We start from the raw sequence: 121,896 nt of genomic DNA, 5'->3' as shown, positions 1-121,896 counted from the left end.
TTTTCAATTGCCACAGGATGAATATTGACTCAGTAATTACAGCTATAATGTTTTCAGTCTCTTTACAAAAGTTTCCTGCAGAATTATGTCATTAAGACAGAGCTTACTCTATGTAACATGCTTATAATTCAGTTGTGCTTAATGGCTCCTACCTACTTCATTCTACCCCTTTTCCTTTGTATTTGGAAATTCATGAATGTTTTGTCACAGAAGTTTATGAAATAGATGACAAATAGAACATCAAATTTTCATTTACATACAGAAAGATACTGACTTAATGGTAAAACTACAGGAAACATCCAGATGCCTAAGAAGAATCAGAAAATCTTTTAAAGAAAACTATTTTTTATTTAAATTCCATGTCTTAAGCACTGTGACAAAGTATATTTTTGAAATCTGTGTCTGAAGTATGTTTGCCCCCCACTCTGCCCTCCCTCCAAAGAAATGAGGCAATTTTATACATATCTACAGTATTTAATAAAGATGTCCAAACCAGGCAAAGTTTTTACAGAAAAGTTTCAGCACTTAACATAAAGAGAAACATTTAATTTGCTCTCAGTCAGACAGCAAAATTAAATGGAAACGTTAAGAGTCTTCTGAAGAAAGAATGCATTAAACCATTTCTCTCTGTAGGGAAAGGCAATATCTTAAAATGATGATTTAACAAAAACAACAGTTCAATTCAAGCAGTTAATAACTCTGTTCTTATTTAAATACTTAAATGTTTGCCAGTTAATCATACCTGATCAATAATTAATCAGTACTTCTTCTGGAGTCTGAAATAGTATTTTTTTTAACGAATTATCAGAAGTTATTTGATAGGGTTTTCTATAAATTCTTTGGCTACATACATTAAGGAAGTTAAATACACAAGAAAGCTACTAGCTACGAGTACCTTAAAAATAGTACACATTTACAGATTATACAGGCAGAGTGCAAATGTGATGAGAGTTATTTTCGAGGACTAAGTTACTTACTACATCCATTTTTACATGCCAAACAGAAGGCTGTAGACAAAAAAATTGAGATTCTTAGATTTAGAAATCTCTTTGCTGAGCTTCTTGACCACCTAAAAATGCCAAATACCTCAAACTAGACTGTTGCTTCATGTAATAATGTTATCACTTTTAATTATGACATATAACCTGCAGTGTCTGTCTGTCTTTTTTTTTTTTTTTTTTTCTTCTGAAGAATGCAGAAGTTCAGAAACTGCTCATATAAAGAACAGAAATGCTGGTTGTATCCCCATAGGGAATTATAAAGATTTTAGAGTCTTTTATGTCTTTTGAAGATCTTTTGTAAGCAAAATATGAAAGCAGAAATCCATGTCAGTCCTCAGAAAAAACTTAGGGTTATAGTGATTTTGTGAAAATGCTTAATTTTCTTCTTGCAACATTTCTTCTATTTCTTTATCCCAGTTTTCATCACGCTTTTCTGATTCCGTCACCACCTCATACTCTTGAAGCTCTTGTTGCAATTCCTTTTCCCAATCAGCAGTTTCTTCTACAAGAGATAAATGATGTGTAAGAATTAACTTGATAATATAGAATATTGCTTATTTATATAAAACTAGATGAATTTGCACTGAAGCTCTCTTACATCCCCCTTAAGGACATTTCTCCTTAAAAACAAAAAAAAATTCAAAAATTTCATCTTCTTACTGACCATGGACAGGAATTAATCAATACACAAGTCTATATTCCCATGCGCATACTATAATAAAGATATAAAAAGCAAATACACAGCTTAGTCGTAACATGTGTCCCTTTGCAAGCTCATTTCCTAGTCTTCCAGTCTATCAATTGAATCTCCCTTTGTACTTTTCAATCTCCAGAAAAAAAAAAGACGTTCCTAAGTTTGTTGAATATACTGTTACCAAAAAAAGAAAAAAAAAAAAAAAAATCAAGATCAAATACTGTGGATAATTTAAAAAAAGAAGCAGGTATTCTCACTGACATTTGTAGCTAGGCAAGCTCATTTAAACAGGGTTAAAGGTAACAATATTTCATACTTCGGGGCAAAAAAAATGAGTCAGAAGGCATTCCTGTGTTGTTAATCTCCATTTTAACTAGCTCTACCTATCATATGCAAGAGTATGGGGGAGGAGATGGGTGTTTGATGTGTTACATGTTGATTAGTACTTCAGCCTAGGTATGAAGGTACGTAATTCCATAGTCCAAGTCACTAAGGCCAGCTGAGATTTCTCTGAACAAATTACACATTAATGACTTACTGAAACACTTCCATCAAAAAGCTAGATGCAAGGAACTGATATTATTTATTAGAATTCCTCAAGCTTGGCTATGTATTGGAAAAAATAACAATTTCAGAAAACAAGGATTCAGCAACACCCAAAACACATTATTAAGATGAATTCTGAAAATTGTATTATGGTACACATCTACATATACAAGTGTCTTCATGGTAAATTGTTCATTGTGTATGGCCAGTCACGTCATCACAGATTGTTTTTATGCTTTTTACACTAATACTAGTTCTTCCAAATAATTTAAGTATAAGCCCCTTTTTATTTCTTCTCATCATTCTCAAAGCTATTTGTTAAATTTTAACTGTTCTAAATGCATGTAACCCTTTTACAGCAGATGCATCTGCAAGCTCACAGTCTGGTGCAAATACTGCCTTTTTAGCTGGTGTCACAAGAGGAAAACACAGCCTGATTTCCAAATACTGTACTTTACCTACAAGGATGTCAATTAAAGAAAGAAAAATTCATACGCATAAGGATTGGTGAAAGAGAAGGCAGGGAAAGGAACAGGTAGACAGAAAAAAATAGTCCACTGTCACATTCATAAAAGACCCACCTAAAAATTGTTAGGTTCTTTGGATTTAAACTCCTCACAGCTAACATTCTGTGTAAGACGTGGTTTGACTGCGGTGAGAAGTATCATTAATTTCTGCAATATTTCATTGCAGGTTGTTTCATACGCTTTGAAAAACAGTCATGAATCTACTTTCCTAAATCGAATTACAAATATTTTTTTTTTTTAAATCAACCTATCTTAGAATTGCTGCATTTAAGATACAGAAGGTAATAATAGCTTTACCTTCTACTACTGAAGTCTCTTCTTTCTTTTTGTCTAGCACCAGTTGTTCCATTTCTTTTCTTAGGTCTTCCTGATTCAGATTACAGGCATCAAAAGCATCACTCACAAATTCTGATACACCTGGACTTGTGGAAATCTCCTCCTCATCCTGCAGTAAGACAGTTTTGTATAAGCTTATCCAAAAAGGGGAAAAAAAGGTCACCAACACTTCCACTCATGTGACTGACTGCCTTTTAAATAGAGCCAGCAAAAAAATAAACCAAATGCATTACTCTGACAACTATTTTTCTTTATGGGCTATTTTTCTTTCAGAGTATTTTTGTACAGACAAAAATGTTAGACAGTTGTACTGAAAATTATCTGCTTTTCATTCTAGGCTGCTTTTTGTGTTAACAACTTCAATTCTGTTTTCGTAAACTTCAGAAATAATAATAAACTCATAAGTAGTTTAGAACAGTATCTAAGACCAATATTAAATTTTGACCACAATTCAGTACCAGTTTTCTACACACAAATTAGATTAAGAGTGGACTATTCATGGAAATCTTTCTGGCTTGATTTAGTCCACTGCCTATTATTGGCAAGTGAATGCATAGCTCTGCTTCTGCCAAGAGTGTTCTCTGGTACTGATTTTACAATTCAGAAATGAACAAGGGTCATTACGTGTCTAAGTTAAAGGTTTTTGCAGTATCAAGCAAAACTCTTCTTGCCATTGCAATAAAATAATGTTGTTATTGCAATGCATCATTTAGATTTCCTATACTTAAGCCTGACAGCTGCTGATGATTTGGACAGAATGTGGTACATAGATATATTTTCATGAACGTATTCCTTGTATGTAAATACAATGCAAACCTTCTGCTCCAAACATTTTGGAAATGTCACCCTTCAGAGTAAAACCATGTTTTATTATAGTGTGCAGGATACTAATGAGAATATTCTTCAGATAAGCTACTCTTTCTTCTACTGAAAATGAGTTTAAAGTGTAGGCACTAAAAATTAGCATCACAGCAGAACAGCAGCAGGTTAGGACTGTCAGATATTATATTATTATGGTTTCATAGCACAACTTTCTCAAAAGGATGCATAATTACCTCTTAAGTAACAGTTTCACATACTAGATACCAGCTAAAATATAACAGCATCTTTACCTCTTGAGATTTTATTTGAGGCTTTATTGTAACAGGCGGTGTTTTTGGCCGTACTGTTTCTGTCAAGAGGGGAAAAAAAAGGTAGATTACATTTAAGTATATAAAGATCTCATTTAATCTGCATAGCTATTAAATGTACAAGGAAATATTGTATTTTAAGTTTTAAGGAATTCTGGTGGTTAAAGGCTGAATTCAGCCATAGGTGAAGCATTTGCAACAACAAAATGGAAGAGAAGCAATTTTCTATTCTTAATTAAGGCAAATTTAGCAAACCATTTCCTCATTATGACTCCAAAGTTAAATCACAGGAACCCCTCTGCCCCTCAAAACGATCCAAAGAACTACATAAATAGGAACAGTTAGGAATCTGAAAGAATGTCTTCTATAAAACACTTACAGACTGCACCACACGTCACAAGATCTTTAAAGTTACAAAGGTGTAGATTTGGTCATGAGATCCAGTTTCTGCCTATTCACAGAAGTTCCCAAACTCCCCTGGTTAGGTACTACTACTGACATTGGGACTAGTTATTTCTTAGGTGTACAAGACTACATCTGTACGCACACCCTTAAACGCACACAAGAAGAGTACACTGCAGACTTACCTTCTTTCATACAAGCAAAGGAAGTCGCTGAAAAACATGAACCCTAGAAGCTGTTCCCAATTTCCTAAGAAAACTCACTGCCCATTCTGTATTTAGTAGCATGGTGCTAGGAAGACAACAATTGTTTACAAGCAAGGACAGATCTTATTCTTGGCAGGTAAAGGAACACCCCAGCTTTCTTCCTCATGCAACTAGCAGGGCAGAGACATCACAATAAAGAGCCAGGTGGCTGCAAGAACAATTATACACAAGGCAGGTTGTGGTAGTGATGGAGTGCTTGCTTAGCAGTTCTACTTGTTTAAGCATGCAAAGCAGCTCTGAGCTTGCAGCTCTGCTTACTGCAGTGTGCCCAGATGGGGACACTTCCTGCTTACTCAGCAATTCCTGAAGGGGGAATTTTTTCAGGTTTAATTTTTAAGATTAAGATTCATTCGAATTAAAATCATTCCCTAATTGGTAGCTGTCACTGCTTATACAGCTCATCTACTCAATGCCCACTGCTCTGTCCCATCCTCTCTCTTCCTTCCCCTTCCCGATCTTCAGAGGATCTGTTACTGCACCCAACAGCGCAGCCAAAGAGGCTCCAGGACTCGCTGCTCAGGGAGGCTGTAGAACATGGCACTAACTCGTCACTGTTCAGCACCGAGCGCCCAAAGCACCGCACTACAGAGGTGCCTCAAGCTCCATCTGCTGCTCTCACGCAGAAGCGGCACAGCAGCTCTGCACTGGGTCATGCACCAGTCCGATGTGACTAACATACCATTAGCCCTGTTCCGGATCTACTGGCCTGGCATCATCTCCTCCACTGCTGCTGTGCTGTCTGCCCCTGGGGGTAACTTCATTCTCAAGTACATAGTTACTAATACCTGGAGAAGGACTAGAACTTGGCATTTTGTTATAGATCTTATATAGTCTCTACACTAGAACGCGGAATGTCTTCCATTTGTCCCTTCTTTTTTCCTTTCACATCAACCATACTAATTTAACTTTGTGAAAACAGCAGGTAAGGAGACAGACAGAGATAAAAATGGAAGGCAATTAATTCTATTTTATAGACATCAGACAGCTTTAAGAAGAAACTCTGAACATTATGAAGAGTTACCAACAGGCAATTACTTCCAGTTTTAGCCTCCAATTAGGGAATCCAACCTTCAAAAAGATTATTTAAATCAAAAATAACACATGATTCAGAGCTTCCCAAATCTGTGCAATCTTCGAATCAAACAAAACATGTCTTTACTACAGTCTGGTAAATGTATCTTTGCCATTACAGAATATACAGCCATTAGGACAGTAAATCTATCTGCATATCCTTTACTGGTCTTCTGAATTGTATGAGATCTACAACAGGCCACAAGACAATGGCCCCCCCCCCCCCTTTTTTTTTAAATGAGGATATGTTTTGTTTTCAATCACAATGGTAATTTTACTAGAATAACTCTTTGGGTACTATCCAGCAACTTTCTCTTTGACTGGCAATTTCCAAGGGTTTGGACGACTCGAAGATAACAGTTTTGTTGTTCATAGGGTCAGTTGCCATCTCTCCTGTAGAGCTGAGACACTTTAATTAAAACAGCCATAGTTTGGCAAATGTGAGTACTGGTAAAAAAAAAAAAGGCTATGCTGCCCTAGGAACTTACAGTTTAAGACTGCTCATTTACCTACTTATTTAGCTGGCATATAGGAAACCTTCAGCTCTGTAATTAATGACGGAGTAACTTCAATTTGACTAGCCAGTCAGCCACAACAGCAGCAGCCTTCTTTTCTTTTGAAATTGGTTTACCGAAGCAATGATATGCAGAAGCAGAAATCAAAACAGCCTGCCAAGATTCTTCAGGTGTCCTACCAGGGTGGTGAGCGCACCTACCTTAAGCTAAGATTTAATGAGTTCCTAGTTATCTTTGTGTCTTCGCCAGTAACTGCTTTATACTCTTTAAGCTGCATATATTCCTGCTTGCAGAATTTGTTTGCATGCAGATAAAGATGCCCAGTGGTTCATAAGAGGGTCAGTAAGAATCATCTGTATAAAATGATCAATGTAACTGAAGACGCCTACATTGAAGTGGCTTTTTCATCTCAAGGTTGAATGCCAAGTAGACTCCTGGTCCCCATCTTCCTCCATTTCTACAACACATTGTGGGCCTTTCCACATCCTGCATGTGTGTCTGCCTTCACCACCACAGTAATTCTACCCTCATATCGCTCACTAACTTCTCTTTGGCCTGAAACCTAAGCAAAAGCCAAGAGCAAACCATGTGCCAGCTGGCTGGGTTGGTTAGTACCTACTGTCTTACCAGGTGAACTAAAGGTACCCCCTACTTCTTTCTGACAAATCAAAAAAGCACACCAGAGACCACTAGTGGTCTTGAGCTGTTACAAGCCAAGTACAAAATTTCATCTCTTGAGGTTTCCACTCTACTGATAAAGTTGGCTGAAATTGGAAAATGGCTTAAAAGCACTAGAGCCTCCTCCTCCCCCATCTGGACAAACACATGAAGTATGGCGAGAGAAGCCCTGATTTAATAGGAAACTGAGGATAAAAATTCGATGTCACCTGGTGTATACAGTTGGCATGCATGACTAACTTAACGAGCTGTGCTAAACAAATCCTTCCCATACCTTTCAGTTGGATATCCTCTTCTCTGCCTTTGTTCTCTTCTTTTCCTACTGCTTGCTGTTGAGCTGCAAGTGCAGTGAGTTGCGCAGACTGTTTAATTAGGGACACCCTGTAGAAATAATTTCTCCAGAACACCTCCTCCTTTACACTAGAGAGGACAAACAGATTTTGATTACTACATTTGGAAATATGCTTCCTTTTACAACCTCGCAATGAAATAAAATTAAATATGCAGAGGGAAGGAGTAGACATAGCTGCCATTTAAGTACAAATTTAAAAAAGGTATTTGTGACATTAACACAGTTTAAAAAAAAATCCATCGTTGTAGAAGTTCTTGATCTCTTACAAGACAGTTACAATGGACTTGAACATAATAATAATAATAATAATAATGATGATGATATGACTTCAGAAAAAGCTTATCAGCATGTAGCAATACACAATTTAGAAAAATATAATGCTATTCCATCTCTCTTGCCAAATTATCTAAACAAACCCAACAAGCCAAATAACCCTGTTCTCTTTACTTCCTCTCTAAAGCCAACACTCTATCATTGCCAAACTATATTCACCTACATCTTCCCTAGACCTGACATGGAACTGGAACATCTTTGATGTATAGGCAGAAGCTGTTCCTAGATTGCAGCAGAACTATTCCACTATCTTCACATCTTTCAGCATGTCTGCAGGACCTTCAGTAACTGGAAACTGCCATCTCAGAAACGACCAGCTCTGATAAATAGAGACTACCCCATTTCTCAGGTAACATTTCCCTCTGATAATCCTCCAGCAAGCAAGAAAAGACCCAACTTTAACCCAGAGGGAAGAGAAGTCAGAAATGGCAAGGCCTGTGGGGAGGAAGGTGTGTAGGTCAAGAAAGAAAGAAAGAAATAGGAGAGTGAAGTTACCTTCCTGCCCATTCAGGCAGTGACTATTGAGATTAAGAACAGGAAAAAAACCCTATTAAGCAATGTGGCAGTATAAGCAAGGACAGCATGACCAGAGGCTGAAGTGGACTATCAGAGACAGATCTGATGAAGACTTAGAATACGGGCAGAGCTTTAGGACTGGCAGCAGCAAAGAACAGCAGGGAAGGAGGTAAATAAAATGAGGAGCTGGGAAGGTTCATGAAAGGAGGAGATTTAAGACAGTAAAGCTCACAAAAAAAGATGTTTTCTTTCCTGTTTCCATCCTTAGACAAGGAGATTAATGTTGGCAACTCCTACTTAACAAGAAAGTTTACCTGTGAAACGAGCTTTAGGAGCAGAGTCTGGGGCTGGACAAGGATGGAGAACAGCACTGGAATAAAGCTAGGATCAAGAAGCCATACCGGAACAGGACATAACTGCTGGCACAAAGACCTTATGGATCTTTTAGTTAGGTCCACTAGAAGGAAGGCAGTCGCAACACACAGCTTTTTCCATTGCCTATTCAAAACCAGTTTTTTTTGCTTGCGTTGCTGCTGTTTTGTGATGCATTCTTTTACCATGTCTCCAGGGGACCTCTGACTATCTCTAATAACGTTTCTGGGTGTCAGTTACACCAACAGATCTGAACATTTTTGTTGCTGCTTTTACCTTTGTTTGGGAAAAAGATTTTCAATTAATTTAGCACACTGCACATGGAAAAATTTAAGGCCTCTCCCACTCTTAAGTCAACAGGCCCTTATTAGTTCTGAATGTCTAACAGATCTACTTCTGTTCTTTCCTCCAACTGCTAAACCGCAATGCATGTGCAGTATTACATGCATGTGAAATTAACAGATGTAAAATATATACAGAGGAAGTACATAAAGAAAGAATTGAAGGAAGTGAAAAGAAAAAGGAGTAATTTACGAATGTTTACAGACACATTAAAAGTACAACAATACATAGTTACCAGCAGAAATTACTTACTGTTTGGGAACAAGATCAAACCTCATCCTATTGAGAAGTTCATCTTCTTGTAACATCACCATTGCAACAGGGTACATTTGATCAAAGTCAAAATTAAACTGCACGCCTGCTGGAGGATCCCGCAGAAAATTTCGTTTATCCTTTGAAGAACATATTTATGGTCATTAACTGATATCAGAAAAAGGGTATCATATTTCACACACAAGACCAGCAAAGCAATCCCACTTCTCACATAATTCTATCATACTACAAAGCTGTAAAAAATTATATTGGGGATCTACTTTGGCTCAAGTTGATACTGAAAGAACTATTTACTCTTGCACATTATCAGTGCAGTGCCAGACACATTAAAAGTAGTATATTGAAAATACATAATTTAATAATGCCAGCCAAACTTACTTTGGGGGTGGGGGTGGAGGAAAAGGATGTTTTAACCTCTCCAACAGAAAAATTTTAAATCTTACAGGAAACGAAATACTTACTGCTGATAAGGCCAGTATTTGTTGTTGAATTGTCTCTTCTTCATTGCTGTCTACCCAGGGAGGTACTGCTGCTTCTGTTATTGAAGGAGGAAAATAATTGCATGTGTATTACTTTAAAAAAAAATAAACCACCTTACATAAAGTAACATATAACGTCACAAAAATAAGGAGACTTACATCAGTAAGCCAATTCATTGTTCCTTTTTCCTAAACTAAGCTCATGGCATAAGAGAGAAACTCTAGGAATGGATCTTTGCTTATCAGAGGTAAAAAAAAATAAAAAATAAAAAATAAAAAATTTGCTGGTTGCTGATTTCTGTTATTGTAAATCTAAAACTGTGGGGATTTCTTTGAAGTGTGCACCAGTCAGAACTTGGTGCCTCTTAGTTTAGTCACTGAAGCAGTGCTGTAGAACTGGTTAAGCTGCCTGCACATAGAAATTTCTAGATTCACTTTAAACACATAAACTTAGTTTAGACAAAGTTTTCAAAATCACTTACTATTGTCTTAATTTTCTAACACCCAGAAGACACCAATTCTTTAATGATGGAGAAAAATAAGTTACAATTTTTTTATAAATTACAAGATATTATACACTGAATAACATACTCAAGTTCAGCTAATTTACATATTTACACAGATACTTCCAAAATAGTTCTGTAGGCTGTACATAGAGGAAAATAAACAATTGTAGTTGTATAGAAATCTATTAATCTCTTCACTGTCAATACAAATTCAGCCTACAGAGACATCGTGATGCATCTGTAACAGTTAACAAATAATTCTTGTGCACTTAAACTAACAATGCTTATTTGCCTATGCACCTGATATCAGCAAGATCTTTCACCCACATGGATTCACACCTCATGCTAATGTTTCTTTCTGTTAGGCCATCTGTTACTCCTTCTTTCACCTATCTAGCTACCTATTTTCATGAAACTTGTAGAAATACATTAACAGATGCCAAAGTTTACTAACAGAGACAAAAAGAAATACACACAACGCAATCATGTAAGCAGCCTTGCTGCTTATTGTGTTCAGGTAACACATTAAAAGAGATAAAACCCAATGATGAAATGCAACATAAAAAAAAATGTGTTTATTTTAAACTCCCAAATAGATCCACTGATGTCAATAGTACATGGGTGGATAACTCAAAGGATTTAGATCACAGATAATTATAAAGCAAATGATTTATGGGAAAGCAAAAGAGCAATTAAGTCTTTAATGTAAGCAGAGCAACTCCTACAGCAAAACTAATTAAATACTATAGTGCAAACCCTAACCCATGTTTTTAATTTCATTACGAACATGTGACATGATTGCTAAAGCTCAAAAGTAATCAGCATGCCTGTTTTCAATAAATACACAGGCTTAGCATTCAAAACAACAATAAGAGATCAGCTTTGCTAGCACAGTGATCTTTGAGTTAATTTCATAAAGCTGAATTTGGTTAAAAAAGCAAATCTAAACCAACTAGATAATGTAACACTAACCTCACTTAAAAATGTCATCTTCCTATTCCACAATATATGTTAAGTTCTGCCATAATGTGTTTCATTAAACAGTTTTCTTTATTAAAGAGTTTTGATAGATTGTTTAGCTACAGCTCAATCATCCAGCTTCCAGCAAGTTCTAGCTCATGTAACATTATGTATTATCAAAAAAGCACACGTTACCTGATTTTTTTGTTTGCTGCTCTTGGACAAATTTTTTCTGTTCCTTCTGAAAATCTCCAATAATTGTCTAAAATAAAAATTATGGAACAACAATAAAAAAAATCATTCCTCTTGTTTCATGTTCACTCAGAAAGTGCTTTCAAATACATTGCAGGATCATATTCTTATATCCCTGGTGGCCCTTTTTCAGGGTCGGAGTGGGGGAAAGAACAGGACAGCAGTAAGCTATTCCATTAACTCACTGGGTGTCCATGAAACCGTGCCTGTAAAGCTCTAGGGTCTTTACATACAACATCCACAAAGCTGACCTAATTCTGAATCTTGCTTCGCAGATGCATTTAAGATGCAAGCTATAGCATTCTTCTTTCAACCTAAATAAACTGGGGCAAAAACCCAAACCCACACATCTCACAGACATCCCCCAACTGCCTGTCTACTAATTCTTCCAGCCTTTCCTCCTGTGTCAGCATTTTTTGTATTTTCTTCTGGCCTTTCTGCAGTGAAAGTCTTTCTACATCCTTAAGGAATGGAAGACAGGTGCAGTACCGAGTAAAGCAGAGTTACCATTTTGTGGCATGTCTGCCCTGAATAAACGTTTCAGTTGCATCATTTATTGTGACAGGAGATACCTGCTCTTCAAATACATAACTCCTAAAGTCAGCTTAAAAAAAATGTTATCACATGCCAGATTTGCCATGTGTTACAACAACAGTAAGCGAACAGATCTTTCGGATCAAGTATCTAGAAATAAAGATACCTTATCAATGATACTGTCGATTTTTCCTTCTTCTACAGACTTCTTTATTGACTGTGCTGTTTCAGCAACGGATTCAGTTATCTTTTTTGTAGCAGCAGTGGCAAAATTGAAGAGGTAACCTTTCACAGATGAGAAGAGAAAGACCTGAAAAAAGCCTTCTTTATATCCACTTATCTTACTAGACTTATTTTCCTTTCTCTTTAGACATTTGGATACTTACTGAAAAGCTTCTTTCAAAATCATTTAACCCAGCTTCTGGCCTACAAAGAACTCCTAAAACCCCATTTATGCTTTTCTAGTTCATATTCTTTAGTGATGATGATGAAACTGTATGTTTGACCACAACTTTCTGTAAACCAAACTTATATACATGAACCTTGTTTACTAAATCAAACATTCCTAATGGTCTTTGAAATATTGCTTTCCAATGAATTTTCTGAAGCAATGTGTCTTTCCTAATTTCATTTAAGTATTTTGGAGACATTAAGCAATAAAGTAACTTCAGCAACAGTATTAAAACAAATTATATATTTAAGAATATCAACATGCACAATGAAGTCTCATGAAGTAAGGCAGCAAATGCATGAAAAATTTCAGGCAAGTAACACTTGAGATACCTTCAAAAGTCTTAAGATAGAAGCTTTCTCTTGATATTTGCCCTTTTCTGTTTTGCATTGTCTTCCTCTTTTTAGCTCCACGAGGAGCGCTGTGGCCCTGTTTGCTTATTTTTATGAGTATGTTCAGCGTCAGAACAGCAGTAACAAATACTTCCAAAGACTAACTAGCATTTTTTTATATTAGCAGTGCTGAAGTGAAGAAAGGTGGCAGGGAAAGAACTACCTAGCATGGGCAGTTGCATTGTACTGTTCATTTTTAATTAAGGAGAACAAACTCGCAAGCAACAAGATGCGTATCACAAACCTTCAGAAACATTAAGCATCAGTTTATTGACAAAGGATCTTAAAACAACATTGGTATTGTTTATGCCACAAGCACTTTATTACGTTTGAACAGTTGTATTATGACTGTAATACCACAGTTACAGAATACACAATGATAAAATATTGGCAAGTGCCGTACTAAATACAATGATATAATAATTGCAGAAGGACCTAGACAGATTAGAGCATTGGGCAATCATCAACGGCATGAAATTTAACAGGAATAAAGGCCAGATTCTGCAACCGGGACAGAGTAACACCAGGCACAAGTTATAAGTTGGGAGAGGAGGTGGCTGGAGAGCAGCCCTGCAGAAAGGGATCTGGGGGTGCTGGCCAGCAGCAGGCTCAACAGGAGCCAGCAGTGTGCCCTGGCAGCCAAGAGGGCAAACCCCATCCTGGGGGGCATCAAACACAGCACGACCACCCTGTCAAAAGAGGGGATTATCCTGCTGTATGCAGCATTGGTACGGCCTTGCCTTGATTACTGTGTGCGGTGCTGGGCCCCACAATTTAAGAAGGATGTGAAGGTCCGTGAAGGCGTTCAGAGGAGGGCAACAAAGCTGGTGACAGGGCTGGAAGGAATGTCCTATGAGGAGCGGCTGAGGACTTTGGGCTTGTCTAGCTTGGAGGAAAGAAGGCTGAGGGGTGACCTCATGGCTCTCTACAGCGTCCTGAGGAGGGGACATGGAGAGGGAGGTGCTGAGCTCTTCTCCCTGGGATCCAGTGACAGGACACGACGGGAATGGTTCAAAGCTACAGCAGGGGAGGTTCAGACTGGACATGAGGAAGCATTTCTTTACGGAGAGGGTGGTCAAACCCTGGAACAGGCTTCCTAGAGAGGTGTTCGATGCCCCAAGCCTGTCAGTATTCGAGAGGCATTTGGACAATGCTCTTAACAACATGCTTTAACTTTTGGTCAGCCCTGAAGTGGTCAGGCACTTGGACTAGATGTTAGTTGTAGGTCCCCTCCCACTGTAATAGTCTATTCTCTTCTAATTCTAAGGTTAGAAGTAGCAATGGTGGATCTAAACTGCGTAGTAACTATCAAAGACATATTTGATGCATTAGTAGGAATGCAAAGCATGTGCAATGGTAAGAATATTTTAGTTACTCCAGAAAATCAACTTTGACTTTTATACAGGGGACTTCTAAAAAAAAAAAATAAATAAAATAAAACCACCAAAACAACCACCAACCAGCACTTCTGTTTCAAACAAACAAACCCCACCTTCCTTCTCAAGACCTCACAAAAATTCCAGTTTCCTTATGGGTTAGAAATGTATGAAATAACCTCACCATGCAAAAAACAAGTGAGTTGTTTTAACACAGTTGTTAGCCACTGTTAGAGTGAGTTACTTTGGAACATTTATGGCACTTTTTGGAAAGCTGACTGTTCTCTGTGATGCATAAAATATTCTCTCTTTACAATATCACCAAATCAATACTGAAACATGCAGAGGTCTAGCCAGCCCTTAAACAAGCCAGTTTTTTATATGCAACTTCTACTATGCCACCACAGAGTGGTGGCACCCAAACTTCCTTCAAGTACTCGCTAGCATCTTTTATATCTGTTATCAGGCTTTACAACCCATCACATGCTTCACATTGTATAAAAAAAAAAAAAAAAGGCCTATATTCTACACTTTAGATAGAGACACATATACTATCCCCCTTATGACAGTAGAGGAAGCAGCAGCCTACCGGATTGTTTCCTCCCTACCAGCTTTTATTGGTGGTTTTATGTATCCCTGGAAACTTTCTCATATGCAATTGTTTTAGGTGCAAAAGGTGCTGAAACATTTGCTGTCCAGCAACGTTTTGGTATTGTTGGGCAAAGTGGTTTTGGCCTGCCCTGGAACCTGTCTGAAGAGCAAAATGCTTTTTATTTCCATCAAGGGCAAATATTCTTCTGAACTAAGGTACTTACAAAACCTCAGAGGTGGTACTTGGCCTTAGAAAAACAGAATTAGTGGTGGAAAGCAACACTTCCACTTCCAGACAGCCAAGAAACTTTCCCTCCCTCTTATAATCTATGCCTGTATTAACCATATGTATCTAGCAGTATTTTTATTAGTTCACATTGACAAACTCTCCTAACCTTTGTAACGATGAGATAACAAGCAAAAAATAATGTATGTAAGGCTGTTTTACCAGTAAAATTCTTTATGTGCTAGGGCAGTCTTTCCACGCAGCTACCCTGGTTGTTAGTCATGCAGATGTTTCTAGAGTTACCATGTGTTAAAACAGTGACAGCCAAATCCTTACAAAAAAACCTTTCCACCGCAATCTTCTCTGGTGTCACAGATGAGGAATCCATGGATTAACTAAAGCAAATTCTCACTTCCAGAGCAAATTATGGGATGGACCTTTATATCTGTAACAGTCAATACTTATACTTCCCCTGAAATTCAAAGTCTTTTTTCCCTTCCTGAACAAGCAGAGTGCCTACCAGATTAGGATCTATTTACAACAGCACTTCAACAAACTACACAGATAAACTGCTGCAGCTCAGATAGCCCAAGGCAAAGCACAGTAAAGAACCATCTCAGACTAACCTTTCAGATGATATTGATCCAGCATTTCAGAGCACCAGTAAAAAACCCCATACTTTAGCAACAAGTACAGAACTGTACTGCCTACACTTCACTTCTCCCATAGTGACAACAGAACAGATACTTAAAGAAATGCTGTTCATTTAGTAACAATTCTGAAAAAGATGATAACTGAAAGGAACATTTCCAGCCATTTGCTTGGTTCATATTTTAAACATCCAATTTTTTTTTTTTAATGTTTTTTGATTTCCAGTGAGGCAACATCCTTTAACAGTGCACAGAATCGTTAGCAACTCAATCAAATATTTCTCATTGCCAGTAACTGCTATTCAAAATGAGTCTCTGAAATGCAAAAAAAATGAAGATGAAATTAGAGAATTCCAGCTTTATCAATTGCATAGGATCATTTCAGAACTGTGGAAGAGACTGGACAAGCTGTATGAAAAACTCCACCCTGCGAAACACATGGTAGTTGTGCATGCTATAGACTGCAGTTAACAGACGTGATTTAGAAGAGGTGCAAAACAAAGATATGTGAAAATATAAAATAGAAAAGGGTAGGAAGCAATGACTTTCAGAACTTTTCACCGAGATAATTTTCCAAACTAGCTAGCCTAACCTGAATTAGCATTTACATCTGGAAGGGTATGCTTCAGGTTTTTTACTTTTTTTCAAAAAAGCCTTCAGGTCACCCCATAAACTTGCATTCCCCATTTCGCAGTCACTGCGCAAGCTACGTTAGAGTTGTTGCTATTGAGCTGAAAAGCGGTTTTTCTTTTACGTTTGCTAAATTGAGAACAAACGTGCTTAACTCATCTTAAAACCTATCTGTAATTGTTTAGCTCGACCACAGCTTCGCTCGAAGTACCACTGGTCAGTACCAGTGACTTCTCCTCTAAGCACGCATTAATCCAGTCTACCTTCCCTCCTCCAGTTGCCACCCCGTGCTACTCTCTCACCACACGAGGGGAGTTTTGCTGCCAAGACCACGTTTTTTTTTTGTTTTGGTTTTTTTTGTCTTTTAAAACCAGACCCACAGCAGCACTCCCCGCGTGAGGACGCCTGGGCGCGACACACCTCTCCAGCATCGAAGCCCTCCTTTCACTCAACCCTCTCCCCCGCACGAAGGGCCCCCGGCGGCGATGTGTGCGGGAGGGGCAGGGCAGGGCAGGACAGGACACTCACTGCCGAGTCCCTTGGCCTGGCTGAGGAGCGCCTCCGAGTCCGCCTGCAGCTCCGCCTGCTCCGAGCTCCGCACGGCCGCCTCCGCGTCTGCCGCCGCCTCCTCCTCCTCCTCCGCGGGGCTGCTCCTCTCCTCAGCCGGCAGCAGCTTCTCCTCACCTGCCCGCTCCAGCCCCAGCCAGCTGCCCAGGCCGCGCAACATGGCGCGGCGGCGGCGGCCGCGCTCGGCCGTTAACGGGCGCTCCGAGCAGGCCAGCCGCCCGCTCCTTCCGCATACGCCACTTCCGCCCCGTTCGCGGAGGAAGGGCGGCGGTCGCGCCGCCGCAGGGGGCGGGGAATAGGCGGGGCAGCGGCTCGGGGTGGGAGGAGCCACGCCGCCGCCGCCGGTGGAGGGGCGGGAAGCGCGCGCGCCCGCCCGGGCCTGGCGTGACAGAGCCGCGCCCCGGCGGGAAGCGCTGGGCCGGGCCGCTGCGGGCCGTGAGGGGCCGGGCCGGGCCTCGCCTTCCGCGGGGGGCTGCCGCCTCCGCCTCCTCCCGCCCCGGGGGGCTCGCTTCGGTGCGGTGACCCCGCGGCGGGCAGCGGGCGCGCCTGAGCTTCGCCCTCGGGCCGCCGGTTGAGAGTGCCCGCCGTCGGGGACAGAAAAAGTCGGCGCGGGGCGGTAAGTCACAGGCCGGCGGCGGCGGCTTTGCGGTCGCAGCCCCCGTCCCGCCGCCGCGCTCCCCTTCCTTCGCTGCTCCGCCGTCCTGCCGCCCGGCCCGGCCTCCGCTCAGCGGCCGCCCTCGGGCAGCCCCTCGCCCCGGCAGCCCCTCGCCCGGGCTCGGCCGGTGCGGAGCTCCCGGTGGAGCGCTCGAAGTCCCCGCTGGAGCCAGCCAGCTCCCGTCGAGACGACCGAAGGGAGTAATTCGCGTTCCTCTCCGCTGGTGCTGCGGTCCGGTTCCCAGCAAAATGCAGTACTCTCTCTCTGCTTCCCCTCCCCTAACTCCGTTTCCTCCCTCTTCTGCGAGTCGCTTCCCAAACCACCTGGAATTCTTTGCTTCTGCCGCAAGTGAACGTTGTGTTAAGCTGCTGGGAAATGGCTGTCCTTGCTAAAATCCCAGCGAGCTTTTCATTTCGGTTCCTGTAGGCAAGGTGATAGGGCTTAAGGGTTTTGAAGTTGCACGCACTCAGGGCTTACACCTGCTGTTGAAATAATTTCTCCCCCCCATCTTTTTCTGAACATAGCTTTGAAAAGGGGTTAGGTGATTATGAAATGTTAGTGTTGACAACTACGTTAGCTGGTTTGTGAAGGAGGAGTCTGAAACACAGGAGGTAGGCTCCAAATCTTAAAATCTAGGCTATTAAAAAAAATGACATATTAAAATTAAATGGTGGGGGAAAGTTAATTCCTGATGGTCGTTTTCTCCCGAGTTAAATACTTTTGATGACTGTGGTCTTCCTTTTGTCCCTATGGACAAGGAAATAATAATTTGTTAATGCCTATTATCAAGAAATAGAAGAGCATTGAAAACAAGCATTGTTATGTTCTTGAACTCTGTTTCCTGAAGACCCAGGCCTTTGTTTATGTTACTTAGTGTACTAGGAGGAAGAGTTAAAATGTTCATTCACTAGCTGCTGCTTACTGCCAGATGTTAAAGAACCATACTGCTTGATTTATACTGAGTGCTGTTAGATCGTGTGCTGTTGCATGTTGTTTCGGATTAATTAGGTGCTTAAGTAAGGAAAGATTTTCTTGACCCTAGAACTTTTGCTCTGTGGTGAGCCGTGCTGTCATTGCTAAAAAATTATTCCAGCGATTAGCCTCTACAGCTGCCTGAAGGTAATGTGGATACAATTATGGATGAGATACACACAACATCATCCTGTTTCAGGTGGGGTGGAGAAATGGTGGCAAAAATCTATGCTTGTGTGAGAGGCAGATGAAGTAGGAGACTAGCAGGGACAACATCAACAGCAGTCGATGCAAACAGCAGACTATAGCAACAAGAAGGGTGATGGAAGAGTTTTTAGTTAGGATAGTAATTAGCAGAATTTTTAGGGGGTGGTCTCCTCCTCATCTTTTTTTAGTAGTTCTGGATCCCTTACCGTTTGCAAGGTGGCATAGCCATATTAGCATCTATTAGATTATTCCCCCCCAGTCATGATTTACCAAGTATGATATTTGAATCTCTTAGTTCATAGCAGGTCCTTTTTTTTTTTTTTTTTTTTTCCAGTTTTAATTATCCAGGCTTCTTATAAAGAACCAACTTTTCAAGAGAGGAAGTTTCTGTATCTGAATAGCCATTGTTGCTTATGCTAGTACTATTGTAGAGCATTGTGAAATAATGATGTTGTATCTGATCAAGGCTTCAGCACCATAATATGCATTAACTATCATCTTTCTATCCTCAGGGTATAGTGTTTGTGAGTACTCATAGTTCTCTCCTGTGAAGAAGCATTTATTTTGAGGTCTAGACAGGGAAGCAGATTCTGACAAGTTAGCCATGCCATTAGGTCTCAGAGCGACTCTATCCAGGGTTGCTGTTCTGAATGCAGGATGCTAACTAATGAGTGTCCTGACATCAGGTGTTTCTCTAAATCTGAAAACTTAAAACAGATACAATGTTGTTTTCTAGTACAGCATCAACTCTTACTCTGCATCATAGTCCAGAGATGCTAAATGATTCTTTTTCTGATTTTTCTCTCACAGTAATTACTTGGAGAGGGAGAATGGGTAGGCATGTGAATGAAGAACTCTAGGCTTTTGAACAGTAATGTACTGTAGTACAGATATGGACATTTTGGTTCAGTTTTTCCTTCCTGGTCTCAAGTTCCATTGATCTGTAGGATATTGTAGGACTTTTGGTGAAATACTTGATGCACTGTGAGTTGGAGAAGTGAAAGCTGCTGAAAAATGAGTGGATAGTATAACATTCTGATTTTAATAGATGTTTGAAGCTACAGTCACTATTTTTGAAAGTAAAGCTACTGGGTAGAGAATGAGAGTGTTCTGGCTAATGTAGCAATGAACAATCTTTGAGCTAACTTCTCAAAACAAATGTGAAATTATTAACTAATTTAGAAGGAATCCAGGGTGAGCTTCATCTTGCCTGACTTGTGGTTCTAAAAGGTAGCTGGCTTTTCCTCTCACGGGACAGGAATATGTCAGATGAACTGTGCCTCTGGCATCTCCACAGGGTATCTGTTTTTCCACTGACTGCAGAGTGGATTTAGGTGCTTAGCTTACATATTGGTGTGTAAGCTGGGAGAGATGAATCCTATTCCCAGATTCCAAAATGGTCGTTTTTGTTGTCTGTTCCCAAAGGTCGTTTCAACTTAGAGTCTTTGCATACCGAGGCTGTGTTCTTCCCTGACATGAATTTGCATTCATCAGATCTATGTCTTTGTCATTTTAGATTTCCAGCTCGAGATCAGTGCTTGTGCTGATTTTCCAATGAAGTACATCCTGGTAACTGGTGGTGTCATCTCAGGCATTGGCAAAGGGATCATTGCAAGCAGCATTGGCACCATATTGAAATCATGTGGTCTACGTGTCACTGCAATCAAAATTGATCCTTATATAAACATAGATGCTGGAACCTTTTCACCATATGAACATGGTATGAAGGGCAGTGCTGTTCCCTTTTGTATAAATATTTGTACTCACAGTAATGTGGTGTTTTGGTTGGGTTTTTTTGTTTTTGTTTTGTTTTTTTTTTTTTGAAAAGCAGTAGTGTGTGGTAGTCACTAGTCATTTTATAATCTATTTCGCAATGCAAGTTTGTTCCTTACTATGTGTTGTCCTGGTTTCAGCTGGGATAGAGTTAACTGTCTTCCCACTAGCTGGTACAGTGCTATGTTTTGAGTTCAGTATGTGAAGAATGTTGATAACACTGATGTTTTCAGTTGTTGCTCAGTAGTGTTTAGACTATAGTCAAGGATTTTTCAGCTTCTCATGCCCAGCCAGGGCACAAGAAGTGTGATAACTTAGTACAGAGGAGGTACTCAGTGCCTCACAGGATCAGGCATAAACCTTCCACTCTGTTGTACACATTGTGGTGTTTTTGTTTGTTGGAGTGTTGTATTTTGGTGGGATATATATTTCCATAGTCCACACTATACCTTCAGGGGGATTGCTTCTTTCTTTTTCTTGTGTGTTAGCCCTGTAACTTGTTTAGCTGTTGATTCATTGGGTCATGGCAAAATATTTTAGGGTTTTTCTGAAGAGCTTTCCAGCCTTACCTCAAGATGTAGCAACTTTAGTTACTTCAGAGGTTGACTAGATTCAGAATTTAGAGACTCTTTAGAGGTCTAAGGAAAGTCTGAACCTGAAGGATATTTTCATTAGATTTTTCAGGGTCAGAAATAACCCTCGCTGTGGACATAGTGAACGAAATATACAAGATGAAACAACTGAGTAAGAAACAGTGATCATGTCTGAAGAAGCATTTATGTTCATCATAACTTTGCTTCTGATCCAAGCCTTAATCATTAAAATAGATCCAAACAACAAGAATTTATAGTGAAACACTTTGAACGTGCGTAATAGTTCATGTTTATAAAAGCACAGGTTTTGGCTTCCATGTGTAAATTAATGTTTTATTTGTTGCTGATTTATGATTCGTAGAGATTGTTTTCTTCCGGTCAAGGATTGTAGCATGCTGTTGAAATGCTGGTTAAATATTTTTAAGTCACTTAAATATTTTGGCAATATAACTTTAATTTGCAAAAATATATGTGACTGAGGGGTAGGCATTCGATGTAAAAGTGTGGACTCGGGTATTAAGTCACACAGAATGACAATGCAGATTGAGTTGCAGCATGTGCTTTGTTGATATGTTGTTGTAATATGTCATTTAAAAAAACATGTCTTCAATTTTAAGATAAGTTTGTGCTATTCCTGCTGTGTGTTTAGTAATTCCTGATTATTGCTTTTCTGTCTGTTTTCACTTTCTTTTTTCAGGTGAAGTTTTTGTATTGAATGATGGTGGAGAAGTTGACTTAGATTTAGGAAATTATGAGAGATTTTTGGACATCAGTCTCTATAAAGATAACAACATCACCACTGGAAAGATATATCAGCATGTCATTAATAAAGAAAGACATGGCGATTACCTGGGAAAAACTGTTCAAGGTGATATTTTTAATTGTGTGGGATACTAGTCCATTCAGTCTTCACAAAAGAGTGATTAGCTGCAACAAGCTGCTCCTTGCTACATCTCCTTATTCCTTTCTCCTTCCCAAGAGATACAGGCACGTTCATGTAATGTTGGGCTTCTGGCTTCAAGGAAGGGAGGAATAGAAAAAGGAGCTAGTAGTTTCTTTTTGACTTTCTGCTCATTTTCCCCCTTTTGCATGCAAAAAGTGGTATAGAGGCCTGAAGTAAGATATGCTTGCCTTCTTTGCTTTTGTCTTGTAGTTGTTCCACACATCACCGATGCAGTTCAGGAATGGGTAATGAATCAGGCAAAAGTTCCGGTGGATGATGACAGAAAAGAGCCACAAATTTGTGTAATTGAGGCAAGTATGGAACCTTTTAGGATATATATCCACAGTGAACACAAAGAACTAGCTTGCTTTCTCTTTGCTACTTATTGTAAAAAGGTCAAACTGAAGTTTTATGGAGAGCAGCAATGCAAAGACATGTTTTATATTCTTTGGCTTGTTCTGAGAGTGACAGGTGTGGTCTTATCCCTACAGCTTGTTTACTTGACTAAATCCCTTCTAGAATACTGCTGAAAATGAGCTGCTTAAGAGGTTATTAATTTATAAAATTAAAGCAGCCAGTTACTGTAACGTGCAGTATCTATTCCAAGATACAGATGTTTGACTGAAGCTTTATACTGTTAATAGTATGGAGAAAACTTGTGTAATACCTTAAATCTCCTATGGTCAGTAGGAGAGCCTATAACATTCTAGCTTTCCATATGACTTCAAATGTCCATCTTGGTGCTTGTGGTCATGTTTATTTATATATTTTTATATAAATAAAGGAAATGTTTAAACACTATATCAAGTAGTGTCCCGCTTTCTGGTGTTATTTTTAAGAGGCAACTTTGTTAACCACTTAACCTGCTGATGTTCTGCACAACAGAAACAATGAGTTTTACCCATCCTTAGTAGGGCATTGAGACAACTGGAGGAAAGGCAGTCAGTAATTTCTAGTATTACTATTACAGCGGAAAATACAGAAAAAGATTATAACTGAGAATTTGACAGAAGAATATGTCATAGATTTAATGCCAGAAGTGACCACCATAACCAGCAGTGTGATAAACTTTGTGACCCAGGCCATATTATTTCTTACATAGAAGAATCTGTCTTGATTAAAATATACTTATTGGTATAGCTATAGATCTTTTTTATGTTGTGTGCAGTGAGAGTCAAACATTTCATTTAAAACAAATGTAAAACCAGTAAATACAGAAGTTGCACAAGAATACTAATAAGTAGTGGGCTTGTCAGTCCTTTAACTTCAAGCTTAATTTTCTGTTTCCTCCATGTAAGGTTGTAGGTTTCTTTGTTTGTGTGTGGTTTTTTTTTTTGTTATAGCTCCAGCCTGATAAAAATATTTTTCTTCAGGACTTTAAGGATAATTGTATTGTTTTTCCATGGCAAAGTCCTGGAGGAGTTAGACTGAATATGTGTGCCACATACAACTGTAATTGTCAGAAGTTTTTCTGGTACTGGGTGAACACAAACATGCAATTCTGTCAAAAGCCACTTGGTGGCACAGAAAGATCATTCTGAAATACAAATACTACATAAGCCTTACACGCTAAACATTGCTTTATTCAGTGCTCAGTCTACTACACCTCTTTGTGTCTTTGAAAGACATCTAATTTCTGTATAAATAAGTTTTATCATGGACTTAGTCTTGGGTTTTGGTTTGGTAATAAATATGTGAAGTCTTTTATAATGTCAAATATTATTTCATGTTGTCTATATGGCATTTATTGATGTTGGAAAGCTATGATGATATTGCTAAATGTCTGTATCTTGTTGGTCACAACTGTTCATTAATCTGACAGACAGGAAAAGAAAGTTTTTCTGTGCAAAAACCTTCATATCAGCTTAACTATTGATTACTTGTTCATTGATTACTTGTTCATCACTTTGAAGGCAATGTGTATTATTCAGTAGCACTGCACATCTTCCCATGGGAAGCTTATGTGTTTGGTGTACAGTGAATATAACGAAAATGGAAAATTGTTTTATGTTTTCCACAGGAAATAAAATGCGCAGAATAGATGAGGGTTCTTTACAGAGTATGCCTGCAAATTTTAATTGTCAGATGTTTTAAGATAAAAATTTCAGAAGACTTCTTGTGTATGCAAGAGGTAGACTTTCTTGTCTTTTGTTTTTGCTTTCTGCCACTCTGACATACCCAAGCTTTCTTTTTCAGCTGGGTGGAACCATTGGAGATATTGAAGGAATGCCATTTGTTGAAGCATTTAGACAGTTTCAGTTCAAAGCCAAAAGAGAGAACTTCTGTAATATCCATGTTAGTCTAGTACCACAGGTAAGTTATTAAAATTAATAAAATAGATTTTACTCTATATTGGGCTTTATATTTGTTTACTTCACCCATTAACCATTTCATGCTGGAGGGTTTTAGAGACAGATATGAAACCCAGCCACACTGGGGTAAATAAAGGTCTTGATAATTACTTTATTGATGTGAGAATCTGTTTTAATGTTCTAAATTACCAAAAAAACCCTTATCAACACTAGTTTATCTAGAAGCCTAAATATAGTTGTACTTTGCACTGGAAGCTGCTGGTACATTATGAACCCAGTGGGAAAGGGCACTCAAACTCTAAGGTATCGTTTAAAATTCCGTTTGTTAGAGCTAACACTATAAGGAGAGAACAGTGTAAATGACCTTACATCCCTTTAGGTGGTGGGAGCCCCAGGTGGTGTAGCATTGAATGGCCCTGACATGCAGCATGCTGGGCAGACCACATCTGTAGAAGAGATTCTCCCCTTTCAGTCATTTGAGCTAACAGTTAAATTTCTTGCAAGGAAAGAGTTGTATCATTTTTACTGTCAAACAGAAGGGATGTTCTCAGGAGAACTTCTTCCCGAATCCCTAGATAAAGGCAAGGCCACGCAGGTGATGCAGTTGCAGATGCTGAGTGAGAGCTGCCTGCAGGCTCCCCTGTAATAACAAGTCGTCTGAGTTTGTCCTGCGGCTGAGGGGTTTGTGCAGCACAGGCCTGGACCTCCTCAGGTGAACTCTGATGTGGATCACTAACTCCTCAATGTATAATGGTCTTCCAGTTAAGACCACTACAGCTTTTTGTACAAGGCTAAAAGTGTTTTTCCATTCAAACTCTAAATGTCACTTCACAAATAGGTTTTCTTACTATTTTAAGAGGTAAGTGTTCACTGGGGAGGTTTTGGTAAGCAAAGGTTGGTAAAGATGATATAATTGCACCTAGCACAGATAAAAAGATAATTATTAACCACTACAGCTACAGATTAGAGGATTGATCAGCAATTGGTGGGATTGATTCTGTGTATTTGAGAACAGAATTATTTACTACCTCTGGTTATTTCCAAGGACAGTTACTGAAAGCTTTGTGCTATGTTGGACATTCTCCATTTATTAACAAAATCCAACCTTTGGGATAGTCTTCTTCTTCTTCTACCTGTGTCAATTATATTGAAACATTTTCTCTGAAAGAAAAAATCATAATAAACCTGACCTGAATTAGGGCCATGTGGTTTCTTCAAAGAATTTCTTATTTAAGTAATAACAGTGGTGCCATTTCTGGCATATTGTGGCTCTGTTTGGATATGTTTACTTCCTGCAATTATTACTACTTGCAAAGACTTTTTTCTTTCAACCTGTAACTGCTCTGTTAGTAGGTGTTAGCTGCTATTTGAGCTTTCAAAATATGTCTTTCCAGCCTAATGCCACTGGTGAACAGAAGACAAAACCGACACAGAACAGTGTTCGAGCACTGAGGGGTCTGGGCTTGTCTCCAGATTTGGTGAGTCAATAATACAGATTTTAATTTATAAGTGTCCTGTTTTCAGCTGGTGTGGAGTTAATTTTCTTTCTAGTAGCTGGTATAGTGCTGTGTTTTGGATTCAGTATGAGAAGAATCTTGATAACACGCTGATGTTTTCAGCTGTTGCTAAATAGTGTTTAGACTAAGTCAAGGATTTTTCAGCTTCTCATTCACAGCCAGCAAGAAGGCTGGAGGGGCACAAGAAGTTGGGAGGGGACAGGACAGCTGACCTAAACTGGCCAAAGGGGTATTCCACACCATGTGGTGTCATGCCCAGTATACAAACTGGGGGTAGTTGGTCGGGGGGGTGGATCACTGCTTGGGAACTAACTGGGCATTGGTTGGCGAGTGGTGAGCAATTACATTGTGCATCGCTTGTTTTGTATATTCTTCTTATTATTATCTTCTTCCTTTCTGTCCTGTTAAACTGCCTTTATCTCAACCCATGAGTTTTAATTTTTGATTCTGTCCCCCATCCTGCTGGGGTGGGGGGGGAGTGAGTGAGTGGCTGTGTGGTGCTTAGTTGCTGGCTGGGGTTAAACCACGACAATAGGTCATCTAGAACTGTCCTTGCATAACCTGTGTTCAAAGAATAAGCCTTTGTCTCCCATGACAGACAAGAATTTTAGAAGAAATGCAAAGTATATGCTGCACTGTTCACTAAAGCCACAGGAAATCAAATTACCCAAATTCACTCTTAAGTTAACTTAATTCAACTAACTCTGCAATATCTTGGGACTATAGCTATGTTCTTCTTCTAAAGGGATCTTTGCAAAAAAATTCTGCGCTGCTAAAAATAATCTCAAGTCTCAGTTCGCTTTGTGGGAAGATGTAGAATGCTTCTGGCTTCTAACAGTCTCTCACAAATTTCTTTTTATGCATGATTAAGATGAAGCAATCCTACCTTTGAAGTACAGCCTTTAAAAATATTCCTGTTTGGACATATAAAACATGTGAGTGAACCTTCAAAGTAAGGTTTCTCAATTTCTTTCATAGAATCATAGAATAGTTTGGGTTGGAAGGGACCTTAAAGGTCAGCTAGTCCAGCCCCCCTGCAATGAGCAGTGACATCTACAACTAGGTCAAGTTGCTCAGAGCCCCGTCCAACCTGACCTTGAACGTTTCCAGGGATGGGGCATCTACCACCTCTCTGGGCAACCTGTGCCAGTGTTTCTCCACCCTCATTGTAAAAAATTTCTTCCTTATATCTACTCTAAATCTACCCTCTTTTAGTTTAAAACCATACCCCTTGTCCTATCATAATAGGCCCTGCTAAAAAGTTTGTCCCAATCTTTCTTATAAGCCCCCTTTATGTACTGAAAGGCTGCAGTAAGGTCTCCCTGGAGCCTTCTCTTCTCCAGGCTGAACAACCCCAACTCTCTCAGCCTTTCTTCATAGGAGAGGTGCTGCAGCCCTCTGATCATTTTTTCATGTCCCTCCTCTGGACCCGCTCTGACAGGTCCATGTCTTTCCTGTGCTGAGGACCCCAGATCTGGACGCAGTACTGCAGGTGGGGTCTCACCAGAGTGGAGTAGAGTGGAGCAGAGGGGGAAAATCACCTCCCTGGACCTGCTGGCCACACTTCTTTTGATGAAGCCCAGGATACAGTTGGCTTTCTTGGCTGCGAGCACACATTGCTGGGTCATGTCCACCTTTTCATCCACCAAGTACCCCAAGTCCTTCTCCGCAGGGCTGCTCTCACTCCATTCTTGCACCACGTACTATAGTGAACCTAAAGCCAGCAAGTTTCACCTCATGCCAGTTGGCAAAAGATGATAAATGCTCAACTCCTTCCATTCTTTCTCCCCAGTGCTCTAGTAATGAGTATGTCCTTATTCCCTGGCTGCAGTGTTTGCCTCCCTGGCACTTTTCCTTGGGAGCAGAGAGGACACATAAGTAGGTTGCAGCTCCTCTTTGTGATACCTGTCTGCCATTGATGTTAGTCTGCTTGGTCAAGTGTTGATAGCAGTGGAGCCAGGGCAGCACAGCTTCGGATGCCAGTACAACCCCAGTTCAAACCTATGCTTGTATCTTCCTGAGCTGCAGCTGGTGCAGTTGAAGACACACTCTGTTTCTATGTCTGCTTCAGGAACAGAAAAGGACAATTTTGCTCTTTTGTGTGAGGCTGCTTGTTAAAGAATATTTTCCTTACTTGATTCTGGAAGTTGTTGAGCACTTTCCATTCCCATAAAGTCCACTGGGAGAAGAAGCTTCCTAGCCCTTCTCAGAAATGAAAGAGTAGTGAGAATAGTCCTACTTCTGTAGAGTATTTATATCCTCAAAAAGGAAAAGTGATTCTTAAAAGCATAGTCACACAACTAAATTTTGTGTTGTGCTTCTTTCTGATATTTTTTTTAAACTCTTGCATTTTATATTTATCAAAAAGCATGTTTTTAATTACAAAATGAATGGCTTCATAAATAGGTTATATGAAAGATGTGTTAGGTAGCTTCAAACTGTTGTGACCTGGTAACTGTAATCAGCTTGTGGAGGGAAAGACTTTTATTAATGCAATGCTGCTCTATATTCCAAGCTTCAGGGCCTAAATTTCTAAATCCCTTTTGAGGTGCTAACTGCATATGGAAAGTTGCATGTGATTTTTGAAGGCCTTTAAGATAATTGCCAGTGTCTGACACCCCCCCCCCCCCCAATTAATTTTTAAAAGCCTGTTAAGTGTGTGTGTATAATAAAAGGAAAACAGACTGTCTAGTCACTTTCTCACATATTGAGTTCTTGCCTGGAGCAGTTCTGGGACTGCCAGAAGTGCAGTACTTTTTTTTTTCTTTTTTTTTTTTTTTTTTTGAAATTGCTGTTGTTGACCGCGAAGGCATAGAGAGGTTACACTCTGAGCACAGCCTCTTGATGGTGTTATAAAGTTGCTTGGGCACTGCTTCAAAAAAATCTTTAAATGGTTGCTCTTTTGGGCAGGGGCCCAATGCCGAGACAGCACATGGGGAAGTCAAGAGGGCTTCCTTCATAAGCTGTGCTGCCAGGCTGCCTGATCTAAACTTGCCTAGACCTATTCTTAATACCTGCTGCCTCACTGTCTGGTCCCAGGCTTCCCTGAGGTGGCATGCTGGGCCAGTCTCAGCTGTGTATGTACAGGAGCCTTTCTGTTCTCCATGGGGTGCTCTAAGCGCTTAATGAATACGCTGTATCGGCAGATTTCATGGACTCTGTTACAACATTGTGAAAAGTGATTATACACTTGTCAGTGCTGCCCTATTCAGTTGAATTGTTCCTCATCTTCTTTGTAGTATGTTTCTTTGAGATGCATCTCGGCCACTGTTATTGTAGTTTCATGTTTTCATGCTGATTCTGATGTTTTTGATTTCTGTGACTGCATTAACTTTAAATTTGTCTCAGCAAGATGGATCATAGATTTCAAAGTGGATTTAATCCACTTTTTAAAGTGGATTTAATCATTCCACAATATTTTCAAGGTTTATGAATTATATCTTCAAACAGTACCCAGTTTTTAAGTATAAGTTGTGCTTAATTGAATAGAATGTACAAATTGTTTCATAATTATTTTTTGATTATTAGAATGTGCACTAATTTTCCTCTATACTTGGCATTGGTTTTCTGTTTCTAGAATTTCTTGCAAGGGTAGAGGAAGTTAATTAGACTTCATCAGCATCAGTGTAGCTAAGCTGCGTTCTAGCAAGGTGATCAAAGGTCAGCTACAAGTTTCAGAACAAAAAAGGCTTAAAGCATTAAGTAGTTGCATTTGCTAGAAAAGGAAAATAATGAATTAATCTTTTAACAGGATCATCCTAGTTTCTGTTATACTTTCAGGATTCAAAATACCTTAAGGTAGTAAACTGTCTAATCAATAGGCACACTGATAGAGCAGTTCTGCATTTTGAGCTAGTTGACTGAAGTTACATACTGCAAAAAACCTCCTTCCAACAAACACCAAAACACATGCTTATTTTCTTTATTGGTAAAAATTATCAATATTTTCTAAAATTTCCGAGTTTTATATGTATCAGCAAAATAATAGCAGAATAATTGCACCAGGAAAACCCCACAAAATTATGCAATAGTTTTCTCATATTCAGCCTCCTTCTTTTTATCATGATGTGCAAATTAAGAGTTACGAAAAGGTGCTGAAGTACTGAAATACTAGAAAACATGCATGTAAGCTAAGTATTATTGCTCTAAATTTAGCTGATAAAGTCACTATTTCTTTTGATTCATCATATTATTCATACTTAGAGAGCTGCTAGACTTTAGGTAAAGAGTATTACAATAGTAGCTACAAGAAAGGAGAACGTGAGGAAGCAGTATTACAGAGAATGCCAAAGAAAGATTAATAAAAGTGGGTCAGTATGGGCAGGGAACTGATTTACTTCTGCCTTGCTAGCAGGTATTTGTGAGCTATGAGATAATTCTAGAACTCCAAAAGAGGGGAAGAGAAGTAAAGGCACATTTGTTTGTGCTGTTTCCAAAGGAGATTAATCTCTCCATGAACAGTACTGAGGATTTTGTATTGGTTTGCCTAGTAAATATTTGAGATTTTTCCTTCTGTTATGACAGATTGTCTGCAGAAGTGCAAAACCTATAGAAATGGCAGTGAAGGAAAAGATTTCCATGTTTTGCCATGTGGAGCCTGAGCAGGTCAGTACTTTAATATTTTGTCATTATTTAAACGTGTGGGAAAGCATACAAATATTTCTGTGCATTTCTGTTTTCAACTTCAGACTGTTTCATTAACATGTAATTGTTTTTACAATTTTTATCTTGCTGTCATGTACACTATAACACTTCAAAAATATTGGGAGTTCATATGTTAAATTTTATGTCAAATGGTCATTAACAATTTAAATGCATGTTATGTAAAAAGTTAATAAAAGGAACTGATTTTGAGTGCATGATTAATTGCTATACATAGTTGTGAAAACTGTGCAGTTTCAAGCTGTCATTGGTTATTGTCCATAAATCATCTCAGGTGGTTATAATAATGGATGAACAGAGTGTAGTTAAAGCTAGGGGTTTTGCTTATGTCCATAGATCATCATAGCCACATGAACGCTCTTTCTGTGATGACATGGAATAGGCTATTCATGCCCTTTAACATGCATAGAACATCTACTGTGTAGTTATATATCCTTTTATAATTCATGTGTGATTTTGGCCTTAATAGTTTGTGATGAATTGTTATTCAAATACTAATTTTGAGAAATCAAATGCTCTTTAATAAAATTTTTGCAAGTGAGAGCATTTTACTCTTCAATGTAATGTATAATACTAAAGGGATAATAGATGCCAACACTTATGCTGTATTTCAAATAGGTATCAGTGGTGACCTCTCTGCAGGTGTGTAAGAAAAAGCTTTTTATAGTAAGATTCCAGATAAGGATATAGAGAGCAGTGTGGCCATTACTCCCTGCTCCCTCCCCTCCCATCCTTCCATCTTACTGTCTGTGGGAGAAAACACCCTTGAACTAGCTTCTGGAAAATCCTTCAGAAATGCTTTTGTAATTCCTCTCCAGCCAGAGAGAGACAACTGGAAGTTCAGTCAAACAAAAACGTTGTGTGCTTTTCTGGCAGTATCAGGCCATGTGTAAGCATATACTCAGATTCCAACTGCAGTTATTATGCCAGTCTAACTGGACCAAGAGTCCCATGTGTAACTGAACTTCCCTAAGAGCTCCCTGGCAGGGAGGGAAGTATCTTCATGGCACTGGTTTTTTTTTGTTTGTTTGTTTGTTTTTCTTCTTAAAGTTCTGCCTTTTAGGGTAGAAGCTCAATAGTTTTAGCAGTTACAGCTTTCATGAGAAGCTGAGTATATGATCCCAGGCAGAGTGCTGCAGTCTTTTTGTACTGTTCTGGATAGCTCAAATGTCTATCTGCAGCACTGCATTGTGTAATATAGGTGTGACCCGGGCGGTTAGACCCAGTGGACTCAACTGGGATGCTGCTAGGTGCTATACTGTGTTGCATCTGCCTTTTTTTTCTTTTTTTCTTTTTTTTTCTCCTTTTCATAAGTGTATTCGTCTTAAAATTAATGAACCACTTCTGGATTTCAGAAGACACTGGCCGCGTGTCTATATATTCCCTAGAATGATCCTGGATTTCTCGTGAACTGAAGGATTGGATGCATCATCAGTCTTCTTCCTGGAGCTATGTGCAATGCTAGTAGAGAAGCAGCTACAGTTTATTTTGTGTCTAGAACAGTGGTTTACAGTCTCAAGGAGATCAGTCTTTTCAGTCCACCTTTCCCATTTATTTGCTGTTGTAGAATCACAGAATAGTTGAGGTTGGAAGGGAGGTCATCTGGTCCAGCTCCCCTGCTCAAGCAGGGTCACTTAGAACCAGTTGCCCAGGACCATTATTCAGGCAGCTTTTGAATATCTCCAAGGATGGAGACTCCACAACCTCCCTGGACAACCTGTGCCAGGGCTCGGTCACTCTTACAGTGAAAAAGTGTTTCCTGATGTTCAGAGGGAACGTCCTGTGTTTCAGTTTGTGCTCGTCGCCTCTTGTCCTGTCACTGGGCACCGCTGAAAAGAGCCTGGCACCATCTTGTTTGCATCCTTCTCTCAGGTATTTCTATACATTGATGAGATTTTCTACCCCTATACCCCCGAGCCTTCCCTTCTTCAGGCTGAACAGTCCCAGCTCTCTCAGCCTATCCTCATAGGAGAGATGTTCCCATCCTGTAATCACCTTCCTGGCCCTTTGTGGGCCATGGACTCTCTCCAGTACGTCCATGTCTGTCTTGTACTGGGGAGCCCAGAACTGGACCCAGTACTCCAGGTATGGCCTCACCAGTGCTGGACAGAGGGGAAGGATCACCTCCCTCGATCCGCTGGCAACACTCCTCCTAATGCAGTCCAGGATACCATTGGTTGGCTCACGTTCAACTTGGTGTCTACCAGGACACCTAGGTTCTTTTCTGCCAAGGGGCTTTACGGCTGGGTGGCCTCCAGCACGTACTGGTGCCTGGGGTTGTTCCTCACCAGGTGCAGGACTTTGCACTTCCCCTTGTTGAACTTCGTGAGGTTCCTGTCAGCCCATTTCTCCTGCCTGTTGGCAGGATGGCAGCATGACCCTCTGGCGTATTGGCCACTCCTGCCACTTTGGTGTCATCTGAAAACTTGCTGAAGGTACGCTCTGCCTCATCATCCAGATCATTAATGGAGATGTTAAACAGGACTGGACCCAGTATTGACCCCTGGGGTACTCTGCTAGTTACTGACTTTCAACTAGACTTTGTGCTGCTGATCATCATGCTCTGGACCTGGCCATTCCACCAGTTTTCCTCACTGTCTGCTCATCCTGTCCATACATGAACAGGTTGTCTGTGAGGATCTCACAGGAGACAGTGTTAAAAGCCTTCTTGAAGTCCAGGTAGACAATGTCCACTGCTCTCCTCTCATCTGCCAGGCTGGTCACTTCATCACAGAAGTTTATCAAGTTGGTCAAGTATGGCCTCCCCATAGTGAATCCATGCTAACTACTCCTGATGATTTTCTTGTCTTTTGTGTGCCTAGAAATGGTTTCCAGGACTGTCATGACTAGTCCATGAAGACCACATACTATTTTGTCCACAGACCGACTCTAAGTGGAATTTTTTTTATTAATTTGCTTTTATCAAGTGAGTCTTCCCTCCTCACTTCAATGTATGTACCACCAAAACAAAAGCAGTGTCTTCAGCTTGTTTCAGGATTATAACAGTCTTCATAGTCAGCACGGCTGTAACCTAGAGCAGCTAGTGATTCTCTCTTGTTATATCCTTAGGATGGTAGCCGTCAAGTTTGGAAGAAGAGTTGGATAAGCCTTATTGCTACTGTAAGAGGGCTGTGGTTACCCTATTCTTTTTGCTGTTGAATGGGTACTTAGAGAGGCATGGGGCAGCATGCGTGTGTACATACTTATGTGATGAACAGAAGTAACTCACAAATAACTAAGTGAGTATCCTTTACTTCTCGTGTATCAGGGAAGAACACTTGTGCTTAGGATTCTGAACTCTGCGGTCTTGTGCAAGCCAAGTTCAATGAACTTAACTGCCAGCAGCTTGGATGCTGTTTATAAACGTGTTCTTAACTAAATGGTCCTTGAATGGACTATACTCATTAATTAATTACATAACCTAATCCGCTATCAAAATTCTTTTAGGAGACTTTATCGCAACCTCATTGGGTCTGCTTTGTTAGGTTCCATTTGTGTTCGTTCTTTCCCAGTTAATATTATTCAAGTTTGTGAGAGAGGGAGAAAGAAGTGTTAGCAAGCATGATTGCTTGTGGGGCCAGATGTTTGTATTAAAACTGATGTATTGATAGGCTTGACAAGCTATTTTTGTATGATGGTGTAATGAAGAAGTGAAACACATTTCTACCTTTTGGGTAACTTTTTCCTTGTAGATCTAGTGGAACCTTAAATACTAGCTGTGCTGCCTTGCCCATTCAAAAGAAAAGTATTTAACCATTAGTATGTATGTATAATACAAAACGCTTGTAGTGTACAAAAAATATAATGTATGTTTCCTATGAAAAATTTTTAGGTAAGTCTTTTATGTTATGCTTTCTTTTGTTAGGTGATATTTATCCATGATGTTTCTTCCACTTACCGAGTACCAATCCTGTTGGAGGAGCAAGGCATCATTAAGTATTTTAAACAGAGGTTAAATTTACCTATTGATGACCAGCCAAGTGATCTTCTAATGAAATGGAAGAAAATGGCTGACAGGTATTCTAACTCCTGCTGCTTTTTCTAGAAGTGTTTTAATTCAAGTTAGGTGTTTAGTTGCTGTGAAGTCACCAAACTGGACTGGGCTCAGTAGCATGCTGCTGATCACCACCTGTGAATGGTCTGGGTTAAAAACATTGTCAGTTTTGAGATTTTAGAAGATGTTTTGTGAAGATAAAGAAAAAGTAAACACTGTTAAGATGTTTTCTTTGTGAAAATTGGTATAATAACAAAAAAACTTGTTTTTGTCAGATACGAAAGGTTGCTGAAGGTGTGTTCCATAGCTCTCGTTGGCAAGTACACAAAACTAAGTGATTGCTATGCATCTGTTTTCAAGGCTCTGGAACACTCTGCGCTGGCAATTAATCACAAACTGGATTTAATGGTGAGGATATTTCTGGCTTTTGCTTTCAGGAATACTTTGAATATACTCTACTAGTTCCCATCACGTGAGGCAGTTTTAATTCATGTGGAATTTGGAAAATGAATCATGCAGATAAATACAGACTGGCCAAGCATCTCATTTTTTTTAAAGAAGTGTTTACAGATTTCATTATTTTATTTAGAACTAAATTTACCTGAAAGGAATGCTGTAATTCCCTGAAACTGGATCTGATTAAAAAGCAGACCTTACCTGCAAATTTATATTTATTATCAAAGGTAGGTTTCACTTGTTCTCATGAGGTGATGATGGGGTGAAGTGTTTATGGGTGAAAATCAGGGGGAAGGCCAACAAGGCAGATATCATGGTGGGAGTCTGTTATAGACAGCCCAACCAGGATGGCAGACAAAATATTCTACAAGCAGCTGGGAGAAGTCTCACAATCGCTAGCCCTTGTTCTCGTGGGGGACTTTAACTGGCCAGACATTTGCTGGAAATACAGTACAGCAGGGAGGGAACAGTCTAGGAGGTTCTTGGAGGGTGTGGAAGACAACTTCCAGACACAGCTGGTGAGTGAGCCAACTAGGGAAAGCACCCTGCTGGACCTGTCGTTTGTGAGCAGAGAAGCACTTGTGGGTGATGTGATGGTTGGAGGCTGTCTTGGGCACGGCGACCATGAAATGATAGAGTTTTCGATTCTCGGAGAAGTAAGGAGGGGGGTCAGCAGAACTGCTACCTTGGACTTCTGGAGGGCAGAGTTTGGCCTGTTTAGGGAGCGGGTTGACAGAGTCCCTTGGGAGGCAGTCCTGAAGGGCGAAGGAGTCCAGGAAGGCTGGACATTCTTCAAGAAGGAAATCTGAAAGGTGCAGGAGCAGGCCGTCCCCATGTGCCGTAAGATGAGCCGGCGGGGAAGAAGACCTGTCTGGCTGAACAGTGAGCTTTGGCTGGAACTCAGGAAAAAAAGGGAGTTTATGACCTTTGGAAGAAGGGGCAGGCAACTCAGGAGGACTACAAGGATGTTGTGAGGTTATGCAGGGAGAAAATTAGAAGGACCAAAGCCCACCTAGAACTTTTACTACTACTGCCATAAAAGGCAATAAGAAGTGTTCGTAGAAATACATGAGCAACAAAAGGAGGGCTAAGGAGAACCCCTGCATCCAATAAAGGACAGAGAGAAACATAGTCACAAAGGATGAGGAAGAGGGTGAGGTACTTAATGCTTTCTTTGCCTTAGTCTTTAATAGTAAGACCAGTTGTTCTCTGGGTACCCAGCCCCCTGAGCTGGAAGACAGGGACGGGGAGCAGAAGGAAGACCTCATAATCCAAGGGGAAATGGTTAGCGACTGGCTACACCACTTAGACGCACACAAGTCTGTGGGCCGAAGAGGATCCACGCAAGAGTACTGAGGGAGCTGGCAGAAGTGCTCACCAAGCCACTTTCCATCATTTATCAGCAGTCCTGGCTAACCAGGGAGGTCCCAGTTGACTGGAGGTTTGCAAACGTGACGCCCAGCTACAAGAAGGGACGGAAGGAGGATCCAGGGAAACAGAGGCCTGTCAGTCTGACCTCGGTGCTGGGGAAGGTTATGGAGCAGATCGTCTTGAGTGCCATCACGCGGCACACACAGGACAACCAGGTGATCGGGCCCAGCCAGGATGGGTTTATGAAAGGCAGGTCCTGCCTGACCAACCTGATCTCCTTCTATGACCAGGCGACCCACTTAGTGGATGAGGGAAAGGCTGTGGATGCTGTCTACCTGGACTTCAGCCGGGCCCTTGAGACCATTTCCCACAGCGTTCTCCTGGAGAAACTGGCTGCTCATGGCTTGGATGGACGTGTGCTTTGCTGGGTAAAAAACTGGCCGGCTGGCCAGCCCCAAAGAGTGGTGGTGAATGGAGTTAAATCCGGTTGGCGGCTGTCACAAGTGGTGTTCCCCAGGGCTCAGTACTGGGGCCAGTTCTGTTCTCATCCAATGATCTGGATGAGGGGATCGAGTGCACCCTCAGCAAGTTTGCAGATGACACCAAGTTGGGCGGGAGGGTTGATCTGCTTGAGGGTAGGAAGGCTCTACAGAGGGATCTGGACAGGCTGGATTGATGGGATGAGGCCAATTGTATGAGGTTCAACAAGGCCAAGTGCTGGATCCTGCACTTCAGTCACAACAACCCCATGTAACGCTACGGGCTTGGGGAAGAGGGGCTGGAAAGCTGCCCAGCAGAAAAGGACCTGGAGGTGTTGGCTGACAGCCGGCTGAAGATGAGCCAGCAGTGTGCCCAGGTGGCCAAGAAGGCCAACGGCATCCTGGCCTGTATCAGAAATGGTGTGGCCAGCAGGAGCAGGGAGGTGATCGTCCCCCTGTACTGGGCACTGGTGAGGCCGCCCCTCGAGTCCTGTGTTCAGTTTTGGGCCCCTCACTGCAGGAAAGACATGGAGGTGCTGGAGCGTGTCCAGAGAAGGGCAACCGAGCTGGTGAGGGGCCTGGAGCACAAGTCTGATGAGGAGCGGCTGAGGGAACTGGGGTTGTTCAGTCTGGAGAAGAGGAGGCTGAGGGGAGACCTTATCGCTCTCTACAACTACCTGAAAGGAGGGTGTAGCGAGGTGGGTGCTGGTCTCTTCTATCAAGTAACTAGTGATAGGACGAGAGGAAATGGCCTCAAGTTGCGACAGGAGAGGTTTAGAGTGCATATTAGAAAAAATTTATTCACTGAAAGGGTTGTCAAGCATTGGAACAGGCTGCCCAGGGAAGTGGTTGAGTCACCATCCCTGGAGGTATTTAAAAGACACGTAGATGTGGTGCTGAGGGACATGGTTTAGTGGTGGACTTGGCAGTGCTAGGTTAATGGTTGGACTGATGATCTTCAACGTCTTTTCCAACCTAAACGATTCTATGAGTAGAAAAGGCAAATATCGCACCAATCTTCAGAAAGAGCAAAAAGGAGGATCTGGGGAGATGGCAGGTGGTCAGCTTCATCTCATTTCTTGGGAAGATTATGGAGCCCGTGGAAGGGACCCACGCTGGAGCAGTTCGTGAAGAACTGCAGCCCGTGGGAAGGACTCATGTTGGAGAAGTTTGTGGAGAGCTGTCTCCTGTGGGAGAGACCCCACAGTGGAGCAGGGGAAGAGTGTGATGAGTCCTGCCCCTGAAGAGGATGAAGCAGTAGAGACGTGTGATGAAGTGATTGTAACTCCCATTCCCCGTCCCCCTGCGCTGCTGTGGGGGATAGGTAGAGAATTTGGGAGTGAAGCTGTGTGTGGGAAGAAGGGAGGGGTGGGGGGAAGGTGTTTTAAGATTTGGTTTTATTTCTCATTACCCTACTCTGGTTTGATTGGCAATAAATTAAACTAATTTTCCCCAAGTCGAGTCTGTTTTGCCTGTGATGGTAATTGGTTGAGAGTTCTCTCCCTGTCCTTATCTTGACCCACAAGCCTTTTGTTATATTTTCTCTCCTCTGTCCTGCTGAGGGGGGGAGTGATAGAGTGGCTTTGGTGGGCACCTGGCGTCCAGCCAGGGTCCACCCACCAGAAACGTTAACGGACAAGGGCCTCTACTGTACTTCCCTGCATGTGCTAACTTCCTTTTTAGTGTTTTTGTCCAAAGGCTCTCCGCATAATCCTGTGTTCTGAAGGAACTACTTAATATTGTATGTGGTATCCACCACATATCTGAATGATGAAATGTTGATGCTGTTTGAAGTGATAAATGTGCTGGCTCAATATGTTTGGCAAGGAAACCACAATTAACTTCAGCTGTAATTAGTTTCTCTTTCCAACCTCCCAGCATGATAAAGTGTTCTTCTAGTTGATCCTGTAGTATTCCACTAGTATAGAATAACGTTCGTAAGTAGTTATTCTTCTGTTGTATTTTTGATGCCTTCTGGAGCATGGAAAAAGTAGAAAATGTCTGCTGGAAGACGGTCCTATCTGGAAAACTTTCAGCAATCTTCTTGTCGGTTTCTTTTCTCTGCACACAAATGAGTTTTGTCATTTCAGATGATCTCATTTTTATGGGGGATGGACTCTATAGCAGGATGCTATTAATTATGTTATTCTGAGGAAAAGACTGACAAAACCAAGAATCAAACTCTGTTCTTTTGTGTCCCCAGTGTAGTACATAGCTGCCTCACTCATTTGCTCTAGTGGTACCTCAGGAGCCATGCTTATTAATGGTAGTAGAGATTCTAATGCAGTATTTCTAGTAGGACATAGATAATGAGTCTGCCTCCCTCTCTACAGTTGATGCTTTCATGACAGTCCCCAGGAATGCCTTTCTCACAGGCTAGGCAATGGAGGTTTATCCAGTCTTATGATAAGATTAGATAAACTGTGGCACCCAAAAGCTAGGAAGGTGAACACCCTGGTCATATCTCATTTGGATGTCAGGATGAGGTCAGCACCACCCCATGATTGGTGCCCTGGTTTCCATTGGAATAAAACCTGGGTACACAGTTATGAAGCATTCTAGCAAGTCTGCTTACCTGGAGGATAGCAAAATGAGGACTGGAGGCAGGCAGCACTTTGGAGCTATGTGCAAAGAAAGGGGCATGGATTGCTGCAACTAGAGCAAATACTGGCTCTTCAGAGCAAATATTGGGTCTTCAGTGAAGTTGTTACCAGTTTATTGGGAAATTCACTTGAAACTCTAATAGTTTGTCTCAATGCTATTAAAAAGTTGGTTTTATAGTGTATGCTGCTCTTTTTGTGGAAGAAAAGACTATTTTATCGCATATTTTATTTCATATTTTTCTTTGTTAGTACATAGATTCAACAGAACTTGAATGTTCTATGGAAGCGGAGAACTCAGTGAAATATCACCAGGCATGGCACAAACTGTGCAAAGCAGAGTAAGTGGCATCGGATATGCTGTATTCCAAATGCAGACCGTGATATTTATTTCATGTGATGAAAAATGCTTCAGCAAGTCACTTCTCAGTGCATCCAAATTTTCATTACTTACGTAAAGGGATAGATGTGCATGGTTGGTGACAAGCTTCAGACATAGCAAATTATAGTATCAACCTATATACTCAAACTCTGCTTTAATCTCTTTAGACAAGTTGCAGTTCTTTGGTGTTTTTTTTTTTTTCTTTTTTTTTTTGGATAGCTAGATTTCTTTACAGTGCAGGTCAGTTGTCAAAGATTTTTCTTTGTCAACATGCATCATAGTGAAAGGTAGTTAGATAAAAGCTTAGTAAATGCTGGTGGCACTCTGCAAACATCTTTAAGAATCATTGCTGGGGTTTCAATTTATATTTGTAAAGGGATGTTTGTTGTCAAAATGGATTTAATTTCTTCAGTATTACTTAGTAGACAAAGTTTTGGTGTTAAGATCCTAGAGCGGTGAATATGTAGCTAGTTTATTTAAGCAATACGTATTTAAGCAGTGGGAATTTCACTGTGAAGCATGAGGTTGGTCAGATGAGAATTGGGCTGGGTAGATGAGACAAATCTCCAAATTTAGAGTTAAATTCTGTGTATTCTGAATGGTCATACAAAACATGCCTTTTGTGCATTGTGCTTGCTTTGTTATAACCTCAAAAGTCTTTCTTCAATTTGTATGGACTTCCTTTGCTGGCTTGATTCTACATGTTGGTTGCTTTATATATGGCTGTCATTACAGTGGTATTCTGGTCCCAGGAGGGTTTGGAATTAGGGGAACAGAAGGCAAACTCCAAGCTATCTCCTGGGCAAGAACAAAGAAAAAGCCTTTCCTTGGTAAGATCATTAGAGTCAGAAATTACTGTGTTTTGGAGGTGTATAGCAAGCTAATTGATAGCATTAATACCCCCCCCTCCAACCCCCCCCAGAATCCCAAAACAACAAACACACACTAGGGAAGGATCCTATCTTAGGGAAGTAAGTGTACTGTTGTAAATATTTGCCTTGTAAATAATGCCCAGGGTCATAGTCATATATTACATCTGCTGTATAAGGAAGGAAGAAAAAGACTATCCCAACTCCAGAAGTTTTATTTGCTATATTTGCATTTTATGTGGAGAGTTGTTGCTTCTCACTGTAATTAAATCAGCTTCATTATAGATATTAATCAGTGTGCAGAAAACATAGGTTTGTGGACCTATGTGGACACATTTGCTGTATTAAATATTTTTTGTTGATATACTGGTATAATTTATTATGGTAAAGTCTAAAGACCCCATCTGGCCTGTAAGCGAAGTGCTGTTTATGTAAGTGCCTCTGAAGCTTTGGTTCCTACTTCACATTTCTTACAATTTTGTAAGCTACTACTTTGACTAGTTGCCAAAGCAAAATTTGAATCTGGATGTACCCAGGCTTTCTTTGCAGTAATTATTGGTAAAACAGATGGGAGGAAGAAAAAAAATTTTTGAAAGGGCTTAAAGCACGTAATTGTCTCACATGTATTTGCAGAGTTTGAAGAATGAGTTTTACATTAAGCAGCTGTTTTTGTTTTAGCTTTTTGGTAACTCTGTGTATATACACTGGGTACCAAGATTTCGAAGCAGTCAAGTTTAAGACAGGACAGCAAGTACTTTGTCAGTCCTACTCTTTGTCCTTTTAAATCCTGGGGGTTTTGTTTTCTCTTCTAGGAGTTTGCCTGGGAATGCAGTTAGCAGTTGTGGAATTTGCAAGAAACTGTTTGAATTGGAAAGGTGAGATCAGTATGCTAGTGTGAATAAGATTTGCTTAGAAGAAATTTTGTTCTATGTGTGAAAGGTATATCTGTTATTACAACTATTGTATGGATCCTATGATCATTAGGCATTTAGCTCTTGCAACGTGATCATTTTCAGCTAAGCACCCTGTGCTACCTTTCTGTACGAGGGAGTAGGCACTCTTATTATGCAGATTGCTTGAAACCTGCCTCTTGATCTAACCAGTGTAGGAGAAAGTATGCTTACAGTTCACCTCTGTAGTCTCTGGAGTGTGCAGGTGGTCAGGAGTTAAAAGTGGGAAGTGGTTTTCTCACTTGCTTTCATTAGTTGGAGTAGCCAAACCATAGCCACAATTCACTGGTGAGCTAAATCTCTTCATACTACTACTGCAATACTACTACTATTGAATGAATTTCTTCCACTAAGAGCTGAGAGGAAGAAGTTCTGGGAAATAGGAAAGGAGTGTGTGTGACTGAGGTCATACGCTTCCTGCGGTAGCTTCAAAAGTGGTGCAGTATGTGTTTCAACATATAAGATTGTAGCTTAAAAGCAGGCAAGCCCGAAAATGCCACAGAACTGTTATGATGAGTTTGTTGTGCATGTAGAATGATGGAAATGTACTGTGTTTGTTTTGAACTTCTGTTTCAGATGCAAATTCTACAGAATTTGACCCAGACACAAAAAACCCTGTTGTAAGTACTGATTTTTTTTTTTTCCTGCATATGTTGTGTGAACATACATCTTTTGTTAAAAAGGGAGTTACCTCTGTGTAGGTTAAGATCTATCTATATTTTTACATGGTAGGACATGAAGAGGTGTCCGCTGTCCCTATTCAGTATTGTTTATGAAGGTTTTCTCTTTTAATAGTCCCTTGCCTTCACCTGCTCGCTTCTGTGATTTGCCTTAGCTTTTATTTTTGTAATTTTTCTAATAGATTCCTTGGCCGTAGACTGATGCTGGGAGTAGAAAACAATGTTTAGGTTGGCTTTACTAGAGAACAAAATATAAAAGTGTAGCACAAAGCTATTATAAAAATAAAAATTTATATAAAAAGGATTATATGGAAAGCTGTTGAAAAATTCTTGTCTTTCCTTTATATAATAGTATAAATAACCACTATACCATCCTCCCCCATGCATCTCACAGTCCTCCTTTTGAGAAAAATTTCAATGCTGTGGATATGACAGGGCTCTATATCATATGCCAATGGTCGGATTTTAGAGTGGACTTCTTCCAGGTATCTCCTAGTTCAGGAGAGTATGGTATCACATTATCATAATAGTAAAACTTAAAAAATGATCAGTAAGAGAGGGTTTTTAAGAAAATGAAAAAGAACAGAAATAGGTGTGAGAAATAAAGTAGTATGTTGGTGTAAGATGTAAACATCTGTTCTAGTGATAAATTAAGTGGGTTGCTCATAGTGACCTACTGTTTCTGTATCAATTTCCTTCAAAAGAGTTTTGTTGGGATTTGTAAGTAAAACATATTTTTCTCCACATCTGCTTAGTTTGAAGCATGCAAATTGGAGGTTTTTAAAGCATTTCACCTGTTTGTCAAGGTTGTTTATATGCACAGGAGAGATAATATAGTCTGAACTTTTGAAGGTAAATTGGAGACCTTCAGAGTTTCAGTGTGACACTTGCTGCTAAAACTTGGTGGCATTTGGAAATGTCCTCGGGTGAACAGAGGTAAACTTTGCATTTGGTATCAAATTTGTGGGCTTGCCGTCGTAAGAGGTCTCGTCCTTCACCCTTTTTGAATGTATGCAAAGGCATAGTCTTTCACTGTAGGGGTCAATTTCACAATAGTAATGTGTTGTAAAACGTGGAAGATGTTGAAAGCTTATTGTAACTTTTTTAGGAAGCAAGAGGGATAGTACAGAAGACTGATTCTGGGGCATCTTTATTTCTAGGGCTTTTTAGTGCCAGTTTTATTTAACTTCTCATGACTGCATTTCAGCTAGTCACCTCAGGTACCTTTTCAGGATGCAGTCAGATCATCAGGAGGGATGAGTCACTCTTTGGAACTGCAGGTTTCTCTCCATTATTCTAAGGGTTGTTTACAGTAGCTCCAATGCAGAGCTCCACACTTGGCTAAAGGCAGGAACACGGATGCTTGTCTGCTGCAGCCCTACTGGCAGTTTCTTCTATTACAGAAAAGCTAGTGTGTATTAGTACAATATATCTAGGACAAAATTTTATTCCACAAGTAATTAACTGAGTGATTTGCAGTTTGCATTCAAGGGCAAGTAAAGTATATGTGTGAAAGAGAAAATTATGTGGACATAAAATTAAGAAAATAATGGAGTGAATGTATGTGTCATAGAAGATTAATACAGTGTTTACAATTGAAGCAGTATGTTTGCAGTACATATAATGGATATTCTTTTGTTCTGAGCTACATTAAGGTTCTGAAATTAGTTATTACCAGTCATATTTCAGCGTTTTAATCTGATCTTTGACATCTCAGTTCTGGGCAAGAAACAGATGTAAATCATTCCACGGGGGAAATTTGCACTATCAATAATTATAACTACTAAATAATCTGTCTTAGCAGAGTCCATCTTGTGCTAAAAACTGTTTAGATATTCTATATAATAACAAATCAATAAAAACGATTGGATGAGAAGCAGATTAGTAAAGCTTGTGAACTACCAAACTGATGCAGATGTTTCATTATCCAAGAAAGTTAATTGGAAACACCGTATCAGTACTGATAATACCTTGTGATGTCACTGAGTGGCTCAAATGAGTGCTAACCTAGGAGCAAAGCAGTGTATTTTTCTTTCGTTTCCTGCTCCTTTGGAAACTGAAGAGGGAGAAGAAGGGCACTGGTGAGGCAGTAGCTGTGTTTTCTCTTATTTTTAAGAAAAAGGAAAAAAGGAAAAAGTTCAATAATATAGCTTGGCAGGGGAACTGGGGGACAACTGTAAAATATGCAGCTACTTACATCCCTTCTGAATTTGCTAAGCATTCGAATACCTGGAACTGTACTCACCAAAGTTGATAGCTTCTTGTAAAGTACATATAAAATATCTTGGCCTACTTTGCTTCCCTTTTCTCTGCATCTATGGAAATTTGAACTTTTTTTATTAGAAATAAAAAATGACATCGTCAAGTAATCATGTAACTCAGAATTAGGCTTCCAAAGGAAAAAAACAGGTGGCTGAAATAATAAGAAATGATATTACTGGCAACTGTCTCAATTAAAATAACACAAGTTATTGTACTATAGAAGACCATTGTCTTATTAGTAAAAAGTTTTGAGCATTGTAAAAGGTTTTTATGTGATGAGGCAATTATGACTTGTTCTGTTTTGAACCATGACGAATGTACAACTGAATGTTCAAATGTAGAGAGTTGCCTGCAATGCTGAGTATCTGTTTCATTTTAGTTGTTTGTCTGTTTCTGCTGATTATCATTATAGCAATGTTGCTCAACCTGGGTTCGGCAGAAGCACCCATGAGTAATTTTAGATAGGAGGGAAACCATGTATAACCCTGTATTGCTTGTGTTGGGGAATATTGATATCAATTATATTGACGTGTAAATGACTGCAAGTATTGTAGAGTTTAAGATTTCAAATACCTTGGAAAAACTAGTAGTCTCTGCATACAAATAATGGACGTTCATGGCTTAATAGTGTAAACCGGCCAAAATTGTGTATTTCAAATACCGTAGGGGAAAAAAGAATTCCTAAAGCTGAATATCTATGTGGTGAAAACTTAAAGGAAATGAGACCTAGAATTTGAAAATATTAATAAGCTGTGATTTATAAGCTGTGTTTGAGAGATTTGAAGTAGCTATTAGATATTTTCTTTTAGGCTTAAATTAAAAATGTGTAGTCTGGAGCAAAAAAAAACCCCGACCTCTAATATGGCAGTTGTCTGTATTCACCAGACTATACCATTTACACTATCAAAACACCACCTTAAGGTTTTGGCTTCAATTCCTCTTTAACACACATTTGATTTCAGTAAGGAAAATGAGGGAGGTACATGAGCAGCAATCACAGTCCCTCAAGTTCTCAATGTCATCTTGGTTGATTATGTGCAGCTCATGTTGCCATTATATATTCTTAAGCTTTCTGCTTTACTTTCTAGCCTTTTGGATGACAATGATAGGTGAATTGTTACTGTTCTTTGCAGGAAGATAGCTGTTCAGGAAAGTAATGCATTTGCTTGACAGTAGTGCTTAGGATGAGTTTTCTGTTGCAAGTAATAATTTTAAAATTAACCCCTTTAAAAGGAAACTGTATACTCTGTGAATGCTAATGAACTGGATTCACTGGATGGCAAAAGAGTTATTTGTTTTGTTCCATTTTCCTTGTCGTCTTCTACTATTAAACTTTGATTTATTTTTTGGGGTGAGCCTTTTAATTATGTTCTTTGTGCATTTTATTGCAACTGCATCTAATACTGTTCTAGAAGAAAAAAAAGACTCTTTCCAGAAATAATTCTAATGTGCTTTTGTGTTTGGTTGGGTTTTTTAAATTTAAAAAAAGTTAATTTTAATTGTGACTGTTGTTCTTTATGACCTATTGCACCTTGTGTGAGATCATGAAACTTCAGATATTGCACCAGGTAAAATAAGTGCATTTTCTGTAACTAGAGAAATTGTGCAGAAATAGATTTTGCCAGTAGGTGGCACTCTTACAACATGATTGTTTCTTGATGACCATTTTTCCTCTTCAGGATGTCAGTAACTCGATTGAATTAAAAAATTTCAAAGGTTGTCTAAGAGATGAGAAGGAATGTATGTCCCACTCATGCAAAAGCACCTCTTAAAATTCTGTGATTTTACTTCTGTGTGTAAGGTAGCTAACGTAGCTTAGTAAGCAAATGTGTGTGGGGTATACTTAGTTTTGAAATCAAAGCATATTGTTAATTTAGAATAATTTTTTTCATAAACCAGAAAAAAGTAATAAATACTATTATTTTTTTTTCTTTTCTTCCAAGAAACATAACACATTTTAACAACTGAAGGGTTCATGTAAAAGAATGGCCCAGGAGCCTGTTAGAACATTCATATCATGTTTAAATATCATAATTTTTAAGTCTTCTATTCATGCATCACTGGTGTGGAGTACATTATTCCTCATTTCATGGAGGGGAAATTCAAGGATAGGAAACCACTTTAGTGTGGGATCTTGAATGCACTTGATGGGCTTTGCAACTAAGTTGAGCCTTTAAGTCCTTAAGTAACTCTGAGATCGAACTGATTTATCAGGATAATGGATGATGTTGGTGTTAAAATTCAGTCCAAAATTCCAAGTTCTATGGTAAGTTTAGTGCCTAAATTACTTGTCTTCAAAATTTCCATTCTTCTCAGTTCTCTTCTTTTTCACTAATTTCCTCTTAAAGTAAATAATAATGCTCATGAATTACATGTGTGAAAATACATATGTCACAGGGAATCATGCAATGAAAAGCCTAAACTGCACCAAATAAATGTAGTGAATGTTTTCATTGCAACAGCAATGACTCAGTTCCTGTATGTACTTATGTATTCCCATTTACAAGAGTCATAACAAAAAAGTACCTGCTTTTGTAAATATAATTAAAAATGAACGTGTAATGTTACAGTCATCATACTTAGTATTGTTGCATTGTTATTGAAAATAAGTACTTCATGTTTTAAAAATTTGAACTGTTTACCATATGGAAGAGTCATCTTATGTGAATAATGAAACTGAACTGGGAGGAGTATTGGGTAGTATACACTAAGGGACACTCCTCATATGGAATGATACATCTTTCTTTTTGTGTGTTTTAGAAACCATTTGATTTGAATTGCTCTAGAGGTCCAAATAATAGCTCAAGTAAAGCAGTGTTTGTTAAATGACACTTTCTCAAATGCAGTGTGAAATAGAAACAGGTGGTTCTGAACTAATTGTGAGGCAGCTTAGCTGGTAAGTGTGGCTAGCAAATGTGCAGAAAACGCAACACAAGACATACTTTGTTATATGTCAAATCTTTATTCTGTACGTTTTAAAATTGTAACAAATCTGGGGGTTTAGGTGTCCATATAATGTACGCGAACACCAGGCTCTTCTCCTTCAAAGCAGTGATATTCATTCTTGCAGGTGCCTTACTATTCTGTACCAGTTATCTTTTTTACAAGCATCACAAACTCATCAAAGCTGACACTTCCGTCATTATTTTTGTCCAACGATTTAATAACGTTATCAAGAGAGAATGTATCCTGGTTTTATAGGGAAAAAAAAAGAAAACAAAAAACAACAAAAAAAGAGAATGAAATAAATAGATTGCCACAACTATTTTCCTATGAGGAATATTGCCAAGAAGTGATGCAGTCAATAGCAGTCAGTGTAACTTGAAGATGTTACTGGTAGTGTTGTATTTACCAGTTTTACTGGTTAAACTAGAAATACAGTGCTTGCTATTGCCTGCCAAAAATGTTAACAAAGATATGATAACCATTTGAGAAGTATCAACTATTACTCAGGTTACTTCAGTCTTATGCGTAAATTTGGAATTTAGGAAATGGAGCAGGTGGAATAGCTGCAGCATGGACATAGCCACCAATAAAAATTGATATGCATACCACTCACTGATCTATTAGATACTAATTTGGGTCCTGCATGCGCTTTTTGAAAACATGTTGCTACTTTCATTAGGCTTTGGACCAGGACCTGAGAGTCTCTTTCCCTCCCCTTTTCCCTTCTTTACTAGAAATACTGTGTTCATTGTTGAAAATTTCTTGCTAATGTATTAATTCCGGTTTAGATTATTGGCTCCTTTTATTTGTTGTGTCTGGTAAGTATGCATGTAACATCCTGATGCAGTGAGTATTCTGATAACATCCCTGATCAGGCTAGTTAAATAATATAAAAACAGTTTTGATTTGTAATTTAAATTTTAAAAATGTTTTCTTTCTTCATACTTTATGTCTGTATATGTTTTGTAATGTCCTGTTGTGCTTTTGTGTTGATTTATTATGATGCCATATATTTCTGCGAAGAGTAGATGCTTGAAAATGTCTGTTATCCAGATAGAAAACATGAGTATTGCTTTTCCTGAGCCCTTCCATTTCCACATATCTGTGAAAATGGGTATGGTGCTAAATTGTCTACAGCTAATATATATAAAAAGTGTTATATTTCTGAATTTGCCATTACACTTCCTATTAATTTTTGGCAGTTCATTTCTGACATGTTTTTAAGGGAAAAAACCTTTGGGTTTTTTGGTTTTTTTTGTTTTTTTTTTTAATTAGCCACTTCATGTTAATGAAATGACTAAATTGGGTTACCATATTTCGCAAAATACTGGATTTTTCTGTTGAGGTGCAACTTCTTTCAGACCTTTAGCAAAAATTGCTTTTGTCAGCTATCCAAAACACAGTATTTAAGGATTTGTCTAGCAAAAGAATCTAAATTTTGTCCTAATGCAGTTCAGGAAAGGTCTGACAGAGAATATATATGAAATCAGAACCTAGATTTTTTCCAGCTACAGGAAATGGGTATTTCTCTCTCTAGCTTGGTGGCATGTCTTTTCTTTACTTGGCATCTTTCTGGAATGGCAAACCTTTTATTTTGTGATGGTGGGAACTTAATTGAGAGAGAAATTGTCTCATGTCTCTTACCTTTAAATTTGTCCTACTGATTTACTTGGTTTATAGATTTTTCTATATATTTTCTAGATTCAAGATTTATTATTTAGACTGAAACAAAAAATATTTTATAAGACTCAGATGAAATTTGGCTTACATAAAAAAACCCTGAACAAAGCAGCTCCTTAGATTTTTGCATTTTATTTCATAGGGCTTTGTTACAAACTCCCTACTCAGATATCTGTTTGGCTCTACTGTTCATTAATGTGAATGAAATTTTATAAGCCAACCCTTATTTAAGGATTATTTATGTAGTCAGGGAAACCATTTGGGCACAATAATCTGCCTTGCAACATCATTGCCTGTATTTCCTTTTTCCTATCCATTTCATAGGAAGCACAGTGAATATAAGAAGAGTGAAACTTACCTTCAGATACTGTGCAAATTGATTCTGAAGTAGATTTTTCAGCCCACCAATGGACAGTGCACTGGTGCTACCCTCCATTAAAGCATACTGGGTAAAATACTTCAGAAGGTTATCATTGAGTAAATGTTCCATGTTTCTCAGATGTTGTCTTGAAGAATGACTGCAAACAAAGCAGACAATAACAATCCTGTGCATCAGAATTTGAAATACATCTGACACAGTTCATTGGTTTACTAACCATGTGAAATGGTTAATACTTAACCTAGATGAAAAGAGATTCTTGTGGTTTTGTTTTTGTTTGGTTTTTTTTTTTCCTGTAAAACTGGACCAACTCTCCCAAGGAAAAAGGTAATCTAAGTTAGGTTCAAGGATTTGAAACACCCGATATGTTTAAGTTATGCTTACCTCACTCAAAATCCAGAGCTTTCAAATGCATCCAGCAGAAGTGAGAGTCTCAGATTGGAGCAACCTTTATAGTTGCTTGCATGCTCCACCCTAATTATGAAACTAGCGTTTGTCATTGAGTCAGTGCACTAGTTTTATTGTGTTTTCAGTAGTCAGAGGAATAGGATACCTTGGCAGTAGAAATGAGTAATATTTTTTTTTTATCTTTGAAATGGGTTGTCATCAGTACCCACCACTGCACTTGATGTAGGTTTGCTTGATCTTTATAGGCCATCCCGGAGAGGTTTTCTCTATTAAATTTGTGTATTTTACACTTCAAGATGTACCACATCCAAAGGAGCCTGAAAAAGGCTCCTATGGGGATATGTATAGCATTCGTTATGATAATGGACTTTTGGAAAATGGTAAACATAGATTTGTTTTAAAAAGATCCAGATAAATAAGTAAAATATGAACAAGCTACTTGCTCTTTGTCTGAGTGGATAATCACCAATGCCAAAGCCAGTTCTCCAAATTTTGTGCTCTTCCTTAGCACAGGAGAGTGATGAATTTTCTCCAGGATAAAATCTTAGTTGCTACTATTAAGAATCAAAACACTCCGTGATGTCAATGGAAAAAGACTGAAGCATTCTAAATGGGAGAGATGAATCTAAGGTTCTGAAAAATGATTCCTTCTTGGGAACGCCTTCATAACAGTATTGTGTTCTGCAGGTTCTGAAATCATATTCTGTTGATGATCTGTGGGGTATTTTCGAGTGATATTCAGCCCGTGGTTGATGCTTCAGGACCCAACACTGCTGGTTTTGTAACTGCTAAGTTGCTGGCTCCGGCTGTGGTTTCTCCATGTGGTTTCTAATCTGCCTGATGTCTGCTTTTGTCATTTTTGGGTGCTTGGCTCCAGGCTCACTTACTAGATCTTTCACCTTTTGCATCACTTATTGAGAATCAATCATCATTGTGTCACTTATAACTCCAAGCCAAGAGCTTTGTGGGTGTGAAGGAGATGGATGGGCTAGAATGGGTGTTTTTGGAATGGCAGGTGTATGAGTGTAGGGTTCTATGACAGGTAAGTAGGAGGTTTCCTGAGAAGACTAGGCAGCTCTGCTAGATGAATCGTGTAGATATACACCTTGCATTAGCAGCCTGCTTGCATGTGCTTATACTCCTCAAAGTCTCAGAAAAGAGTATTAGAAGAGTCCTCCAGAGATCATATCATTCAGTCTTCCCTTTGCCCTAGAGTGGGATCACCAGTATTTATGTTGGATGTCTGCTTAACATATTCTTAAGTGCCTTAAATAATGGGGACTCCACAACCTCCTTATCTGGTCCATCCCTTGTGGTTCTTTATCTTACTATTAGACAATATTACTATATGTCCACATGCCTTGCTGCACTTAAGCGCTTTGCTTTTCCTGTCTCCAAAGATAGGGAGAACAGACCTATTGTCTTCCTTCTTAAAATGGCCTTTAACGTATCGGAGAAATCCTGTCTTCCTTTTTTGGTTCAGAAGTCCTTGCTAGTTTAGTCTTCCTTTGGGAGTCCTGCTTCTTGGATCTACTAATCTTTTCTTGACTTTCTCCGGTTGGTTCCTATCCTGCTTGAGATACTGTGTCCAAAGCTGTACAGCTTGTTCACCACTCTGGGCACTCATGGTGTTGCAGATTTAGATAGTGCCTGAAGCACTTGGTTGACGAAGAGAACCTGTATGTCATTTTACAGGGAGGTGGCAGGCTACAGGTCTTTAAAAGTGGAAGACTTTGTCAAGTTTCTCGACACTTTATTTCAAGCTTGTTGTGGGGAGGACAAATACACTGATTTGAAATTCAGCACAAAAGCTTGGCATTAGCTTGAGGGTCAGAGAACTGGGGTCAGGCATCCCCCAATCTTTGTCTAGTCCAACTGAAGGATGAAGCTGGAAACACACTTTGTCCTGTGTTTGCTTTTTGGCTCAACAGGAAGTCAGGAGCTGCTGCTGTCATCACTAGCAGAACCTCTACTGCTGCTATGGTAGATGGTGGTAGCGGTGCAAGCAAGTCTGGGAGTCCTGGTCTAGAATGCAAGGTTCTAGAATGAACCCTATGGATTAACGCAAGTCCCATACACCAAACTGGGACATGAACTCTATGGTCATTCGTGACAATAAGATAATCATAAGTCCTTTTCCTCTTCTTTCTGCAAGCAAAATGAAAAAACAAACAGCTGTCTCTTTCTCCTTCCATCCTGTTTTCCACCTTTGGTAGATGGTGAAATTTTAGTAATAGTGCATGACCAGGTAGGTGATCTGCTAAGGCTTCTGCTCCCCATCTGCTAATTCTCATTGCCTACAGCTCCTGCCTGTGGTGGCCTCACCACACTTACTGCTTTATCCCTTCTGGAAGCAGTGTCAGGAAGCTGGTGTGCCTGATGTGTATCGTTGACCTTACAGTATTTGCAAAACTTTTTTTTTAAGTATTCAAATGACTTGTACCAAAGGCACCTCTCTGTCTTGAAGACGAAGTAGTAAGATGCTTAGTAGTACGGAAGAAGAATTGCATTTCGAGGGACCACAACTCAAGGAATTCAGCACATTAGCCTTGTTAATTTTTTAAGGGTTCATTAGAGAACACCTAATTGCAAAACAGCATAACCAGTTTTACTGAAACATCTTCCCATGGAAGTGAGAGACTAGTGTCTGGAAATTTAGGTGACCTGCTCAAGAGTTGCATGCCAAATCTGGGGTTGAATCCAGTCTCCTTATATCAGCTTTATTCACAAGGCACTGTAATCTGTAAGATGGTATCTGAATGAGAGAGTGGCTGAGTTGGGATTTGTGGTTTGATCTCCCAGCTCTTTGTCCTCTTCTCTCTCATTTAGACCGCAGTGCCCTCCTCCAATAATTTGTCTGGCATCTCTGAACTCTGTATCAGAATCAGCAGCAGAAGTCAGTCTGACAGGCCCCAGTACCAGAAGACCCCATTGTAGGACGTAAGTGCTGTTCTGAAATAGGTACAGTTTATCCAGCACAACCCAGCAATGGCAGAATGATAGCCAGGGGTAAGGAATTCTAGTCGCTGACCAAGAATTCGAACAAAAGTGGGGGAAGATAATATATTACTCTTGCCACTATTAAATGTTGTGTGACTAGCAGATGGCAGGATTTCTCTATGCTGAAGAACAGCACTTGGTACCAAGCTTTGATGTCTGTGCAAGCTGGCTCCCAGTGTAGAAGCAGCAGTCCAGCTTTGGTTATAGTGTTTTGCTGCTCTTCCTCGGATGTATGAATATGTATCGCTCCTGCAGTTTATGACATAATTCAATTGGGTTTGCCCTGGGCTAGAAAAATCATGTTAATAAGCACGGTATCCTTTTGGAGTTGACATTTTTACTGTAGCTTAGATACAAAGCCATTAGCAAAAAAAGAACTAAGTTGATGATATGTTGGAAGTCCGTTTAGGGTTGCACATCATGCACGTGTCCCTGTGATGCTTGCGCGTCATTTTCTTTCAGTGATGGTGTCTGCAGATTCAATATTCACTCAAAATTCGCTATTGCTGAGTATTGCCCTAGTAAACTGGTTTGCTGGCATATTTGGAGCAAGCAATTCCAATCGCATTGGAGAGTGAGAGAATACAAGCTGCAGGGATGACTGAAGTTTGGGCACCACTGGTAGTGGTAGGAGTGGTGAAGCTTATGGCATCATGGTCACATGGGCTTCCTGCATGTTTAATGATGGATTAAGTGGGATGGTAACTCGGGTGCTATCTTTTTGGCCCCTGTCACATCCTTCCTGACACCATTGATGGCTGAATGGTATGTGAATCCATGCTCCTTGTTTACCTTAACGTGCTGGACTATAAATTGGGTTGGTCTACAAATGGATTTCTGTGCCATTCACTGACACTGCTGGAAAGGAAAGGGCACCTTCCACAGGGGTGGGGCTGTCACCTGAGGGCAGTAACTATCTTGGTCATCCTGTTTAATCCTTCGCTGATGGGTTAACGCCCTAACCCTCCAGTATTTTTCCACCTCCTTTGGTGTATTTTATTGTAGCAGCACCACTGTTACTTGTATGTGAGCCCAACTACTTTAAAGCTAGTTGAGGAATCTCTGTGAGGCTTATGTTACAGCCTGACTGCAGTCTAGAAATGTCTACTGTCAAGGTGAAGTTCGCTATAATTGAGAACATATATTTGTGAATGTTGTGTGTTTGGAAAGAAAGAGCAGGAGGTGGGTTTGTGCTTAGTATTCACTTATTTCTACGTGTATACTGCTTGTGCATCATCTCTAGCTTCCAGACATCAGTCACTGGATGAAAGCCCTTTGTTAACTTTGGTTACTTTCTGGAGTGGAAGTGGAGAAAGATGATGGCACATTTTAAGCAAACTGGGCTGGATTAGGGGCTCTGTGGAACATGCTATTCCTTACCTGATTTGCAAAGAAATCTTGCACAGGTGTCAAATAAGTTTGATTTCTTACTGAGTAAAGAAGCAGAGCAGTATTTGTATAGAACTAATGCTAATATAAAGAATGTACGTCTATCTATGGCTGTTGTAAAATACCAGTCCCCACGCTGAATCTGAAGTTAAATATGGGGTTTGTACAATAATAGATCAGTAGGAATAAATTTTTTGAAATAGTTGTACTGTAGATAATTTGCAAATAATAAAAGGAAAGCTGTGGAGTTGCAAATGTCTGCTGCTACCATGATGTGTATTCATTTTGGCTATAAGGGCTTTGGTGAGTTCTGCAGAGAATCAGTCCTGCAACTGTCTTCAGACATTCTTGCACTGTGCAAAAAGGAGAAGGCTTTAAAGTTGGGATACTGATAGTCAGTCTTCTACATGGGACCTTTTTTACGTTGGTGGATGTGGGAACTAACTCTCTAGTGCAAATAGCAGAGTTGTGATAGAACTTTTCAATGTTGCCAGGGCCATGGGTTCTTACTGTCAAGCCAGGAGGAGACAAAGGACAGACTGAGAGGGATGGAACATCCAGTTAAATTTTCTGAAAAAGACCTAATAATTATGGGTGAGAAGTTCAGCAAACTGCACTACAGCCATTGCAGAGAACCTGGCATTGCTTTGAGGCACGGCACTGTTAGATGGAAGTTGAGGATGAGTTGTAAAATCCTTTATGTGTCACTGGTGATGCATTCCTTATGTTAAAACTGCCATTGTTTGTAAAACCTCCAGTGGTGACATCTACAAGGGTTGTCTCATCTCACAAATTAAACTTGAACTATATGGATTACCCTGACAAGAGCTTCTTCCAGGCCCTACCTTGTGACATATACCTAATGAGACATTGAAGGTGTCTCCATAAACAGGACTGGGTGCGGCTGCTACAGGGATGAATGATTTAATATGATGCATTGTTTGTAGTCAGCTTTAAATTGGTGACGTGTTATTCATTGTAGCTATATGTGCCAGCTTTTGTTGTCACATGTACACATCTGGCAGGCAAACTATTATATCACTGAAACTCCCTGTGATGTAGATATTCTGTTACACGAGACAGTTCTGAGGGAGGATGTGTTTCAAGAAGAGGTTTTATCCTTCCACTTACTGAACCTTGGCTCATGTAGCAGCACAATAAGGTCATTACCACCACAGCTGAAATTTACAGTTAGTGTCATTACTAAAACCCTAAAACTTTTTGTTCCTTCCTAAACTCAGATTTGTTTTTTAGAATTCCTAAGAGTGATCAAAAATGCATAAATCTCCATTCCAGTAAAGCACAAATGGATTTATGCAGGAGTGACATTTTGCTGAGTTTCAGGTAGGGCAAAGTAAGTGTAAGTAAGGTAATGCTGTACAAGGGACACTAGCAAGTTCATTACTTCTGTGGTGACATTAAGTCTTCTCTCAGCTGTCCTCTGACCTTGGAGATTCCTGGACTCTATAGATGTCTCAGTTGTATCTAAGATCCCTTCTTCATCCTGAAAATGAAATTAGTGAGGAGAGAGAGAATTGAGTTCTGTAGTTTGTTTTCAAAGCATTGTTGTTACTCTCAACAATGCAAACCTGATGGACTGCTCAAAAGATGTCTAGAGGTGCCCCTAATAAATGACATGGGCACATAATGTAGGAATTACTTGTGACTGAGATGCCTAAATCCCAAAGCGTGAAAATGCTAGTAAGAAACGCCTTTGCCTAGCTTTTTTCTTGCCTAGAAATAACCTATAATTTGTTTTCATGCAAGTCCAGGACTACTGTCTGTCAATGTAATAATCCTACTAGTGAGTGAGAAATGACACATCTGGTTGTCTCGATCCTGGAAGGGCCTAATGCAGTATATATTCTTACAATTCATTTAATATGGTTTCATAGAAAGGGGCCTGATATAATGTCAGTTAGTGGATGCCTTCTTTTAAAGCAAGCCTACAGCTTGAGTTGGTATGGTGATGTGATAGGATACTCTTGATTCTCTTTATGTGCATGTGAGGAAGATGGGGAGTCCTGGGTTCTCGCTTCTCTGTCTAAAGCAATTTTGGCTTTTACGTTAAACAGCAGGAGCTGAGAGAATGAGTATTCTGAATTTGTGACCGCATGGACCAGCGTGCACTCTTGTGTGGATGTCTTTGTACACTGGGTAGGGACAGTGTGCCCTCAGCACAGTTACAGTGCTCAAGCCCCTAGAAATAGAGCACTGAGGTCTTTTATCAGAATTGTGCTGCAGCGACCCTCTAGGTCACTGTGACCCTGCTGCAGCGGTGCTGGCCTTGCTGCTGAAGTAGAAGGGAATTATTGAGGCAGTGCCACAATACTGAGTAAAGGTGCTTGTCCTAGGTAATGACCACCTGCTTTCCTCCTGGAACAGATAAGTTTGGGGAAAACAGCAGCAACCACGAGAGGTGTTCTTAGGGAGAAAGAAATGGAAGTAATTTTGCAAGGCTTCTTTGGTGGCAACCTCTGAATCTCTCTGTTAAATTTCTTTATGTTCAGCAGTCTGTAAGAACAACTAGCCTCACTGGCCTGGCCAGACTCAGCAGCACAAAATGCAAAGGCAGAGAAATAAGTAGCATAGTGGTAAGAACCTTGGAGCTCTCTCTGTGATTCAGAGAAAGAGGTGCTTATATGCACTGGTTGAGCTCCAATAGTTGCTAATTCTCAGTCAGAAGTCTGCAAATGTGCCAAGCTGTGTAAAACCAGATTATTAGTGGTATTCTGGGATACGGTTCATTACCAATGTGAAACATAAAAAATGATGTTACAAAGTAATAGCTTTATCTTTGGCATACAAATCCCTCATCTGTTAGCACTTTGATGTGTTGATTTGTAGATATAATAGATATTTGCTAAATTCTTTCCAAAGGAAGACTGTCAAAATGTTCTTTAAGTAAATTACCATTAATAACTTCATTTCAGTTCTCTCTGATATGAGAATTTGGGACAATGGAAGCAAAAGGCTGCTAGAGAAGTTCCCCCTGCCGCCCCTTCTTTTGACCAAGTCCAAAAGTTACCCTGGAACATGAGGGAAAACTGAAGATTAAATCAGGGAACTAATTAGGCGTACAAGAAGAGTAGCCATTGTCTAACTAACAGTATAGAACAGTTGTCAAAATATTTTATTTGTGATTATGGCCTACTGAAAGAAATGAACCTATTGCTACTTAACCAGAACTGTAGTCAAGAAAGGATAGTACTTGTGTACCTAGCTTAATTTTAGATTTTCTAATTGCCTAATATGATTACTAAATCAAAGCCAAATTATAATAAATTCAACAAGTAACAGCAGTATTAGTTTGGAATTTCTCAGTTTACACAAATGCATCAAATGAGCAGTTTATAAACAACTGTAAAACAGAACTTCAAAGAAGTAGATTTGCATTTTGTTATAAACTGACATTAACAAATTATCCATGTCAGTAATAACTCATCTCTCAGTTGTGCTAGTGAGGAACCTGACTATCAATTAAGTTGAATTTAAGATTCTGCCTTAGAGCCCGTTTAATTTATTTTAGGTTAGTGACTAGTCTTGCCTTCAACACAGAAAGGCTTTGCTTTTTGTTTTCTTTCTTTCCTGTAATACACAGAAGTTCACAGCTAAGCTGTAACAAATTACAGCTTTAAGAAGTTTCTTAGGATTTGGAACCAAGAGTGGAGAGGATTTTATAAGAAATTTTTGAGTGTCTTTATCTTTTAAGGGTGTGCACCAGGTGCTATGTGGAGCTCAGCCTTAAGGCTAGTATCAGTTTGGAACAGACCTGTGTAACCCCAAGACACCTGTGCATGCTACGTGGCCTTTGTGTGTCAGAACTGCCAAAACATGAAAAAAAAAGAAGCATTGGTTTTCCTGTGAGACATTACTAAAGTCGATTTTTCCCCATCACCTCTGCACACTCACCTTCTATTGTCCATCACATCCTAGGATTAAAAACCCCTAATATCTAGCTATGAAGAATCTGAATTATTAATTTGTAAATGATGAAAATATATGTATAAAAACACTTGGTGATTATTGCATTGTAGCTAAAAAATAACATAGATTTAATTAGCTGTGGCTTCCATTGGTATTATCATTTGACCTGGCTAATTAGAGAGGGCCTGGGTAGGGATCAGAGATGTAACTTGCCATGAAACTGTTAACATTGGTCTTCACTGATGAGAAGGAAGCCCAACAGTTGCCCAAGAGCCTGGGAAAAATACCAAAGCCTCAGTATTGCTCAATCTGTAAACTGAAAATTAAGTTTTGACAAATCACAGCAGACATGCTGTGTCTGCAAATGACACAGATCGGTGACCATTGCTTTCTTGGACAGCTTGACTTTATGCAAAACTTTTTTGTCTTGTGGCAGAAAAATATTGTAAACTTTCTCAAAATAATCCATTTTAAGTAGAGATAACTGGAGTTCTTGCAAGGTTTGTGTTGTCTTGCTGCTTCTTTCACTGTGAACGTGGAATTGTAGGTGATGGTATGCAGAAACAATATGAGTTCTGTAACACCAAATAAATGACTGTTTTTGAAATTTGGTACCATTAACAGAATTATGTGGTGAATATATTTTTATTAGTACCTTCTCACCCAACTTAACTGCTTTTTACCTGTGTTTTCTGAGCTGGAACTTAAGTGACAAGACACATTTAATTGTCTCTGTCTTCCTGGGGGCATTAGAGAGCCAGTACTTAAGCAAACAACTGAAAAAGTCTCTAAAAATTCTTTTGTCAGTGAATTTATTTAATTTCTTCTGTATTCTACCTCGTCCTTGCAAACTCAGCAAAACCTGCAGTTTGAGTGACAAGTAGCGCTGGGAGGACCTTTATTAGTGGTAATGAATTAAAAGGAAAGAGCCCTGCTTTCCTCTTAGAATCCTGTGCTGGTTTTGGCTGGGATAGAGTTAATTTTCTTCACAGTAGCCTGTATGGGGCTGTGTTTCGGATTTGTGCTGAAGACAGTGTTGACAACACAGGGATGTTTTGGTCACTGCTGAGCAGGGCTTACCCAGAGCCAAGGGCTGTTCTGCTCCTCACCCCACCCCACCAGCGAGGAGACTGGGGGGCACAAGGAGTTGGGGGGGGACACAGCCAGGACAGCTGACCCCGACTGACCAGAGGGATATTCCAGACCATGGGACGTCATGATCAGCGTGTAAAGCTGGGGGAAGGAGAAGGAAGGGGGGGACGTTCGGAGAGACGGCGTTTGTCTTCCCAAGTCCCTGTTCTGCGTGCTGGAGCCCTGCTGTCCTGGAGATGGCTGAACACCTGCCTGCAGATCGAAGTGGGGAATGAATTCCTTGTTTTGCTTTGCTTGTGTCCGCAGCTTTTGCTTTTCCTGTTAAACTGTCTTTATCTCAGCCCACGAGTTTTCTCACTTTTACCCTTCCGATTCTCTCCCCCATCCCACGGCGGGGGAGTGAGCGAGCGGCTGTGTGGGGCTGAGTTGCCGGCTGGGTTAAACCGTGACAAACCCAGACTGAACTGATGAAATACATTTGTGAACTAAGCACACCTATGGTTATATCGCAGGTAGGCAATGCATTTGGTGTTCTCCAGTGCATTTTATGGTATCACCTTTACTTTAGAAAAGCACACTGGCTCTGACCACAGTTCCATCTAGACCAAAGGCCCATTTGGCCCATCATCTGTCTCCATTGTCATCTTTGAGTCATTGTCTGTGGAAAAGTGTAGTAGAGCAGGTGCACAGTGATGCTTCCCCAGTATATAAGTTGTAGGAAACGACAAAATAGGTCGGATGTTTTAAAGACAGAGAAGACTGGAAGACTGAATGGCACAGTATACACTGTGGCCAGCACAGACATAAGAAGTGTTACAATGACCTCATCTGTTGTGGTCTGTCTTCCTTTTGTAATTGCTTATAATGATGAATAGCTTTTGGCTGTTACTGAGTGTTGAACTGACATCTTCATAGAGCTATCTATTGTAGTCGCAAGGTCCTGTTCCCAAGGGGCTGTGATCAGCTCAAAGCCTGTAACTGTGATGTGAAATTAAGCTTGTTTTATTCCCCTGGGCCTGGCTTTATATTTGATGCTGCTGAATTTCACCTGACATTTTGATCACTAAGTTTCAGAAGGTCCTTTTATGATTCTTTGTAGTAAGCCCTCATCTTTATTACCCTCAGTAAATTAGGTGTCATCAGCAAGCTGTCACCTACTGTTCGTTCTTACTTCTTTTTATCAAATAATTTGAATGTGCTATTCCTAGAGCCTTGTTCAACTCTACTCATGACTTTCCTCCACTGTGAAAAATTGCGTTTTCTTCTACCCTTGTACTTTTAACTGTTTGGGGTTTTTTTGTCCATGTTAATCCCACAACTGCTTAGTTTTTTATAAAAGTCTGATGACATGCCTTACATGTCTTCCTAACATCTGTTAGAAATCTAAGTGGACTTTGATTATTAACCACATCTCCCTTATCCATATATTTTTCCTCTGAAGAACTTCAATAGCTAGGTGACAGACAGACAACCTCCCTTTACAAAATCTTTGTTGGCAGTGTCCCAACCTGTTACAGCTGCCCAGGTGCCCACTTCTACAGTTTTGTTAAAAGGTTCTGCTAGGTTGCCTGGCACGGACATCAGGTGTTTCAGACTATAGGTCTCTCTATCTCTGCTGAAGCATTTGCCACTTCAGAGTCTTTGTGTGACAAGGCTGATGAGAGGTTATTCACCACAGTTACTGGATCAGCTATTTCACACTTCAGTTGCTTCAAAACTGAGTGAGTACCATCCATTTCCAGTGATTTCTTACTGTCCATTTTGTCAATTTGTTTTGTAACTACTTCTTTTAACACTTCAATTTGAGATGGGCACATCAGTCTCCCACGAAAAAGGTTTTTAGCTTGGGAGTGTCTTTCAAACTCTTTGACAGTGCACACAAGCAAAATACTCGTTTTTTTAATGCCATGGTTGTAGCTTCTTTGAGTATGAATTTTGGTTTATTTTTTTAGTTCTGATAATTGATTAGCTGTACAACGCCAGATTTTTCTCCTTAAATGAAAATGAATGAAAATAATTTACTCTTAGTTATCGATGCCTGTTACAAGTTGCTTCTTGAATATTTTGGGGAGGAATAATGATTTGGTATTTCTATATTTAACTTAAAAGTATTCTTGTTTCTTTATCTTCATTTGGACATAGATTTAGTTTTTGTGAAGGATGCCTTCTTGCTGTTAATAACCTCCCACTTTTTTCCTTTCTTAAGGTTTTCTTCATAAGAAGGATTTTTCTAAATAGAATTGCATGTTATGTTTTCAGAAAGTCTTTGACCTTTCCAGTGTTTACATAAGGAATTATGTGTAACTAATTGTAAATCAAAGAGGGAAATTTATTATGTACAAAACAATTTTCTGGGTGGACATAGATGAGTATCTGTCAGTGTCTGATTTAAGAAGCAGAGAACATTTATTTTATGGGGGGCTGTATGCCCAAGTCTGTGTTGGTAATGCTGCAATATATTTGAATAGTGTGTCACTTCAGCATGAGCTATGGATGCTCCAGGGGTGGTATATACAGTGTTGACAAAGTATGGATGTGGAAGGGCCATTCACAAAACTGTTTTGTGCAAGCAGGCTGTACATGTTAGGGCAGAACAGCACTGCTTGCCTTATGGCATAGGTGAGGATTTCAGGCTGCCACATGTTTTGGTGTGACTCTCCAGCTGGAATGTGTTGGCCTCTGGATGTGCTCTGCTCCCTGCAGAGAGGAGCACTCAGGTGGCTCCCTTAATTTATCCTTCTGAAAGTTATGCAGCCAAAGTTATGTGAGGTGATTCCCACACACAGGGACTAACTTGGAAGTGCTGTGGTAAAATAGTTGCTCACAGTTGTCCTGTTTAATGCAATATTGATCAATGAAATAAAGTAATTGTGGAAGGGGGTTGTCTAGATCCCTTAATACTGTGATTATATTGCTGAATAGAAAGCCTCCAAAACACCACCTCCACGCCTCCAAAAACCACCCACGCAAACAAGCTTGCAGAAATTGTGTATTAAAAAAAATAAAAAAAGTCAGGGGTCGTGAAATAGATTACCTGTATACTACAGTTCAAATGTTGCAAACTATGTGGTCACCTTCAATATTATGAATGCCATTTCCATAGAAGTTTTTCCCACCTAGATAACTGACCAAGTTACATTAAGACATTGGCCTTGTTAGAAGCTCATCTGGGAATGTGTGAGTTCCTGTATGGTTAGCTGCCTTGTTCCTGAAGCGTAGGAACAAGATTAGGTGTCACAGAAGTCCTGGTTCTGCTAGGTTAAATAAATTGCTTTATCTGCCTTATTTTTCTCATACCAACTTGGGGTAATGAAACATACTTGCCTTTGTAAAGTGGCTTGATACCTGCAAAGAAAAGGTCTGTGCAGCAGCTGATGACTTTCGTCCTTTTCATAACAGCCTTGTAGACAGCCAGGAGTGAGAACTGCAACTGCACGTGCGCCTAAGAGTGCATGGGCAAGAAAAACCTGAGGAATTCAGATCAGTTGTGTAGTTGTATTGGAGGCTATATTTAATGAGATGTGAGTGATCTGTTCATTATGGTCTGAACTATATAATTTTAGTTAAAAATAAAGAAAAACTATTAGCCAAAGTTTTATTTTTAAATAAATACTCTGCCCCCCATCAAATTTTCTGTTGGAAGCAAGATAGAAGAGTAATACAAAGGTTCCCCCAAAACAAAGACTTTTTTATTAAATGAGGTTTTCTGTTTTCTTAATGCTATATTTATTTGCCTCCCATCCTTGACTTCTGTGTGATGATAAGATATTCCGTACTGTGAAGTTAGGCATTGAACAACAGAATTGCATTTGCAATGGATTCAACAGTGATTCACTGTAGACCTGTGCTTTTTAACTAAAAATTGTTTCTTACGCTCTCTGACTCTATATTCTGCCATTGGAGACATAAACTATTGGAGGTGCAGGCGAAGGATAAAATTATTTTTGTATGGGCACCATTAAATAACTGATTACTTTGCCTTTGCGATGTTGTAGCTGTTCTGTGTTGCTTTGTATGAGAGCTAACTGCTGTGCTACCTGCATGTTGTGTGATACTGTGCCGGCTGGTGACACGGCCTAGAACATTTGCTGTGTGGCAATATCTTTTGCTGCTTGCTTGGTAAACATTTGTAGCATTTCAGTGGATCACTGCATTATCTGATGAATTGATCTGTACCCGGCCACCCACACTTTTCACAGGGGATGTCTGAATTATGCTGGGTGTGTTCATCTGATGTCATGCTAATTAAATGCTTACTTGATTTGTGGTAGTATAAAGGTGACATTATTCTATAGATGTTACTTTCTTAGAAACAATATTGGTAAAATATTTCCTGTAGGCTTTCACCATCTCGTTGCTAAATAGGAAATTATCTGAAGATTCATTTCTCCTTCTCTCTGGCCTTTTTGCTAATGGTTCTCCACATGCATGCACACACCCTCTCTGCTTCTCTCTTACTTCCTCGTACATATCTCTTCCTATCTGATTATATTTTAAAAATATGTACCATGTTCATCTCTAAAAATGAATATGTAGATTTGCAATTCTGGTTTTATGATCTATTCGTAAACAAGAACTGCACAGGTATGTCTGTATTGTCATGTTAACTCTGGACCTCGTAGTTGAATCCAAGCATCCTAGTGGTGCTCACTGGTGCCTTGTTGGGGGACAAAGTGATTAACATTTGAGCTCTGCTGATGTAGATGGCATGGATGCAACTGGTCAAGCCACTTGTCTTTTTAAACACAGTCTGAACTTGACCCCTAACACCTGTATAAACACAATTATGGAAAGCAAAGACCAAAGAATTCTTGTCATTTGATGTTGAAGGGGATATAGAGTTGATATGCTAGGTGGAGGATCACAAGGAGTGCAGAATTAAATTAAGATTTGGACAGTGATGTTTATCAGGTTTTTGCAGGAGGCAGAGCAGACAAAGTGAGACAGGAAGGATCCTGCTCAGAAGGAAGACATCATGGCTTCTGCTTGAAATAAAAAAGATTTGGATTATAGGTCATGAATCTTCTACCAGAATTAACAGTCTTCCAGGCAAGGTGATCTTTGGTCAGCTGAAGCTTTTTGGAGTGGAAGCAGGAAACTATTAAATATAATGTAGAGCATGTGACTCAAAGCAACCCTGAAATGGCTGGCAGAGGTAATTAAGGTAATTAATCTCTGCTATGATATTAATATATATAATTCCTTTTGGTTTTTTGAAGTTGATGAGATGTGTACTGTTGTTGGATAGTAATGAAAATGCCAAGATACTTTTTTGCAAGATAATCTAACTGGTTAAAGTTGTATCATTGTGATTATCTCCCTATGCTGTTTTTTTTTATTTATTTTGTTCTAATATAGTTTACAGTATTCTTAGGAAATCCTAGCATTAGAAGTCACTGCCTTGATTACTATTACGTAATATCCACTTGCTTTAGTTCTTCTACTTCTTCAGCAGGAATGAGAAATGTTATGATGTATGTGCGGGACGGAGCATAACGACTCATGGAAGTAATCTCCACTACTGCTATTGACTTCATGGGGGAAAGAAAATGCCATTACTCATTGCTGGAGAGCTTTCCAGAGGACTGGATGTCCATTCTGTATGCCTAATGAGATATCCAGCATTCAGATTGTTCTCTGTAATTTAGGAAAAGTTTCAGTCATGAAAGACCAGAGAGGCCAAGGTACTTTTATTGTCCTGGGCATGCCATGAAAGACAGGTAGTAGTTAAAATTCCAGTGATTGTGTCAGAGGCTTTCTGCCTAGAAATTCTCTGTTATAGTATGTCTGTCCTGCTATTAGTCCATAAGATTATCATTACTAGAATGTCTCAAATTAGTAAATTAAGTGGCAGGACCACTAAGTAATAGGGTGGTCAACTTCAGTTCAATAGGTCCTTTCATTTTGTATGCTTTTGTTATGGGGAACAGTGTTACTGGGTAGTAGAGGTGAGGGAACTGGCATGACATTTAAACAGGAGTTAAACCAAACCAGGAGCTTCCAAAGAGGAAGAGAGAAGGAGGGCAATATAAAAATGCATATAAAATATTCCCAGATATCTACATAGTAGATATGAATCTCTGTTAAACAGTAAAAGTGATCCTGCTTGCCTTCCAAAACCAGTTAACTTTAGCTTGCACAGTGTTTTTCCTGGTTGTGATCCTTTGTAAGATGCCATTTCAAAATGCAAAAACAAAGAAAAGAAGGGGATGGAAGGTAGGAAGAAGCATGACTATACTGTAAATTAGCATGAGAACTACTCTAGCCTTCGTTATCTACATTTCTCCATTATCTTCATTTCTGCGAAGTTACAGCTTAAATGTAAAAGAAGAGTTGAAAAGGAAATAGACTTGTTCATCAGAACAAATTGCTTCAATTAAAGGTTACAGTGGTTGGCATGAGCTGGTTGTGTGGTTTTGCAGAGTGGACTCAGCTGAGTTGCTTGTTAAACGAATTAGATTGGCACAAGATTTTGGCACTGGGAGCAGAGTGACATTTACTTTCACAACTGTCTGCAGTTGTCTACAACTTTAGTGGTGGGATTTTTTTGTAAAGATACACAACCTGCAAAATGCCTTGTGGAAGTTGAACATGTTTGCTCGGCAGTGTCTTTAAAACATTTAAAGATACTTTCTCACTACTTTGCCTTTACTTGGGATCTTGGCTCATACTGTGTTTTTTTTGTTCTTAGAAGTTAAGAGTTAAACTATAGGGAATTTTTTCTGAGTAAGTGTATTCTTTTTCCTTCTATTCAGATGATTTTCATAAAATGCTCACCTACCAGAGATATTAATTTAGCCTAGCTAGTAGACAGTTCTCTTTTTGATGTAGAAATGTCAGGTTTTAAATTCTGGTGTATGTTTCAAAATGTGATGAATCAATCAATTGTTAAAGCTCATGGTCTGTCACTGATCTTTGGGCATGATATGAAGCATGATATCCTAATTGGAAAGAGTGGTACTGGGCTGCTTCCTACATATCTGTAGTACAGAAATATTTATGGAGCTAGAATCCTTTATTTCTGTTTCATTCATTTACTCCAAATTCTAAATAAGGCATTTCCTTGAGGCAGTATCAAGCAATGTGATAGTATTTTTTTTCCTTCAGTTTAAAACCTCAATTTAATGATATATTAATCAAGTGTACAGTAACTAAAGCTAGTTGGTAAAATCATCTTAAAAAGTATGAAGTTGTTAATTTCAGTCAAGCACGTGTTGTCAGATAAAGTAAAAATTATTTATCAGGCTGAATCACAGACAGAATAAAGCCATTTTTCTTAGAACAGAAGTTAAACCACACAAAAAAAAAAAGACATGTTTAGGTTTATATTCTTACTACTGACATGGATTTCAAGCTTTAGATAGCATTTGCACTCTTTCTTCTCGGAGTAGAGCTCTTACTTGAAAACTTCCAGTCTGTTTCTCAGTTTCAAAGTACAGTATTGTACCATTACCTTACTTTTTTTTCTATTCAAATAGCTATTCTTTTGATGGGATGCTTTTCCATATCCAGTAAATAAAAGAAGTAATCCGCAGAGGTATTTTATTTCCATTGCAACAACTGTTATATTTTAGCACGTGCACACACAATTTCAGTAAATTTGTGGCAAACGTGCCTCCACACCTGTCTTGGCAGGCCTGAAAAAGGAGGAGGGCTTACAAAAAAATTTAGAAACAAATGGCTGTGGCTTGCTGTTCTGTTTAGCATTTGAGAGAGATTATTCAAAAGACATCTTTCAACTGATCCTTTCCAGGGATTTCTTCTCAGCTCTGAAGTTAGCTGGGAAGTTTTACACCACAACAAAAGTACCTTCCAACTAGAATAAAAATTAAAATAGAGCAATCTATAATTTTCTGCTTGCTGTCCACTCACTTCCTTTCTGACTCAGTTTCTGCATCCTTGATCAACAAGTACCAAATCACCACTGGGCAGATCTGGAAGATGGACAGGCTATCAGGATGATTGGTGACACCATTCTGTGAGAAGGATCAGTGGTTGGAATCCAGGCAGTCTTACTTACTCACAAGTCTGGAAGTGGTCTGATTACGTTAGGGAAATGGGATGGAAAACAGTTGCTAGTTCTCATCTTCCCTATGAAGATATTATGGCAGATGAATGGAATTTCTTCAAGAAATACTAGGATAGTGCAGGTCATGGTACTGAGCATTGCCTGGAAGCTGATACCAGAAATTGTCCTCAGTGAAGGTCTGCAGTAGTCAGCACTTGAAGTAAGAGATTTCCTGCTTACTTTCCTTGAAGTAAGCAATTTTTCTTCTGCCTTGCTTGCTGAAGGCAGAGGTAACTATGATGAAGTGATTCTAACTAATGCTACCTTGTTAGTAAATGAGAAATAAGTGGAATGGATGCCTGCTCATGCACGATAACTCAGGGTAGAAGAAGTATGTAACACGGTGGACGGTTTTGAGTGTAAAACGTGCTGTGCTTTGTCTCTACTAGGGACAATTTCACATCTCCTTGGCTACTTTGCATAGCTTTGCTACTGGGGCTTGTCTTCTGCGGCAGTTGCCTGTAGGATATCCCAATTCTCTGAGTCAGAGACCAACAAGCATACTACTGTTTAAACATCTTCTCTCTGCTTTAGAATGCTCAGAGACACAGACTTGCTTCATGCCTTCCTCCTCCTGATATACCTTATGTGGATTTAAGTGAATTTGGTTAGGGCAAAATTTCACCTGCTAATAATTTCAGTTGGAGAAGTCTCCCTCAAAGGCAGTGACAGAGTTCTGACTTTTTAATAGATGTATGTGGTAGGAAGGGGAGGATTTCTCCTAGCTTCAGATGTATTGATCTTTCTGAAACTAAATTAGTATTTGGTCATTAAGTGTAATGAGAGCTGGACCAGTCCAAAGCCTGAGAACGTTCTTTCACTTTCTTTTAGTTATTTAAGTCTGTGGCAAATCCTGTACTTCCTGGCATGGCATGGCTGGCACTCCAGTGTATTTCTATAGCCAGCACTGTCTGACCCTGTTCCTTTCGCTAACACTAACAGTCTGAAAATTTCTGCTTGAATAAGTCTCTAGGCTGACTGTGGGACATGTGGTTGGAATAACTAGAATGAGTTCTAAAATGCTGTTAAGCAATATCTATATGGGCTTTGCATATCAACATCTTCATTAACTTTCTCAGTTCACTGCACTATGCTTATGAGTGAGCAAGCACTGTTTGAAAAAAGAAGTTACACCCTTTATGACTTTTTCTGGAGACAATGTTACAAAACATTCTGTACCAGAATTTCTGCTTATTCTGGCAGAATCCTTCTTAGAGAGTTTTTAGGCTTTAATTATATAAATGCTCTAGGGCAATTACTTAATTCTAAAATAGGAAACAACAAATCTCTGGAAAAGAGGATTGCCCAAACTGGAAAATGGTTCACAGTAATATGCTGTGGGATTTTAAGACTTTAAGAAATTTGAGCTATTTGTTGGAATATTTGGATACTGTGCTGTAGTTTAGTGAAGAGAGGATAGGATTTTTCAAGCTGGTTACTCATACCACTATGTAGCTGCATGAATCAGCTATTGATGATTTCTGCTTTATCTTATACATGATGGTGGTTATCTTTTGGAAAAGAAACATTACTTCAGTTGGAGTAATAGAGCACTGAGTAGTCTGAAATCTGCAAGTGGCTTTATGGTAACTAGTCACATTCTAGAGGGCTGAGTGCTTTGGATAGGTGGACAATGATGGGGTTTCCTTGGAACTAGGATATCTTTGGGGCACAAGGGAATAAGCGATTCCGATGGATATGTAATCCTTGCAACTTCTTTCAGTAATTGAAAATTTTAAAACCCTGGTTTTGAATGAACAGGGAAAGAGTGTCTTTTTGGTTTACTTGCCAAGTTGGAAGTTGTCAGTACCACTCAGTGTTGCATCTGTCAATTTTTTCTTCAAAATGTTTGTACTATTGTTTCTAAAATGTTAGTATAAACATCCCATTTGTAGGTGGCTGGGTCAATTTACTGATGAACTTGTGATTGAAACAGATCAGGTTCAATCTAGTAAGTACTGACTAATCCTGTGGAGAAATGATGGAAGAGTCAATAAAAGACTGGATTCCTCTAGTTTGGGTTGAGTCCTTGTCAGTTTGTGTTGCTGGTTTTTTTTCATAGCTGTGTTCAGCAGGGATTAATACTCATCAGTACCTGTCACTGTATTCCCTGCTCCTGTCAGCTTTCCCTCTGCACATCTCTTGTGTGCTGAGCGTCCTAGAGCCTCTTTTCAGTGTTCAGTTAATCTTTAGGGTCAGGGCTTCTCCTGGTGCTTTGATTAGCACTTAACGTGTATAGCAATTTCTTTCAGCAGTGACAAACCATTTGCTCACCAGACAAGGGCAGAGTAAAAAGTCAAAAACCCTAAAAATCTGCTTCCAAGGCTGACTTACCAATGAGTTGTTCAAATCAAGTAATACTCCCCTCCCTCCCTATTTCCCTCCCTGTCTTTTCCCTCTCTGCCCCCCCAAAAAAACAACCCCCCAAACAAAGTCCAAACAGACCTTCCCGTAAGGTAACCAAGGTAGATGTATTTTGCAAAATGGCATTGCAGGATGTGAGGCAAAACAAAGACAAAACTTAATGGTCCTGGGGTGATTACTAAAATGATAGATGTTGGGTTTTCAGGGCCTTGGTTGCTCTATGTTGAGCGTCTGGGCTTGAGAGGTTTTCTCATTAACTTTTATATGTTTCCGAACAACAATGAAACGATCCAAGCAGTAGATTTCTGAAAGAAGACTGCAGTTCATGGGTAGTTAAAGTCACTATTCATCAGTAGCATGATTTATTACTGATCAGACTGTTTTATATCTCGAATGTGCTTTGTGTTATGTCAGAGTGATTCATTATTTATTTCATGTTGGCTGTCTGGTGTATAATATGGGATCTCTGTAAAATCCCTGTAGTGTTGGCAGTTTTCAGAGATGTGGATAAGAAGGACCTAATTAATGCTTTATCTCTTCTTGCACCCTCCCCACTGATGCTTTTTTGTTGCTTTTGGTGCCTGTTGTTCTGTGCTGCTCTCTGCTCTTCAAAGAACTAATGCATAGTGAGATTGTTCTCTGGCAGGAAGCATAAGCTCTTTGAAGAATCTATTCAGTTGCACAATTGTTCAAAATAACCACCACTTGAAGGTTCATCTTTCATCGGATCAAATAAATTCTGTAAAATATGGCAAAATTTTCCATAATGAGTTGCTTTTCTGATGCTTATTACTGTCCTTGGGCTGTAGGGCAGCAGTGCCACTTTGCTTTTGAAAGCTTCTTGCACAGACCTTGTTGCAGAGAAACTCATGTAATACATAAATGTTGAGGGCTGTGCTGTGATAGTTGCTGAAGTTGATCAGAGGCACAGAGCATATCAAAAAGGAAGATCCAGAGTCAGAATGGCTCTGAGGTATTACTTCATAAGTAGCTCCTTTCCTCACCTGACTACAAAAATTAATAATTGAAGCCTTGTCTATTTTCTTACTATCATAAACCTAAAAATCTTGGAGAAGGTGGAGACCCAGGTTTATAATGCACATATCAATAACAAAACATGAACACAGAGTAAGCTAGTTAATGTTGAAACAATACAGCTGTTATATTGGCAGAAAAATCTGCCACAAAAATTAGGTTGAACAGTTGTATCGTGCAATGTTTCTTAAAAGACACCTCAATTAAGACTTAGCAGACATCAGTGAAAGTTTTAAGCGTTGGATCCTCTTCCAGGTATGTGCCTACCACACTAATGTAACTGTTGAGACAAGGAAGCAGGCCTTTTAGAAGGCAAAGATTATTTGGGGAAAAATGCCCGAATCTTCCCTGTGATGCCATTTTTCCAGTGGAATTTTTGTTGGGCTTGCAGCCCCATGTGGGGTTTGGACCCAAAGGGTGGCAGAGACCCTCAGCAGAGCAGAGGAAGCTGTGCTTTCACAGCCTGGCTTTGTTCCAGGCCACTATCTAGTGCTTTAGTGGGACTCATGAGAATCAGTTTTTGGTTTTTGCCTGCTGAAAGAAGGAAGAGCTGAGAGAGTGGCCATGACCTGTTTGAACTGATGTGCTCTGTTCAATGAACAGGAGACCATGTATTTGCCAGCTGATGTTTTTGAGTCATCCTGGACGACTTAGTTACCTTTCAGCACAGTAAATTAGTGAAACCTGCATAGACAGGTCCACTTCATTTGGAGCCAGTGTTTTAAGTGAGGAGTTTAAAAGCTGAGCAATGTCCTTCAGGAAGTTACAATCCCACCCATTGTATCCCCATGCTTCCTTCTACTTACGGCGTTAAGCTCAAAGTGTTTTGATAGAATATCTTAGTACAGCAAATACTGAAAGGTGCAAATAGTGAAATCTATTTTTTTCTGAGTAAGTGGTGGGAAGGGGGGAACCCCAAACACCTGGGTATTACCATAATTCAGCTAGAAAAGTTAGACCAAAACACCCTGCCCCAAATTTTTGTAAAGAAAAATCTGAAGCTGAGGTTAGGGGACAGTGTTTAGGTGCTTGATATAGTTTTGAAAATGAAGGAATGTCTAATTTTGACTTTAGCCTCCAAACTTAAAACACAAACAGACCAACCCGCATTGTTTTTCTTGTCAACTGCAAATATTCGTTAAATAGCCGTTAGAGTGAAATTTTTGTAATTGGAAGAGAAGGATATACTTGAAGTACTTGAAAGCTGCTTGTTACCACTTCATCTCCATTTGACAAGCGTCAGGAGCACAACTTCAAGGTTATCTGTAGTACGGATACAAGCAAGTAAATAACATCTCATGGAAAACTTGTGTTTGATTTCAGAGGGTCAGTGTGTTTGACATATACAGACAGTCTGCTGTATACATACTAACTGCTTCAGATGTCCTGTGGTTTTTTGTGGCCACTACTTCAGGAAAAAAGTAAATGGAAGGAAATAAAGTAAAAGCAGACAATCTCATATTTTTTTGAAGTAATAAGGATTCAATAAATGATTTTTAAATTTTTTTTTTTTTTTACTTTGTGGGTTTTTTTTAGCTGAATGTGTTGCATAGTCCTCACCCTTATGATTTGAGAGGTAATTAGAGGATTTGTAATATCCCACTGGTTTGATCACAACTCCTGCTTGTGACATTTTATAATGAGTAGATAGCTTATAAATAACATTTTGAAGGTATAAGGTTATACAGAGATAATTGCACAGCTGAAATGCATTGGCACAAGGCCAAAGGCTAAGCACTTTCCACCATCCCTTCTAAATTGAATAACTTCACTTTATGAAGTGTATCATCAGAAATTGTTTTCATGACTCCCAGAGGGCAAATTAAGGTTAATAAAAATCCAATTCCAGATTACCCATATGTGTGAATATTTGTATTTTTAGAACCTTTCTTTGTCAGTTAGATTCCTCACTGACTGTGTATATGTAAATACAAGCACGTAGGTCATAGTTTCAGCTCATGTTTCTACAATTTTGAAGTGTTTTACCTCTCTGAGACAGACTTCCTCAAACATGATTTTGAGACTCAACAGGATTTTTCAAACAGAACAAAACTAAATGCACTCCTTCCACTAAGCCCCGGTTTCTCATATCCCCTGAATCCCACCATCCTGGATTCTACTTGACCTACATAGCAGCCATTTGACCCATCCAGCTCAGTCCTCAGACCCAGTATTTGTATATTCTCTTCCTTAAATGTTAAATAGCATATTCTTCATACAAGGCAACCCAGCATTTTGTGGATTCTTAGGCAATCCGAGAAACTCTTTAGTAAAAGTGAATTGGGGGCAATGTTTTTCCATTTTCTCCCTGTGATAAATTAGTTGCATATATAATCTGAAATAGCATACACATGTTGGAGTTGCCTCTTTTAGTACTCTGCTTTTACAACATTATAGTCTTGTTACAAGTGCCCTCTTTTCACTCTGCTGCTCCATGGCCTCCTTTTTTCCCCACAGCCCAAAAAAGAGGACTTCAGCTCTCTTGATAAGACAGCCGTTTCCACCTCTTAGTGTAAGAAGGAACATTGTGTGTAAAGAAAAGAAAGGGCCTAGTGTACAGGAATGTTTACCCTGGATAATCTTTCAGCCTCTATCACTGTGTGATTCAGGGACTTGCTTTTTCAGAAATGGTGTCTTTAACACTTGGTGAATTTTTTTCATCCATGAATTTATCAGTTTTTAAAAAGCTATGTACTCTTACAGCACCAAGAATAGCTTTTGGCAGAATTATCCTATTGCTAACATTTTGGTATCTTTTTTAAAAGAAAGGTTTTTTCCACCCCCAAAATTAAATTAAGGAATTAATAAATTGCTTTTGTTGATCTTAACACTAAATGAAAAAGTTTCACACCAGTTAGTTATTATCCCCAGTCTATTACAGTCCCAATGCTGTGAACAAAGCATTAGTAAAACCAAAGAGAAGTCATAACTGGGAGTGCTCGGAGGAAAATAAATAATGTTACCATTTATAAATCTATGCAACCTGTTACAAAATTGTTGCTTTTTCTTTTTTTTTTTTTTTTTTTTTTTAATTTGTTGTTGGATGAAACTGTTTAAACAATTTTTCTCTACAGGTTATTGACATGCCAGAACATAATCCTGGAGATATGGGTGGAACAATGAGACTGGGGAAGAGGAGGACTGTTTTCAAAACGCAAAATTCTGTTTTAAGTAAGTTATATTTCTGCTCTTATGACTTGCCTTTTGGATAGGAACTCTGTAACTTGGTAAAGCAAAAATGCGAAAGCACGTTAAAGGACTTGTTAAAGGACTACAACCTCAAGCAAGCAGCTGGGTGACAGCTTCCCTGAGCTCATTCACTCTGATCCTGTTCCCATATGCATTTGCCCAGGATTGGAATGTAAAGAAGGAAACAAGACATCTGGAAGTCTCAGTGAAAAGGTCAGTTAGGGTCCAATGCTTTAAATAAACCATGAGGAGACTGTTGAGATAAATGAAATGCATTTTATGGTAGCTTAATTCATTATTTTCTTGGGAAGATCAGAATGTTTTCTTTCTATTTTCTTTATGAGTTGATAGGACATGTGAACCAGGGCTTCTTGTTCTACCCCTGAAGCTTTTTGGTAAAACTAGCCCAAACTCCTACCTGTTATGCCCTTACCTGACCTAAACGTTGCTTGTCATTCCCTAGAGTTGCCAGTGCACCTCAACCTTAAACGTCATCTGGCCTTGCTGCCTTAGTCCTCACCTTGTCTTGACAAAGTTTCTAGCTTGTATCCTCGTTATAGCCAGGCTCTGCTTAACTCCAGTCTCTGATCCAGCACTGCCCTAGGCCTAGCCCAGCCCTAGAAACAGTCTTGTTTTGGGAAGGCAAATTATTTGTTGCAGGAAAGGAAAATGATTTGCTTTAACAGGATGCTTCAAAAGGCAAAATAAAAGCAACCAGAATATAGAACAAATGGTTCAATTTGATCTGTATGTATTTTAAAACTGAAGTAATGCTTGTCTCCTATAAATCACCCTGTTATACAGTGGTAATACACGTGATGCTGCTGATGTGTAAAAAGTGGTTTCTTGTCCATCAAGTAAATATTGGCGTATTTCTTATATTGCCCTGTCCATGACATTGATCTGAGCTATTACTATATTTAGCTATGTTGAACTTATGGACTGTATCCTTCTGAGCTTTTAAAAATGATGTCTACTTCAGCAGGAGACCAAAGTGTAATACATACGCACATTTAATGAAAAATCTGCCCTTACGGAGAATGCCTGTGCTAGTGATCTGACTGACCTGGGTGATACTTTGCCTGGGTGTGATACAGATAGGCATATTACAATGTACAAGTTGTTCTGTGGCCTAAACACTTCTTGGAAAAGTTAATAAAAGTTAACGTGTCGTAACTCTTGACCAGTATTATGAGTTGTTTAGATGACCATATTTATCAAAGATTCATAGAAAGCTCTGGTAGTTTACTCAGGAAATCTGATTCCTGTTTCTAATGCTTTACAACTTGAATGGAAATAATCGTTTTGAAAAGGTGGTTCCTTAAAATTAACACATATACCACTTTTTGTAAAATTGCAGTACTATCACTCTAATTTTTGGAGATCATCTTGGCAGTCTAGTTCTTGTACCAACCCCTAAGCAAAATAGTAATCCTAATGACACTAGGATAAATTGAGAGTGAAGTTTGAGCCATGACTGTAAGTGAGAGATATGATTAAATTCTGGTTTACTGCATACCTCTAACTTATTCCTTGTTGCTTTGGAACGTAGAATGTTCCAGATTAGGCTCAGAGGACTGCAAGAGTCATTTGGGTAATGAGATCAGGAAAACAGAGAATAACAATGGCCAGCTGCCATGCATAATCTATTAAAATGGAACAGATGCTACTAAAAGGCTTCCTTCACTGCACCTTTTGCATAGAACTGTTGTAAAACCCTGAAGGGGTTTTATGTTGCTTGTTCACTCAAACGTTTTTTGTTTTATCTTGAGCTTTACAATTCAAATTAGTTTAAGCATGGCCTTCAGACTCTAGTCTACCTAAGCTATTTCTGGTCAAGGAATATTGAATATGAATCCTGAATCAACTCGGGTGAAACTAGTCATCGCTCAGAAAAACAGAAAGCTGGAGTGAGATGAATAGTCTTCTGCTGTGTTTTACATGTGAAATTTTTTTGAGGTTTAAATTACAAGAAATAGTTGTAACAACTATTAAAGCAACTCATTAGCATTAATTTCTTTTTTGTTTTATATTCAGGGAAACTTTATGGTGATGAAATGTTTGTAGAGGAGCGACACAGGCATCGATATGAGGTAAGCACTGTTAATGTACTTTGTGCTCAAAAGTTAAAGCTTAAGCAAATTGTGTTTCTCTTGGTAGGCACAATTCTCCTTAAAGCCAATGGGAGATTTCTTACATAATTATAACCCCAAATTTAATAATGGTTAGATAGTATAATTTAGTTTGAAAGGAACCCCTGTAAGTCTGCTGGTCCAACTCCCTGTTTTGAGCTGAGCCAACTTCATAATTGGATCAGGCTGCTCAGGATTTTGTCCCATCTAGTTTTGAATCTCTCCAAAGAGAGAGATTCCACAACATCTTTTGACAATCTGTTCCAATGCTTAACGGCTTCATCGTGAACCCTTTTTTCCCTTACATCTAATAGGAGATTTCCTTGGGCAGTTTGTCTTTCATCTCAGTCTTGTGCTGTGCATCTCTGAGCAGAGTCTGGCTCAGTCTTCTTTATACTGTGCCATTAGATAGTTGAAGTCAGAAACAAGATCCACTCTTTGCCTTCTCTTGTCCAGGCTGAAAAAATCCAGCTCATCCAGTCTCTCCTCCTATGTTGCATGTGGTCTAGCCCTCTAACCATCCTGGTTGGACCTCCTATGGACTCGCAACATTTGTCAATCTCTTTCTTGCACTGACACCAGACACAGTATTGCAGGGGTGTTCTTGCAAGTGTTCAACAGAGGGGAATAATGTAGCTTACTGTTTCTGTGGTAGAGAAGGTGCAGTGTCTTAGCAAAATGGTCTTGGAGAGTCATGTCAGAGATTCAAATACTTCACAAGAAGTCAAGTCAGGTAAAGATAAAGGCTTATAATCCTTAAATGCATTGCTCTTTGGTCAATTTGGCTTATTGAAAGGCTTAGATTATGTTCATTCAGATAGTGCACATTTTTTCATAGTCTAAATGTAGGCAGACTTCAGGCATCTACAACTTGGAGGCTAATTCAGATCACTTGCTTCATACCATCCAACTCTGTAGGCCCCTTTATAGGTCCATTTCGTTGTTTGAGAACATCTGAGCAAAGATGTCTGTGTACATTCAAAATAATGTCATTCAAGGAGACGGGCAAGAGCTGGACTTCTAGAGTTATCTGAGATAGTTCAGAAGGGACCTGACTCTATCAGTATCTCCTGATGAGCTATGAGATATGTGCACGCTACAAACTGATTCAGATGACGTTAAGTTTCCTTAAAAAGCTGGGAGGAGAATGTGATGATGGTAAAGGTGCTCAGAGTGTGAGAATTAACTGAGTGGTTAGAACATCACCAAGGAAATGAAACAGCTCACTGCAGAGCTCCTGAGTTTGAAGGAGGAGCTGAACCACAGCTTATGTCATAACCACCAAAATGCAGTGTTCAAAGAGGTCAGTCTTTACACCTACTGTAGTGGGCTGCTTAAGAAACGAGGAATGCAAGCTGCTCAGAATCAGGAGGACAGCAAGCAGAAGGGACCCTGGCTTTAATCTTTGAATGTTATGTAGCAAGTTTTAAAATTACTGATTTATCTCTTTATAAATAAGCATGCCCACTTTTACAGACTTGTACCAGAGTTGTTAAAACAAGAAAGCAAAAGTTTGCAGCTCTTTTCTCAATTCTTTTCATTCTTGTATGCATACTAAAAACATTACAATTAACTACTACTGTTTGTTAAATCAAAAAATAAATAGAACTACAATTATTATTATTTTCAATATTTCAGGTGAACCCAGAACTGACTCACTGCTTTGAAGAGAAAGGTTTGAAATTTGTTGGCCATGATACGGAAGGGAACAGAATGGAAATTATTGAACTGGAGAGTGAGTGTCTTACTTGACTGTAGTACTTTCCACATCTATTAAAACTGTGTAAACTGTAGGTTGTTAAATGGCATGTAGGCACAGTATTTAGCTGTCATAACAGCCAAGATCAGGTTGGGTGATACTGCAAACTCCACCTGTGTATTACAATAGGTGAAGATTCAGAGGATGTTAGAAGTCTTACGCTTCTCAAGGACTGTGCATACATTTGATTATCAGGGAGAGACATGCTCCTTTTCCAAAAGGTCATAATTCTAGCTCAGTGGGATTTGGCTATGTAGAATCATGGAGTGATTTGGGAGGTCATCTAGTCTAACCCTCTGCTTCAACACAGGGCTACTTTCAAATATAGATCAGGTTGCTGAGAGCCGTATCAGTCAAGTTTTGAGTATTTCCAAGTATGCTATTGGTTGGACTTCAAACCACTCACCACTACTCTTTGAACCCAGCAGTCCAGCCATTTTTTAACACACTTTGTAGTCTACCCATAATCCATAGGTCCCAACTCTCATGCTAGGAAACCGTATCAAAAGCCTTGCTAAAGTCAGGATAAAGGAAGGCTGCTGCTCTCCTTGCATCTAAAGACTGATTGTTCCCAAGCTTGTTGTGCCCAGTTGTCTTCCTGTCCTTCATGTGTCTGGAAATGCCTTGGAGGAGGATTTGTTTCATAATCTTACCATAAACTGAGGTTGGGCTGACCATCCTGTAGTTCCTTGGATCCTTTTTTTTGTCTTTCTTGAAGAAGGGCATGGTGACTGCCTTCTTCCAGTCATCAGGGACTCTCATGATCGCCTTGGCCTTTTAAAGGTAAAAACCAGCTTCATGCTGACATTGGCCTGCTCTCTAAGCACCCTCAGATACTCTTAATCAGGTCCCCATAACTAATACACATTCAGTTTGCTTGAGGGTGTGAAATATGTATACATGCAATGTAGCCAAAGTATAAAACATTGCTGGAATATATTAGCCTAGAGAGGCTGTGAAATCTCCATCCTTGCAGATAGAGACCTTCAAAACTTGACTAGACAAAGCTGTCAGTAACCTGATTTAACTTCGAACTTGACCCTGCTTTGAGCGGGAGGTGGGACTAGAGACCTCCCAAGGTGCCTTCTAATCAGTTGGTGTCTCTTTCGGTTACCCTCTGTTTAGAATCATAGAAAAAAGTATGCAAATCAAATAGAAAGCAAGCTCCTTTCTTTCACATAAATGATTCAGATAGATGAGGGTTTGATATTGTGGAAATCTGGTAGATTTGGACTACTTTACCAGGTAAGACTTGATGTCTTTTCTGAAAGATTATGAAATAAAAAGGAGCTACACTGTATATATTTGTTGAATGCTACACAGACTAGTTCTTAGAAACAATCCCTTTGATTTTGCTTGATTCTTTGATTAACTCCTTGCTGTTAAGTTACTGTTGGCTAGATGAGTACCAAGCACTTGAAGATGCAGGCTACCTTACAAGATTTGGTTTTTTGTTTTTTTTTTTTCTTTTATGTGGCCCCTAATTGCCATTGGTTAAGATAAACTCCATGCGCACAAACATAAATTTATCCTAAGACTACATTATGATCCTGTGGAGTGCTGTTTGTGACATGATGCTCCTGAGAATTCATTTTATATACTCCATGGTATGTTGAAGAACAGTGCTGTAATTTTGAACCAGGTTTTGCACGTAGACACCTACATATAATGTCAAGCAACTGTACCGTAGAGAGTAATCTGAGAGCAAAGGATACATGTCAATTCATAAACTACTAATTGTCATGGTGTTCTTTGCTTAGTTTCTTCCTGATAGATTACCTCTGTTACACATGCTGGTGTTGGGAGGCTATTTTGTCTGCTCTGCATAAAACAACTTTGATAGAGAGCATTGTGAAATAAATCAGGCAAAATTTTTAAATTGCATGTTACTGTTAAAAGAACAAAAGCAGCAGTAAAACCTGGAATTATTTCACAATGGGCTACAAGGAGACTCTGATTACTAAAGAAAAACAATCATCATAAGGAGGAGGTGGGTTGGAGCGGAAGCACAGAAATAACAGTACACCAGATAGCTTAGGCAAAGCTTTTAAGCAAAATATCCTCACAGGAAATATTTGATGCTTTGTCATTGTCTTGCTTTACAGCTTTAAAGAACTGAATTGCATGGTAGAGAAAGAAGTTACAGGATAAATTTAGGATCCAGGTTCTCTTTTAAGACATAGCAGTAGAGAGAAAAACCCAGCTTTCTTGTTATCAATTATTCTGTACTGCAGAAAATGCCTTGAATGTTTGGGATTATTCTGCATAATTGTCGAACCAGAAGAGATCTGTGGTTAATTTCATCCAGTGTCCTGGCACTAGAAGTGGTTAACGTTAGCTCCTTTAAAACAATACTTAAAGACGGAACAGGTGCACAGCATGGGAGGGTACAAAAACATTTTTCCTTCCTTATGCTTTTGAAGAAGACAGAAGGGAAGCACAAGCAGTAGTAAAGAGGTGCTTTGATTGGGAAACAGAGAGCTGAAGATTTAAGAGAAGAAGAAGCAGCATGGTTTGTTTAGCTTAGCAGGTGGAGTTGAATGATGGTGATATTGTCATCCCTAATCACACAGGCCAAACAGCAGGAAAGAAGAGCGCCATAAGAAATGGGTATAAGCTGGCTGTAAAAAAGATGGCCTGTGAATTAGGAAAACGTTTCTAAGCAAAAGGAGAGAGTATCAGAAAAGCTTGACCCTTTGTGCATGAGACTACATGGTGTAGCTGCATTCGGTAACAGGAGTCTGGCCTTAATGTCCCAGGAGATCTGTTCCAGGCCTAATTACCTGAAGCTTGTTTTCCCCAGTTTTCTCTGTATGTTGCTTTCATATCCATGTCTTAGTGTGTAAATTGTTGCTGTATGGTAATGCTTGGTCTTTTAGGAACTGTTTTATTTTTCCCTCAGATATGTATGGGTGCATGTTCTGAGTATACATGCATAAATATATATTAACCAAATATACATAACCAAAATACTATGAAAATGACATGATAAATGTAGACTTTGTGGTTGTTCCCCCCACCCCCCCTCCCACATGTTGGTACAGGTTTATTATTCAGCTTTTAATTACATCATTGTGCATGTTAAGGTTGAATCACAGGATGATTTTTCCTTAATTTGCCTTACTAACCTTCTGCCTCTGTTGTCAGTTGCTTTTAATGGAAAAAGTTAAGGTTCCTGCTGCCTCGCCCTTAAATTCACACATGCTGATCTGGCTTCTGGACACCTGTGTGAAATCTTCAATAAATGTTTTGCCTAACAGCTGTTCTGCTATCTTCTTCCTATGTCTTATAATTTTCTTTGACATCTATCTTGTAGATCACCCATATTTTGTGGGAGTTCAGTTCCACCCAGAGTTTTCCTCAAGACCTATGAAACCTTCACCTCCGTACCTTGGACTGTTGCTAGCAGCAACTGGGACACTCAGTGCGTACCTGCAACGTGGATGTAAATTGTCTCCAAGGTAATCTTTCTTGCTTACTTGCCTGCAGTTTGACAGTCACATTTTTGGAGGGACTATCCTGTCGTTCAATTCAGAAGTCCAGAAGAGGAAAAGGAGTTCTTCATGTATTGGTTTACTTGTTCCTGTACATGCCTGACAAACCCTGCTGTAAAAGTATCTATAAGCAGTAAGCACAGTTCCTGACTTCCTCCTTTACAGAGGCTATTAGGGCTAAAGGCAGATCCATACATTATAATCAGAAAGAAGTAAATTTACCTTCGGTAAATTCATGTGAAGTTAGTGGCCTCCTGTGCTAACTTTCATTAGTAGTTTCATTAGTACTTTCATAGGTAGTTTCACAGGGAAAGAGATTTGCTAGAGGATCAAGCAATTAAGTCAAATTCTTACCTAGTTGTATTTGAATGATGATAGTAACAAAAAAGAAAACACTGGTTTTATTTTGCAGTAGCTAAATAATTAATACCGTCTAGCAGGGATAGGCCTGAAACAAAACAGTTGCGATATCCTTAAACTTATGGAAGGGTTTGGATCTAGATCAAAACTGGATGGTTCAGCCAAACTAAAATCCTTTGTCCCAGTTCCCTTCGACACAAGAGTTTTTTGGTTTATTGAATGTAGCAATACTTTTTAGCCAGTGTTAACTCAAACTCATTCTTGTTTATTTCAATGATATTGATAACAGTTACCATTTCATTACAATAACAATAATAAAGAGGTCAGAGGGAAGCCTAGGGTACAATAAAAAAAATGAAAAAAAAAAAAATCCCAGAATGACTGAATAGTAACACAGAACAGATCCAGCTCTGGCTTACTGGCTTTTCCTCTAAACAAGGCACCAAGCTTACTAGTTTTGTGGGGTGGGTTTTTGGTTTTTTGAGCATTGCTTTCTATTAAAATGAGGTCCTTTACTTAAGCGAGAAATAGATTTTTTTTTTTTTTTCAGGTTTCAGTAGTAATGGAAAATAGCCAAGCCAGACCAGATCAATTTATTTTGGTACCCTGCTCCTTATGGGCATCAGTGGTCTTTCATAAATGCACTTAATCTTTGCTCACCCTGGCCAGTTGTGCAATGATGTACATACAGAGAATTTCTTTCAGATCTGCAAACTACAGCTTGATTGAATACTCCTATTACCTTAGCCTGTCATTGTTATTAGTGATCATAACATTATCTACCTTTTAAAATTTGTGCGAGTGCATTACACAGGTCAAATTTTTGTAGTGCTTGGCAGGAGGGAGTCTTCAAACACAGTGATCTTCTTGTGGGCACTCTCTGCCTCACAGTTCATCTTGTTTCCCAGGTCCCAATATCCTTTCTTTTACTGCTTCCTCCCATAAGTATACCTATTTGTCTCTCTGAGAGAAAGAAAAATTACTTTTTTTGAATGAGTGATCTGTATGTGTCCTGCTAATTTAAATTTAAATCCCTTAGCATTATAGCAAGTATGTTTTCTAACCTTGACTTCAAGTTTCAGTAATTACTGTGTGCTGCACTTCCACTTATTTGAATTAACAGATAATCAGTAAAAAAGTATACCCAACTCTCTTTCTTCATGTTCATACAATAAATTCCAACCGACACTTAAAACATTCAGCAAAGACAAAAATTCTTACCCCAAAACTTTATATATAAAAATACAAATTTTACCATTTACCCTGTTACACAGCAATCAAGCAAACCCCTCTGTCTTGAGAAAGAGCATTGGAATAGAAAAACATTTTGAGGCTAAAAGAGGAGCATTTTGCAGGGAAGACTTTTCAGGAGGGAATTTCAGTGCTAATTACAGCACACCCACTCACATTAACATATCTACCTGCTGAGTGGAAAGTATTTCCAATTTAAGCCTTTAAACCCCAGAATGCTAGTGATTTCATTGAACAGTAAAGCTAAGGCATGTCATAACAAGACTGAAACAAATCTGAGGAGAGGATTTTCTGCACACTTCATCTGGCACTGCCTATGTGAATTGTAGTCATGCTGTTGACTAGAGCAAAGGTGTAACCTGAAAGAGAATTTGTGGAGGCCAGCAAGGTGAGCAGATTACCTAAACTAGGCTATTAAAAACACTGAAAAGAGAGTTAATGATGAAGTCCTGAGACGAAAGGAAATATGTATTTCAGCACAAGATTCTTAACAGGAAATCATTACCCTAGAACTTTTAACAGGTCCATAATTAGGACACAATTTTAGAACATCTGACACCTGGACAGAAGCCCTAGCTTCTAAGCAAAGCAAACAGTAAATTTAAAGATGCATAAGGATTGGAGTAACTTCGTGATGAGTTGTTACTCAGTTACCTGAAGTGGCAGTTGGGCATCTAAGTTGTCTTTGCAGTTTCAGCCTCTCGGGCTTTATGGCACGAGTGCCTGACCATCAGACAAAGCCATGCACTTCAATTCCTTGTGAATGCTTTTAAATCATGACCTTTTCCAAATCTTTTCCATGGAAATATTGAAGTCACCATTTCATACGTTGCTGAGGCAGGTAAGCAGCTGCCAGTTTACATGTTTCGTTTTAAAGGACACAAAAGCAGAACCACAGAAGACTCAGGAAGTGTACAGTACCCACAAATGTGCTGCTTTTAAGAGAAACCAAAAGGTTTTAATGGAAAACTAGAGGATGAAGAGGGGAACTTCATATATAATGTTGCTGGCTTTTACTGAGTCTTGTGGAATTTCACTTGAAAAAAGTCATAAAAAATGGCTTATCTTTGGGAACAGTGTCATATTGATTGCAAAACCATTGATGTACAATAAAACCACGTTGCTGGTTTTGTTTCCCATGGCAAGTTTAGCATAAGCAGGTTTTATTTCTTCTTTCTCCTCAACCAACATCTTTATTAATGGCCTGCAAGAGTAGGCTACAGTGTAATGATATTTGCAAATAATATAATTCAAAGAGGAGTTGAAAGCACTATTCAGAACAAAGAAATAACATAAAAAGATATAGAGAATTTAGAAACCTGAGCTGAAAATAATGAAATCTTGTGTTTCTCTGGAGGAAGAGAGTAGCAGGCTAAAGATAAATAATTTAAACACAAATGTCCAGTAGATGGGAGGAAAGGTAGGAAGTGAGAGATGTTCCTAGATGAGAAAGTGTGGGCAACTAGGACTGCAGCCAAAAGAAATTTTTGCAAGCCATCAGTGAATATGCTAATGGAAGGCACCAATCCAATGCCATCTAGTCACAGTGTAATCTGTTAAATTCTGGGCAAGTCATTAATAAAAGATGACTTGTGAGTTGCATTCAGAGACAAGCAACAAAAGCAGCTGGAGGACAGGAGCAGTGCATAAAGAAAAAACCTCAGAAGACTTGTCCGTATGGTGCTTACTGCACTGGTCCAGCATGGTCCAGCTCTCTCTCAAACCAGCTGTGTAGGGAGGTTTGGGCAAGCACCTATAAAAAGAACAGTAAACAGCCTGTGTGACATGTTCTGGTGTATGAGGTACAAAGGAGATATGGGCAGGGCTATCTCTGATGTCCCCTGTACATTGTCCCCAAACAATAACACCTCTGGCACAGCATCATATTTCTGCCATTGGCCAAATCCAGACATTTCAGAGGAAAGTGAAGGAAATCTTGTGGCTTGAAGACTGTTAAGAGAGCAGCAGAAGAGGGGCTGCTCCACAAAAGATGACAATCCAGCAGCAGCAGCTGTACTAGTAGGGGTAGTGTCCTCACCGGCAGGAGTCAGTGCCACAGTCGCCAAGGAAGGCAAGTGGGCTGGCTCCAGTGACAGTCACCATGTCCTACAGACTGTCTGGTGCAGGAGTGCAAAGTGATGGGTCAGGTCTGAGGTCAGTGCAGGATGTCCAGTCATCAAGTGACTGCAGAGATGGGTACCGGCGTCCCTGTGACAATAGCTCAGGCAGCAACTGGGGGCCAAGTCTCCTGGCTCCACGGGTGGAGGCCCCAGGTAAGGATGGTCAGGGCAGCTAAGACCTATTGGTGCCCTCAGAGCTCTTACAGAAAACTACAGAAAAAGTTTTAAAGGAAATACCATCTCAGCCGTCATGGTACTTCATGATGAACTTAGTAATGGTTAGTAATGGCAGTTAACTTGTCATTTTAATGTTAGATGTTTACAGTGAAGACGCTTCTGAGCTAGTCACCCCAAGTCTTTTTCTGTGGTTGCTAAGTGAATAGGGACTTCAAAGGATCCGAATAGCTCATCGTAATGGTTGAGTGGGTCAGAAGCATTACACCCTACAAGTGCCTATTTCTCTCCATTGTCTGTAAGAAGCTGGTGGTAGCGATCTCAGATGAAGAATTGAATCCCATGCATGGGACTCAGCTGAGAGTTTTTATAACACCCAGATATGTCCTGGCACCTTGGTTGTGATTTTTTTGTCATGCTGGGTCCTAATAAAACTGTTATCCTAGATCCAGTTATGTGAGTGGAGATGGCTGGCAGGTTGGAACTGGGGAGTCTTAGATATGTGCTGAGGGCTTCTGTAATGAAATGATGTTTCATGGAAGCATGGGATCATATAATGATAGTGATCATAACAAATGATATAATGATCATAAAAATATGCACTGAGAAATATGGGTGACTGCAATTATAATAATTGCACAATCAAATATGCATTTATTTTAAATAATGTTTTAATGACTATAATAATTTTAATCATTCAGCTATATGTGGGGGGAATAAATAATAATAATTGACAGATTTCTTTTTGGTAGGCTCTTGAAAGCTATAACAATTGTTTGTTTTAAACAGCCACAGCCTGTACTAAATGTAATTACGTTTATCTTTAATTTGCATTGAGGAAGAAGTGGCACTTAGCTTGGCTAAGTCCCCTTTGCAGGGAATAGCATTACTGTAACAATCGTCTAAATTGCTTACATTTCTGGAAAAGGACTTTTTTGTCAATGATACATTAAAAAAGGATGAAAGAAGTCCCTCTGAAACTGTGTCAAATCATTCGTTTTTCAAGAATGTTGATCTGGATTTTTCAAATGAAACAGAACGTTCAAGGAGTACCCATTTTACAGTTGCCTGTGTTTCTTAATAAAAACATTGAAAGCAGACAGTTCGGTGCTTTTGAGCAGGTGTTCAAGAAATACAGGTTTAAAGTTGATCTTGAGTCTTAATCCTAGTGGTTTTGTAGCTGAGATTGGTTGCTGAGGTGATGCATTCCAGCTTCATGCCATGTGGCCCCAGCTGTCGACTGCCTTCCATACCATATTGGTAGGGAGTCTTCTCATCTTGCTTCCTTCCATGCATTAGACTGATGCGTAGCAGAGGTATGACGATGCCTCTGTCAGTAGGACAGAGAGAGCTGAAATGGGCATGAATTTTGTAGTAATGGAGCACACGCAGGGGGAGGCTCTTCTTATTGCTTACATCTTGAGAAGACAGGGATCTCAGGATGAGAAAACAAAACAAACCCCTGTAAGGTAATTTCTCAACAGAGGACGTTTTCCTTGCTCCAGTCAGGAAATATGTTGCAGTTCACTGCAAAGTGAAATGCCAGCTAGGTACTGGTTGGTTTTTCATTTTGAAGTGAATGTATTTCCATTAACTACAGGTAGATTAGGTGCAAGGATCAAAGTGACCAAAATTCTTCATCTTGGTGACTGAAGTGACTGACTAGATGCAGTGATACTGCATGCTGAGTTTTGTTTTGTTTTTCTCTTGGCCACATCTTTATACTCCAGATCCCATGAAAAAAAGATGGAGTAGAACCACTGTGGTGGCCTTAGATCTGCTCACTAGCTCCTTTTTGTTGGAATCCACTGTTGAGAGAATCGTTACAAACAAGATGAAGTGGGTGTCAGGTTCCTGCCCAAGAAAATTACTAATTAATTTGTACGCAAACTGAGAGAAAAAGTTGCTGAAGGAAATGTAAGCATGTTTTTTTCAATTGAGGGCTCAGTGTGGAAAAGAATTTCATAAAGGAAAAGCTGGGCTTATTTGAATTCCCACCACCACTTTCATAGCCATCACATTTAAGCAACTATGAACACAAAATATCCATTTGTTTTTTGTGTTTAATATCTGTGTAGCAACTTAGTGTAATTTGGAAGGAAGTACACATTTATTCTGAAGAGAGGTGATGACTCATTTTTGGTTAATACCACCTGGAGTTTTTCTTCAGATTACTCATCAGTTGAATACAGTTCATATCACAGTAGGTCTCAGGAACTGGACATCAGCACTGGTTTGAAGCTATAACACCCAGGTGCAGATATGCCAAGATTCATGAGTCCCTGTTTGCTTTCAAGTCCACTGGCAGCTTAACTCTTGAAGGAGTTCAGGTTTCCTTGCAGCCCAAGTTGTTCTTGTTAACATGGTACCACAGCTTCTGGGGCTGCTTAGAGATACCACGGCAGGAGCTGAAACTGTGAGACCGACAGTTACCTGAGTCTGAAGCCCAAGGGCTGATCCTTACCTGGGTATTTCCCCTACCTTTCTTGCCACTGTGGCCTGCCTGTTAGAGATAAAACTGACTTACACCCAACAGAACAGCCCTAAAGTAGGGGAGACCGTGAGGTTCTACCGCAGAAGTCAAAAATGTGATGACAAGAGCCCTTCTTTGGGATGTGGAGTCAAATCTTGTACTGAATTGGGCAGTGTGGGAAGAGGAACAAAATTGTCATCAGCCGAGTAAGTATTTTAGCCTCTGGGCTAGTGGCTAGCCAAGTAACCCTCAGCTTCTGCAAACTAGAAACAGGCCTGAGGAGTTGGGGTGGTAAGTCAATGAAATGACAGAAGCATCCAGCGTTGTGTGACTGCTTCTATGGGTGAATGCTTCTTAAACCGATGTCGTTGAGTGGGGGAGGACCGATGATGAGAGTGCTGGGTGGGGATCAGTGCCTAACTGTCTTCAAGAGATGAAGCTGAGCAGTTTGCCACTCACCTCATTGGTCCCTGAGCATTTTTACTGAAGCATCTGTCTTCCATACCGTGTTGTATATGGAGCTCTGGCATATGTTTTTGGGCTGTGGCTGCCACTGGGCAGCAGAGCTGGTAAAATAAACAAAAGTTCTCTGAAGACTTTGGGGTTAAACCATAAGATCATAAGATTACGCAGCTCTCTGCAGTCACAGTTTTATCCTCTGTTCTGTGGACAATCTTTGCTGTTTTACTGTGATGTGAAAATACAAAACTGTTCTAATAATACTGAATTTTTATTCCATGTTCCCATGGGTACTTTCAGAAAGAAGTAAGTACAATGTCGGTGATGTTGTGTTTGTCTGTGTGCATCTGGCATGCTTGATCATACTGTTAACAACACTTTCCTCACTTGAACTGTGTAATTGTTTGCCAGCTGGTGAAATGATTAAATTGAGCATTTCTCACTAGCCCAATATGACACACTCTTTATAAGAACTGCATCAACAACATGCGTGTCATGTGAAGAAAGGGCAGAGTGCTGTAGGCAAAGTCTTAATGTTAGAACAGTCAGAATATCTATGCTATCTTGTGCAGAATTTGGTAGGGTGATTTGCTGTAACTGTGGGAGGCTTTCCTAACAGCGGTAGAAATTAAATGAGATGACGGTGCCATTCCTCCTGTCCCATTCTATTAAAATGGCTGTGCTTTTACCTAATTTTTTGCAAAGAGAGGGTGAATTTCAGGCTGCAAAGCAGTGCTCAGTAACACGCACCAGTATAGCAGAGTGCAGTTTGTTCACATTGCAGTCTAGATCAAAGATCTCCAGCTGCGGCATTACGTAGTTCCCCTTGAAACATTCCCTAGCAGGCAGTCACTGCGGATCAACTCGTACGGCTGTGTCTAGGCGGGTCATGGGCTGGTTGTGTGCTTGATGTCTCGGTAGGAGATCATGCCCAGAGGTGGGGAGTGTGACGTGACTGAGGTCCTGTTGGCTGGAGGAGGAAGGTGTATGTGATGAGAGTGAGATGTGACAAGACGGGTGTGCGGCGGCTGGAGCAGAGCTGGTACCCACGGCTGACACTGGTGTACCCACACAAAGGAGGTCCGAGATCCCCACCCCTACGGTGTTAACCATAACTTGCGCTCTGAAGTATCACAGAACTGACCAGAATTATTGCTGCTCAAATGTACTTGTCAGTTCCCTGGGCTCCCTTTGCTGGCTTCTGATCTTGGGAAATCCAAGTATCTGGAAAACAGACTGTAGAAGTGAAGTGTAGTAGGGGGAGGTGGAGGCTGGAGGTTCTTCTGAAGAGGTGCACTTAGAGTTAAGATAAACCCAGAGACCCAGTAGACATCACAGCTGACTGAAATGTGGGCACTTCTTTCTCTTGGTTGCTGTGGTGATTCCTGTTCTTCGCTGTTGCCTTGTTCTGGCCTCTTATAAAACAATCACTTGCATGGCAGTTTGTTCTGTGAAAACCAGTCTGCTGCTCTCAGGAAACGGCAGAAGGGGGTAAAAACCTCAGGAAAAACTGTCAGGATATTGCTTGGTGCAATGAAAATGATTTATGTTCTGACTGGAAAAGCAAGAATTGTAATTTAAGTATAAGTTGAAGCATTCTGAATAAAGTTGTCTTAACTTTTTCTTTGGTCAAAACAATAATTTTCTATATCATAAAGGAGAAATTCCTTTTAGTCTTGCTCTGAATACCCGTTACTCTCCATGTTGTTAGTCATGGTCGTAGGCATACAGCACCAGCAAACTGTAGAATGAATGTACAGGAGCTAAGCAAAAAGAAATTGAACATTCTGTTTCTCGGGTAGAATATTTTTTCTCATCATACCTTAAACTCCAAACCTAAGTCCGTTCCTGTAGAGGAAGGTGTTCTAAAATACCAAAATTGAGCACAAACTTAAAGTAGTTTTCTGGAAATGGGTTGCATTTGAGGAAAGTGTTGGTCATATACATCATCTGGGTTGGAGGGTCTGAAATAAAGTACTTGGTTTAGGTCCTTCTGACTGTGTATTGCTTTTAACAGTGACAGCTACAGTGACCTCAGCGATGACAGCTCTCCAGAAAAAGAGTTTCCTAATTCAGAAACAAGCTGAAAGGATTGTATGAGATCACAGAAATGGATGATACTATTGAGGTAAACCGAATTGTTTTGATACTCCTTTATGACATTTTTTTCTTCTAGACTTAGGAGACAAAGTTATCTTGATTCTTCCTTTTGTTTCAAATCCCATCTGAGAGCTTATGTTTTCTTCCTTGCCTGCAGCACTTAATTGTTTTCCTCTTCTGCTGCTTAACTTCGCAATTGTGATATTAAAGTCTGCTAAGTGTTTTGGGTACAGCTTGTCTGTAGGATGCTGTACAAAATCAAGTTGTGTTAGTGTTTGAAGATACAATGAAAATACTTTTTAAAATTATATTTTCTTTTTTTTTTTTTGTTACTTCAGTTTGCAAGTTTGGATCACTTCGAGTACACTATGTTGACATGTCTTTTTATTTTGTATTAATATTCACCTGTAATTGCCTTTGATGCATTGGTACAATGAAGACATCCCAAGATAAATACTTGGATTTAATCTGCAGAGTGATAGAGATGCAAACGAGTTTTATAAAATCATAGCTTTGTTTGCTATAGGCTTTGCCAAAGTGATGTGGGATTGGTTGTTTTTTCACCTGTAAACATGGTAGGCATAGATTTCCTTTCAGTTTGGAGGTTATATTTCCTGTGAGACAGCTGACCTCTGCAGGATCTGGGTTTGAATCTTAGTCTTTCTTTATTTTCCTTACACAGATTCATCAGAGTCGTGGCTGGTATGGTATTCTGATCCATGTGTACATGCTTTTCAGTATTTCTGAGCACTTCTGTAAGCAGGACACAACTTTCCCCTCTGATTTTATTCCTCTCACATGGTGTAGTCGCTAAGCAGCTGTGCCAAACAGATGATTAAGGCTGCCTATGAATGATGCGTTTCTGCTTGATGGTCTCATGATTAAAATACTGGCATGAGATGGTAGAAGTTGGAGTTTAGTCCTTAGCTGCAGCATGGGTTTCCTCTGTGATTTTTAATTTATTTCTTTTTCCCTCTCATGTGCCACATGTTAAAGATAATAATACATCCCCAAATCATACAAGCGGAGAACAGAATGTTAAATGATTTCATGACCTGGTGCATGCAGATACAGTACTGATGGATGTCCTAGAGTGACCAAAAAATAAGTAGACAAAATGTTCCTTTTCACTCTTGCCCAGATCCTTCCCACCTCCAAACGTCACTATGGCTGTTTTCTCGAGACCAACACATAGTACAGGACAGCCCCTTTAGCTTTGACCTTCCTTTCCTCGATGGAATTTATGAATGGTAATTCTCTGTTTACCATTGCAGATGTGACTTTTTCAGTGCTTGGATGAATGTACTTTTGTGATGCTTTTAAGTTGTTATCGGTGGTCAAGCTGATTTTGTTTGAACGTGTCACTGGTGGATACCAGTTGTATTCCACAGAATTACTCTAGAAAGGATTAAATAACTAATTCTAGATATAAAAGAAGGGTAGAAGCATTGGCTCATTTATTTTTATCTCAGGGTTAATTCTACCCGTTAATCAGAGCTGGATACACATGTAGACTATATTTGGCTTTGTGGTTTTGCTTTATGCAGTTTGACCTAGATGAAATGCATCTACTTGTAGTATTTACCATAGGACTACTTTGAAGTCAGTCAGTGAATTTGAGAGAAACTGACATAAGCATGAAATAAACTGAGTTACAGAAGAAATATTTTTAATCATTAATTTTTTTCCATTTATTCTTCCTTCCCCTTCCTCTTTTTATGTTACAGAAAGTTGGGAACGGGACAATATTGAATAGAAGAAAGTAGAAGAGTAAGCTGCTACAGTCCTCATAGTGTCTCCTCCTGTAGTGTTTTCAGTAATTCTCTTTACAGATGACGGTTTTACTGTCCTGTAGCAAAAACTGTTCTGTATAAATGCTGTTTCTCTTTACATATGACAAAATAGTTGTGCACCTTAGCTGTTAATCATTACTCATCTTCTCCTATGTTTCAGAGCGATCTCAGGTGAATATGTATTAACTTGCTAGTTCACAACTGTTCTTGATTTGAAGGAAGATTTGATTGTTTTCAGTTTGCCTTAGAACAGGTAGATAAAATGCATTAGTTCTTGTGAATGAGAGGGAACGCACTGAAAAATTTAAGGGAAAGTTGTCTTATCCATGAGCACCAGAGAACTGGTTCAGGTTTGTTTCCCTGTTAAGCTTGTTGTGTATATATATTTTTACTTTTTTGCTGTTCAATATGTACAAATGAGAAATTATTGCTGTATTTCAGCTCTTTGTGATTATAATAATGGATGTTGGATACACATCTTTTCACTTTGCTTTTATAAGTGATTTCACTTACAAAAGTTCAAGTTTATTTGCTCTATTTCTCCTGAAAGTCTGATAATACTGAATGTAATTCTGACCTACAAAATTACAGAAGTGATATTAGAAGGTGGGTTTGCATTTGTATTTTGTAGGAGAGAAGGTAAATACACTCATATGTTAAAATGTAATTTGAACACTTGTATGAAAGTTGTAGAAGAACCAGTCATAAACCTGGAGTATTATCTGGGCTCCAGCCATGCGACATTCAGTTAATTTCAATAGATGAGTATAAAGGTGAATTAAGGTTCACCCTTGTTCTCCCTCATCCAGTGACCACTCTGTGGTCATGGCACTCATTCCCCAATAGGATAGAACAAGGTATTTTAATTTAGAAATCACAAGTTATTCCACGGTACGACAATTGCAGGCAGCCCTGCAAAGGCAAGACTGCAGCCTGAATCACTGAGGCAGAAGGGGAAGGCGAGAGGTGCTGTACTGTGTTTAAGGCTGGATCCCATGAGCAATGTGGTATCATCAGACCTGTCACAGGAGCTCGACCTGAGCTGTGTAACTGATGGGCTCCAAATGCCTGGGACACTCTTTCTTATAAAGAAAACTTCTGAATTCTGAGCTTTGTATTTCATTTTGGTTTTGGGCAAAGCGACTTTTTTAATTCATCAAAAGGTAAATGTCTGTAGAAAAAAAAAAAGCACCATGTCCCTTATCACAGCTTTGTAAAACAGTACATTTGAGAGCTTTGCATTGCTTTAGAAAATCTCAGGTTACACAGCCAGTTTGCCTCTTCGCTAAAAGAAGCTTTAATGGTAATGAAATATAAAATGTATTCCTATGGCCGTGTTCTAAAGTGATTTGCAAATACGTGCCTTAGAGATAGCAGGTCTTGACAGAATTGGTGTCACCATATGTCTTCCCCAGTGAGAGACACTGGCCACTGGTTTGTGAAAGGTGAAACATTTCCTAAGATTGTCTGTAATGTGCAAATGTATTTTCAAATATATTAAATTGTGTTATTCAGAAGTGTTAGATACTGTGTTAAAGAATCATGGTGCCAATTGTGAACTGTGGTGTCAAGGAGGGAATTTTTCATTAGTCACGTCCCAGTTGTATTGTCTGTGAGGAGCTGTGAGTTACCCAACAAAATGAGGGGACAAAAAGACATACAACCTGGGGTGAACCTGGAAACAGCACCTTAATCTCCCAGCACCCTTACCAATCCTCTTCCTGCTGACTGTGCTACACAAAGCAGTATTCTGGAGACAAACACGTCGCTGCCACAGGGGATCCATCTCCGATTTGAAGTGACAGAAGCAGTGGCATGCCATTTCCAAAATGGAAGAAGGCGAACGAGCCTTTTCCAGCCAAATCCTGCCCTGCATTAGGAGTCTTGGCAGCATGTTGAGGGAGGTGATCCTTCCCCTCTACTCAGCCCTGGTGAGGTCACTCCCAGAGTGCTGTGTCCAGTTGTGGGCTGCCCAGTACAAGAGGGACATGGGCATACTGGAAGGAGTCCAGTGAAGGGCCACTGAGGTGATTAAAGACTGGAGCATCCCTCCTGTGAGGAAAGGCTGAGAGTACGCTGGTTTTGGCTGGGATAGAGTTAATTTTCTTTGTAGTAGCCGGTATGGGCCTATGGTTTGGATTTGTGCTGGAAACAGTTTTGACAACACAGGGATGTTTTGGTCACTGCTGAGCAGGGCTTACCCAGAGCCAAGGGCTGTTCTGCTCCTCACCCCACCCCACCAGCGAGGAGACTGGGGGGCACAAGGAGTTGGGGGGGGACACAGCCGGGACAGCTGACCCCGACTGGCCAGAGGGATATTCCAGACCATAGGACATCATGATCAGCGTGTAAAGCTGGGGGAAGGAGAAGAAAGGGAGGGACGTTTGGAGTGATGGCGTTTGTCTTCCCAAGTCCCCGTTCTGCGTGCTGGAGCCGTGCTGTCCTGGAGATGGCTGAACACCTGCCTGCCAGAGCTGGGGCTGTTCAGCCTAGAGAAGAGAAGGCTCGAGGCGGGAGGGGGAAATCTCATCCATGTGTATAAATACCTGAAGGGAGGGTGCAAAGAGGACAGAGCCAGGCTCTTCTCAGTGGTGCCCAGTGACAGGACCAGAGGCGATGGGCATAAACTGAAACAAGAAGCTTTATCTGACCATCAGGAAACACTTTTTCACTGTAAGAGTGACCGAGCCCTGGCCCAGGTTGCCCAGGGAAGTTGTGGAGTCTCCATTCTTGGAGATACTCAAAAGCTGCCTGAATAATGGTCCTGGGCAACTGGGTCTAAGTGACTCTGCTTGAGCAGGGGGGTTGGACCAGGTGACCTACAGAGGTTCCTTCCAACCTCAACCATTCTGTGAATTGAAGCATGATTGTCACAAGCAACCTATAGCTAGGCTTCTCTCACTAAAGGGAGAGGAGGAGGTGAAAAAGCCAAGCTTTACATACACAGTCCGAAGTCTGAAGACATAATTCCTAAGCACGGATAGAGGGCAAGGTTTGAAGGTTGACTGTTATCCTTCTGAAGCAAAATGCTTGTGAAGCATGCTTTTGCATTATTTTAGACCTCTCATCCTGTTTAAGTAAGGACCTTCAGTGGAAATGTATTAATTTCCATTTTTATGTTTATACCTAATACAGCAATCTAGCAGAGAACAGTATTTTTGTTACTGCTGTGGCAGGACAAGAAAGACAGCCTGCTAATACAGAAATACACACCAAATTTTAACAAAGAGAGATTGCTTATATGTTTTTCATTTGCATGTGAATAATGGAATTTAGGTTCTTGTAAGGGATAACAATTAAATGAAGCAGTTTGCTTTGGTGTTTTCATTCCAGAATGGGGTATGTGATGAAAGAGATGCAGAAAAAAGGATATATTTACTCTGAGAGCATTGATCTGCATCTGTACATTGCATGATCATGTCTTGATAGACTTGGATCCATTCTTCCTCCTTGGGAAGCATGAACTGTTGAGCAGGTAACCTAATGTACTAAACTATCTAGCTCGGTACCACTGGTTAAAACTCCTCTTTATCATGTACTTGGAGCACAGCAAGAACTGAAATCTGTATTTTCCATCCTATGTTGGCTCAGTTGAATGTTGCATAGGCTCAAGGGCTGTGTTTGTAATAGTATTTTAGGGCAGGGACAGTAGTCTTTCGAGCCCAACTGCAGTGGCTGAGATTGCTTCTGTACAGCTAAACTTTCATGGACGTACGGGAATGAGTCCAGTGACGGATGATGGAGATGGAGCATTCATCACATGATGAGAGGCTGAGAGGGCTGGCATTGTTCAGTCTGGAGAAGAGGTGGCTCAAGGGGGATCTTATCAATGTTTATAAATACCTCATGCAAGGGGAATAAAGAAGACGGAGCCAGACTCTTCTCAGTGGTGCCCAGTGACAGAAGAAGAGGCAATGGGCAGGAACTGAAACACAGGAAATTCTTCTTAAAGGTAAGAGAGAATTTTTTTATGGTGCAGGTGGTGGAGCACTGGAACAGCTTGCCCATCATTGCAGACCCTCAAACCCAACTGGACGCAGCCCTGAACAACTGACTATAACTGACCCTGCTCTCAGCCAGGGGTTGGACTGGACTCCAGAGGTCCTTGCCAACCTCAACTATTCCGTGATTGTATGCAACTCACCTCCAAAGAAGGGGTCCGCATTCAGGCTGCCTGCTGGGAAAGGTCCCTAGTGCGTGCTAACTCTCGGGTGCCTGGGGGAGAGTGCTAGATACCCTGGGACAAAGCTGTGCTGTATTTTGCCAGAGTGGGTGATGATGTACCTGTTCCTGGGCATGTTTTGTGAGCCTGCATAGTTTACTAGCCTAGAGATAGCTAAACCACTCTGTTTGGGAAAACCTGACTGAAGATCTGTTGGGTGTTGGGAAGATCTCTTGGGTGTGTTGGAGGATGACACTTAAAATCTATGCCTGCCTCATCCAGAAGTTGGTCTTGTGCTGATACGCCAGCTACGCTCAGGTTTTCCCTCGCAGAAAGTTTGGTAGCTTGGTTAAGTTGGACTAGAGGCTGTGCTTATGTGTAAACAAGGGGAGCAGCATCCAAGTTTGGATGTGACTGTGGGGTAGGTGTTGCACTTAACTGGTACTGTTGACAGAGCTGTATCTTACTGAATATCTCTTGTCAAGTATTGCATCTCAGCAGTGTAGGTTCCTGTTTCACTGTAAGCTTTACACGTGAAGTCCTTCAGCATCTGCTCAACATACTTTAGCATGTACGACCTTGAAGCTGAGGTTTCTTTCCTAGTTTATGTAGCAGCTTGGAGAGATAACCTTCATGTGCTAATGTAATGCCTGCAGAGGTTAAATCTAATGGAGAGGCATGTGCCTAAATTTTGTGAGACACGGAGGATTTCCTTGGTCAGCCCGACTATTCTCATTAGGGAGTACTTGTGGAAGGGTGGGCTGGATCCTGCACTAGCTTGCTGTTTTTCTGAAGCCACTGAAGTGTTGCCATATTCATATTACACAAAGTATGACTTTGTGGATTAGCAGGGTGGTACCAGGGTGGTTCCTGTCACCTGGGATTCATGGGACTCAGTCACGGTTCTCCTCAATTCCTCTGCAGGCGTCTAAGCCCTGGCTTGCCAGCAAGACGCTGGAGGTTTTGGGACAGCTTGAAAGTAGAGACTGAGTTCTCTGCAAGAACCGGTGTAAGCAGGAATTGCAGCACCAAGATAGAGGAAGTTTTCAGGAAAGAAAAGGCAGATTGGCAATGACAGCAAGGGCAGGGGCTTGCTGCCCAAAAGGGTGTGGAGGAGGTTAAGGGAGGATCAAATGTAAGAGCAACAAGTGACTTACTAACTAAGCTAACCTCCTCATGGGCCAAGGTTACAGTTACCATAGCAATGCAAATGAAAGGTTCTCACCAAACTCTGTGCATGTCCTGATGACAGTAGGGAGTGTAATTACAGCATACAGGACTTCTGAGTCAGCTTGGCTACTGCTGGCAGTGAAGCCAGATCAGCACCAAAGTGAACAGGGGCTGTGGAAACCTACGTGGGACTGGCTGAAGCTCATTTCCCCTAACTTCGCTGTTTGCATATGTGAGGTGACTAAAATTTGCTGAGAAAGGGGGTAAGGTGGATCAAGGAGGGAATCAGAATAACATTGCCCTTGGGGGGGGGAGCATGTGGCCTCCTGCAGCATCCTGGGGAAACTCACTCACTGCAACGTTGGAGAAGCAAACAATATAATCCTTTCTGTACCTAGGACTGCATAACACCTCATGCTTGCGCAGAAGGAGGGTCCTTCACTTGGGCATCTGCATGAGAGTCGTGATACATTTCTGTGCCTCAGCTTTTTATCCCACGTGGTGTTTAGTTTTTCCCTGCTAGCATAGTGAATTGGTAGCTGCGACCTCTGTGACAACTTCCAGACAAACTCTTCTTACCAGTTTGCCCTGTCCCCAGTGTTGACATGATCAGTGCTTTGTTCAAGGATTTCACTCATTTTCCCAATTAGCAGCCTTTATATTTTTGATGGCAATGAACTTAGTGTCTCAGATATTTCTGCCTCTGTCAGGTTCTCAGTACTGTCTAGATTTTTCAGGTATTCAACTGTATCTGAATTAACTATCATGTGCTAACAGGGTGAAATGAATTAAGGGCTCATCTAAAATAAAAATATGAAGTATTTTTCTACTATGTAGGAGGTTCATATTTGTGTAGTTCCCCTAAAATGACTCAGAATATTTACATAAGCATCTATTAGATATTAAAAGAAAAAGTCTATCTTGCCTCAGTTGGAAGTTCATCCTGAATAGCAAGTCCAGAAATGTTGATTTTCCAATCTCTGGTTGATTCTCTTGCTTTTATATGTAAGCTTTTTTTTTTTAAACTGTGTATTTTTTTTTTTAGCGTGAATTAACTTTTCATGGAGCAGAGAGGTGGACCAGTTCTGTTGTTCTTTATTCGTATACAAATGAGTCATCTTCAGTGCTGTCTGGTTCCTTGCTCCTTAAAATTCCTCATGGATTGCAGGATCCAACATCCTGGTCTGACCTAGCTGACCTGCTGCTAGAATAATGTCTGTTAAACTACCTTTCATCTTGTAAAAATTGCGTACTTTAATCTTTACACTTTGATGGTTTGTTTGTATATGAAATATTTTCTCTGCTTGTAACATCCTAGTTCAGTTGAGGAAATTGGTTGCCTTATTGGACTTCTGGTAACATGCTCTCATAGATTTGGATCAGAGCCTAGAAAACCAGCTTTGCCTGAAGTGTAGACATCCTGTGTTTCAGGAGTGCTCCTGGAAAGGTAAGTCTATCTTTTCTACCTCTATGGACTCTCTGTTAATAATTTAAGAAACTCAACAGTTGGAAGCTGCTAGTGAAGTTAACAGTAGTGTAGTTTGGATGACCTGAGAACTGACTCAAGTCTTGGATTAAAGCATAATCCAAAACTCCATATGTTTAAAGGAATAGTTAGGAAAGTCTGCTCTGAGATTCGGCATAACATAACCTCACCCAATAACAGCTTCAAGAAACTCCTGGTTTCACAGAGTCAATCAGAAATAAAAATATGACCTCAGGTGTCTTTTAGTTTGAATATCACTTTTGCTACCTTTGGGGCATGCTCCTCATTGTCCAAGTCTAAATTAGCAATTTGGAGAAATAGTGCAGTTTTGAAGCAAACCCTCTCCATTTACTACATGTGATTGGTTTCCCACAGCAGTTGTTGTGCACCAGACCTCGGTTCCTTTTGGAGGAAATAAAAGTGAAGATCCATTCCAAATGCTGGCGTGATTCAGTTCTGAACCCACCTGGGGAAGCACACTGCTGTGAGTGCCTCCAATGTGCATCTAATGAGTGTGTGCCAACAGAAGGCTCTCAAACCATTGAGTGTTCCCATGTCACCCAAAAATAGTTCCTATCCTATATGGCTATTGTGTTCACCTTCCTATTGGCCATTTTTTTGCTGAAAGCTTCCTCAAACTGCCACACAGACATCCTGCTCTGAGTTGTTGGGACTGTATTCCCACGTGAGACCAGAAACCAGGCAGCACAGTGCTCGAGTCACCCTGGATGGCCTGATCTGGGTCCTCTTTGAGCTTGGTAAGTGTCCTACTTGAGTCGTGGGATATTACGCAAAATGCAGCACCACAGTCCTTGTTTTAAAATAGGTGAACCATGCTCATCTAAGCACCTGCACAGCGTCAGTTTAGCTAAATGTCCATGCCTATATGTGAGCTACTCACCACAGGTTCCTTTTATAATCAGAAGAAAAATCAGGTGCTTTTCTGCCATCCTTAGCAGGTCAGATGAGTTACCCATGGGTATTGCTTTCTTGTCATGAACCTTAATGAAGAGCCTGGCCCAAATGGCTCAGATATCTATGTTTGGTCAGATGTTCCTATTTCTGATGTGCTGAAGGTGGGGATTAGTCACTACCATCAGCTTATGGTTTCTAATCAGCTAGATTTAACTGGCTCCCTTTGGTTTTGGGGGCTCAGATAAGCAGACTCACCCCTGGGTAGCCTGAGCTTCCCCAGAGTACAACAGTCATCCTTCCCGTGGGCCTCAAACCATCTCCGTGTTCGTCAAGGCCTCGAATATAGCAACTTTTTGTTGCCTAAGTCCAGCCAGGAGCCTGTACCGGTGTCTCCCCAGCGTGGGTGCCCAGGTAAGCGTTCTCCGAATGCCCTTGCTGGGCCCAGCTCCACGCAAGACACAGCAGCAGATCTGCTGTCGTCTGTTATCACGTAGCGTGCCTCCCTCCCTTGCCGAATAACAATCCGTTTCCCAGAGCACTCCCCCGGGATGTAGGAGACAGGGCCAATTTCCTCCTGAGTTTCAGGGGCAGCCAGGCCCCCTCTCCTTTGGGGACTGCCCACGCAACAAGGTTAAAATCGGTTCTCAGCGCCAATGTTCATTGCTGTCGTAACGTTAGGGTAATCTGCAAAAAAGCCTGCTGGTCCTGTGTTGGAGAAACAGCCAGTATATGATTCTGTAGGTGAGGCAACAGGAGGTTCCTTGGGAAAGGAGGGAGGCAGGGAGAGCACCTGAGTCCAGGTCTTTAGGCTGTGTATGTGTTTTAAGTAGTTATTGAACAAAAGACAGAAACAGTCATTGGCAAAGGAGCCAGAGCACAGGACTCCCCGTTTGCTAAACCAGTGCCATAATAAATAGGTTAAAGAATCCCTCTTGCTTTCTCTTTTTGGCCAAATAAGTCTTGAACCCTATTCTCTGGGGAGGCACAGATTCAGCAAGAAGTGGCAGCACCTCTGTTTTCTCTCTCATGGCTGGAACTTGCTGCATCACTGCCTTGTCCATCCAGTTGTTATCCCTGCTGGTTCATAAGAGCCTGTGCCAGCTTCTGCTTCTGCTAGTGCCAGCCTCAGGCTAGGGAATGCTTATTATCATTTCCTCTGCTGGATGTGCTACTCATTCATCTGTCCTACTCAGGATTTTAATTTAGTTTATTCCAAAAGGGATAAAAGGAAGCTTGTAAACATAAAAGAAAACTGTTCTCGGCGTAGTTCAAGTGCAAGCACTACCTGGAAGAGCTTGAAATCCTGTTAACATACCTGCCTAATAATATGCCTTGGTTGAGTCTCAAGGTTTGAGAAATTGAACGGGCATCCAAAATTTTGAACAGTCAGAACATTAACTTCTAAGGCTTGTGGCTGGCTAATGTGCTTTCCCTGTGTTTAGTCTTTTAGGCAGACTGTGACACCTTTTACAACATTTCCTCAGTGCTAGTTTGTAATCGAGTATAAAGCAGGTTCCCGATTCAGAGTTATTTCTGTGTACGCTATCTTACTGCTAACTTCATTACTATTGCCAGACTTGTGTATACAGACTTACAAGGATTCCACTCTTCAGAGCATCTTCTTTCAGTTTTACACAAGCTTTAAGAAAGAAGGGTTTTGACTAACAAACATTTTTCTCCAACTAATTGAAGATACAAAGCTCTCCTGGCTACGTGAAGTTAGCAGCACAGTATTGTGAGCAGGAGAGAATCAGACCTCCTGAGGGGCATGAATTAGGAGATTTGCTACTTGCATAACTAAGTGAATTAGGGATGAGATTATACATGTAATGATCTGCTTTTTACTCAGGGTAATGCAGCTCTGAGTTCACTGGGGAACAAAGACATGAATGCTTGTTAAATTGAGAAGTGTGTAGAAGTCCTGCGATTGTTTTAGTTGAGACTTTTGACAGAAGGCTTACTAGGGCAGGTTAGAGTAATCACACAAAGTCTATGCTTATGTGCTTTTATATTGAATGTGGCAGTGATGCAAATGTAAAAGTTTAATCAGGAGCCTATGCATAGCTTGGAATATGACAGTGTAAAGTAAAAGTCTAGGTACAAAATAAAACGTGTCAGTGTCAGTTCTCTGAAACTGCTTTTTCTAAGATGATACCTTCAACATCTGTTGGTCATCTCATTGTGTGAGGCAGAGGAATACGTGAGTGCGAAAGGAGTAAAAGACTTTCACCCCTTCTGCTTTTGTTCTTTAAAAGTAAGGAGCCTTAATTTACAAGGGTGCTAATTCATGTCATTTTTGTTTCTACTGTACAGACTTACAAAATTCTGGTAATATTTACTGCAGCGTTCAGCAGCATGAACCTGATAAAAGAACAGGTGTCGAGTGCTGTCTGAACTAATAGCCTGTGCTTTGCTGACTCTTTGACACATTGGTTAACACTTTGGCTGTGAAGTTAGAGAGAGGAGAAGCAAACTTGAAGGCAGATGTACAGTCTTCATGAAATGAAAAGATTTATCTAGAAGAGTTTTGACAAGCTTTTGGGTCATCTGAAGGAGAGGTTGTGTACCTGAAATTTAGTTTGTTTTTCCCAACAATGTAACTTGATCTAATAAAAATACTACTTCTCCCCACAAATCATGCCTCGCTTTACCCTTGGTCCATCATTGCTGTGACAACAGTCCTGTAACAATTTAGCAGTATTTTTCCACTGTATTTCTCTGTCTCTACTCTAGGGTGGTCTGTGATGCTCTGTTATCTTTTTTTTTATCCTTTAAAGAAGTAATCATATTTTTAAAGGTTTTTAGGTACTTAAGTATAAAAACCATAAATACATCTATCATCAGTTTCTCATTCACGAGTATTGGGTTTGCATGGCAAGGTTTTGGTAGCAGGGGGGTTACAGAGGTGGCTTCTGCGAGAAGCTGCCAGAAGCTTCTCCTGTGTCTGACAGAGCCGATGCCAGCCAGCTCCAAGACGGACCCGCTGCTGGCCAAGGCCGAGCCCATCAGCGACGGTGGTAGCGCCTCTGGGATAATGTATTTAGGAAAGGAAAAAAAGAAACTGCAGCTGGAGAGAGGAGTGAGAATATGTGAGAGCAACAACCCTGCAGACCCCAAGGTCCCTGAAGAAGGAGGGGGAGGAGGCGCTCCCCAGATTCCCCTGCAGCCCGTGATGAAGACCATGGTGAGGCAGGCTGTCCCCCTGCAGCCCATGGAGGTCCATGGTGGAGCAGATCTCCACCTGCAGCCCGTGGAGGACCCCACGCCGGAGCAGGTGGGTGCCCAAAGGAGTCTGTGACCCCGTGGGAAGCCCTCGGTGGAACAGGAACCTGGTAGGACCTGTGGCTCCATGGAGAGAGGAGCCCACGCTGGAGCAGGTTTGATGGCAGGACTTGTCACCCCATGGGGGGGACCCACGCTGGAGCAGTCTGTGCCTGAAGGACTGCAGCCCATGGGAAGGACTCACCTTGGAGCAGGGGAAGAGTGAGGAGTCCTCCCCCTGAAGAGGATGAAGCGGCAGAGGCAACGTGTGATGAACTGATTGTAACTCCCATTCCCCATCCCCCTGCACTGCTGGGGGGAGGAGGTAGAGAATTTGGGAGTGAAGCTGTGCCTGGGAAGAAGGGAGGGGTGGGGGGAAGGTGTCTTAAGGTTTGGTTTTATTTCTCATTACCCTACTCTGGTTTGATTGGCAATCAATTAAGTTAATTTCCCCAAGTCGAGTCTGTTTTGCCCGTGACGGTAATTGGTGAGTGATCTCTTCCTGTCCGTATCTCGACCCACGAGCTTTTCGTTATATTTTCTCTCCCCTGTCCAGCTGAGGGGGGGAGTGATAGAGCGGCTTTGGTGGGCACCTGGCATCCAGTCAGGGTCAACCCACCACATCATTTTTCTGTGACACTCCCTTAATAAGCTAAAGATTTGCACTAGTTATTGCAGTTGAAGATTACAGGGTTTTGGCCAGAAAATTATTTGACTTATAATTGTCACAAAATAATCACTGAAGATGAATCCTTAGTTCATGGACTGCTAAGTGACTGCCAGTAAACGTTGTCCATAATTATTTTCAACAGAATGGATGTTCTGGGTTTGGGAGAACAAGGTGAAGGTATACTTTACACTGAAAGGCAAAGACATTTTTCATGTCTGAAACTGAGACATTTTGCCTGGTAATAAAGCTGAGTTTTTTGCTGTTGCTCAGGTTAGATTTTAAGAACTGCCTCAGTGATGTGAAGTCCAACCCTATGAATGCTTTCTTCATCCTGTGGCTTGCCATGCTACTTGTCTTTTGACTCACAACAGAACAGGGGAGGACACCCTACATAGTCTCCTGGGCTACCTTTTATGATTGTTAAAAATATCCCAATATTAGAGAAAACATTCTTTTAGAAAGTTTTAGAGTTTTCAGAGTTTTCAAACTCTTGACTTAGAGAGTCTTTACATCCCAAAAGATTGCATTGTAATATACCCTATTATGCCATCTTTTTCTTATTTTATCTCATGTCATGCATTTCAGGTATCTCGGCTCTCACCATCACTGAATAAGTGAGAGTCCTGAGGAGAACTTTAAAGGAAGAAGCCTTTGTGTTTGGACAGATAAACATTGCTTTTGGCAAAATATTCTTGCTGGGTTTTCTCACTGCTCATTGCAGATTTTTGACCAGCTCAGTCTGAGGGCTTACTTGCTTACATGTTGTTTCTGATTTCTCTTACCCAGGGGCTTTTAGCTATAAGTCCCTCTAAAATGAGTTTGAAGTCCTCTTTGATGGATCAGCAACTGGATGTCTAGTATGCTTTGTTCCATATTTCTCAGATGGGCCCCATCTCTTCTTAGTTGTATTACTTTGTAAAACTTCACCCACAGTGAAGAAAACGATACCTTTTTGTCCATAGTTTCTGTGAAACTGGTAATTCATTCCTAATGTCACTCTTATCTCCTGCTCCTTATTACCATGACTATGCAGTTTCTGAGATATCATTTTTTAAGGTAGCTTTGGTACCTCTGACGTGTATTGTAGTTTGTAGGATAGATATATGATCATATGTGATCATACCTGGTTTAGGATCTGGAGAAGATGCCTTCTTGCTAGAGTCCAGAAGTGAGGATTGAGAGAAGGGATTTTCTTCCTCACAGCGCAGCCTTAGGTGAATGGATTTATTAGTGCATGCCTCAGTTTACCCAGATAGATGTCCTCTGGAAAGCATTGTGGATGAAAAGTACTATGTATTTGGTGAGATGAAAAATTCATTTAAGAAGGATTATGGTTTCATACAATATGACCTAAGCTGAGATATATTTTAGGTAACAGCTTCAGAGTCAGATATAGCTCTTCTGGATTCGAATGAGAATTTATAACTGCAAATACCAAATGAATTTCATTCATCTGTCTATGTAACTTGCATTAATGTGCCCAAAGGCAACATTTGGCCCTCTCCTTTCAGCTAAGCTGAAAATGGTAGGGAAAATTTATGTTTCAGTGGCATTAAGAACTTAATTGCTTTAAAGCTAAATTACCACAAAGGGTCTTCTACTGCTGACCTACCATTAAAGATTTGTGCATTATGGTGAATCTGAAAATCGATCTCCAGCTTTGGAGAATAACCTTCTATCTATTTATTCTATCTATTTAATAATACAGAACTGAGAAGCTACCACAGGGTAACCATTTTAGTTGCCTGAAGAAATAGTTATTTAATAATGTTTATTAAGAATCCAATTCCAGAACATAATCCAGAATTTCCCCTCCTCTCATGAAATGAAATATCACTATTTTCTTCCTAGTTTTAATTTCTTCAACTAAATGAAAAAAATCTTATTACAAGTGAGCTTTTAAAAAATGATTGTGGTAGTCATATTCTTTGTAGGGAAATGCCTTATTAGGGGGAACCTGGCACATTCTTCCTTTCGCACAGTCTGATTGTCTTTACTACCAACAGGATTTTTTTGCCATTTGTTTGTAGGACACTCCAGTCTGAAAGTAACACATTTGCTGCTGCTCTTTTAGATGCTGTTTTCTTTAGTCATCTAGAGATGGGCAATATCATAATGACACACTCTTCTGATTTTCCCTTTGATTTCAGTTGCTGCCTCTAAGCCAAATATTTTGGCTTCAAATTACTTCCCATAGCCAAGGAGACTAGAATCTCATTCTGGCTTAAATGAAATAAAAATGCCATGGAAACTCTGAAAAGGCATTTCCCAGACGTAAATTCCTAGCCTTGTTGAATCCAAATACTGGATAAACCTACTCCATGGTTGCCTTGGTCTGCTTCTGGTGTAACCATCACTAAATGCAGAGTCTATACTGAGTGTCTTCCATATGCAACCAGTGGGGATTCTGCTATGGTAAAGATCCCCCTGTCCCCTCTGTTTTAAGCTTAGAAAGCTGAGAGCTATCCGTCTCAGACTGGACACATTTTGCAGGTTAGGATATGATGGTTGGCTACAGGTACTCCCTTGGACATGGCTGGGCCTTAAAAGAACAAGTCTTTATAAGCTAGTATGGCTTGTTAGCGTAATAGGGTGTTAGCTAATCAGGTATTTGTATGGAAGAATAAAGCAAGAATAAAAGTGGCATATATAGAATTTGTCTTGCAGTAAGCACCAGAGAAAGTAAAGGAGGAGCAGGAAGGTATAACCTGGGAGAATACCTCACTAGTATTTTTTCTTCTGCTGCTTAAGCAGAACATGTATAATAAACATTGCAACAGCTGAGGGGCTATTTTTACTTGTCCCAAGTGTTCTAAACAGCTGTGGGAGATGTGTATTTCGGAGCACAGCGTGCCCTGTTTGAGCATGCTCGTTACCCTCTGAGATGAGGGGGTAAGCCCCAGAGCAGTTGCCTGTGACTCCAGGTCAGCAGAGCTCCTGCGAAGGCTTGCCTTGGTAGCAGTGCAGGTCAGCCCAGCCCGCACCTCGCCGAGGCACTTGCCCGGCTCCCTGGTGCTTTTTGGCATTAATAACTGCCTTTTACCTCGTTATTTCTAGTCTGTTTCCACAAAGTTTGGAGGAACTTAGCATTTCTGACATCCCTGTTTCTTTCTTGCAGTGGATTGAAAATTTCCCAAAAGTTATGAGAAGCTCACTGAAAGACTGAGGAAGAGATGGGGGAAAATGGTGCAGTCACAGAAGTCTCTTTTTCTTATGAAACAGGACAAAAATTATTATTATTATTATTATTATTATTATATTTTTTTGACATCCCAAATCTCTTGTTATGATCAGAGCCTTATGGCATGTTAATGTGACAGAACTCTTACTATAAAGACCTTATAATCTGTTTTGACAAGATAGACAAGCCATTCCAAAGTGTTTAATATATCACTTTAGAAACAATTATGTTTTTCAGAATGTGAGTCCAGAAGCTGCCTGCTGTCGTGTATGCTCATAGTCATTTCCATTTAGTGCAGATTTAAAAATCCAAATATTGAATTTGGTTATGTGTAACGTATTTGGGGGAATGGGACATTAAAAAAAAATCTGCAAGTGCTAGTCTACCCTATGTAAAACTATATTCCAGAGCCCAAATTACCCTGTAATGTTACTTAACAATGCAATGAGCTGTAAAATAGACGATTTTTATGCAGCTGAGCCCTCGAGCTTATTCTTACTTCTAAGGCACTGCTTTCTTACTGTGGAAAGAAATAAGTGAATAACATACATTACTTTCTTTAGCGTTCGTTATGCTGCTATCATTTTTGACCAGGGAGGACGATGAGATAATCTAAATGATACAGATTCCTTGTTTTCTTCCCTAATAGGAAAGATAATGAATGGCTTTGTTTTGATGGCTTTATTGCCTGCACGATAATGAAATATCCCAGCATGGATTTCATTAGGCTTTCTCTAGTCTCACTGTGATACACCCATTAAGAGGCCAGATCTCCTCTTTGATGTAAATGGAACCAGATATTTCAAAGAGTTTAGCACACTGCGAAAATCTGAGCATGGGTGTCACCAAAACAGCTGCTGGGTCTTTAGATCAAGGCTGGCTTTGGCCATGAGAGAAATCGAAGCACTAATGCAGCTTATCAAAGTGAAATAGTTCATGATGCCATAGGTAAGATGCTATGGGAGCTTTGGCATTTAAACTTCTCATTATTTGCAGGGTTCAGGGTTAGAGAGCGTGTGCTGCTTAAATATCCAAATATTCGCACTGGTTTTGTTCACTGGCTTCCAGGGGGTGGTGAAGAGCACAGGGCTGTCTCCTCGCCAGCAAGCCAGTCCCACGGAGAGAGTCAGCATCAAGACAGCTGCAAGGATGGACTTCTTAAGGCGTCGGCTGGGAAGCAGTTTAACAACCTGGGCTTCGAAAAGAGAAGGTTGTAATGTCCTTCAAATGGCCAAATTGCCTGTATTCTCATCCCAAGGATGAAAGGAGGCTAGGAGGGGAGGGAATAGAGAAATGTGAGCCCCCTGAGCTATTTTTCTGCTAAAACGTCATGTTCTTGTTGTTATGAACAGCTGCATGTTTTATGTTGACACAGATGACAAAAAATGCATGTTGGAATGAAACCAGGAAGACATATTGTATGAAAACAAGAATTTTATCTATTTGATCCTTACTTGAATAGGAGAAGTTTGGGGCTGGAAGTATGAGAGGCCAGAGGGTAAGGTTATGCACTGACTTTAAAAAATTGGCAGTTTGTTGTATTTCTCTTTTTTGACAATTGTTCATGGGGAAAAAAGCCTAACATAGTTCTGAAGTTTAATATGTGCCTTTTGAATGCAAGGAAGCAGAAACTATGGAAATAGGTTGCAGCAACTAAAACGTAAAGAAATGAAGGCTGAGGAGAATTTGAGCACCAGAAGGTATCAAGGTAAATGGCTGCACCATAGCCAGTATTTTAATGTTTCTTTCTTTTCTTCTTGTTATCTCTGCAATAGGTAATTGCTAGCTCCTATCAGTGATTATTTTCTTGTATTAAAGTATTATAACAATGTCCCAAATAAAAAATTGGCAGCAGTTCTCTAACGAATTAGTGCAGGGGAAGAAGAGTTAGTAATTCTTTAAAACATCTTGCTGTAGTCACCTTAGGCGGGCCCATATACTCTCTAAAGCAAGATGTGCCTGCCAAGGGAAGAGAATTGCAGGTATGATGCCTACCTGGGCTTTCACCTCCTGAGTTCCTTCTCCATGGAAGAACTTATGTGAGGGGTTCCCAGCCAGACTTGACCACTGCACTGCTGACACCATTAAATGCTGTGGCTTGAGATGAAGAGAGGAAAGTGGGTTTCTGTTCTTCTCTCCCTCTCTTTATACTTGCCTGAAATGGGATTAGTCCTTTGCTGTGGCTGGAACCACAGTGATGGCTTTCTACAGGTGGCTGGGGAATGGTCCTTGCACCATGGTTTTTCCACAAAACATGAATCAGTTCAAAAGCTGCCCTGAAAAAAATCAGGATATCTGATTGCTAGTATAGATTGAAACAAGATTTCAGGTTTCCAACATATTTTGTGAAGAAAGAATTGGAATCCTGGGAGTTAAGAGTGTTTCCAGTTGTTTCGTAGCTTCTTTCAAACCAGTGTGGATAGGGAAGCTGAAGGGAGACGACGTAATACTTATACAGCCATCCTGCCTGTCTCCTTGACGGCTATAGACGGGTAGCAGTCACATCGGCGGCTCTGTCTGATGAACCAAAATAGCAGAAATGCCAGGTTGGACTGCTGGCTGATCCTCTCATCAGTCATAACTCTGCATGTCTGATTCAGTATTGTACAATGACACCTGCTTGCTAAGAATACTGAAGCCAAATTATTTTGAGATGAAAATCGGTGAGAATTTGTCCATCCGTGTGCCTCATTTAGATGCTTTCCCTGTGCCTGGCCTTTTTTGTCAAAACCATGCAAATTTATGTCATTTTTTTTACAAACTGTGACCTAATGCATATTTGAATTGCCTTTGTTTTTCTTCAAGCATTTTTGGAATTCAGATTCACAGGAGAGGAGGTACAGGGAGTAGGCCAGCTTTCTCCCATGATAGATAGACACTATAGGAAACCCTAATATGAATAAAGAGTGGAGACTGCTCATCTATAGGTGTTTGTACGCCACCACGCCAACATCTCCAACCCAAATGTTTGTCAACTGCTGAAATAGAGCAGCATCTGGGTTGTCCTCACTTTTCTTTTTTTCAGCATTATGTGAGCTAAATTGTGGCAGCAAACAGATGCTCTGGGACATAAACTTTGCGCTAAGCATTTGTACAACATAAGTTTAGGTTGGAGGCAGATGATTCCTGCTGGAATACCTGTGATGATTTCAGAGGTGATTGCTCCCCCAGCTGGAGGAAACATGAGGTCTTTGTTCGCCTCGGGGCAAAGTAAGCCAGCGTAGCTTAAACTGCCTTCTAGTGAATATTAAATCAACCTAGCAGCTGGCACAGGACCGATTAAGGAGAACTCTGACAATCGGTTCTCCTGATTCAGATGGAGAAGTGTTCACCTCCAGCAGGGAAACGATGGTGCATGGATCAACAGTCATTTCTGCAGGGCACATCTGACCGTGGTTGAAAGCCCCAACCCAAGGAAATGAGTACAAAGTTTTTGGAGGTTGAATTTCTCAGATGAGAAAGGAAAAAAAAAACCCCAAGCCCAAACCCACAGCAAGTCAGATAATAAAATGTTCAGTTTTATTTCTTCCCCAGTGGCCTGAAAAGATGATTAGCGCAGATCATCAGAGTCTGCTCTGACAGCTACTCCCAAGCTCATTGGGGCTTAAACAGGTTAGGAGAGAATTCCCTCAGGCATCCTGGCGACAGAGTTATTGATGGCTCCATTGCGTGGCTGGATAATGCTTGGTTACCTCTTGTGTTGTGGGCCAGGAATAGTCAGCACACCTGCTAGAAGAGCAAGAGGTAATAAAAATTAATGTGTTAATTTTACCTTACTGTCTTCTTAATATTTATTGATTAGAACTTTGATTTTATAAGAAATATTCATCTTTTTTCTCTCACTCACAGCAGTATTCTCTCCTGCCTGGTGATGTGCCTTATCGTCCGCTTCCTTCCAGTCCTCCTTCCTCCTCTTGTCCTGGCTTTCCTCATCACACTGAGTCAGCACCTCTTGGGCTGGAGTGAGGTTTCTGTCTGGCTTGCACCCAGGGATCTTTCTCCTGATGGAAACCACTTTGGAGAGGACACTGATATGTGCCAGGGCCTCCACGGAGACTTGGGCCATTGCCTGGGTGCTTGTCTCAACGTGGTCCTTTTACTCCTCTTGCCACAGCCTCCTTTTCTTCCTGTCCCAGGCCTAGGTCTGAATCCACTGTACCTGACCAGTCTTTTCCTTTCTTGTTATTTTGCTTTGAATCCCTTCCTTATTCAAAGCGGGACTGGTCCCTCCCTTGGGTTGCTTGGGTGCCACCAAAGGTACGATTAAGTACAAATTCTTTGCTTATCCCAGGTAGGTCCAGCATGGCGGGGAGCTTCCCACCGCTCCTGTATGCTGAGCGGTCTGCTGGGTTGTGTCAGTGAGGGAGCTGGATGCAGTGCACTCAGGGAGGGCTGGAGCTCTGGGCATCGCAGCTATCAAACTCTCCAGAATATCTATGGAGTGTCTGAAGACTGTGAAGCTTAGCTGAGCTTGGCTAGGTACTATGGGGAGTCACAAATCTGGTTCCTGATGCTAGCTTCCACTTTCTACTGCATTTCAAATCCCTCCTCCAAAGCAAAACGCAAGAAGGTGGAAAGAAAAAACTTGGAAAGTAACAAGGTCAGGCGGTATCCTATTCACTATTTTCATTCTTAGAAATTGTTGGACAATTCTTGCTCAAATTTCCCAGAAGGGCCAGTTAAAATTAGATATTGCATATGGAAAATTTCGGTCTAGACAGATGAAGTTTTGCAAAGAATAATTAGCTGAAAAGCAGGTCTTCTAATAGGAAATGCCCAGCCACCTTCATAACAGGCAACACTACTAAATTTGCTATGACTAATCCTTGGTATTGATTTTGTTGGCTGATTGTAGAAAGACAGTTTGTCTGACTCCTGTAATTTTATTCAGTTAATTAGAATAAATGACTATGCCATTTGCCAGGACCACTGCCTACTTGCCTGTTTTGGTTTTTTGCGCGCAGCTTCACCTATGCTGCCCCAAGGACCATTAAACCACAAAATAAAGTTCCCACAAACTGATACTGTCTTTTTATATCCAAATGCTATCTCTTTGCGGTAGCTAAGCCAAAGGTTTAAGTAACCATGTTGCATGATTTCCAAGATTCCCAATGGGAACTGCTTGCAAAGACATATTGATTGTCTTGCAGGCATATACTACCCCTATCCAACTAGGTTATTTTAGCTATGGTACTACTAGTGCTGAGGGTCACACCGTACTAGGCTCTCACTTTAAGAAGACTAACTAGCTGCAGTGGGTGTTTACAGTTAATTAGCGAGTCAAAGGCTTTGGAGGTAAACTTTAGAACAAATGAGATGGAGGAGTCTGGGTTTTGTAACCTTGTCACACTGCATCTTAAGGCATTCACTGCCTGGACATGCCCCCATTCTGATGCTGGGTTTAAGAGCTGTCAGTTAAAGGGCATTTTAAAGCAGTAGTAGCACAGATTTTGTGCTATTCTTGATTGCTCTGTTTTTCAGTTCTGGAGGCAGCAAGCTAAATTTATTTCTGAGTATTGTAGATAATGCTGTACTAAGGGGCTCTTAGTGTAGGGGCAGAGGTGGAAGAAGGTCTTTCTCCGTCTGCCTCTCTCCAGGGAGGAAATTCAATCAAGGCGTTATTTTGCTGTATCTAGAAAATGGGAAACTTCCTGTGTTGCTCACAAAGGATGATGCTGATTAGGAGAGAATTGGTACATTGAGTGCTCAGCTGGAACAAGAACAAAGGAGAGGTGAAGAGCCTGGGATGTGTCTCCGCAGTGAACATTGCTATTCAAGGTCATACAACGAGATCTCTTCTCCTGCCCCAGGTCTTCACTCCAGCATAATCTTTTCCCTCATCTCCTCCTCCTCCTCCAAGGATTCAGAGACCCTCCTCTATGCCCCAGGGGAACCCCCCTCCCCTCTAAGGCAAGGCTGGGAGCCAGGAGAGCTGCCTTTAGTGGCAAGTGGGGACAGCACAGCCCTTCTTATTCTCTGCTGCTGAGCACCAGGAGTTGCTGGCGGAGTCAGGAATTAAGAGGCTCTGGGGCCAGGTTGCGCAAAAGGCAGCTGGGCTGAGCTGGGCTGTGGGCTGTGATGCAAGGCAGGGCGTAATGCCTCTGTTCTGAACGCTCTGCGTTTTATTCATGCATACGTGCCTGAACAACGCTGGGACTGTTGGTGTTACGTTTGTGTAACGCTGTCATACGCTCACGACGGCAGACTGCCTGCTAGCAGGCTGAACCCGTTCCTGCCCCCATTCTGAGTGAGGGCACAGTACTTCAAAGCCTGAGATGTGCTGGGAAATGCACTAAGTGTTCTTACAAAAACCCAGGTAAGACATGCTCAAGTAATGTTAACCCTTTGCTGGGACGCATTTTAATAATGAAAATACAGCCCGTGAGTTCATTCTAGTCTCAACTTTACTTATGGGTCTAACAGGTCTTTTGGCTCTACCTATGTGGGCCTCAGACAAACCACATCTCCAACTTTCCTTAATGAAGATTTCTTTTAAAAAGTTGTTTGATGTCAAAAGCAACCTGTTCTCACAGCTTTCTGCATCAATCAATGGGATAATTAGTGACTAGCCATGAAAAACAAAGCAAGGACTAGAACGAGCAGCACAATCTCAGAAGGAAAGGAGTGCTTTACAGAGCACTCACGGAAACAGAGATTAGTTTCTAACGCTCTGTGATGTGGTAAGAACCTGTAGCAATCAGCATTCAGAGAGCTACCTGGATATTTCTGAGATGAAATCCAGCTTCACATACGGCTGGGTTCTCCTGGGCCCCGTGGATCCCCAGAGGGCCTTGGAGAGTGTGGTTGTAGCTTCTATGGTATGGTTGGTATAATCCGGCAAGAGAAGGACCTTCCTAGGCAGAAGAAAACTCTCCACTGGCATGCAAAGCTAACTACCGCGTATGCTACCATAACCCTTCTTACACAGAGGATAGCCCAGAAGAAGAGCGGTAGCAGAAGTGTAGACAGGCTTCAGTCAGGCTGTGCCCAGTTGGACTGATCCTCAGCCTGGAAAGTCAGTGCAGTCTAGAAGAACCAAAGAGTGGGGAAGGCTCATTCTCATCACAGCTCCCACAGGGCTTGTGCTTTCTTTGCACTGAGTTTTCCAGCCCTGCTGCCTTTGGAGCTTGGGTTTAGTGTGCCCTCTGATGAGGCAGGGGTGGGTTGGTGACAGGGGCAGGATCCACCGACAGTCCCAGATGAAGCAAGGTCGTGAGTCAGGTCCGGAGTCCAGCTGGCAGCAGCCGGGACGCTGCGGTGATGTGGGTTTGAGGTTCATGCAGGAGGCAGGGCCAGGCAGGACTGGGGACACGACGAAGACCAGGATGCCCAGCTGGTGAGAGATGCCACAGGGGACAGGGAACTGCAGCGTGGCCAAGGCAGGGGCAGGGGCCAGGGCAGCTCCTGATTATACATTTCAAATCTTAACACTTGACTTTCTCTGAGGGGGTTTTACAGCACACTGTATTGTAAAACATTTTGGTTTAGTCAGATGCTGGTAAGGTGAAATATGCATCAATACAGACTTAAAAAGTAGGTTGGCTTTTCTGAAACTCTTCAGCACTACCATGAAGTCCATTATGAAATATTAAGAGTCTACTCAAATGATGCCATTCTGGAAATAGTACTGAAACATCTCGACAATCCAATTAACTTCCTCAAACCAAGGTCACCTCATTCTTTATTTTTTTTAAGGAATAAGGAACAAAATGAGCTGAAAGTAATGTTGAACACAGCATCTTGTACTTCCCCTCATCTATAAATGACATTCTCGAGATGTGTGCATATGCACTTATTTCAGTGTGTGGGCCCAGGAAACAGCCCTGGGATAGTTCAACTGTGGTGGAGAGCATTGCATGAGCAAGTTCCTGTAACCCTGGCAACATTTTCTGCCTTGAAAACCTCCGACTTCTTCCTTTGTCTGCCTTGTTTTTCTTAAATCTAGCAACTAGGTCAAATCCTCTAGTTCTCTTACTACGCCAGAAATACGTGTGAAGCGAAACGCTTCAGGTGATTGTAGAAATGCTAGTAAGAATGGCAATGAGAAGGGCTTTTTCTACCAGTTTTACTAAAGCAAATGTACTACTGCACTGTGTGCTGCAGAATTATTTCACAGACATCTTTGACTTTTTTTTCCCAGTGTTTATCTCCATGCTTGCTTGTGTGAATGCGTTTGAGTACATTAATATTTGAGTACTTCTCCAAGTTAAAAACATGTTAAGAATTGCAATGTGAATGAGGAAACTACCTTCTAAGGTGTAGAATGAAGAACCATGGTAAAAACAGTGGGGGACAGTTTTCCTGGATGCGGTTAGTGACAAGCTTCCTCATTAATTACCTACAAAAAAGCCAACGGGACCATTAGCATCATATACCTGATTTTCACAACACAGGCTTCAGAGCCTTATATTATGCATCAAGTCCATACTTCTGAATTAGTTACAGTGTATTTTGAAAGACTTCCAGGCTGGTTTTAATTTTTCCTGGCTTCAGGCATCTGCAATGCTGATGAAGACTTGCTACATTTGAGCCATTGAGAGTCCCTTTAGAAGCTGTATAGAGAGACAGGAGCTTGTCAGACTGATCAGCAAAAAAAGAAGGGGCAGATCAACAAAAAAAAAGACAATTTGGAAATCAGGAAGATTATGACTGAAGTCAGAACTGCAGAAAAATGGCACTCATTTAGACTTTGTAATGCACTTTAAAGCAAGTAAGAAAAGTTTCTTTAGCAGTATAGATGCCCAGGTAGACATATTACATAATTGAAAGACAGACTTACAAATAATTAAATGTTACCATATTTTCAACTGAATCCAGTAATTCTGAACTTGATGGTAAAATATGCTGATTCCCATAACCAAATTTGAATTCAAAATGCTGAATAAAGTCAAACTAGAAAGTTAGGCAATATTCATCCCAGAAGTCTGAAAGAATAATTAAAGGCAAGGAACTAAATGGGGAATGGTACAAAACACAACATAGATTTACGATCTCCTGACAGTAGATTGTGCCAGTCCAACCTAATACTTACCTCTCGTGAGTCAGTTAATTTTTGATACAAGGGGAGTGAAATAGCTCCAATCTGTCTGGACTTCAGTAAAACTTTTCCTCACTGGAAATGATTAGTTGGTCTGGAGTTTGTGTGTTAGTATATGATAGCTAAGGAAATGGCCAATAAGCAGATGGCAAGAGGCTTGCAGTGGAGAGAAACTAATCAATAGGAGGAAAAAGGAGACCTGAATTCCTCAGGGACTGGATATGGGACTCAGAAATGTCGTAGAGTTTGGCAGAAAAAGTAGGAACATGCTGATGAACTCTTAATGGTAACAGCTGGGAGGTAGGAACAGTACAGGAACAACAGGATGACCTTAAATCTTGACATAATAGAGAAATAATGAAATTGTAGCAGTCAAAATTACAAGGTTGCTAAGTAGCAAAAATTTCTGCTGCAAGCTGGAATTCATCAGCTGGAAACAGAGGAGGAAGGAACAAGACCTTGTTATGCTAAGCAGCTGCAGGGTGAACAGGTTGACGTGCAACTGCGGGAAAGCCAAGAAGGGGCCTTTGGCTTGATCAGGCAGAGTACTTCTAGCAGAGACTGGAAAAGTCTTATCTACCCCGTGTGAACCACTGGTAAGTTCCCACCCAAAACACTGGGCACAGTTGTGATGATCCGTCCTTTCTGAAGAGGAGTAAGAACAGGGGCAAGAGGGAGAGGCGGATCAGAAGAAAGGAAAACCCATTTTCCAGCAGTTAACCGAAGGACCTTGCTGCATTTAACTGATACAGGAACAACTGGAAATACACATGGACAAGAATAATTTCAAAGTGGAAATGAATCCTATGTTCCTAACCAGTAGCTGATCTCTGATAGGAGTTAAAAAAAAAAAAGTTATGTACTTGTGTCTTTATGAAAAAATCTGTGTGACATGGGTAATAGAAATTACAGAAGACTAGATCTGATGATCCAAGAAGATCCTTCCTCTCTTCTTTTCTTAATCAATCTCCTCCCATGGTCTTTTCCTCAGGTAAAGGAGAAGAATTCAGGTAAAAATCCACCAAGTTCTCATGTCTTTCAAATGGGCATGAAATGGGAATGGGAAAAGGGGACATAGTTAATGTCTAAGTATTGATCTCATCAGATATCCAGTATGGTGCTTTATTCTGAAAAACTTTCCTATTAGCATAAACCAGAACAGTTTGTACAAAATACAGTTTCTCAGTAACAAGTAGTAAGTAATGAAGAAATGTTCTTGATAAGCTTATGTAATCAATCATAATTCTTCATATATTCAATACTACTCATCTAAAAATCTAACATGTAAAACATGGATGGGGCTATACAGACGTGTTGTATAGACATGCACAGGGATAGTCAATGCAATTAGAGAATAGGAACAGGTTGTATAAGAATGCAGTAATTATTTAGATAATCTTAACTGTGAGTGCTAGGTAAAGGGAGAGCCTATAAATGTCTATTTACTTGTGTGACTCCCTTCTTAGACATCTTGTGATATTATCTCAAACACAGGAAATCCAATACAGAGAATACATGGTTGGTAGGGCCAAATTGTAACATGGGTGGTGATGCTAACAGAAATGTTTGCCTACTGCAAAAAGTCCGCTGAAAAAGGAGAGGTGCTGCAGGACACAGATACCAGGTTTGCACTTGACAAAATAATACCTGAAATCCAGCTTGTTTATGAATCTGCTGCTTGTATTTTAAAAGGCGTCTTGTGAATAGCTGTATAGTTTGTAAAGGGAGATATTGCTATGATGAAATGAAAAGACATTTGTTGAGATTTAGAAGTTGCACCAACTTCTCTTTGCTGCCTGGTGTTGCTGCAGTTTTCAGAGACTAGACTGCATATTTTAGTAATTTTTTCCATGAGTTTGGAAACAAAAACAAAAGCTGCATTCTATAACTGTACACAATAACTTAAATAACTGCCCTTTTGTATTTATTTCTTGTTTTTGTAAGTAGAAAATGTTGCTAAATCGCTGATGCAATTATTTCATTCTTTTGTATCTATGTAATGGCTTCTACTTGACTATCGGGGTCATTATGGTAAAGGCTTTTCATTTACAAGAAACAACAGAAGTATTGATGTTACTTCTGGGAATGATGATAAAATTGTTCTATTGGGGGGGTCATATGTGCTGCTAGTTACTTTTATATTTAGAATCGGAAATGACAATCTGAAATCAGAATATCTCATTAGTGATAATGAATTTTAATTTCTGACAAGAGAAGTATTCCCAAGGAAACCACAGATGTTAGAACTACTGTGAATTACATGTGGTTTAAGATGCTTCAGTAACTGAAAGCCAGAAATTTAAAAGTTTGACTTCTTTAATTGCCTAGAGTAACACTATGAATCACTTTTTCCTAATATCCCAAATTTTTGTTAAGTGAAAAGATATTTGAAGACTCTGGGAGAGTGCTAAAGAAGCTGTTTTAGCACGTGTTTTGGTCTCTTCTTGCCTAACAGCAGCTATCAAAAAACCCTTTGTTTGTTCCATTGTTTTTAAATTCAAGAAGCATAAAATATGTTTTAGATTCAACATATTAATGATCATTTCAGTTCATATCAAGGTAGATACAGTGACACAGGTCTGTATCCAAACAGGCCTTTTTCTTATAGGAAAGTTCAAAATGAGCCTTACAAATAGCATACACGTAACTTCCATTGGTCTAAAGTCCATACTTGGGACAAAAGCAAACCTTGGCTTAATATGAAACTGCAATTATTTTTGAAACAAAGCTGAGCTGGAAACAAATCTAAGCTGTTACAATGCCTGCACCTTCTGGGCTATTATCTGTATATGAACATGAAGGAATAATGCATTACCTATTTTAGGTGACTGAAATGAAGTTTAGTGGAGTGGCAAGAGAGAAGCAGGATCTCCAGACAAAAGCTGGACAAGCAGAACTGTTTATTGGCACCTACAGTCATGTTTTCTGGGAAGCCCTTTGAAGATACCAAGTTATAACCTGAAACTTCTCTCAGGCTCTCTCCCAAAAAGTCTGGTCAACAGCAAGACGACATTTGATGCCCAGGGCAATGGTGTAGCCCCATGTTCTGGAGAGCCTTTCACTGACCATGCTTCTTGCTGGCAGGATGGCCGTCCCATCTGGTCTTCTCACTTCCTCTCCCATCCTACATTTTACCCCATTTCTCCTTCGCTTCAGGGAGTCTGGAGTGTTATGTCTCTACACGAGGGCTTTTGGGTACCATCCTTGCACCCCACTGGACAACATAATTAGCTGACAAGCTTCCATGGGCAAACACGGATGGATGGGCAGGGTGGTAGACAGCAATTGCAGAAACAGCAGGTGCCTTTGCTGTGTCAAGGTTTCAGCAGCCACGAAGCAAAATGGGACTTGCGGAGGAAAGTGAAGTAAGTAGGGAATGAAGGAGTGGAAGGAGGTTTTTGTAGAAATAATTATGTGCCAGAGCACCTAGAGGTGCTCGAAAAATTCCAACAAACAGTGTTGCCTGGTTCTGCGAAGTGACAGAAAATGAAACGTTCGATGCAAATAGCTCAGGCATGGCAGAAACCGGGGAGAAAGCAGCCTGACTGCATGCCAGCATGGCTCCTGGGACCTGGGGCTCCAAAGCCACCAAGTGCTGTGCAGCACCTACTCCTGGATTTCCCTGTCATGTATCACCGTAGAAAAATTCTTCCTACTTGAAATCCAATAAAAAATTTAAAGGCTGCAATCTCACCTCACCTTCCCCCTAACTTAGCCTTTTTCATTCAGATATCTGTGTTTCTGGGGAAACAGTCAGTTAGGAAATAAAGCTATATTTTAAACAGGATTCAGTCCCTAGGTATGATCGGTGACAGAAACACACAGGCTGAATAAGCTGTTCCCTGTCATTGCTTCCTGAATGCTACCAGTATTTGGGAAGCTGCCAGTAGTGGTATAAAAGTATTTTCTCCAGTAGCAAAAGACTATTTCAAATCAGAAGAAAAAAGCAAATCCAGCAAGATGACAGATTTGGAAGGGGGGGGGGAGATAGAGGGAGAGAGTGTAGACAAAAAGCAATCAGTGCACAAGGGAAAAAGACAGTACCTTAACCTTGTAGCAATGTTCTGAGGGCTGTAGAGCACTTGGTATTTAATTATGCTTTGCCTGTGCAAATGCTTTATCCCCGTATAATCAAATAAACCATTTAATTTTTTCTTAAACCGTCTAGCCACTCTACCAGCAGTGCCATTTATTATGAAATGTACTGTTTGCAGATAGAGTAGAAACTATTTTTGAAAAACAGATCGCAGTCAATTGCGAGATTGTTTTCTGGCCATGACCCCCCTTCTCTTCCTCACCCAGCAGACCACCTTCCTTCTCCTCCCTGCCTTTATTAGCTTTCTAAAAGCCAGAGCAACTGCTTATTTGGAAAGTAGTTTATGGTTTATTTTAATGCAATTCGGCAAGTTAGCAGGGTCGGCGCCACATGCCAACAGCACTGCACGGCACATCGGCAGCCGTCGTTGGGTTAGTCTGTGCTCATCTGGTCCGCAGCAATACTCTGCCTAATGCGCAATGTCCATTCCTTGTGCACCAAACCCAATACTTTCACCTCTTGAGCATGGGCAGGAGCTACCACAGGCGCAGATGGGAAAGCCACTAGAAAGCCATTTAATGAGCCTGCTTTCTGGCTAGATCTTGTGCTAGCACTTCTTCATCCATTCACAAGATGCTGTTCCCTGACTGCTCTCCCTCATGCATGCAGCTTTGACATTCACCTTCTGCAAACCAACACTAACAAGCCCCTTTTCCTCCCTGTTCACAAAAAGCAAATACAAAAATACTTGGGGGGGCGGGGGGAGTAAATAATAATAAAAAAATCCACTCTCCTGCTGCTGCAGGCAACAGCATCGCACAGTCCTTTTCAGAAACACACCAGGCTCCAACTCAAGGGTGACTTATTTTTTGTCCCCACAACTTTAACAAGAAAGTTGTTCTAAAACCTCATTGCTTTGATGTCTTGAAGCCTTTATCAGACCCTGATTACACAGTTACATGCCATCAAGGATGTGATGATCTATATATATCCTGTGGTCAATTCATTCTCAGGTGTATACTGTGCAAATCTTATCATTCCCTGACTGCCCCCAGCTCAGGCTTCTTCTGTCATCTATTATTTCAGCTGTAAGCTTGTTAGAGGACAGACTATTGTTGCATTTGTCGAAAGTACTATGCGTACCTCAGGAACTGAATGAATAATGTGTTGCACTAGTAAAGGCTTCGAAAGGTCAAGCAAATGATATAAAATTATTAAGTAGCACTTGTGAATTGTATTATAGAGAATAAAATGAAATGCATTCGAAACACTTTACATAACAATCAATGTTAGTTTATGTAGGAGGCTCTACGATAAAAATTCCCCTCCTTCCAAATGCAAACCAAAGGAAACCCTTTTCAGGACTTCACAAAGAGCAATAAGGGACAAAATTTCACGCACCCTGGGATTTGTGGAGTGTTTATTAGCAGTTAGTTATCTAGCTAATATTTTGTAAATGGAATCAAAATAGCTTTGAGTGTCTTCTCCGTCTTTGGAGAAGCCTCTTCATAGTCTTTTGAAAGTGGGAATAAAGACTGAAATAATTATGTTTTGAAAAGTGCTGAGGCTGTTTGAGCTCAACATCACTGGAGCAGTAGATGCTTGCTCCAACTCCATGTGTGAGGAGAAAGGAGTCTCTGCCACCTCCTGCTCCCAGGCTGCACCATGAACATTGGCCACATATACAGAGCTACATTTTCATTAACTATTTCAGCGCACAAGCAAGTCAATCTCTAACAAT

At 40.3% G+C, this 121,896-nt stretch overlaps 2 protein-coding genes across 3 annotated transcripts; one reads left to right on the top strand and one right to left on the bottom strand.

Annotated features, from left to right (window-relative positions):
• Window positions 1-339: 339 nt before the first annotated feature.
• On the bottom strand, window positions 340-17,207 carry SYAP1 (synapse associated protein 1). The gene is made up of 9 exons (XM_075057659.1): window positions 16,930-17,207; window positions 12,252-12,370; window positions 11,495-11,561; window positions 9,816-9,889; window positions 9,334-9,473; window positions 7,441-7,586; window positions 4,217-4,275; window positions 3,066-3,213; window positions 340-1,503 (listed from the first exon to the last, which is right to left on the bottom strand). Exons 1-9 carry the CDS (start codon window positions 17,126-17,128, stop codon window positions 1,376-1,378), a joined length of 1,080 nt encoding a protein of 359 aa, XP_074913760.1. The 5' UTR covers window positions 17,129-17,207; the 3' UTR covers window positions 340-1,375.
• A 103-nt stretch (window positions 17,208-17,310) lies between these two features.
• Window positions 17,311-93,760, top strand: CTPS2 (CTP synthase 2). Of its 2 annotated transcripts, XR_012654372.1 has the most exons (20): window positions 17,311-17,584; window positions 20,319-20,522; window positions 21,866-22,036; window positions 22,322-22,422; window positions 24,308-24,424; window positions 25,818-25,901; window positions 30,465-30,545; window positions 34,468-34,619; window positions 34,872-35,004; window positions 39,755-39,843; window positions 40,620-40,714; window positions 41,566-41,628; window positions 42,280-42,323; window positions 74,008-74,104; window positions 76,160-76,215; window positions 77,893-77,989; window positions 81,330-81,474; window positions 90,362-90,472; window positions 91,586-91,694; window positions 92,172-93,760. XR_012654372.1 is itself a non-coding variant. In XM_075057227.1 (19 exons), the coding sequence occupies exons 2-18, from the start codon at window positions 20,357-20,359 to the stop codon at window positions 90,429-90,431; spliced, it is 1,761 nt and encodes a 586-aa protein (XP_074913328.1). In that variant the 5' UTR covers window positions 17,312-17,584; window positions 20,319-20,356; the 3' UTR covers window positions 90,432-90,472; window positions 92,172-93,760. The 2 variants fall into 2 exon arrangements, 1 of the variants encoding a protein (XP_074913328.1); XM_075057227.1 differs by lacking the exon at window positions 91,586-91,694 and having other exon boundaries at window positions 17,312-17,584.
• The last annotated feature ends 28,136 nt before the right edge of the window (window positions 93,761-121,896 follow it).

The sequence above is a fragment of the Buteo buteo genome, chromosome 25 (assembly GCF_964188355.1).
Source record: "Buteo buteo chromosome 25, bButBut1.hap1.1, whole genome shotgun sequence".
Lineage (NCBI taxonomy): Eukaryota > Metazoa > Chordata > Aves > Accipitriformes > Accipitridae > Buteo > Buteo buteo.
The sequence above is the reverse complement of the archived record's forward strand: the minus strand, read 5'-3'. Positions and strand labels throughout refer to the sequence as shown.

Excerpts from the sequence above, each read along its gene's own strand:
- SYAP1 (XM_075057659.1), bottom strand. The coding sequence starts at position 17,128 with ATGTTGCGCGGCCTGGGCAGCTGGCTGGGGCTGGAGCGGGCAGGTGAG. Across the intron at positions 11,562-12,251 it reads TCGACAGTATCATTGATAAG|ACAATTATTGGAGATTTTCA; the intron begins GTATCTTTATTT and ends TTTTTATTTTAG. Across the intron at positions 9,890-11,494 it reads GCAGCAAACAAAAAAATCAG|AAGCAGCAGTACCTCCCTGG; the intron begins GTAACGTGTGCT and ends CTTCAATAACAG.
- CTPS2 (XM_075057227.1), top strand. The coding sequence starts at position 20,357 with ATGAAGTACATCCTGGTAACTGGTGGTGTCATCTCAGGCATTGGCAAA. Across the intron at positions 22,423-24,307 it reads CACAAATTTGTGTAATTGAG|CTGGGTGGAACCATTGGAGA; the intron begins GCAAGTATGGAA and ends TTTCTTTTTCAG. Across the intron at positions 81,475-90,361 it reads GGATGTAAATTGTCTCCAAG|TGACAGCTACAGTGACCTCA; the intron begins GTAATCTTTCTT and ends TGCTTTTAACAG.